This window comes from Erinaceus europaeus, chromosome 14 (assembly GCF_950295315.1).
Source record: "Erinaceus europaeus chromosome 14, mEriEur2.1, whole genome shotgun sequence".
NCBI lineage: Eukaryota > Metazoa > Chordata > Mammalia > Eulipotyphla > Erinaceidae > Erinaceus > Erinaceus europaeus.
Window position 1 is genome coordinate 96,299,050 of NC_080175.1, and position 144,179 is coordinate 96,443,228.

General features: G+C 40.8%; 1 long non-coding RNA gene across 1 annotated transcript; it reads right to left on the reverse strand.

Annotated features, from left to right (window-relative positions):
- Nucleotides 1-71,109: 71,109 nt before the first annotated feature.
- Nucleotides 71,110-110,755, reverse strand: LOC132532686 (uncharacterized). The gene is made up of 4 exons (XR_009544592.1): nt 110,626-110,755; nt 108,508-108,621; nt 73,088-73,176; nt 71,110-71,397 (listed from the first exon to the last, which is right to left on the reverse strand). It is a non-coding gene; the product is annotated as an uncharacterized LOC132532686 (long non-coding RNA).
- Between the last annotated feature and the right edge of the window lie 33,424 nt (nt 110,756-144,179).

The following is a 144,179-nucleotide window of genomic DNA, read 5'->3' on the forward strand; positions in this document are numbered from 1 at the left end:
AGTAAGATATAAAGCAGGACAAAATGTTTAATAAACAGGAACTCAATGGTAAGAATGGAACAGAAAAAAGGGTCTTCATGTGGGAAGAAGCTAGAAAGTCTATTATAGCTTTATTCCAAGGGACCTACAAATTTAATATATATATTTGCCCAAGCCCGATAGCTAACATTCAGGTGAACTAAAGTATTGTCTGGAAAAATGGTGTCAGAAATGAGAATAGGGCTAGAAAGCTAAACTCAACCATGCTTTACTGAAGTGCTCATTGTTCCTTGAAAACACAAACATTTTTACCTGTGATATTTTGCTTCTGGATCTGATCTCCTAGAAAGTATTTTCGTCCAAAAAACCTTGTAATTTAAGTCCTTTTCCTTCTTTCCTTCCTCCCTCCCTTCTTTCTCCCACCCTCCTTTTTTCCCCTTCCTTTCTTCAAGGTGAAATTCAAACTCCATGAACCTGAAGCCAGAATTTTGTATTCTTTTCTTCAGAATTTCCACAACTCTTTCTAAATTTTCTTCTCTAAGATCTAAGAACTAGTCTCTACTTGTTAATATATTTTGTTGCTTATTGGGGTGGGGGTGTTTGATGGCTTCCAGTACAGTTGTTGGCACGTGGGTACAATTTCCCGTATCATTATGATAGGTGTTTGCAAAATACTCTCACCCCCAGCTCAGGTCCTTTCCATCGTAATGTAGCAGGACCTACCTCAAAGCCCCCCACATCCTCACCTCTCTCCTTGTCCTCCTTCCTCAGAGTCCTTTGCTTTGTGGCAAAACACCAAACTAGTCCAAGTTTTACTTTGTGTTTCCTGTTCCTGTCCCTGTATTTTCTTCTGCCTATGAGTGAGGTCATCCCATCTTTCTCCTTCTGGTTCTGAATCATCTCACTTAACATGTTGGTGCTTATTCATACCTTTCCAGGTCATCTTCATGGAAATAATAATTGGTAAGTAGATAAATCAAGACCCATGGTTCTTGTAAATAGGCAATTTTCTGGGAAATTTCTAATGCTAAACATATATAATAGGCTGACACATTTCTCTTTTTCATCTTTTTTTTTTTTTTTTTTTTGTATTTTCTCCTACTGCTACCAGGATTATCACTTGGGCTCAGTGGCTGCAAAATGAATCCACATTTCCACTTTTTCCTTTTTCTTTCTTCCTTTTTTTTTTTTTTTGATAGAACAGAATGAAACAGAGAAGAGATGGGGAGATAGAAAGGAAGAGAGAGAAAGAGAGAGAGACAACAGCAACACTGCTTCACCATTTGTGAAGCTTCCCCCTTGTAGGTAGGGGCCAGGGGATTGAACTTGAGTCCTTGCACGGGGTAGTTGACATGTGCTCTCAAACAAGGGCACCACCTCCTGACCCCTCTTTTTATCTCGAACCACTCAACTCTATCAATGTTGCCTATTGCCCATCTTTTAAACAGAAACAGAAAAGCCTTAGTCTCTGGGTTTATGTTATCATTCAAAGAGATGCTGCTTACAGTTTTTAAACATGTGAAATGGCGCTTCATGCCAGCAGTCTTTTCTTAACTGAGACTGCGAAGAGACGGCCTATTCTGTGGTTGGCAGCCAAGTCATGATTCCACAGAATCTACCACTGATGATTTCACAGCTTACTGGATGTATATATACACCAATTTGGGTTACGGAATCAACCTTAAAGTATCCAACTTTGTGAAAAGAGGGTCTCTTCAGCAAATGGTGCTGGGAAAACTGGGCTGAAACGTGCAGAATGAAACTGAACCACTATATCTCACCAGAAACTATAGTAAACCCCAAATAGATCAAGGACCCGAATTTTAGACCAGAAACTATCAAATACTTACAGGGAGATACTGGTGGAACTCTTCCCCATCTAAATCTGAAGGGTATTTTAAATGATACAGACCAAATTGCAAGGAAGACTAAAGGTAGAATGAAACCATGGGACTACATCAAATTGAAAAGCTTCTGAACAGCAAAAGAAACCATCACCCAAACAAAGAGACTCCTCACAGGATGGGAGAAGATCTTTACATGTTATACATCAGACAAGAGTCGAATAGCAAAAAAATAGAGAGCTCACCAAACTTAGTAGCAAGAAATAGCATGACCCAATTCAAAATGGGGAGAGGGTGTGTACATAATAGTCACTACAGAAGAAATAAAAAGGCCAAAAGACATGAAAAACTGCTCCAAGTCATTGATGGTGAGAGAAATGCAAATAAAGACAACCATGAGAAACCATTTCACTCCTCTGAGAATGTCATACAGAAGCAATGACAGCGCTGGTCTGGGAGGTGGCACAGTGGACAAAGCATTGGACTCTCAAGCATGAGATCCTGAGTTCAATCCCCAGCAGCACATGTACCAGAGTGATGTCTGGTTCTTTCTCTATTTCTTACCTTTCTCATAAATAAATTATATATATAAAGAAATGACAGCAACAACAAATGCTGGTGACGTTGTGGGGGCAAAGAAACACTCCTGCACTGCTGGTGGGGGTGTAAATTGGCCCAGCCCCTGCAGAGAGCAGTCTGGAGAATCCTCACAAGGCTAGAAATGGACCTCCCTTATGACCCATTAATACTTCTCCTAGGTATCCGTAAGGACGTCTGAGGATATCGTAAGGAGTCAAGCACACCTACCCAAAAAGAGATGTGTACACCTATGTTCATAGCAGCCTAAATCTGAAAACAACCAGGTGTCCAACAACAGGTGAGTAACTGAGAAAGCTGTGGTCTATATACACAATGAAGTAAGATTCAGCTATCAAGAATACTAAATCGGCCTTCTTCAGCCCATCTTGGATAGAGCTAGAAGAAACTATGTTAAGTGAGACAAGCCAGAATGATTGACAAGATTGTAGGATGAGAGGGGTACAATCCTACATTATTCCCACCACCACAGTTCTGCATCCCATCCCCTCAATTGGAAGCTTTCCTATTCTTTTTCTTTATTTCTTTGTTATCATTATCTTTATTTGTATTAGACAGAGACAGACAGAAATTGAGAGGAATAGAGAGATACGGAGAGATACGGAGAGATAACTGCAGCTCTGCTTCACCACTCGTGAAGCTTTCCCCCTGCAGATAGGGACTGGGGGCTTGAACCCAGGTCCTTGCATGCTGTAACACATGCAGTCAACCAGGTGCGCCACCACCTGGCCCCGGAAGCTTTCCTATTCTTTATTCCTCTGGGAGCATAGGCCCAGGATCATTATGGGGTGCAGAGGGTGGAGGGTCTGGCTTCTGTAATTGCTTCTCCACTGAACATGGGTGTTAACAAGTCTATCCATCCTCCCAGTCTGTTTCTATCTTTCCTTAGTGGGTCAGAGGGCTCTGGAGAGGTGGGGTTCCAAGACTCACTGGTGAAGTCATCTCCCTAAGGAAGTCAGGTTGGTGTCAAGATAGCATCTGCAACTTGGTGGCAGATTAATGGAGCTGAAAGTTGCTCCTGGCAACTCTGGACACAGTCAGAAGTGAAACATGTTGAGGTGGTACTGGCTGCACTGAGTTAGTTGAGATAAGCAGATGCTGTAGCAAATTATAGATCAAGAGCCAAGTCCAGAGGTTCCAGGACTGGGAGAAATAATGGGTTTTATAGAGAGTGGGGAAGGCTCTTGCTCTCCTACAATCTAAGAAGGCGATAGATAGTCATTGTTATAACCAAGATATTTGGGAATATGGCTGACTTTGAAAATCCCATGGTTAGGATCCACTATATCATATAAGACTTTGTCGTGACTTTTGCCATTTAATGCTATTTACAAATAACTGTATCTTATATACTGAAAAGATCAGTTGCTTCTGGTCTCCCAAGTCTAAGATTATACGTGATTTAATATTTCAAAAAAAAAAAAGTCATTATTAGAAATGTATCAACATTTAATCCCACTGTTAAAATTCAATCAGATTACCAATTTGAAATCTTAAGTGCTCAGACTGAAGGAATATATACTCAGAACTAGGGTCTATGCATCCAAAAATTCAAGACTTTCAATCTATTTTTCCCCTCTCATATTGATTTGAGATTTATAAGACTGTAAGTTAATAGGAGTGTATATGTGTATATTAACACCATACCTGCCACCAAAGGTCTGGGTCCCTACCCCACTCCCCACAGTGGAGCTGAAAATCTGCCTTTCCCCACCCCAGCCCACAAGAGGTTTTTTTTTTAATATATGTGCTGTGGAAGCAAGCACAAGAGTTTTTTTGTTGTTGTTGTTTTTCTTTTTTTTTTTTTTTTACTTTGGTGCAATACGCCAAACTCGGTCAATTTCTGCTTTGTGTCTCCCTTTCTGTGCTTTTTCTTCTTTTTTTTTTTTGTTAAGAATTTATTTATTCATAAGAGAGATAGGAGGAAAGAGAGAACCAGACATCACTCTGGTACACGTGCTGCTGGGGATCGAACTCACGACCTCATGCTTGAGAATCCAATGCTTTTCCCACTGCGCCACCTCCCGGACCACCCTTTCTGTTCTTCTTTCTCAACTTCTTATTTTTTTTTTTTCCCTGGTTGGCCCTGATATATTTTTATTTCTGAGAAAGACACCAGCGGCCTGCTCAGCTCTGGCTGGGGCAGAACCTGGGTCAACCTCAGGCCCACCAGTCCTGCACCCTAACCACTGGGCTACCTCCCCAGCCCGCTTCTGTACGTTTAACCTTGGATGGTCTCTCTCACCCGGGACTCAGAGCCAGGCGGCCACTCACCTCCGGCCTCCCAGAAGAGGTCAAGTCACCCCGAGGGGCACCAGCAGTCGGGGTGGGCAGCAAGGGCCGCTGCAGGCACAGCAGACTGTGGTGGGGGCACTGGCCCAAAGCGGCCAACCACCAGGGAGCCGAGGCGCCCAGGAAAGGGGCCGCGTCCTGAAGCCTCCTGTCCTCCTGTCCTGCAGCCTCTCCTGCCTTCCAGCTGGACTCCGCCTGCAGACAGCGCCCCTTCAGGCCCCGCCAGGCCCTGTCCTGTGAACGCATTTCTCTCTTTCTTTCTTTTTTCTATTTTTTAATGTTCTTTTTATTTCTTAAATTATTTATTTATAAAAAGGAAACATTGACAAAACCATAGGATAAGAGGGGTACAACTTCGCACAATTCCCACCACCAGAACTCGGTATCCCATCGCCTCCCCTGATAGCTTTCCTATTCTTTATCCCTCTGGGAGTATGGACCCAGGGTCACTGTGGGATGCAGAAGGTAGAAGGTCTGGCTTCTGTCATTGCTTCCCCACTGAACATGGGCGTTGACAGGTGGATCCACACTCCCAGCCTGCCTCTCTCTTTCCCTAGTGGGGAAGGGCTCTGGGGAAGCAGAGCTCCAGGACACATGGTGGGGTTGTCTGTCCAGGGAAGTCTGGTCGCATCCTGCTGGCATCTGGAGCCTGGTGGCTGAAAAGAGAGTTAACATACAAAGTCAAATAATTTGTTAAACAATTATGGACCTAAAGGCTGGAATAGTGCAGATGAAGTGTTGGGGGGGGGGGGCCTTCCATTTTGTCAATAGCTAGTAGGCATATTTTAGTTATATTTCAAAGGACCTGTAGCTATACTAGTTTTTGTTTGTTTCTTTGTTTGTTTGTTTTGTTATTTTTGCCTAAGCCTAAGCCTGAAATCTGATATGCAGGTGGATCCTAATTATTGTCTGGGGAGATGATGTCATGGCTGGGAAAAGGACCAGAAAGCTGGATCAGGGAAGAGAGTAGCTCCCTAATATGGGAAAGGGGTATAAAAATTGTTGACTGTAGACCCCATTGATTTGGTGTTATCCGGGGCCCATGATTTGCTTAAGAGCCTGTGTGACCTCTGCATCTCTGTAGATCTAAGCTCACCTTCTGTGGTCAGAATGCATTTCTTTCTTTCTTTTTCTTTATAATATTCTTTTTTATTATTATTTATTTCCCTTTTGTTGCCCTTGTTTTTATTGTTGTTGTAGTTATTATTGTTGTTATTGATGTCATTGTTGTTGGATAGGACAGAAATTGAGAGAGGAGGGGAAAAAAAAGAGGGGGAGAGAAACAGACAGACACCTACAGACCTGCTTCACCGCCTGTGAAGCGATTCCCCTGCAGGTGGGGAGCCGGGGGCTCCAACCGGGATCCTCATGCCGGTCCTTGCGCTGTACGCCACATGAGCTTAACCTGCAGCGCTACCGCCTGACTCCCAGTGAATGCATTTCTTAAAAGATTTTTTTTTAAATAAGAAGTCTCCTATAATCTTAGACCAGGGAGACCAGAAGCAACCAGCCCATATTTCCCCCAATCCTGGAACCTCTAGGGTGGGGCTCACTTTCCTGCATGTTTCTCTCAATTCAGACCAAATGATACTGCATCTGCTGACCCCAACCTAATCAATGCAACCAGTACCACCTTGGCATGCTCCAGAAACATCAAGGCATGGAATGTCAGTCCTTCAGCCTCATGTGTCCTGGAGCCCTGCTTCCCCAGAGCCCTGCCCCACTAGGGAAAAAGAGAGACAGGCTGGGAGTATGGATCCACCTGTCAACGCCCATGTTCAGCGGGGAAGCAATTACAGAAGCCAGACCTTCCACCTTCTGCATCCCATAATGACCCTGGGTCCATACCCCCAGAGGGATAAAGAATAGGAAAGCTATCAGGGAAGGGGATGGCATATGGAGTTCTGGTGGTGGGAACTGTGTGGAGTTGTACCCCTCTTATCCTATGGTTTTGTCAGTGTTTCCTTTTTATAAATAAAAATTAAGGAAAAAAAAAAAAGAAGTCACCTGTAATCTTAGACCAGGGAGACCAGAAGCAACCAGTCTTGTCAGTATATAAGATAGAGTAATGTGTCAATAGTATACATGATATAAATCATGGTAAGGTCTTGTATTGTACAGTAAACCCTAACTATAGGGTTTTCAATGTATTATAACTTAGTTACAATAATAATAATTATTATCTATTGCCTTCTTAAACTCTAAGACAGCCAGGAACCTTCCTCCTTCTCTATAAAACCTGTATTTCTCCCAGGCCTGGAACGCCTGGGGTTTTGCTCAGCTTCCTTCACGCATCTTTGGACCCAGACCATTTGATCCTGCATCTGCTGATCCCAACCAAATCAATGCAACCAGGGCCGTCTTGATATGTCTCACTTCAGACGGTGTCCAGAGACGCCAGGCCTGGGATGTCAACTTTGTAGCTCTATTACTCTGGTGAGACTTTCTCTAGCTCATAGGACTCTTTAATTCCATTTCAGGGGAAAAGATATACCTTAAAGTAAAAGTGTACAATAGTCTACAGAGAATCAATAAGACCTAAAAAGTAGAAAGACCTTTAAAAGTACGTAATTAAATATTTTCTACTCAGACCTAGATACCCTCCTCACTCATCTACTTCCTATTTCACTTCTCTCAATCACTCCAAGGCTAACCCTATTAGATAAAGTAAGGGCTACAAAAGCTGGATAAGGGTAAGAGACCGGAACACTTTAATGATTGCCCTTTTGGTCACTACCAGGTCACCCTGTCATCTGGGGCCCTAGTCAGAGAATCCTGGGATTCCCACATAGATATGATGGGCCTAGACCTCTGACCGACCCTCCTTTCCATCATACTGGTCATCTCCATCAGGAACAACATCATAAACACTCTTGTGGACCTCTAACAAGACCTTGCTCTCAATATAGAACAACAAAGGTAGAAACTGCTCTGCTTTCCAAAGGGAGGCTGGGTCAACATACTCTGCCACTTGAGGAAAAATAGTTCTGAAATGAGTGCAGCCTAGAATGTTCCTAGCTAGGACCAAAGAATGTGAGCTCAGACCTACAGGAATGCAGAGCTTACACAGGCTAAATATGAATAGACATGAGATCCAGGTCAGATCAGTGGGGGTTATAGTTAATGGTATTTATATACTTTGTCTATATTTGGAAGTTACTCTTTGCTCTGATCCAGCCTCCTATTCCCAACTCTGACACCATCTTCCCAGCCAATATGGTTAGTCACCTGCATGTTAGCTGTTAGCCTTAGGCGAAAACTAATAAAGCTATGGGCCCCTTGGAATATACCTAAAGTAGACTTCCTAGCTTCTTCTAACATGAAAACCCCCAATAGTCTTATCTTTCGGTTCTTGATAATTAAACAATTTGTTCTGCTTTATATCTTAATACTTTTCAGCCACCAAGGTGCAGATGCTACCAGGACACCAACCTGACTTCCCTGGGCAGATGCCCTCACCAGTGAATCTTGGAACCCCAGCTCCCCAGAGCCCTGCCCCAATAGGGAAATCCAGGCACAGTCTGGGGGTATGGATCAACCTGTCAATGCCCATGTCCAGCAGAGAAGCAATTACAGAAACCAGATCTTCCACTTTCTGCACCCCATAAAGATCTTTGGCCTATACTCCCAGAAAGATAAAGAATAGGGAACATACCAATGAAGGTGTTGAGATGTGAAACTTTAGTGGTGAGAATCACATGGAATTGTACCCCTCTTATCCCACAATCTTGTCAATCATTAGTAAATCACTAATAAAAAGGAAAAAGTCTCCCAGTTTGTAACAATAAGCAAGCATTATCACTAACAAGTCTGAGAGTTGAGGGGCCAGGCAGGGGTGCACCTGCTTAAATACTCAGATTACATTATAATTCTGAGAGCTGATGTATATCTTCTCATCTAGGCTTCATAAATTTCCTGTCTTTCTCTCCCTCTCTCTATCTCCCCTCCTCTCTCGATTTCTTTCTGCCCTATCCAACAACAATGACAACAACAATAATAACAACAATGATAAACAAGGGGAAAAAATAGCCTCCAGGAGCAATGGATTTGTAGTGTAGGCACCAAAACCTTGGAGGCAAGGAAAAAAATAAAAAACCTATGCCAGAACCATCAGGCTATGCCACTCACATTATTATATGTGAAATAATAAATATTTGTTTTAAGCTGGTAAGTTTGAGAGTAATTTGTTATGCAGTGTTATTATTGTTAAGTACATGTCTCCATATTTTTCAAATGATCAAGGTAAAAATTGAACCCTTTTGCCTTGTTATTTATCTGTTCCTAAACTTTCCACAGCACAATTGATGTCAACATTTTATAAGGTATACCTTCTAATCTCTCAAATTAATAGAAATCTTAAAGTAGAAAAACATTAAAAAGTCAGAATCACTCTTGGTCAGTAGAAGTTACCATCTTTTCAAAAACATGTCACTCTTTTTTAATTAACTATTTATTTATTTGTCATTAGCTAGGGACAGAGAGAAATTGGGGGGAGGGAAGAGACAGAGAGACACCTGCACCCACTGGGAAGATTTCCTCTCTCTGCTGGTGGGGACTGGGGGCTTGAACCTGGGACCTTGTGCATTGTAACATGTGCACTCAACCAGGTGCACCACCACCTGGCCCCAAAACGTGTCTCTCTTTAATGAATAATGTTGAAAAAACTCAACAGACAAGTATCAAAACATCCACATTGTACCCCACACACAAATGAGCGGCAATGCAGTAAAGATTGGAATGTTATACTTGAAACCATAGATGTCCTAGAGGAGAGCAAACAGCAGACTCCCCAGAATCATTTTCTATTACTTCTTCTTCTTCTTTTTTTTTTTTTTGCCTGATGATTCCCCAATAGTAAGGAAAACAAAACTAACAATAAATGAGACCAAAGCAAACTAAAAAACCTTCTGCATGGTCAAGGAAGCCAACACTGGGATAAATAAATATAAGTAGAGATGCTTCACAATCAATTTCTCTCTGTTCTATCTAACAAAGTGGAAAAGAAAAATAAATAAATAAATAAATAAATGGGAAAAATGGCTTCTAGGAGCAGTGGGTTTAACCCTGGAGGCAGGGGAAAAAAAACAAACAAACAGTACTTACAAAAAGTATATGAATCCTGGGGCCAAGTGGTGGCGCACCTGGCTGAGCACACATGTCACAATGCTCAAGGACCTGGGTTCAAGCCCCCTGTCCCCACCTGCAGGGGGAAAGCTTTGCAAGTGGTGAAGCAGGGCTGCAGGTGTCTCTCTCTGTCTCTCCCTCTTATTTTCCTCTTCTTCTCAATTTCTGGCTGTGTCTATCCAATAAACAAAGATAATAATAAAAAGATTTTTAAAGTATATGAATCTTCACGTTCAGTGAGGCATTGTTTACAACAGCTAAGATACAGAAGCAACCTAAGTTTCCACCATTGGGTAAATGGATAAAAAGTATGTATACATACAAACACAAGTGTGTAATCTACATAGTCCTATAAGATTCACATGTGATAATATGAGTGACCCTTGAGAGTAACTGCCAAGTGAAAGTGAACGAAAGAATTCAAGGACAAATGCCACGTGATATCACTTATCTGTGGAATCTAAAAATCAAAATTTACAAATACACGAAACAGATTGATAACAATAACATTAGCTTTGAATATCAAAAATGCAGCAAAATGATGACATGTAATGTTTTAGTAACTAAAAACTATCCCTGCTTTAAGCAGGTTGCAACCTCTATGCAAAGTAAATGATATTTTAGTCTATACTGCAGGCCACATCTTTTTTTTTCATTTTTTATTTATAAAAAGGAAACAGTGACAAAACCATAGGATAAGAGGGGTGAAAATCCACACAGTTCCCACCATCAGAACTCCCTATCCCATCCCCTCCCCTGATAGCTTTCCCATTCTCTATCCCTCTGGGAGCATGGACCCAGGGTCATTGTGGGATGCAGAAGGTGGAAGGTCTGGCTTCTGTAATTGCTTTCCTGCTGAACATGGGTGTTGACTGGTCGATCCCCACTCCCAGCCTGTCTCTCTCTTTCCCTAGTGAGGAAGGGCTCTGGGGAAGCAGAGCTCCAGGACACATTGGTGGGGTTGTCTGTCCAGGGAAGTCTAGTCGCATCTTGCTAGCATCTGGAACCTGGTGGCTGAAACGAGAATTAACATACAAAGCCGAACAAATTGTTGACAAATCATGAACCTAAAGGCTGGAATAGTGCAAATGAAGTGTTGGGGGTTCTCCATTTTGTAGATAGCTAGCAGGCATATTTTAGTTATATTTCAAAGGGACTGTAGCTATACTAGTGTTGTTGTTGTTGTTGTTTTTTTCCTGAGCCTGAAATCTGATATGCAGGTGGATCCTACTTATTGTCTGGGGAGGTGATGTCATGGCTGGAAAAAGGACCAGAGAGCTAGATCAAGGAAGAGAGTAGCTCCCTAATATGGGAAAGGCGTATAAATATTGTTGACTATAGGTACTTAACCTTGAGTTTAGCTTAGCTCATCTTAGATTGTGCTGTGTCCTGCATGAATAAAGAGATACTACCTACAGAAAAAAATATATATTGTTGACTATAAAAGCCATTGATTTGATGTGATCTGGGGCCCATATTCAGCTTAGCAGCCTATGTGGCCTCTGCATCCCTGTAGATCTGAGCTCACATCCTGTGGTCATGAGTAGGAACATTCCAAGCTGCCCCAATATCAGGACTCATCTTCCTCAGGTGTAGCATAGAGTCTGTTGTCCATCCTCCCTTCGGAGGATGGAACATTCTCCACCATTGTTGATCCAAGTTGAGGGCAAGGTCCTATGGGGGCCCACAAAGGGGTCTATTGTGTTGTTCCTGATAGAGATGACCGGTAACTATGGAGAGAGGGATTTATTCGGGTTCTACAGCCACATATTTTTTTAAATATTTTTTATATTTATTTATTTATTTTTCCTTTTGTTGCCCATGTTGTTTTTATTGTTGTTGTACTTATTATTGTTGTTGTTATTGATGTCGTTGTTCTTAGATAGGACAGAAAGAAATGCAGAGAGGAGGGGAAGACAGAGAGGGGGAGAGAAAGATAGACACCTGCAGACCTGCTTCACCGCCTGTGAAGCGACTCCCCTGCAGGTGGGGAGCCTGGGACTCGAATCCGGATCCTTATGCTTTGCACCATGTGCACTTAACCCACTGTGCTACTGCCCGACTCCTACAGGCCACATATTTTTATAAGAGTTCACATACATCTTACTTTATCTGTCTAGTAAACATATTAAATGCTACTACAATTTCACTTTTCTCCATCTAACAAAAAATGAGAAACTAAGATTTAGAGATCACATAGTTTCCTATAATGTTAGTAAGTACAACAGTTGAAATTCGCTACCAGAACCAAAGCCACAAATCATGTAATAAAACAGTTAACATCAGAAGTCAAGGCCTTCAGGAAGCTGATTTTTACCTATTCTATAAAGCTGTATCTATTCATTAACAATATCTGTAGGGTCTTTATCCCCATTAAACTTCATACTATAGCTCCTTCTTGGTTCTAAATTTCACTTCCTCCTGATCTTAATTTCCCATAACTTCATAAAGCCACAAGTGCATTCTTTCTTCAGAATAATAATAATAAAATTAAATTAGATACCAATAACAGTTATCTATGACACTCCCATATAATTTTAAACGTCAGATTTCTCAATACCCCATGGTTAATGAACAAGTTGAAAGGGAACCTAGACATGTTTTTGAATTGAATGAAAATTAAAACAATGTGTTAAATCGATGGGAAGATGCTAAAACAATTCATGAAAAGAAGTGCAGAGCAGAAAAAAAAACTAAGATAAGGGGAAAAGGGGCAGTTTTAAAAGAAATCATCCGAAAATAATAATCTGACACCAGCTCTCTTACCCTTTCTATCAAAGTAAATTATCTTTTAGGAAGACACCTATGTCCGACAGATTGACTTTCCAAACACATGCATGTGCATTTCGAAGCCAGACATTATAATCAATTAAGATGCATTCTTAGAACATCTGGTCACCAGCCAGGCATCCGATTTAGGAAATATGAGTTCAAGCATTAGATGCATTTGTTTTCAAGAACATTTTGCCTCCTTCCTCCTCTGTAAGCAGAACTGTCAGCTTTAAAACTACAGTTATGTAACACCAAGAAATAATCACTTTATTGGTCACAACTTACTATTCTCACCAATGAATCTGAAAACAATCCAAACACAGGGTGGGAAAGTATAATTAACACAACCATATTAGCATGGACATAATCAAGTAAGAAAAAATGGTCATGAACAGTGTATCTTGAATTTACAGTGGTCAGACATCACTCCCTGCCCATCCAGGGTTAATGGAGAGCCTCAAGACAGGTGAAGCCCTAGACCAGTTCAGTCAAGTTTGCAACTTTGATGGGTCTTCATTGCATCAGAGCAAAGAACTCTGGAGGGGAGGGGTGGGGGAGAGGGAAGGGTGGAGAGGCCTTTCTCCTCCTGGTGTAAAAGGACCTTTGCTGGGGCTGAGAGTGTTTTGCAGACACCTGTCACAGGGAGAGGGAAACCTGGTCCCACTGGTCAATAACTAGAGTGTAAATGATTAACCACCCCCCATAAAGTGATTTTCAAAAATATGTCAAGGCAGCTAAAAGCATAATTAGATTAGGCATATGTCTCTAATGAACTATAGGCATCTGTCTTCATTAAGAAGAAAAAAAATAAAACTATCAAATCCTTAAAAGCAAAGTAACTCAATGTAAGTCTTAAAAATTATGTGATATTTGCTTCCAACTTTCATAGAGGCCATCCAATGTGCTGATAAATAACAGATACATTATAGTTCATGACCTCAGTCCTGAACCCCCAGATTTGTCCAGCAGTGGTTAATACTATTAACTCTCCCATTCAAGTACTTTTGGGATTACTGAGAACAATTTTTTGAACTAATATACATAAAACATTTTGAACAGTCCTTACCATGCAGCAAACATTTAATGAACTCTGATTAATCTGTTTTATAATAGTGGAACAAAACATAAACGTTTTTCTATGTGAGCATGTGTCTGCAGATAAAGTGAGAAGGGATATTTCTATATAAAATGTGAGAAACAATGTTGGTAGCCATGTTGGCAAGGAAAATAGGCTAAAGAACTTTCAATTAAAAAATGAAAGTATCCCACCTGCGCATGTTCAAAGTTATCTAGAAAATTCACTTTGCTATTGACAAGTCACTCTATGATTCAGGAATATGATCTACTTAATCATTTTCTCTAAGCAGCAGACCAGAGTCGTCTCTGCTTTTACTTTTCAGGCTTTTAATGGATAAGACATTTATTTTTTTGTGTATTGATGCTTTAAATTTAATGAGGATACAAAGACTTTTTAAATTGTGCTATGTATACCAAAAATAAAAATATCAAACTTGTAGTGTTACCTAGCCATTAATTTTCTAAGTACATAGCAAAGATATCAGAGAAGATATTTATTTAAAATCTGAATGAACAGGAATAATGACTAGCAGGAGTAGCCACGATCTATTAGAACCACTGCTTGTCCAGAAGAGGTAAACACAGCCCTAGAAACAATGTTTCTCTTTTCACAAATCTTATTTCCAGAGGCAGGGGTGTGGGGGGTGTCCAGTTTTCCTGTCAACTGGTACTGTTTACTGTCTAAACCAGAATGTTCTCCAACTGTTGACAAACCAATCACAAGGGTACACAACAGGGGGTGGGGCCATTTCTTCTACTAATCTTTTAGGCAATTTCTCCTGCATATCTTGGCAGGAAGCCTGTAACAGTTTGAACCAAGTTGTGCACAGTCTGTACAGTACAGCCAAAACTCATTAAGTGCCTTTGTCTCATGCATCTTGTGAAACACAATATTGCACCCCTGCTGAGCAATGCCTCCAAATGTTATGCTAACATTAAGATCACCAGAAGCCATTAATTTCCTAGTCAAATTACATCTCTAAGCTGCATTTAGACAATGTTCTAGGGAATGATCTGCTTTTCACCAAAAACAAATGTTATTTTAATGAGTGTATCCCAGGTCATACAGATATAGGCTAAGAGAGTGTTCTATAGTGTACTTAATAATTAATTTCTAACAGAATGAGATTTTAATTTAAGCTTTACTAGTTTAGTACATCCTATACCAACTGTGAACTGGGACTTCACAACATTAGCTTCTGTGGAAAAAAAAAACCAAAAAAAAAACCCTTTCCTTCCAGAGTATTCAGGAAAATCTTCCAATTTTATCTCCACAGTCTACTTACTCTATCGTCAGATGCACTTGTTACTTTGCCACCAACTTTATCATTACCATCCACATATACAGTTTCCAGTGGTAAAGTTTACTCTAAAAATTTTACTATCCCATTCTACCAACAACCATTTCTGTCTCCTCTCAGAAAAACATTGCATCAGTGAATCACTCCTGAATATCGAGAAGGCAGAGACCGCCATTAACATCCTTTGTTAAACACTCACAACTGACCTTAGATACCACAAAATCCAATGATCTCTTCCTTATTCATGAATATGTTTGTTAATTAAAGGTATACTTTTTAATGCTTAAAATGTGCAGATATGAATAATTTTAAAATTATTCTAGGTATACAAAATGAATATTAAACATGTCTTATTATCATCTACCATTAGTCTTCTAAACGTATAACAAATAAGATATGTCATGGAAAATACTCATTAAAGATCTGCACGGACATGAATAAGGATCAGAAGGAGCACATCCGCTACTTTTCAATACTGTCATTTATCCCGAAGAGTCACGAACACCACATAGTTTCTCCCTTTTCACAAATCTTGTTCATGCTCCCTGTGAATTGACACTGTTGACTGTGTAGGGTGGGGGAGATAGCACTGTCTACATCAGAGCCCCGGTTCCCCAGAGCCCGGCCTCACTAGGGAAAGAGAGGGACAGGCTGGGAGTATGGATAGACCTGTCAACAGCCGTGTTCATCAGGGAAGCAGTTACAGAAGCCAGACCTTCCACCTTCTGCATCCCATAATGACCGTGGGTCCATACTCCCAGAGGGATAAAGAATAGGAAAGCTGTCAGGAGAGGGGATGGGATACGGAGTTCTGGTGGTGGGAATTGTGTGGAGTTGTACCCCTCTTATCCTGTGGTTTCTGTCATTGTTCCCTTTTTATAAATAAAAATTAAAAATATATATATTCTCCAACTTCTGACAAAAAGGCCACAAGTTTACACAGCAGGGGATAGAATCATTTCTTCTACTGATATTTTGGGTAATTTCTTAATACCTCTTTAAATTCTGCTTATTATAGTCTATCCTTGTTTACAGAATCAAAGTTATTCATCTCTTTGACTGGGTTCTTTAGAATCTAGATTCTTTAGAATCTAGATCATCTGCACATATCCAAGAACGTTTAATAAACACTTTGCAGACCTCTATACACAGCACCGGATGAATGTAAGAAGAAACTGGACTAAATGAAATACTAATGTTATATTCCTCACGCAGTGATTTTTTTTTAACTCAATTATCTAACTTTTCTTTACAATCTATCTTCATCAGAAGCAAATCTCTGATTGATAGGTGAGTGAACCTTTATCTTTCAATGGGAAAAATCAAGTAAACTATGTGACAATTTGAACAATAAGGCAAAAATTGATCTTTTAAAGCTGAAAAAAAACCCAAATCAACAACAAAAAAAGGATCAATTTAGTCATTAACTGTGAACAGGGCCATAACATCAGGTCAAAATTTCAACTGCATTGAATCCAATGACCAAGAGGTCATTTCTACCTTTTGCCATTTGCTAAATTCTGTACACCCAAATTTCCTCTATTCAGCTGGTTTATTAGAAAATAGCAATGGCAACAAGGATAACATAACATTTATAAGTTTATTTGGAGGGGGAAAAAAGCTATTAGGTTATAGTACATTTTGTGTTATTGCTGGGGCTTCACTGCTCTGAGCCACTTTTTTTTTTTTTTTCACATAAAGGGAGACAGAGATCGACATAGAGGTAGAGAAGAAAATACACCACAATATACACAATGGAATACTACTCAGCTATTAAAATGGTTAATTCACTTTCTTCACTTCATCCTGGTGGGAGATGGAAGGAATCCTGTTAAGTGAGGTAAGTCCGACAGAGAAGGATGGATATGGGGTGATCTCACTCATAGACAGAAGTTGAAAAACAAGATCAGAAGGGAAAACACTCAGCAGAACTTGGACAGGAGTTGGTGTATTGCACCAAAGTAAAAGACTCTGGGGTGGGGGCAAGGGTTCAGGTCCTGAGACCTAATAGCTGAGGAGGACCGAGAGTGGGTTAGAGTTATGTGGAAAGATGAGAAATGCCACACATGTACCGACTACTGGATTTTACTGTCGACTCTAAACCATGAATCCCCACAATAAAGAAAAAAAAAAAGAAAGAAAGAAAAGATACCACAACATTGCATTCTCCTACAATGGCATGACTGTTGGGCCTAAAACGGGACCTTTCAAAACCTGGTAAAGTAGGGGTACTGTCCAGGTGAGCTGTCTTGCTTGCCTCAACATATTTTTATAACCTTCTTTTCATTAAAAAAAAAAAAAAAGTAGCCAACTAGCAGAACTACATTTGAGAAGTGTGCAGTCCTCATAGTTTGAGCAAACCACAAAAGAATAACCACATGCTATTTGTTAGTGTGCAGGATTACCAGTGAAGGGAACTGAGATGATTTGTATAAGCAGCTGAGCCCCTCACTCAGTTTGCACCTGGTTGAGCACACATGTTACAGTGCATAAGGACCCAGGTTCAAACCCCCAGTCGCCACCTGCAGGGGGAAAGGTTCATGAGAGGTGAAGCAGGGCTGCAGGTTTCTCTCTGTCTCTCTCCCTCTCTGCCTCCCCATTCCCTCTTGATTTTGGACTGTTTCTATCCAATAAATAAAAAAGATATTAAAAAGTTAAAAAACGATAATAATAAAAAGTAAAAAGAGACTTTCCTTTAAAAAAAAAAAAGAATGATCGGTCATGTGCTACAATGGCTATTTTTTGGAGAACTGAGTAAGGCAACATTATAAGAGGAGCTTTATTCAGATTTTTTTTTTTTTAACTGATAAAGCAGAAGGACAGAAGGAAAAGAATACTTGGAATGACTTCTCAAAAAGTTAGCTGTTTAGGGAATTCTGTGTCAGCTGCAACATTTTATTATTAAAAAAAAAAAAATGTTTTCAAAGCCCAAGATGAAAATTCAAAAGAAAAGAAAAGAAAGGAAAGGAAACAAGGTTAGATAAAGCAGTCAAATAAAAACCCTGGGGGAAGAAAATATCATAGCATCTAGCCTGTGCTTAATAATACATGATGACTGAGGGCTTCTTCTAAAGCCAGGTGAACTGTGTTCAGATTCTAATTTTAGCACCTCTTGCCTGGCTGGTTAGAGGAAGTTTCTTAACTATTCTTGCCTGCTTCCTCTCCACTGACAGAGATAATAAGGGTACCAACCTTACAAATTTCTGTCTTGATAAAATTGCAGCTACTGGGATAATGTTGGCTGCATATGGAGTATGCACATAAAGATCACAGTAAGTGTTAAAGAAGTGATCATCTCACTGGCTACCGCTCACGTGAACAGAACAGCTAGATAACACAGTGAAAAAGTAAAGTAGATTATCACCATTATTCTCCATTCTTCCCAGGAGGGCTATTGTCCATATGACCGTTCGCTGACAAAAATCCTAATACCTTACAGCACCACTTCTGGTACACTTTCCTAGAAACAGTAAATGCTTCAAGCCTCCCGGGATTGACAAGAGTTTTGCAAGCATAGATGGGTAATTCCTTCGGGTACCTTTTCACTTAAAGGCATCAATACAACCACCAAATTTTGTGCTGATTATTTCTCACACTATTTGTATTTATTTATTTATTTATTTATTTATTTTTGCCTCCAGGTTTGTTGCTGGGGCTTGGTACCAGCATTATGAATCCACTGCTCCTGGCGGTCATTTTTCCCCACCGTTGTGTCGTTTGTTGGTTTGTTTTGTTTTTGAGAGGGGAGATAAAGAGAAAGAGAGATGCCTACAGACCTACTTCAATGCTCTCATGAAGTTTTCTCCCCTGCAGGTAGGGAGCAGGGGCTCGAACCCATTGTGCACATGTATGCTTAACTTGGTGTGCTACAGTCTGGCCCCTCTAAATAATTTATTTGTGCAAAATTGATGTTGAAAAAAAATCACATCAATAATGATCCTAAGCCCATACTCCCAGAGGGATAAAGAATAAGGAAGCTATCAAGGAAGGAGATTGAATACAGAGTTCTGGGGGATGGGAATTTTGTGGAAATGTACCCCTCTTATCCTATAGTCTTGTCAATATTTCCATTTTATAAATAAATTTTTTTTAAACCCACATCAAGGAAAATGTTATCTGTTGCTATATTACACTATTTAGTAGGATTTTTTTTCAATTGACAGGAGACAATATCTTTCAAACACCTTTTAATTAAGAAAAAGCTATCATAGGTAGGTGTGGCAAGGTATTATTTTCTTTTCTCCAAATGAATTATGACAGGTATTCCCTGAAGATGCTAAACCATTTATATGAGAAAAACTTTCAGACTTTGTAGGAGATATTCACCAGCAGATGACAGAGTGAACATTATCTTTCTAGCTAACTGGAAAACAAGTTCTCTCCTTCAGGCAGTCTCTCTCTCTCTCTCTCTCTCTCTCTCTCTCTCTCTCTCTCTGACAGACCAAAGTAATGTTCAGGGTTAACATATGGATATAAAAGGACCAAATCAGGGACTTCTGGGAATTCAGGCATGTAACCTTAACATGCAACTGCTGTGCCTTCTACCTGGCCCCACAGTCAGACTGTGAAAGAAACTACATGAAGACATAGGTTCAAGCCCTGATGGGAGGAGGAGACTTTTATGAGGGGTGAAGCTGTGCTACAGGTGTCTCTGTATCTCTCTTTTCCTCACACCTTCTATTAAAGAAGGCTGTGGAGTCACCATGTAAGCACCGAGTTCGAAGAATAACTCTAGTGGGAAAAGGCAGGGGAGAGGCATGGAGAGGGAGAAAGGAGGGGAGGAGAGTGGACGGGAAGGGAGGGAAGGGAGGAGAGGGGAGGGAAGAGAGGTCAATTTACCAGCTAACTTTTTATTTAACTGGTCTGAGTTTGATTCAAACTAGAAAAGCCACACCTTTTTTTTTTTTCTCCCAGCTACATGATTCTGCAGAATTGACCTCAGATAACAGCAGAAGTATAGACTTGAGGTAAGTGGAACCAAATTAACACACGAAACGAACCTCTAGAGTTTCTCATTCTAACGATTCCTTTGGGAAACTGAATTTTACTTTATCTGTTCAGCAGAAAAAAATTATTAGTGATATATTAATAAAATAACTTTGAAATCATGTATGTGACAGTTTAAGGTAAAGTTTATGCTGTATAAGTTCACATTTTACTGCCTTTTTAATAGTTGGTAAATCATGTCGACACTTTTAAGAAAAAAATGTCCATATTATCTAAGTCCAATTTTTACAGCTTTATTATTTCTATTATGTATTTTGGAAATGGAAATCTTTTGACCTTAAAATAACTAAGTAATAAAATAAAGTAGTAAAAGAAATTGAAAAGCCATGCATCTGACTCTTTAATTCAAAGCCATTAAGATAAAAGTCAGAAAATTAAAATGATGACTTCCAATCATAACCAACAGAGAAAGGAAGAAAGCCCCTTTTATCATAAAAGTGTACAGCTAAATCAAAATGAATAAAAATAAAGAAAACTCGTGACCCACCTGGTTAAGCTCACACAATATAGTGCATAAGGACCTGGGTTCAAGCCCCTGGTCCCCACCTGTAGGGAAAAAGCTTCACAAGGGAAGTAGGTCTGCAGGTGTCTTTTTTTCTATCTTCCTCTCTATTTCTCTCCCCCCCCAATTTCTCTTTGTCACTATCCAATAATAAGTTAAATAAAAAGAAGAAAATCTTGTTGGTCAGTAAAGTGGGTGGGTAACTACTACTTCACAGATACGTGTAACAGTTTAATCCAAACGTCATGATGTTTCTTTGTCTATTTTTTTTGCATTTTTAAAAATACTTATTTATTTATTTATTCCCTTTTGTTGCCCTTGTTTTTTATTGTTGTATTTATTATTGTTGTCAGATAGGACAGAGGGAAATGGAGAAAGGAGGGGAAGACAGAGAGGGGGAGAGAAAGACACCTGCAGACCTGCTTCACCTCCTGTGAAGCGACTCCCCTGCAGGTGGGGAGCCCAGGGGCTTGAACAAGGATTTTTACACCAGCCCTTGCACTTTGCGCCAGATGCACTTAAGAGGTGTCTGTGCCACCACCCGACTCCCTCTTTGTCTATCTTATGTGAGCAATTTCCTGGCTATCTACTAAACTGAAAAGATCTTAAGTAGGAATCACACATTGGCGACACTATCATAAAAGTCGTAAAAGATAGTTACTTCCATATTTGAAATCTCAGTGATGTTTTGATATTAGCAATGACCTGGTAATTCCTATATCAGTGGTAACAGAAATATTGAAAACTCCTGTTTGACAGAAATCCAACAAATTGAAGTACATGTGAGAGTAAGTATTGAATATATGGTGGAGAGAAAGTGACAACAGTGTAGGAACCTTGTACATAATAAATGCCTAGGATTTCAACAGATTTTGGTCTCATCCATTTTGTCAGCAATCAGCATGATGTGGGCCCAGAGAATGACCCACCTGGTATGGTGCATGTCTTGCGCTGTGTGTGGTCTGGAGTTGAGACCCTGTCTCTTACCACAGAACAGTGCCATAGCACGGTGAGAACCTCTGATGCTGTGTTCTTTCCCTCTCTTACTCTGTTTTTAAACTTTCAATTTTATGGACCAAAATTCTTTAATCTTTTATTTTTCCTCCCTAGGGTTATTGGTGGGCTTGGTGCTAGAAAACACTGCTCCTGGTGGCCTTTTTTTTTTATTATTATTATTTTCTTTTATTGGGTAGGACATAAAGAAATTGAGAGCAAGAGGGAGATAGAGAAGAAGAAAGATACATAGACACCAGCAGGCCTGCTCAGCACTGGTGAAGCTTCCCCCCTGCACGTGGGGAGCCAGGGGCTCAAACCCAGATCCTTGGACTTGTCCTTGAGCTTCATACTATGTGCACCACTGCCTAGCCCCCTAGACCAAAATATTTTATGGGGTGGCAGAAGGTGGAAGGTCTGGCTTCTGTAATTGCTTCTCCACTGGACATGGACATTGGCAAGTGGATCCACACCCCCAGCCTGTTTCTATCTTTCCCTGGTGGGGCAGGGCTCTGGAGAGGTGAGGTTCCAGGACACACTGGTGTAGTCATCTGTCCAGGGAAGTCAGGATGGCATCATGGAGGCATCTGCAACTTGGTGGCTGAAAGGTGGTAATATATAAAGCAGAACAAATTGTTTAATAATCAGGAACCAAAAAGTAAGAGTACAGCAGAGGAAACTAGGCATCACCTGCATGTTAGCTATCAGACTCAGGGAAAAATGACTAAAATCATGAGCCCTTGGAACATACCTAAAATAGACTTCCTAGCTCCTTTTCATACAAAGACCTCTCTTACTCTTAATAGTTATTTCCCCCCTCTTCTTCTGTTTGAAATAAAAATAATTAAAAACTTGCCCTGGTAACTGTGAAATTACATGAACATGAGGCCCTATGCTTCAAAAAAAAAAAAAAGCCATGTCATCTGCTAATCATTACTAAATAAAATTGTTGTAAACAAAACAATATCCATTCCCATGAAAATGTTCAGTATGTAATCTTTATGAATAATAATATTTATTTATGCATTAAATCAAATGAGATAGAAAATTAACCCTGGGTGGATGGGATGAGACACAATCTTTTGATGGTGGGAATGGTGTTTATGTACATTCCTATTAACTTGTAGTCAAAAAAAAAAAAGAAAGAAAGAGAGAGAGAAAGGAAGAAAAAAAACTAACCCTGGGAGGTAACACATGAAATATAAAAATACCCTGTCCCAATCCATTTCCAAATCTGCTCTGTGCCCTTATTCCTTCAGTTCTACTTTCTATACAAGTGCAATCAAGGTTCAAACGTCTTTAACTATAACAAACATTGCAGGGTTTAAATGCAAATTGAAACTAATCTGTCATTCAATGAAACTAAATCTGTCATTCCAGCTTTTCCTACTAGCAAACTGAACTTTAAACAGACCCTAAAGGCCTAGGCAGACCCCAAAGGCATGGGAGAATTCCCTAGATTTGTCTTCTTATAAATCTGTCTCACTGAAATTCCCAAGCCACCAAGGGCCACATCACTGACATGCTGCTTAACCTTTGTATTAGACTATCTCAATGGTGGACATTGTCAGGATCTTCTCAAATTTCGTTGTAGAGTCTCCGTTAAATTACGTGCTATTCCTCTTTAGCTTAATGTTTATAGAGGAAAGTATAAAATCTTCACCCACTGAGCAGGCTTTTGAGTTCAATATATCTTTAATACATTTAAAATCAAAGACTGGTCTTCAGTTAAAGAGCAGAAGGTTCAAATGAGACCAAGCGTCCAAAATTATACTGCAGCTGTTGTTTAGAAGGCCAAGGAGAGTTTCACTTAAAAAGTTCTCTTTCAAAAAAAGTCACAGTTTATTTCCTTTGACTGGTTCCTTAGCTGAAAATGAAAAGTTAATTTAGATCATTTCCTGAACATTACAAAGCAACTAGTAAATTGAGTCAATCAATCATCAGCGGGAATAAAACAAGCATTTGGTGTAATTTATATCATTCACAACCATAGAAATTACAGGAATATATTTAATAAAATGGATTGGAATGTTAGGTGTCATTTCAGAATGCTACTGGTGCTTTTAGAGAAGCTATAAATTTCTAAATTCAAAGGCACTCAGACTGTCTGAAAGGTATTCACACTGCCATCAGCTATGTTCCCAGAGACTCAGGTTTTACAGGGTAGAATTCATTCTTGCCACATCTCACAAATAAAGCTGTGATTTACTCCAGTCTGGTTCTTTAGTTAGATTTTTTCTTTAGTCAGATTTTTGCAATTCATGCCTTATGTTACACTAGCAGTTGACAAACTTAGGATCTTAATGTTTTTTTAAATTTTTTTAACATTTATTTTATTTATTTATTCCCTTTTGTTGCCCTTGTTTTATTGTTGTAGTTATTATTGTTGTTGTCATTGTTGGATAGGACAGAGAGAAATGGAGAGAGGAGGGGAAGACAGAGAGAGGGAGAGAAAGATAGACACCTGCAGACCTGCTTCACCGCCTGTGAAGCGACTCCCCTGCAGGTGGGGAGCCGGGGTTCGAACCGGGATCCTTATGCCGGTCCTTGTGCTTTGCGCCACCTGCGCTTAACCCGCTGCGCTACAGCGCGACTCCCAGGATCGTAATTTATATGTGGAGGCATGGGATGAATGAGACTACTGAATAGTCTTTCAAAATGGACAGTCCAGAAATGCAATACTCTACAGTAAAGAAAGAACTTGACTATGTGAATGAGGAAAAATAATAATAATAATAATGTGCTGGGGGGTTAGGGGTATACTTTAAAACTAGAATAAGAAAAAACTGTAGCTGTCACATATCAAGATTATAGCAGGAACAACCATCTCTGTGGTTTTACAATTTCAAATTTAGTCAAAAACTATTGTTTGGTTATCTTTCTTCTTACTGTCCAGATTATATCTCATGTGAAGTAACAAGATGACAGCTGTTAAGACAGCTGCTCAAGATAAAAGTTCTCTCAAAAGCTATAGCTTCAGCCATATGAAGTCTCCCCTGTGGAGTCATATTCAACTATAGCAGCCAGACATAGACCATGCGTCTTCTTCATTAAGTACAAATAAAAAGCTACAACTCTAGAGTGAAAAGTAAAACAGTAAAAAAAAAAAGCATTAGGCAACTTAATTATTTCAGTGCAAATGCCTGAATTGGATGTAATGGATGTAATCAGAGTTATGTGCTACTATAAAGTGATAATTTTTTGATAACAGATAATATTATTTAACCTGTGGCTTATCTTCAGTTTGGAATCGATAGTCATTTGATGCGATGTTTTAAACAATAAATGTGACCCATAGAAATACAAAGCATCAATAATATAATCTGCTTAGTCCTCCAACTGGAGGCAGCTCTAGTGTGAGGTGGCCTTAGTAGCCACCCAGGAAGATCTACCTGCGAACAAGCCCTGGCCCTCTCAACTTACATTGAAAATGGATTCCAGAAGAATTTAAAGACGGGTGCTGTCTTTGTGGATCTCACAGCAGCCTATGACACGGTCTGGCACCATGGTCTCCTAGTCAAGATCTCAAGATGCCTGCCTCCATGGGTGGCCAACACTATATCGTTTCTTCTCCAAAACAGAAGATTCCGGGTACATCTGGGTGACAAGTCTAGCAGATGGAGACTTGTCTCAAGTGGCCTCCCGCAGGGCTCTGTTCTGGCTCCTACGCTATTTAATATTTACATCAATGACCTCCCAGAAACTTCTTCAAGGAAGTTCATCTACGCCGATGACATCTGCTGTGCAACTCAGGCATCCAAGTTCGACATCCTCGAGGAAACACTCACGAAAGACATGTCTCTGATATCTGATGACTGTAAAAAATGGCGACTAATCCCTAGCACTGCAAAAACGGTATCATCTGTTTTCCATCTACACCATGCCTGGCCTCGCATGAGCTTAATGTGCAGCTTGGCTATACGAGAATCCGGCATGAAGCCCAGCCAGTCTATCTTGGCGTTACTCTCGATCGCACCCTGTCATTTCACAAACATCTCATAAAAACTGCAGCAAAGGTGGGCGCGAGGAATCACATCATTGCAAGACTGGCCAGCTCCTCATGGGGCGCGAGCGCTTCCACACTACGATCATCATCTCTGGCATGATGCTATTCCACTGCAGAATACTGTGCCCCAGGATGGTTCCGTAGCCCCCATGTCCACTTGGTCGATTCCAAATTATATTCCTCCATGAGGATCATTTCTGGAACCATCCGTTCCACCCCGGTTCCATGGCTGCCAGTTCTTAGCAACATCGCCCCACCAGCCAGATATTCGTCGGGATGCGGCATCATCTAAGTTCATTTCCCACGTCTACGCTCGACCGGACCTGCCAATATACGCGGAGATCTTCGCCCACCCTGTCCAATGCTTGACGTCTCGTCACCCAATCTGGTCCCCTACGCCTACACTGAACTTCTCTGCTTCAGTCTCTTGGAAACAGAGCTGGCAGTCAGCCGAAGGAAAGAACAAACACCTCATCACAGACCCCTGCGAGCGTCAACCCGGCTTTGACCTGGCACGTTATGATCGGGCCCTCCTCAATCGCTATCGCACAGGCCATGGCCTGTGCGCCGCTATGTTCCATTGCTGGGGAGCCAGAGACGACCGAACTGCCCCTGCGGCTCCAGACAGACTATGACCCACATAGTCAACGACTGCCACCTCTCCAGATTCAAAGGAGGCCTCGAAACTTTACATCAGGCTCAACCTGACGCTGTTGACTGGCTACGGAAGAAGGGCAAACGCTAGAAGAAGAAGTAGCTGCCAAGGATTCCACAGGTAAATCTTCAGAACAGACCCCTGCCCCACTAGGGAAAGATGGTCCCAGGCTAGGAGTATGGATCGCCCTGCCAACACCCGTCCAGTGGTAAAGCAATTACAGAAGCTTTCCACCTTCCACCTTCTGAACCCTGTAATGATCCTGGGTCCATACTCCCAGAAGGATACACAGTAGGAAAGTTTCCAATGGAGGGGATGGGATATGTAGCTCTGGTGGTGGGCGTTGTGTGGAATTGGACCCTTCTCATCCTATGGTCTTGTTGGTCATAACTAAATTTAAAAAAAAAAAAAAAAAGCTTCAGAACGATGCACATATCATCATGCATAAGGTCCCAGGTTTGAGCTCCTCCTCCCACTTGCAAGAGAGACCCTTCAAGAGTGGTAAAGCAGGCCTTTGAGTGTCTATCTTTCTCCCTCTCAATGTCCCTTCCTCCTCTCTCAATTTCTCTCTTTCCTGTCAAGTAAAATAGAAAAGAAAAAATAATGACTGCCAGGAGCAGTAGATTCATAGTATTGGCACCGAGCTCCACTGATAACCCTGGAGACAATAAAAAATAAAGAAAAAGTATAAAGCAGGGGTAGATAGCATAGTGGTTATGCAAAGAGAGTCTACTGCCTGAGGCTCCAAAGTCCCAGGTTCAATCCCCTGCACCACCCTAAACCAGAGCTGAGCAGTGCTCTGGTAAAAAAAAAAAAAAAAAAAGAGAAAAGTTTCAGAATGGTACAGTTAGTTGCACTCTCTCTCACCTAACAGAATGAAATTCCTTTTTTCATAGATAGTAGGAGCGATAGACTGACTGATTGATGTAATCTACCTACCTCTGAGGCCTTGGGAGAACTATAGCCATTTCTGCTGGAGGGAGATGGGGACACAGAACTCTGACGATGGGAGTGGTATGGAATTGCACCCCTACTATCTTATAGTTTTGTAAATTACTTTTAAATCACTAGTAAAAATTTAAAAAATTAATTTTGCTCATCTCTTGATAAAAAAGTATTTTACTTCCTTCTACTACAATTCTAAATAACATTAAAAAATAATGACCCAATTTAAATTATTACTAAGTTGTGAGCTGACTTCAGCTGGGAAACACATTAGCTTTTGAGTGTTCTTCCTTGCTGAATGGAGAACACTTGAGGGGAAAAAAAAAAGGAACCAGCCTCAAACAAAATGCATAGCCTATCCAGTGACATTCATAGAGGCAGTATATTTTAGTTCAGATTTCTGTCATTTTTATTTTACTCACCAGATTCTTTATGACTGAATCCACTCACAGATGTGAGTGATGATAAATGGATTGAAAAAAGCCAAAATTACTCATACGCTTCTCAGGGATGCAGACCTTGAGAATTTGTATCGGGAAGGGACAAAACAACAGCACCAAAATGAACATACGCGTAAACTTACTCAATGCCCTATTGTGAGGACATGTGCTAGGGGTCCACTCAACTCTTCCATCTTCAATAAATCGCGTATCATACAACCAGCATAAATATGAAATAGTGTAGAATGTAACATCAACAGAAGACAAATTTTCAGGCTGTTTCTATTTGCTCAATTCTCAGTACTGGTGTTAACCCTGACCTTTCAACAATTTCTATTCATTCATTCACTCATTTTAAGAGAAGAAGGAATAGAGAGGAACAAAGATGCTCATGTCTAGCACGAGGTGGGGACAAGGATTGAACCTGCAGTCTCTGGGGCCTTAAGCAAGCACACCGGCGCTCCAGGAGGCTGAGCTATCTCCTGTCTTTTCCTGATTTTCTTTAGTAAATTGCTTACACTCCAGTCACCAATAACTTCCAAATTAACAAACCGTGTGGTTCTATTAGTTGAAATAAACACAGCTTTCTCTGTCACTGCCATTCCCCCATTCCCTTCCTACAATGTGTCCTGTGTTCACTCGCTTTACCTTTACTCCGTTCCTTCCTCTGTGTATTCTCTAGTCAGAACGTAGGAGTGTGTCTTTTCCCCTACAATTATCTCCTCAATTTGTTGAATCCCCGGGTGTCTCTCAGTCTCCTGCATGAAGCTCGCTTAGTTCAGACACCCACGGTCTGTCCCCTGCACTACTGCAATCACGCCACTGCCCATTTCTGTGGGCCTCCTTCTTTGCCCGGCAAGGCATCTCCCACTTTCCCCAAAAGTGCTCTTTCAGAAACGCGTTTCTCATTATGTTGCCTTCTTTTCCTCTAAAGTCCCCCACTCTCTCCATGTCAGAAACAATTTGTGCAGGGCCAGGCGGAAGCTTCACCTGGCTAAGCGTACATATCCCCAAGAACTCAGAAGAACCAGGTTCAAGCTCCCGACCCCCACCGGCAGGAGAGACGCTTCACAGGTGGGTCATTGCACATTATAACATGTATGTGTGCTCAACCAGGTGAGTCACCATGCGGCCCCAAGGAGCTTACTTTTTATTGCTTATGAGAGAAATATATATATATGATATATGTAAATATATATATACAATATATGTAATAACAGTAAGTTCTTTCTGTGCTTACTAAAACCCTCCTGTTATAATCTGAAAATTTAGAACTATAAAGACTAAAAACATCCAAACCAATACTTCTAACCTTTTGCACATTCTGTCCTATAAAAATGGCAACATTTAAGCAAGATACTATGGGAGGAAGTCACTACATGGTAAACCAGCCCAGAGTCCTATAATTAGGCATCAGAACTTCAAGAAACTTACAAAAGGAACCACACAAATTTCAGCTGTTGTAATTTTTGTTTTCTTTACTGGAGGGATCAATAGTTTACAGTCAATTGTAATATAAGTAGTTGGGGGGAATCAGGTGGTAGCACAGCGGTTAAGCGCACATGGCGCAAAGCGCAAGGCCCAGCATAAGAATCCAGGTTTGAGCCCCCGGCTCCCCACCTGCAGGGGAGTCACTTCACAGGCGGTGAAGCAGGTCTGCAGGTGGTCTGCAGGTGTCTGTCTTTCTCTCCCCCTCTCTGGCTTCCTCTCCTCTCTCCATTTCTCTCTATCCTATCCAATAGCAACGACATCAATAACAACAACAAGAATAATAACCACAGAAATAATAAAACAAGGGCAACAAAGGAGGGGGAAGCCTCCAGGAGCAGTGGATTTGTGGTGCAGGCACCGAGCCCCCAAAATAACTCTGGAGGCTAGTAATAATAATAATAATAAAATACAGTAGTTGGTACATGTGTAACATTTCTCAGTTTTCCACATAACACTCTAAGTCCCCAACAAGGTCCTCTTCCACCATCATGTTCCAGGACCTGAATACCCCCACCCCAGAGTCCTTGACTTTGTTGCAATACACCAGCTCCAGTAGAAGGCTATAACTTTCAGTTTTCTAGAGACTGAGAGACTGTCAGAGAGGGTCATGGTGAAAAATATCTCCCCCAGTGTTACTGTTGTTTGCGTTGTCATCAACACGGTGAGCTGCAAATCTTAAGTAGGAATGTTTAGCTATCCATACAGATTCCTCCTTCTCTAATAAATAAATAAATAATTGCTTCACCAACTTCCCCCAACAGCATATCTGAAGATCAATAAGCCAGTGAATAAGACCCACAATACTTGTAGAGGTCCATGAAAATGTCATGGTTCTTTAAAAGCTAAAGAGAAAAACTAAGTTCATTGCAGGTAAAATGTTTGAATATATAGCAATAGTTTTTTATTCATATTTATTTATTCAATTATTCCCTTTTGTTGCCCTTGTTGTTTCATTGTTGTAGTTATTATTGTTGTCGTCAGTGTTGGATATGCAATAGTTTTTTTTTTTATATTTATTTATCCCCTTTTGCTGCCTTTGTTTTATTGTAGTTATTATTGTTGTTGTTATTGATGTCATTGTTGTTGGATAGGACAGAGAGAAATGGAAAGAACAGGGGAAGATGGATGGGGGAGAGAAAGACAGACACCTGCAGACCTGCTTCACCATGTGTGAAGCGACTCCCCTGCCGGTGGGGAGCCGAGGGCTTGAACGGGATCCTTATGCTGTGCTTAACCCACTACACTACCGCCCGACTCTCATAACAGTAGTTTTTTTTATATAATACAATCATAATACGTTTCTTTTTGTAACTTTAGGATGATTGGACCCAGGTTAACAAAAACACTCAGAGCTTGGAGAACTCAGACTTCATATTCTCGCTTCTTGACAGTCAGATTTACCCTTTGTCCCTCTACTACCTGAGTTATAGCGGATGGAATCAAGACTGGATATTATCTCTATGAGGCCTATCAATTTGAATTTGTATTTAATATCTAGACCTAGTATTTGCTACCTTGTGAATTGAGACACTGTAGATTTTCATATACTCATTTGCATGAAAAAATGACCGAAGATTGAACAGACAGAGAGGGGAAAAGATGGTATGACTTGTAAGACAGAAAGAAGTAGAGTGGACTTCTCAGTTTCTGGTCCTCTCCAGTTTCTGCATTCTGAGGTCAGTTATCCAGACTTTTTATAAATTACCATTAGCTATTTAATAATGACTAACAAGATTATAAGAACACAGGGGTGTAATTCCAAATAGTTCCCACCACCAGAGTTCCCTGTCCCATCCCCTCCATTGGAAGCTTCCCTGTTCTTTATCCCTCTGGGAGGATGGACCATAATTCTTTATGGGGAGCTGAAAGTGGAAAGTCTGGCTTCTGTAATTGCACATTCTGCACAATTACATTCTGTAATTGCTCCACTCGACACATGTATTTGGCAGGTGGATCCAAACCCCCAGCCTGTTTCTTTCTTTCCCTAGTGGGGTAGTGCTCTGGGGAGATGGGGTTCCAGGACACATTGGTGAGATCGTCTGCCCAGGGAAGTTTCCAAACTTTCTTGGATTCTATGTGATGTCCTAGTATTCACCCATTAAATTCTATTTTTTTTCCTACACTGTTATAAATGACTTACTGTGAATTTGAATCTAAGAGTGTGATATCACTTAGATAGAGTTGCTATAGCAGAGTACCACAACCTAGGTGGCTTATAAAAAAAAAAAGAAAATGATGTTTATTATCTTACAGTTCTGAAGATTAGAAATCTGAGCTAACATCATGGCAATGGCTACTTTGTTCTGATGGCCTTCGGGAAAAGCTACATGTTATACCTCGGGCTTGTAAATGGCTTGACTTCTTTCTGTGTCATTTTATGTTGCCCTCACTCTAGTTACTATCAAATCTATTCTTCTTTCAAGGACACCTGCTCTGGTCAACCACCTGTGTGAACTCGCTTTCTCTTGAATGTCTCTATAAAAATCCTTTTCTAAATTGTATCACAGTTGGAGATATTAGGATTAGTTTTTCAATGTATGACTTCTATGTGGGAAACAACCAACCTACAAGTTCTAAAACAAGAAGGTTAAGATAGATTAAATATAGATTTAGAGCGTGTACATATTACTGTCACTGATTTTTTAAATATAATTCATCATTTTTATTGAGTTTTAATTTTAACAGACACTGCATATATTTTCCTCCTCTTTCCTGAAAGCTGTTCTCCCACGATCTGGGTTTTGTCCTTAAATCATTGACAGTATTAAGTTTCCAAAGTACGGCACAACAGCCCATAAGAATCAAGAACATGAACTCTAGTTTCAGACTGTATGAGTTCAAAACATACCTCTGTCACTACAGTATGGTGTAATCTCTTTTTCTCTGCTAACATAACTAGAAAGCAAACATTTTTTAACTTATTTTTATTGATTTAATAATGACTGATAAGAATGTACGTAGGATAAGAGAGGTACAATTCCACAGAATTTCCACCACCAGAGTTCTGCATCCCATCCCTTCCATTGGAAGCTTTTCTATTCTTATCCCTCTGGGAGTATGGACCCAGGATCATTATGGGGTGCAGAAGGTGGAAGGGCTGGCTTCTGTAATTGCTTCCCTAGTGAACATGAGTATTGGCAGGTGGATCCATACTCCCAGCCTGTTTCTATTTTTCCCTAGTGGGGCAGGGCTCTGGGGAGGTGGGATTCCAGGGCACACTGGTGAGGTTGTCTGCCCAGGGAAGTCAAGTTGGTATCATGGCAGCATCTGCAACTTCGTGGCTGAAAAGCATTAAGATAGAAAGCAGAACAAATTGTTTAATAATCAGGAGCCTATAGGTAAGACTAGAACAGATGACTATTTGAGGGATAATAAAGATGAGGGTAGCTAATATCTCTGTATAGCACTTGATACCAAGAGATAAACTTCTAAGGGTTACTTATTGTAGAGTCCTGTGCGCTGGCCTTCCTTCATGAGTGTGTGCTTTGAGTTGCTCTTAGAGCCACTTAGAGTTTGCTACTGACTGCCCTCTTCTGGTGGACATTAAGGCATAGTCTTACCTTGAGGTGACGTTGCCTAGATTTACATCTATACTATATATAGATATACCCAGAGTCCATAATATATCACCTCACTACCTTCTTGAAATATATAGTCAGGGCAAAGGCAATGACTGCCACCTCTTCAGATTCAAAGGAGGTCTCGAAACTTTACATCAGGCTCAACCTGACGCTGTTGACTGGCTACGGAAGAAGGGCAAACGCTAGAAGAAGAAGAAGAAGGGCAAAGGCACTAATATGAGCAGCTTTGAGCTGTGTGTAAATACTTATGTGGTCTTCCATCTACAGTATTTATAAGTATATGCCAGGCAGTTAAATATTCTGAACCATGTTCCCAGAGAATGGGGGAGGGGGTGTGTCCGACAAAAGATTTATTGGCATTTATGTAGTCTATAAAATGGTTTGAAATGTGTTGGTTACCCTTTGGGAAAAGAAATCTAATTTTCTTATTAATTATAAGGAAACTAATTGCTCTAAAGTAGGTAAATCAATGAAATTTATAACTATGTGATAACAATTTGCCAGTCACTGTCTTCAAATCTCTCTGTATATGGCATATAAACAACAATTGGGAAAAATTCAAAACAGGCTTCTGTTTATTTACATTTATTTTTTATTCATTTATTTATTTATTGGATGGAGACAGAGAGAAATCAAGAGGGAAGAGGAGATAGAGAGGAAAAGTGGTCCGGGAGGTGGCGCAGTGGGTAAAGCACTGGACTCTCAAGCATGAGGTCCTGAGTTCAATCCCTGGCAGCACACGTACCAGAGTGATGTCTGGTTCTTTCTCATCTTCTCCTATCTTTCTCATAAATAAAAAAAAAATCCTTTTAAAAAGGAAGGGAGAAAAAGAGAGACACCTGCAGCATGGTTTCACCACCTGTGAGGCATTCCTCCTTCAGGTAGAAATGAGGGGCTTGGAATGGTGGTAGGGATAACCCCAGTTTCTGAAGGGAGGCTGGGGATATCCTGCCCTGCCTCTTGAAAAAGATGGGTCCTGAAATGAGTGCAGCCTGCAGTGTCCCTCAGGTGTGACCAGGAGTTATAAACTCAGACCAACAGGGACTTAGAAGTCACACAGGCTCTGGTGCTAAATATAAATGTGCATTTATATATGTGCCCTAGAACAGGTGGATGGAGATAGTTAATTTTAGCCACATTTTTTTTTAATGAGAATGGGAGCTACCCCTGGCCCTAATCCAACTTTCTACCCCTTTTCTCCATCTTATACCATTCTCTCAGACAATATTCTCACCCAGCCTCAGGCTGGCTACCAAACTAAAAACAAAACTACTATAGTTGTGTGCCCGTAGGAACATGCCTAAAATGCTTCTCCTAGCTTTCTTCTACCCTAAAATCCCTAATTTCATCTGCTCTGATCCTACTTCTGGTTCCTGTTCATTAACCATCTTGTCTCAACTGAGGTCATGCCACCTTCCAGACACCAAGCTACAGATGCTACCATGACTCCACCCTGACTTCTCTGGGCAGACGACCAATGTGTCCTGGACCCTCACATCTCTAATGCTCTAGTCCACTAGGGAAAGTTGGAAACAGGCTGGGGGTGTGGATCAACCTGTCAATGCCCATGCTCAGCGGAGAAGCAGCCACAGAAGCCAGAATGCCCACCTTCCGCTCCCCATAAACAACCTTGACCCATACTCCCCATGGGGGAGAAGTGATAGGAGGAAGATAAGGGGACTCTGCACTCCAGCTCCCTCAGCACCCAGAGACAGAGAAGGAAAAGGAGAGGGACATACGGAGGTAGTTATGATGTCAGGAGTGGCTTAGAGGGAAAGAGAGGACTGAATCAGGAAAAGAAGGGGCAACCATGTATAAATGTGGACAGATGGTTGTAGAGAAGATGGTTGGCCCATGTCTACAATTTTAGGGGAAGTGCGGTGGACTGCAGTGGGGAGAGTGAAGATTCAGAACTCTGGTAGTGGGAATGGTGTGGACTCAAACCCCTGTTGACATGTATCTAATATTAAAATATTTAAAAAATAAAAAAATAAAGAAATGAGGGGCTTGAAACCAGGTCCTTGTGCATGGTGACATCTGTATTCTACCAGAGTACTACCATTCAGTCCCTTTTCTTTACATTTCAGAACGAGCAAATGGACAATGCAATCACAGTTTCCTCAGACAGAGCAGGCAAGAAATTTACTCATACCTCTAGTAAAAGATATTACTGTGTAATAAAGCACTTGAATGTTTGGGAATGCCCAAGACATGATGGTAACAGATTGGTGTTAATTACTGAAGACAATTCATAACCTTTAGAGCCCTGGGCTTAATTTAAACAAAAATAATACAGGATGTTTCAGTAAAGAAGTTTTCTTTTTTTTTCTTTTCATGTACAAGTACTAAAGAAAGTCATGTTTAAAACACATTGCTAAAAAAAAAAAACACATTGCTATGTAAGTCTATCTTACACTTTGCATATTTCATTCTGATAACATTTAACTCAATTTTCATTTTCAAAGGAAAGAATATTATATTGATTAACTAGAAAACATTCTATTTACCCTGACAACATTACCATTCATTTGATAAAATAATGAGTTTTCAAATACGTATTTCATTTGATCATGAATTATTTTTATATCATACTTGACATTTTTTTAAAAAATGGCCACTTGGAGAGAATTTAAGTTAAAGTAAGTAGATACAGTTAGCATTTAGAACCTGTGGAGCCATCTATCAATTTATACCTGTATAAACAAAATAGTCTGAATAACTTTATAAATTGTGACACTACCAAGTGAATATACATATAAAGACTCTCTCAAGGGGACCACAACATGATATGTGACAATCTCGTTAGTGAATATTCTGCTTGAGTGTGACAACTTTACCCACTGAGCTTTGAAAAAAAACTGCTGACTCAAACCTGGATTCTAGCACCTTCTCTCATATTACAAAGGAACAATGTTCCAGTAAAAAATACTAAAAAAAAAAAAAAAAATTACAGAGGCGGTTGTCAGCCACAACAGTCCTAAACAGTTCCATTGCTGATCTAACTCTCAGTTCTAGAACACCATTATGCATACCGGTACAGTTGTTGTTCCAGCTATTCTTCAGCCTCATTTTTCTTTTCAGATTCTCTGATTGTTTACTTGCACCAGAAAGAAATTGGACATCAATCTATAAGTGACAGGATTAAACAAACCAATTCCTGAATTTTATAAAAATGCTGAAGTCAAATTTGATTATATATTATATGGAAGCCAACATATAGTAAAGACTGTTCTGTATAATATTGGCATTAGCTAGTCCTTTCTCACTTGGCACATAAGCAGAGTCCCTATCCTCTCCATAAAATAACCAAGTGTCTTTTAATTCATAATACCCTCTGGTACAAACTTGTGAGCTACTTGCCCTTATTTTACTATTATATAACCAGCATCATAGGAGATGTTCACATTCAATTTATTGCACCATGGTCAATTATTTTAAAATAATGGTCCTAGTTTTTCTTCAAGAGTTCAATTCTCTATTTATGGGGGTCTCTGGATTGGTTCATATTTGGGTATGTTTGAAAATGATCTACATTCTACTTCGACTTCTTCAATGAATCTCTGATAAATGAAGATATATTTTTGCAGGATGGGGGTAGATGGTTATGCAAAAAGACTCTTACTGCTGAGGCGCCTACGTCTCACCCAGGTTCATCCCCGGCACCACTACAAGCCAAAACTGATCAGTGTTCTGGGGGGAGGGGGGAATTTATAAACTCAGTGGTCCAGACATCAAGATTGCATTACAAGTGAATCGATATTTTTCTTGTTCATTTGGACAGCATTTAAAGCAGTCTTGAAGTAAACAATGTTTTTGCTACTTAATATCATCTTACCAGTAACTTCTAATGCATAGAATAAGGCCTAGACCGTCAGAGAAAATAAAACCCAGACAAATTCCCCCCACGGCATAAGAAGGGAATTCTAGCTGTCTGGTTCACCCTATGGACTGAGGTGAAGCAAAAAAAAAAAAAAAAAAGTTAAAATTTACAATTTACAACTGGATTCTCTTAAGTAACTCACTTAAAAACAAATGTCAATCCCCTCAAGCGTGATCAGTGGATTGAAAGACATAGTACTATCGAGAGAAAGCAAAAATTAGTAAAGTCATGGGCCCCTTAGAATATACCTTAAATACACTTCCTAGATCCCTCCAACATGAAGACCCCAGTTCTCATCTGCTATATTCTTACCTTTTGGTTCCTAATTATTAAGAAAAAAATGTTCTGCATTCTATCTTAATGCTTTTAAGCCACCAAGTTGCAGACGCTACCATGATGCTAACCTGACTTCCCTAGACAGACAGCCTCACCAATGTGTCCTGGAACCCCACTTTCACAGAGCTTTACCCAACTAGGGAAAGATAGAAACACAATCAGGGTAACGATCCACCTGCCCATGCCCATCCAATGGAGAAGCAATTACAGAAGCCAGACCTTCCACCTTCTGCACCCCATAAAGATCGTTGGTCCATACTCCCAGAGGGATAAGGACTAGGGAAGCTTCCAAAGGAAGGGATGGGATGTGAGACTCTGGTGGTGGGAATTATATGGCGTTATCCCACAATATTATTGATCATTATTAAATAACTTATAATAATAAATAAAATTAACATAAATAAAATAGGTGACAGGGGCCCCTGCAAGACTCAAGAAATGATGCTCCGTGTATGAGAGAACCATCGTGCTGCCCCCAGTCCTCTACTTCTCTTCTCAATTTGAACACAAGAGACCCTACCTCTCATCTTCCACCGTTAGAATAGAACAGCTCTACCCACTCCTGAGGCACACCAAACTAGAAAAACTGGAAGAAATGATAAAGTGTCTAGAAAGATACAACCTTCCAAACTAGAACTAAGAGGAACTAGAAAATATTAACAATACAATCACAGTCCAAGAAATTCAAACAGCTACCAAGAACCATTTCGACAACAAAAGTCTTGAGCCACATAGTTTTTACAAATGAATTTTACAAAACCTTCAAGGAAGAGTTTTAATACCTGTATTTCTTAAGCTCTTCCAAAAGACTGAAGATACAGGAGTACTCCCTTTCAGCTTCTATGAAGCCAACATCATCACCCTGATACCAAAAGCAGACAGAGACACAATAAAAAAAAAGAAGAAGAAAAGAAAGAAAAGAGAAAAAGAAAGCTACAGTCCAGTATTTCTTAAGAACATAGATGCTAAAATATTAAACAAAATTCTAGTGAAATGGATACAACAGTAGATTTAAAAGATTGTACATCACCACCAAGTGGGATTTATCCCAGGATGCAAAGCTGGTTCAATATATGTAAATCAATCAGTGTGATCCACCTCACAAATAAAAGAAACAAAAACCACATGATTATCTCAATAGATGCAGAGAAAGCCTTTGACAAAAGCCAGCATCCCTTCATGATCAAAACAGTACCAAAAATGGCAATAGATGGAAAACTGCTTAACCTAGTGGAGTCCATATACATCAAACCTACAGCCAACATCATACTCAATGGTGAGAAACTGGAAGCATTCCCATTTATATCAGGTACTAGGCAGGGCTGCCCACTAATACCATTATAATTCAACACAGTGTTGCGAGTTCTTGCCATAGCAATCAAGCAAGAGCAGGGAATTAAATGAACGCAGATTGTGAGAAAAGAGGTCAAGTTATTACTATTTGCAGCTGATATGATAGTACACATAGAAAAAAACTAAAGAATCCAGCAGGAATCTCCTGGAAATTATCAAGCTACAAAATTAACATACAAAAGTTAGTGGCATTCCTTTATGCAAACACTAAGTCAGAAGAAGAAGAAATCCAGAAATCAGTTCCATTTATTATTATGGCAAAACAATAAAATATCTAGGAATAAACCTATTAAAAGAAATGAAAGACATATACTGAAAATTATGAGTCACTACTCAAAAAGTAGAAAAAGATACAAAGAAATGGAAAAATATTCCATGTTCATGGATTGAAAGAACTCACATCATCAAAATGAATAGCCTACCGAAAGTCATATGTAAATTTAATGCCATCTCCGTCAAAGTTCCACCTAAATTTTTGAAGAGAATATTTTAAAAAGGCAACAAATGTTTATCCAGAGCCAGAGAACACCTAGAGTTACCAAAGCAATCTTGAGAAAAAAGAACAGAACTGAAGGAAGCAAACTTCCAGACCTCAAACTCTACAATAGAGCTATTGTCATCAAAACTGCCTGGTACTTGAACAAAAATAGGCACTGACCAGTGGAATAGAATTTAGAACCCAGAAATAAGTCCCCACACCTATGAACATCTAATCTTTGACAAGGGGGGGGGTGACAAAGTATTAAATGAGGAAAGGAGAGTTTCTTCAACAAATAGTGTTGTAGAAATTGGGTTGAAACATGCAGAAGAATTAAACTGAACAACTACATTTCACCAGACACAAAAGTAAACTCCAAATGAACTAAGGACTTTGATTTTAGACCAGAAACTATCAACTATTTAGAGGAAAATATTAGCAGCACTCTTATGTTTAGGTATCTTCCATGCTACAAATCCAATTGCAAAGAAGACAAAATGAAAAATAAACCCATGGGATTACATCAAATTGAAAAGCTACTGCACAGCAAAAGAAACCACTACCCAAACAAAGCCCTTTCAAGATGGGAGATCTTTACATGCCATACACCAGACAGAAGATTAATAACAAAAATATACAAAGTGATCACAAAACTCAGCAACAGAAAACCAGTAAACCCATCCAAAAATGGGGAGAGGATATGAATAGAATAGTCTCCAAAGACGAGACCCAAAAAGTCTCATGAAAACATATGCTCTAAGTCATTGATTGTCAGAGAAATGCAAATAAAGACGACCATGAAATAGCATGTGACCCTGTGAGAATGTCATGGACATCAGAACGTATAGCAGAAACAAATGCTAGAGAGATTGTTGGGGCAAAAGAAACCCCCGGCCCTTCTGGTGGGAATGTCAGTGGGTCCAGCTCCTATGGACAGCAGTCTGGAGAACTCTCAGAAGGCTAGAAGTGGACCTACCCTATGACCCTGCAGTTCCTTTTCTGGGGATAGATCCTAAGGAACCCAACACACCCATCCAAAAAGATTTCTGTGCACCTGTGTTCATAGTAGCACAATGTGTAATAGCCAAAACCTAGAAGCAACCCAAGTGCCCAACAATAATAGGTGAGTGGCTGAGAAAGCTATGGTCTATATACACACAATGGAATAGTACTCAGTTATTAAGAATGATGAATTCAATGTCTTCATCTCATCTTGGATGGATCATGAAGGAATCCTGTGAAGTGAGATCAGCCAGAAAGAGAAGGATGAATATGGGATGATCTCACTCACAGACAGAAGCTGAGAAAGAAGAACAGAAGGGGAAAACAGTGTCGTCTTGAAGTGGGTTTGGTGTATTGCACCAAAGTAAATGACTCTGTGGAGAGAGGAGGTTTCAGGTTTCTGGTATGGGGGTTAGGGTGGGGAACAGTCCTTGGGTGGTGTAAAACTGTACTCTTATTAACTTACAGTCTTATAAAGCACTACTCACTCAATAAGCCAGGGGAAAAAAAATACATCAAATATTTCAAGTTCTGAGAAAATAAATGTGTTCATTAATAAGACCTAGTGTAATTATCTCAAGATTTCAACTCTTTGATGTTATATTTAGAAGCCGACAGATAAGCTTGGGAATTAATTCCTTATCACAGAATATATGATGCCAGAATTTGGCTCCTATGATTAGACTGAAGAGGAAATTTTCATAGAACTATTAACTTGGCAGTGAAAATGACATTTTTTCTTCCAAATGAATCACATCATGAAAGCCAGTGGTCAGCTCATTCCACATCATATAAATCCTTGCTGGGTCTCGAGATTCATCTTTTCAGGTTTTGGGTGTTTTTTTTTTTTTTCATTACGGGAGAGCTTTAATTTCTTTCCATTACTTAGAATGCTCCCATTTTCTTTCCCTTCTTTGAATGTTCTGCATATTACACACCTGTATTTGTCTTTGATAATGGGGAAAATGACTCATCTCTCTCAGTGCACAGTATACATATCTTTATTATCTCAGGAATATCTTCACTAAAACACATTAAAATGTCACCAGAGGGGGGGAATGAATGCATATAGAATATGTGAATATGGCTGGGTTAGATTTGTATGTCTACCTCACTAGTCAGCATGCAGCCTTCTGGCTCACTGACCACACTTTCAGACCAGCAAAAAAAAAAAAAAAAAAAAAGCAATAGCTTATTCAGGAACATGGGGCACAAAAATAAAGGTTTTTCTCTGTATTCATGTTCTATTAGATTTTTTTTATCTTTCTATATCTTGACCTTAGTTTGTTCTTTCTTTTTTTTTTTAAAAACACAGTCAAGGAAAAAAAACCTGCTTTTATTTATATTGCAGTGGAAAATGAGAGACAATAAACAAATATCTACATAGTGCATGTCATATAGATAGTAAGAATCTAATAGAAAATGGGGGAGTGGAAAAGCTTAATGTGCTTGGGGACACAGGGGAGCTACTTTTAGTTTGGCGATGTTTACGTAGGGGCCAAAGAAAAATAAAGGGAAAACATAACAGAGGAGACAGTTCACCGAATCAAACTCTTGCCAAGTACAAAGCCCTGAATTTCAGCCCTGAGGCCGCATGTGAGTGCTAGGATTCAAGCCAAGGAGCCGAATGAAGTGGTATTGTGATGTCTCTGCTCTCATTCTGTAAATCTCTTGTATCTCTCTCTGTATCAGAGGTAGATACTGAAAATTTGAGCTGAGAAATTCATCAGCATATCATGGTATCTTAGGTTTATTCCCCGAGAACCACGTAAAAAAAAAAAAGAAGCCATATGAGTATTTGGAAACAGAAAGTCCTCGTAAAATCAGGTATACAGTAAAAACCCTTCCTAATGTGCACTGACCAGTTCCTGGCTTGTGGGAAACATCTGCTTGTAAGTAATGGAGAGGTCAGAATTAGATACTATATGAAAGTTTTCTAAAAAATTTTTTACTTAACAGTTACACTTTCTGAACTATAGTAACTTGTGTTACAAAATAGATGATTCTGAACTTCATCTCCCTAAGATAATTTCACAGTAGAACATGAGTTAGTAGGGTTTTCTTGTACTTTGTAGCTCTTTGTTTACTTGTTAAGATCCCCAACACGTTTCCAGGCTACTGGAGTACAGAGAGCCCAAGGAGTGTGACTATATAGCCTTCTTATTTAAGAGTGTAGATTTCAAGTGACACTTGTATATTTTTAGTATAGATTGCTGCTGTTTGTAGAACTGTGAGTGTCTTTTTTATAACAAGATTCTGTGATCTTTGAAAGTGAATGCAAATCCCTATCCTCACAGGCAATCTCTAAAGGCAATCTGATAAATGCCTTCAGATGTCTGAGCATAACCAGTAAAAGCAAGAGGGAATGAGGACTTCTCAGGTGGAGTAGAATACAAAATGGACACAGTGCAACCTTATTTTTTTAAATATTTATTTATTCCTTTTTGTTGCCCTTGTTGTTTTATTGTTGTAGTTATTATTGTTGTCATTGTATAGGATAGAGAGAAATGGAGAGAGGAGGGGAAGACAGAGAGGGGAAGAAAAAGACAGACACCTGCAGACCTGCTTCATCACTTGTGAAGTGACTCCCCTGCAGGTGGGGAGCCGGGGGCTCGGACCAGGATCCTTGTATCATAGAAGGATTCAAACAGTTCACAAAGGCCATTCCTGGGAGTGAAGGGATTTATATTTAAAACCAAAGATCACAGTGCTTAAAGAAGTAAGTTTTCTCTTACTAAGTTAGCTTCAAAGAAAGAAGTGTGTAGGTAAAACTGTGCTTTCCTCGCTAAACAAAAGCCTGAATGAAGCTTTCTAGGAATCTGGTTGTAAGGAAAATTGTGCTAAGCTGGGAAGTCACCTACTTTGCCATAAGCAAAACCCAGGTTCAAATCCTAGTATACTTACCTAGGAGTATTATGGTCTTGGAGGAAGCTTCAGGGTGTGGTGTCTCTCCACCACCACCCCCTTTTTCTTTACCCTGTCTAGTTGAGAAAGTTGGCCCAGGCTGGGATCCTTGGTACCTTATTTTTTTTTTAAGGAATGAAGTTTCTGTTTTTCTTTTCTTTCCTTTAGTGTCAGTAACTGTTAAATGATCAATTAGTATTTATAATTTAGACAGTAGACATTATGACCTTTTCTTCTTTGTCCCAAGACAAGCAGGAAGATATGGAAGGAGGAAAGGTTTTCCTAGAGCTTTACAAATAGCTGAATTCAAACTGATAGAGACACAAATAAAAGACAGCTCTTTCATCACTAAATTTTTTTAATTGTTTTATTTTTTTTAATTGGGGGATTAATGTTTTACATTCAATAGTAAGTACAATAGTTTGTACATGCATAGCATTCCCCAGTTTCCCATTTAACAATACAACCCCCACTAGGTCCTCTGAATCCTACTTGGACCTGTATTCTCCCCCACCCACCCACCCCAGAGTCTTTTACTTGGGTGCAATATGCCAATTCCATTTCAGGTTCTACTTCTGTTTTCTTTTCTGATCTTGTTTTTCAACTTTTGCCTGAGAGTGTGATCATCCCATATTCATCCTTCTGTTTCTGACTAATTTCACTTAACATGATTTTTTTCAAGGTCCATCCAAGATCAGATGGGCTGAAAACGGTGAAGTCACCATTTTTTACAGCTGAGTAGTATTCCATTGTGTATATAGACCACAATTTGCTCAGCCACTCATCTATTGTTGGATACCTGGGTTACTTCCAGGTTTTAGCTATTACAAATTGCGCTGCTAAGAACATATGTGTATGTTCTTACCTTTTTGGATGGGTGTGTTGGATTCCTTAGGATATATCCCCAGGAGAGGAATTGCAGGATCATAGGGTAACCGGTCCATGTCTAGCCTTCTGAGAGTTCTCCAGACTGCTCTCCCCAGAGGTTGGACCAATTGACATTCCCACCAGCAGTGTAGGAGGGTTCTTTTGACCCCACACCCTCTCCAGCATTTGCTGCTGTTACCTTTTCTGATGTATGACATTCTCACAGGAGTGAAGTGGTATCTTGTTGTTGTCTTTATTTGCATTTCTCTGACAATCAGAGACTTGGAGCATTTTTTCATCTGTTTCTCAGCCTTTTGGATCTCTTCTGTGGTGAATATTCTGTCCATGTCCTCCCCCCATTTTTGGATGGGGTTATTTGTTGTCTTGTTGTTGAGTCTGGCAAGCTCTTTATATATGTTGGTTATTAAACTCTTGTCTGATGTATGGCATGTAAAGACCTTCTCCCCTTCTGTGAGGGGTCTCTTGGTTTGGGTAGTGGTTTCTTTTGCTGTGCAGAAGCTTTTTAATTTGATGTAGTCCTATAGGTTTATACTTGCCTTAGTCTTCATCACTAAATTTAATTTGCCTTTTAACCTGATAATGGCTCAACTTCAGCACTGATTTTCTTTTCCTAAGGTTTACCCAAAGACTAAGAAATATTGAGCAAGAACAAGAAGACTCCTACTTGAAATAATAGAAGCAGTCTGAAATTTTATTATTGAATTTTTATTTAATTTTCTGTACCTCCTAAATCATTTATCTTCTCATTATTTACATGTGTGAACAAGTGAAAGAAAAATAGTGATTACTTCTTCAGTAGTAATCGGTTACTATTAAAGTGAGATAGACAAAAATTTAAAGATTTAGATGGAATATTACAGAAATTTAGCAGCTAACTTGTATAAAAATTTATACATGCCATTAAAAATTTTTTGTTTGTTTCATCCCTATGTATTTCAGGAAACTTGGTTCATTCCCTCTTGACTCTTCACAGAGAAGCATGAGCTAAATAAATTCTGCATCACTTATTATCTGTATGTTGCTCTCAGCATCATCATCTGTTTAATCAACATGTATGCTTAGTTGACTTTCCTTAATTAAAAAAGGAGATTAACTCAGCCATTAATTTCTGATCTAAAAATGACAAAGATTACACTTGACTGACTTTTGATGACAACACAGTGTAGTGGCCTTAAAAGGGATAATGTGATACCGTGTAAAGCAATATCATATCATGTAAAATTAAAAAATAGAATCTTGTATTACATTCTACTTCAATATAAATCATCCTGAAGACAAGGAGTGACTAGAAACCACGAAAAAATATATATGGATAGGTTAGCTCATTGCCATTATGAGCAGTTGATTTTAATGAGATTTGGGTTAAACTGATTATGTCTGTATCCTGCCTCTTCCTCCTCCCCCTCTTCCATTTATTGTGGGGTTGTAGGGGGATTTTTAGTTGATTTGTTTTGTTTTGTTTTGTTTTGTCACCACTGAGGCTTCACCAGCCTGGGCCAACTTTCTCAACTAGACAGGATAAAAAAAAAGGGGGGGGGGGGTGGTGGAGAGACACCACACCCTGAAGCTTCCTCCAAGACCATAATACTCCTAGGTAGTATACTAGGATTTGAACCTGGGTTTTGCTTATGGCAAAGTAGGTGACTTCCCAGCTTAGCACAATTTTCCTTACAACCAGATTCCTAGAAAGCTTCATTCAGGCTTTTGCTTAGCGAGGAAAGCACAGTTTTACCTACACACTTCTTTCTTTGAAGCTAACTTAGTAAGAGAAAACTTACTTCTTTAAGCACTGTGATCTTTGGTTTTAAATATAAATCCCTTCACTCCCAGGAATGGCCTTTGTGAACTGTTTGAATCCTTCTATGACCTGAGTGATTGGCTTGAAAGAAGATAGAACATTTTCTGGTCATTCCACCTTCTAAATGGCCAGTCAGCTGACTGAGGGGTAATCCTCAGAATTTATAGTTAGAATGACAGAAATAGGGGTGACTTGGACATTCCATTTTCAATAGACATTGTATATACCATTGACTTCATTTAAGTTTCTTCTGGCTTTGGGCTAACTTTGGAAATAGCAAAGCTTAAGGATTGGGAAAATGTCTTTTGCTGTTTTGTCATGTGTGCTGGGGAAAGCTTCAATATTACAGTCTTTTTTCTGTCCCTCTATCTCCCTATCTCTCTCTGTATTTCAAAATGTCATCCCAAAAAGTTCAAATCCCAGTGACAAAAGAAAAAATAAAGAAAGAAAGAAAGAAAGAAAGAAAGAAAGAAAGGAAGGAAGGAAGGAAGGAAGGAAGGAAGGAAGGAAGGAGAAAAAGAAAGATGTCTCATATTCATGGCTAAGCCACAAGAAGGTCTGTTGGAAAAGTCATATCCTTGGAGACACAAATTTTCAATGTCCTGGTGATTCATCACAGTGTGGTGAATTCTGTTGTTACCTGAGGGATTCTTGGGTTGAAAGAATTTGGTAATCTAAAAGACTTCCTTGACAAAATTAAAGAGTATATTTGATACAGAAATTAAAACCCAAACATGCGGTAACTTTCCCACCAATAATCATTCAATATGTAGCAAACAAACCAAATGACCCCTGAAGAAAAATCTTTTTAGGAAAGACAGAAAGTGGTCGATAAGCTGTCCCATGTCCTTCTTCTGTAAATGATCAGGTGACCCACCTAATGTCAGTCTTAAAGCTTGAGGAGAACTCTTCTTTCAGACGTCTGTTCAAATGTGAATTGGATTGGTGTAGGACTATGTGCTCAGAAAGAGGAAATACATCCTAAACTCCTTGACTAGTGACTGATACAAACCAACTTATAATCATTTACACACAATTACATAATCCAAAGGCACACAGACCTAAATCCAGTAGCACCAAACATGGAATCTTCTTATATCTGCCTTAGTTAAAAATCTTCCTGATATACAAAAGAAGTTCACCTCCACTAGGGAAAGATAGAAACAGGCTGGGGGATGAATCAAACTGTCAACGCCCATGCTTAGTAGAGAAGCAGCTACAGAAGCCAGAACTCCTGACTTCAGCTCCCCCTAAAACAACCCTGATCCACACTTCCCGTGGGGGAGAAGTGATAGGAGGAAGATAAGGGAACTCTGCACTCCAGCTCCATCAGCACCCAGAGAGAGAGAGGGAAAAGGAGAGGGACATATGGAGATAATTATCATGTCGTGCGTCGCTTACAGGGAAAGAGAGGATTGAATCAGAAAAAGAAGGGGCAACCATGTATAAATGGGGACAGATAGTTGTAGAGAAGATGGTTGGCCCATGTCTACAACTTTAGGGGAACCGTGGTGGATTGCAGTGGGGAGAGTGAAGATTCAGAACTCTGGTGCTGGGAATGGTGTGTGTTCAAACCCCTGTCGACATGTAATCCTGTAATACAAAAAGTATAATTAATTAATTTAAAAAAGAAGAAAGAGAAAGTTCAAAATAATAGGGTTGGGTGAACAAATCCATTCTTCCATATCCATTAAGGTTGCTGACCAGCTATTTTAAAAAATGTCTTGAGGGCCAGGCAGAGGCACACATGGTTAAGTGCACACATTACAGTACACAAAGACACAGGTTCAAGTCCCTGGTCCCCCCACCCCACCTGCCAGGGGGGAAGCTTCACAAGCGGTGAAGTTGAGCTGCAGGTGTCTCTGTGACTCTCTCCCTCTCTATCTCCCCTGCCCTCTCAATTTCTATCTGACTCTATCCAATGATAAATAAAATAAAATACTTTTTGAAAATTAAGAACATCTTTCAATAAAATAATAAAAGAGTCAAAAATCAATCATCGGGAGTCGGGCTGTAGTGCAGCGGGTTAAGCGCAGGTGGCGCAAAGCACAAGGACCGGCATAAGGATCCAGGTTCGAACCCCCGGCTCCCCACCGGCAGGGGAGTCGCTTCACAGGCGGTGAAGCAGGTCTGCAGGTGTCTGTCTTTCTCTCCTCCTCTCTGTCTTCCCCTCCTCTCTCCATTTCTCTCTGTCCTATCCAACAACAACAACAACAATAATAACTACAACAATAAAAACAACAAGGGCAACAAAAGGGAATAAATAAATAAAATAAAATATTTTTTAAAAAATCAATCATCTTGGGGATGGAAGATAGTTCACTGGGTATTATTTATGTCTTATCACACATGTACTGCAAGTTCAAGCCTAGACACAAGAGAGGAATGCCACTGAGGGTAGCTTCAGTGCTGTGATCTCTCCTTTGCTCTACGCCCCAAACTCTCTGTCTGACACTATCTGAAATTAAAAGAATAAAATAGTTTATCCTTGAGTGAAGTCATTCACACATGTGTAAGTCCCCAGTACTGAAAAAAAAAAAATCAATAACCTTCACTTTTTGAATGGAGTCTTTACAGAAACAAAAATATATCCCTAGAAATAACCAAACTTGTCCAACGGGACCAGATGGTGGTGCACCTGATTAAGCGCACACTACAGTGCACAAGGATGCAGGTTCAAGCCCCCGGGCCCCACCTTCAGGGGGAAAGCTTCATGAGTGGTAAAGCTGGACTTCAAATGTCTGCCTCTCTCCCTCTCTGTCTCCTCCTTTTATTTTGTCTCTGTCCATATCCAATAATAAATAAATAAAAATAAAAAATAAATTTGTCCATCTATATTGTCATTGACAAAAACTTATTCATTTACTTCAAGATACTTAGAAAGCTAGAATCATGGGGAAAGGGCCCTACAGTTAAGATTTTGTAAACTGAGGTACAAATTCTGATCACTGTATCGAACAGAAATGAAAATTTCAACAGTAATCGCCCTAAGTCTCATTCCCTTCATTTAGCCTACTCACAGACTTTTCCTAACAACATCTCACTGGTAGCCCATAAAAACTGCTGTTAGGGAGGTGGGCGGTAGCACAGCTGGTTAAGCACAGGTAGCACAAAGCTCAGGGATCCTGGTTCGAGCCCCCCGGCTCCCCACCTGCAGGGCAGTTGCTTCACAAGCGGTGAAGCAGGTCTACTGGTGTCTGTCTTTCTCTCCTCCTCTCTGTCTTCCCCTCCTCTCTCTTCATTTCTCTCTGTCCTATCCAACAATGATGACATCAATAATAATAACTACAACAACCATAAAAAAAAAAAACAAGGGCAACCAAAGGGAAAATAGATAAATAAATATAAAAATTTTTTAAAACTGCTTTTAGTTCACTGAAGATCATTTTTTTATTTGTCAGCAGTAACTATAATACAGGCAGTAATTTTTAGGCTTACTAGTCAAGTGATTTTCTGCTATATCTATTAGAGGTATAATGTTATAAAAGTTATAGATTTAATTTTAATCAATTAGAACCACTGTCCTGGAAGTCTTGTTTTAGTAATAATTAATTTGCATAGACATGGTTGCTCAAGAATCTTTTGATAGTTCAATTTTTAAAATTAACTTTATTACTTTCAAAGAGAGACAGCTGCCAGAGCACCCCTTCATGATGCGGGGCCAGAAATCAAACCCAGGAACTCACACCGAAGGCACACTCTCTACTGATGACCCCATTTTTATAAATAAAAATTAAAAAAGAAATAAAGTACTGACAACACTATAGAATAAGAAGGGTACAAATCCACACAATTCCCACCCCCAGAACTCCATATCCAATCCCCTTCTTTGATAGGTTTCCTACTCTTTTTTTTTTTTTTAAGGAGACGGTAACAAAACTGGCTAAGATGAAATGGACTTATTACAAGATTTTTGTATTTGATTTTTAACAATAGCATACTAATACAGAACTTGAATTTGGTTTTCTTTTTTTCTGTTTAAAAGTGTGTTTTGATTATTGGATTTTTTTTAAATAAGATATTGTAAAATAAAAAATAAGAGATTGCAAAAGGATTTTCTTTGCCTTTTGAGCAATCTCAAAAACAAGAAACAAGAGTCTATGTAAGTTTTATCAGAACAATTTCCTGTGCTTTATTATATCATCAGTTATTTTAGAGAAGAAACTGCCCTAGAGGTTTTTCAGTGTTAAAAGAACCCAGATATATTTTACAATCTGGAAGCTTCCAATATTTACTTGTTAAATCATTTATTATCAGCTTGATTGAATAGGTATATAATTTCATAGTGACCTGTGATCTTATTTAATTAAGTGTTGAAATTTTTAAATTCCTGGAGATGTACATCTAGATAAATGTCACATTTTTAAAAAAACATACAGTCATCTATTCTAATCTATTAATATGTCTCTTTCCCTTAATATGCACCATTCTTCTTTAGTTATTATCTTGGGAACTATGACACCTGAAAGTTCATTCCTTGTTACATGAACCCTTCTGCCCCCACTAAACATGCCTTTTTGTTAGCAGGCAAAAAAAAAAAAAAAAAACACAAATAAATAAATTCCGAAAAAACTTTTAGATTCTAGTCCTCTACCACTGCCCCACCATTTATTCCCTTATTCAAAAATTACTTGTTGTAATGTCTTATTGCTTGTTTATATATCTTACCAGAGCACTGCTCGGCTGTGGCTGATAGTGATGCTGGTGACTGAACCAGACACAGGACCCTCAGGCAGCAAAGACTTTTTGATAACCATTAAGCTGGCTTTCCAGCACTTATTTTATGTTGACTTTTTTCAGGAAAAAGTCAATTTTTTTTTCAGATAGGAAGAGAGACAGAGAGAGAGAGAGAGAGAGAGTGATATCACAGTACTGAAGCATTTATCAGTGTGGCAGGGGCCAGGCCCAAACCTTTGTTGTACACATGAGAAAGGAGTTATACTATCTATTTTTAGTACTCTGATCTCTCTCTCTCTCTGTCACCTCTCTCTCTCCTCTCTCTCTCTCTCACTTCTCTCTCCTCTCCTCTCCTCTTTCTCTCCTCTCCTCTCTCTCTCTCTCTCTCTCTCTCTCTCTCTCTTGGCTGTGGGATTTGATCTATACTCTGTAATTGCAGCTTCAGAAGATCCTGGCTCCAACCATTTATTAACTAATTATCTTTCCAATTTATTCTTTCAAAATTCCTTTAGTATTTACTAAAGCCTCATAGCAATTCACTTATAAGGATATATCTTCGCTAAGAGGTTGACATCTACATTTTACTTCTGCTTCACTATTTACAGGCTATATTGAGTTGGTCAAGTGTGGTCTTTCTGACTCTTGATTTTGTCCTTTATAGATTTCATAGTAATACCAACAGTTAAGGATTATTATAAAAAGTAGACATATTGTACACTTGGTATATAGTAAACATATAAAATAAATCGTACTTATATTTTGCCTAAAACTAGGGTTCAAAGATGAAAACCACACAGCCCCTCCCTTCAAATAAATACAGAATGTACAGATAGTCTCAGTAAGGAATACAAATACAGACAAACTAGAGGTGTGAGAGAAGAGAGCTGTTTCGTCTTTGAGAAGGTCATAAATGGTTCCGTACAGTAGGGGATGTGTGAAATGGTCTGGAAGTGAACCGGTTCTCTAAGAGTCATACGAGTGGAATCTGTAGTTACAATAAGCATAAAAGAGCAAGGAGCATATAAGAAATCTCAAATTATTTGGTGCCTCCAGAGCACATGGCTTTCAAAAACATACTTTCTTTCACCATTTTGATCATTCAAGATTCAGGTGTAGCACCATCCTGTTTGTGAATCCTCTATTAAAATAGGCCATCGCTACACCTGAGGAAGATGGGTCCTGATATTGAGGCAGCTTGGAACATTCCTACTCATGACCACAGAATGTGAGCTCAGATCTACAGGGTCACATAGGCTCCTAAGCTGAATATGGGCCCCAGATCACATCAAATCGATGGGGTTTACAGTCAACAATATTTATACACTTTTCACATATTTGGGAGCTACTCTCTTCCCTGATCCAGCTTTCTGGTCCTTTTTCCAGCCATGACCTCAACTCCCAGACAATAACTTGGATCCACCTGCATATCAGATTTCAGGCTCAGGGAGGGAAAAACTAATATAGTCACAGGCCCTTTGGAATATAACTAAAATATGCCTACTAGCTATCTATAAAACAGAGACACCCCCCCCCCAACTCTTCATCTGAACTATTCCAGCCTTTAGGTTCATGATTAGTCAACAATTTGTTTGGCTTTATATGATAACTCTTTTTTCAGCCACCAGGTTCCAGGTGCTAGCATGATGCTGACCAGACTTCCCTGGACAGAAAACCCCACCAATGTGTCCTGGAGCTCAGCTTCCCCAGAGCCCTTCCCCACTGGGGAAAGAGAGAGACAGGCTGGGAGTATGGATCAACCTGTCAATGCCCATGTTCTTCAGGGAAGCAATTACAGAAGCTGGACCTCCCACCTTCTATATCCCATAATGACCCTTGGTCCCTACTCCCAGAGGGTTAAAGAATTGGAACGCTCACACTTGACAGTCCAGTGCTTTATCCATTGTGCCATCTCCCAGACCAGACCTTCAACCTTCTATATCCCACAATGACCCTGGGTCCATACTCCCAGAGGGTTAAAGAATAAGAAAGCTATCAGGGGAGGGGAGGGGATACAGAGTTCTGGTGGTGGAGATTGTGTGGAGTTGTATCCCTATTATTTTATGGTTTACTCAATGCTTCCTTTTTATAAATAAAAATTTTTTATAAAGGAATTGGAAAGCTATTAGGGGAGAGGATGGTATACAGAGTTCTGGTGGTGGGAATTGTGTGGAGTTGTACCCCTCTTATCCTATGATTTTGTCAGTGTTTCCTTTTTATAAATTAAAAAAAGAGCAACAAAAGGGGAAAAAATACATATTTAAAAATAAAATAAGCCATTGGAGAGACCACCCGCTCCTTCGTTCATGCTCTCACTATAGCGAGTAGACACCAGACACGTAGACAGTGGGTTGGTTGAACTTATTAAATTGATCTCTGCAAGGTTAGCTCATGTGTTTCCTAGCAGCTGTCAGGCCAGCACCCAGCTGAACACACACATTACAACATGCAAGGACCTGGGTTTGAGCCCCCACTCCCCACCTGCAGGAGGGCGGAACATTTCACAAGTAGGAGGGCAGATCTGTATGTATTTATCTCTCTTCCTCTCTACATCTCCCTCCCTTCTCAATTTTCCTCTTTCCTATCTAATAAATAGAAAAAAAAACAAAACAAAAAGGATTAAATGGCTGCCGGGAGTGCTGGATTCTTAGTGTCAGCACCAAGTTCTAGTCATAATAAGCCCCAACGATAAACCTAGTGGCAATAAAAAAAAAGTCTTAAAATATGAAAATATATCTCTCCTAGCTTATATTTGAGATAGCATAACCTTCCATCATTAATGATACATTGTACTTCCCTTAAAAGGAGCAAAGGCACAAACATCAACATACATTCCTAAAAGCAGTTCAGTAACTTTTCTTGTCTTGACCTTGAAAATGTCTCTAAATATACATATGCATTTTGGAGACATGTAGATAGCTCCTCTGATAAAGTGTGTTTTTTGTTGTTTGCTTGTTTGTTATGGTTTAAGTATGAGGGCCCAGATTCAGCTCTGGCACTACACAGGAGAACCATGAATGGCACTGGGGGAATTCATGAAGGTTGGAGCAATATCATTCTCTCACTTCCCTATCTGTCTGTCTGTCTGTCTATCTATTTGCCTTTCCTTCTCCTTCTTTTCCTCCTCCTTCTTCCTCTCCTTCTTCTTTTTCTTCTTCTTCTCCTTCTTCCTCTCCTTCTTCTTTCTCTTCCTCTCCTTCTCCTCTTCCACTTTCTCCTCCTCCTTCTCTTGAAATTCCAAAAAAAAAAAAAAAAAGGGATAAGAAAAGTGGACTTGGAAGATTGCTCAACACTAAAATAATGAGTGCATGAGACCCTGGGTTCAATCCCTGGACCACATTAAGTACATATATATCACTTATATACAAATATAAGTGGCCTAGAAAGATATCTTAGTGGTAGAGCATGTGCCTCACATGTGCAAGGTCTTGGGTTCAGTTCCCAGCACCACATGACAAGGCAACAAAGATAAAACTAGCAAGACTCCATAGATGGTGGAGTTAACCACAGCCAGTTGCCACACAGTTTATCAGAGGAGGTTGGGTGAACACACACGCAGGTATCCGTTGCTGGGACAGTGTCAAGTGTGCGCCCCTAAACGCCCCAAGCTTCCAGGAGTATTTATTATGGTACAAATAACAGGTGGTACTGGTCACATCCATAAGGAAAAGCATCTTGTGGGCCCTCCCAGGAGCTTGTCCTCACCAGAAAGCAGTGATTGCAGGGAGAGCCCCAGTTTCTGAAGGGAGGCTGGGGGTATCCTGCCCTGCCACTCGAAAAGGACTGGTCCTGAAATGAGTGCAGCCTGCAGTGTCCCTCAGATGTTACCATGAGCTATAAGCTCAGACCAGTAGGGACTTAGAGGCCACACAGGCTCTGGTGATGTGTGTGTGTGTGTGTGTGTGTGTGTGTGTGTGTGTGTGTGTGTGTGTGTGTATGCCCTGGAGCAGGTGGATGCAGGTTAATAGTTAATTTTAGCCACAGATTTTTTTATTTCAAGAATGGGAGCTACTCCCTGCCCTAATCCAACTTTTTAGACATTTTCTCCACTCTGACACCATTCTCTCAGATAATATTCTCATCCAATCTTGGTCTCAATTTAGGTCATGTCACCTTCCAGAAACCAAGGTACAGATGCTACCATGACTCCATTCTGACTTCTCTGGGCAGAAGACCTCAGCAACGTGTCCTGGACCCTCACACCTCCAGAGATCCGGTCCACTAGGGAAAGATAGAAATGGACTGGGGGGTATGAATCGACCTGTCAATGCCCATGCTCAGCAGAGGAGCAATTACAGAGGTTAGAACTCCTACTTTCTGCTCCCCATAAACAACCTTGATCCATACTTGCAGCTGGGGAGAAGTGATAGGATGAGGATAAGAGGACTCTGAACTCCAGCTCTATTGGCACCCAGAGAGAGAAGGAAAAGGAGAGGGACATATGGAGGTAGATATGTTGTCATGAGCGGCCTAGAGGGGAAGAAAAGACTGAATCAGAAAAAAAAAAAAAAAAAAAAGGTAGGCAACCATGTATAAATGTGGATAGATGGTTGTAGAGAAGATGGTTGGCCCATGTCTACAATCTTAGGGTAACTGTGATGGATTGCAGTGGGGAGACTGAAGAATCAGAACTTTGGTTGTGGGAATGGTGTGGATTCAAATCCCTGTTGACATGTTATTCTGTAATATAAAAATAAATTAAAAATAACAAGTGGTTATACATCACACAGATAAAGATCAGAATACACTTCTAAGGGGAAAAACATAGGGTAAGGGTCCTTAAAAAGACCGAATGTCCTTCCTTTCTTCCTCTTCTCTCTCCAGGTCTTGATGGAATTAGTTTAAAGCACTCTAGTCAACTTCCGCTAACATTCCTCTCCCTCTGGAGGTATGGACCAGGATTCTGTTGGGGTGCAGAAGATGGGAGTTATGGTTTCTGTAATTGCTTTTCCCCTGAATATGGGAGTTGGCAGGTGATCCACACCCCCAGCCTGTTTCTTCTGTCTTCCCCTAGTGGGGTAGGACTTTGGGGAAGTGAGGTTCTGGGACACATTGCTGAGGTCATGTGTCCAGAAAAGTCAGGATAGAATGACAGTCATGTCTTCAGGTTGGTGGAAGAAAGACATTAAGAACTATAGCAGGGCAAAACAATAAAATTGAGCAAGAAACAAAAGGTAGGAATAGAGCAGATGAGCACAGGGATCTTAGCATGAGAGACATTAAGAAGTCTGTTTTAGGTATGTTCCTAGGGGCCAATGATTTCAGTAGCTTTTGTTTGAGTTTAATAGGTAACATGCAAGTGGACCAAAAATATTGCCTGGTGCAGGCTCGCTTGGCCCTGGCCATTGGGAGATGGATGTCCTGGGGGCCATGGGGGAGCTCAGTGTGTCGAGGACAAAGTCCGCAGGGAGATGAGCAGTCAGCCCTGGGAAAGCCTCAGTGGGATAACTCATTTATTGAAAGAAAAAGCAAATAAATATAGGCCAAAACTCAGGGGGAAGGTTTGGGATATCCATTAGTCCAAACACAGAGTAAGACAATGCATAGTTACATTTTGACCTACAGGCTATGTGATCATAAGTAAAAGGTTACCATACAAGGTTTGGTCACAAGCTTTACAATGTACCTTTTTCTGGAGGTCAATCGCAGGCACTTTAGGGCAGCAGGGGAGAGGAAAAAGGAGACAGTTTGAGCAATCAGGATGTTTGCTGGAGGTTTTAAAGTTAACATAGTAATTCATGGCTTTTAATTAAAGTAGGAAAGGGAGGGAGATGACATGTGTAGAAAGGTGCCCATGTCTGGGGGTCCAGCGGTCATAAATTCCAGAGACTGGGAGAGCCAGCCCTTGTCTTGACCTGAAGGGAGAGTTGGGGGTGAACCTGCTCGAACCTCATGGAAACAATGGCCTGGACTTCCCGGGACAGTGGGCCCCATTCCTCAACAGCCTGTGGGTGGGGCTGGGGTGGTGACACACCTGGTTAAGTGTGCATGTTACCAAGTACAAGGACCAGAGTTCCAGCTCCCTCTCCCCTCCTGCAGGGTGTCTGCTTCATGATCAGTGAAGTAGGTCTACATCTTTCTCTCCCTCTCTCTATTTTCTCATTTGCAATTTCTCTCTGGTCAATCAACTAAAAATTAGGAAAAAAAAAAAAGGGGGGGAAGGGAAAAAAGGCCTCTGGGAGCACTGGATTCATAGTTCTGGCACTGAGCCCCAGTTGGTATCAGAGTTGAGAATAGAGACACAAAGCTGGATGAGGACAGAGTAGCTCCTAAACTTGAAGAAAGTATATAAATCCAATTAACTGTTTACTCCATTGATCTGACTCAGGGATCATATATATTCACAAGCACCAGCACCAGTGTGATTTCTGAATGGTGTAGGAGTGACTTAGAAAGGAAGAAGCGTGGAAAAAGAAATGGACAAGTGTAGATAACTATAGATAGTTACAGAAATAACAATCAGTCCATATCTGTGACCTTGAGAGAACCACTGCAGTTTCCAGTGGAGGGAATGGGGACACAGAACTCTGGGGGTGGGAATAGTGTGGAGTTATACCCCTGTTATCTTATAATTTTGTAAATCAAGATTAAGTTACTAATAAAAAAATAATTTAGACAAAATTTTTAAAAACCTGTCATTATCCAATGTCATCACAACAGGTGAAGCCATAAGATGCTGAGTGTCAAGGGAGTCAGGTGGTAGCGCAGCGGGTTAAGCGCACGTGGCACAAAGCTCAAGGACCAGCATAAGGATCCCGGTTCGAGCCCTGGCTCCCCACCTGCGGGGGGGGGGGGGTCCGCTTCACAGGCAGTGAAGCAGGTCTGCAGGTGTCTGTCTTTCTCTCCCCCTCTCTGTCTTCCCCTCCTCTTTCCATTTCTCTCTGTCCTATCCAACAACGACAACATCAATAACAACAACAATAATAACTACAACAATAAAAAAAACAAGGGCAACAAAAGAGAATAAATAAAGAAATACATATTTTTAAAAAGATATTGAGTTTATTCCAGTTATGCCACGTATAATTTCCAAACCCTCAGGCCAGCTCCCAGACAGCAGAGTTCTGGGTGATTCACACATGGCTAGTAAAGTCTCTTACATATCCAGACTGCCCCCTGAGAGCAGGGTTATTGTAGTAATAAGACAGCCTGAAATGCAGTCCTCATGGTATACTAGTGGAAGGAATGTACTGGCAGGCAAGCAGCATATATTCTACAACCAGCGGGATTTCTCTTAACAAGTATCAGGAAGTCTGGGATCAGAAAACTTCTTCAACAAAACTTGGCCCAGAGATGTAGCTGAGAGTAGAGTGTGTGGCTTTCTTGTGCAAGGACTTGGGCTCTATTCTTGGTGCCATATTAGATACATTAATTAATACCATTTTTAATCTTTGGTTGTCACTGGAACTGCATTGTCCTAGGTCAACTTTCTAAGATAGAAACTGCAAGATAATGACAGAGAGAGAGACAGACAGACAGACAGAGAGGAAGAAAGACAGGAGACGGGAGTAGAGAGCATAATGGTTATGCAAAGTGATTCTCATGCCTGAGGCTCCAAAGTCCCAGGTTCAATCCCCGAAAAGAAGAGAAAAGAAAAGAAAAGAAAAGAAAAGAAAAGAAAAGAAAAGAAAAGAAAAGAAAAGAAAAGACACCACAGCACTGGTGCTGCCTTTAGTGTTATGTGGACTGAATTGTTGTGTGGACTTGCTGAATCCTGTATATAAAGAAAAAAAAGCAGGTACAATATCCAGGTAAATTACTTACTGACCCAAATGTTTTGTTTTACACACAAACACACACACACACACACACACACACACACACATATGTTTTTTTTTATTTTTACTTTTTAAATTTACTACCTTTATTTATTGGATAGAGACGGTCAGAAATCAAGAGAGAAGGAGGAGATAGAGAAGGAGACAGAAAGAGAGCCGCCTGCAGCCCTGCTTCACCACACGTAAAGCTCTCCCTCTGCATGTGGGGATCAGGGGCTCACACCCGGGTCCCTGAGCACTGTAACACGTGCTCACACGTAACATCAGGTGCACCGCCACCTGGCCCCTTTATTCTGGTCTAGGAATGTAAGGCTAGTATGCTTGGCAAGCATTCTAAAGCTGTATCTGTTTCATACTGCAACTTGCACCTATGATGAAGTCATTTTATAGTTTGTCATTTTTTTGTTTTTTTTTTGTTTTCCCTTGAAAATAAAACTCTTTAGAACAGCCTGACCCAAGTGGCACAGAAATGTAAATAAAAGTGATTGAATATTTCTCTCTTTACATAAAACAAATATTTAATCAGACTACATACTACAGTCACCTTTCTCACATTCAATGTAGTAATGTTAACTTCTTTTAAAGGCAATCCAAAACTCAAAGCCTACTTCTGAAGCAAAAACAGCAGTGTAACTGATATCCTATACATTTATATCTGTCATATTTCTCTAAAGAAAGTATGACTACAAGATAAGAGTATGTGCTCTGTGACTGACACATACATCAGAACAGACTTACATAAAATTTATCTTCATTTTGCCCCAGTATCTGCTGGGTGAGTGAAACTCTTCTGGGTCATGTGTGAATGATACATAGAGACTGACAGGTTCTCTGGTATCAACTTGGCCTTTGGTCAGCCTCTCTGTTACATGACTGACCCTTCTTCATCCTGCTGTCATTTGCTTTAAGTAAGAGCATGACTGGGTCACTTGACTTTCTCTCAATTATAACAGGAATGAGTAGTCTACTGGCAGCCTGGTTCATGAGTCAATTTTAAGAGCATTACTACTTTACATAATACTCTTGACCTCTCAGAGTTGGTAGTTTGAGCATAAAGGTTGCCAACGCATGCTTGAGTTTTCCTGAGACAGTCAACAACTCCATGACAGTCTTTCTGGATTTAAGTTTTGCCTAGTGCCTGCAAGTTGGTCATGAGACAGTCAGGGGGTTGAAAATACATCGCCTGATGAGGTTTTTCAGATTGATAACGAAAGGATAATAAGCAACTATGTGACCCCGGTTCCAAAGTCCAGGGTCCACTCGTAAGTAAGTCCAGCAGCTCACTCTCCTAAGTCCACAGTTTTTCCCAGAAACCAAAGTCAGGAAGGAGGCCACTTTCCAAGCTAAACCTGAAAGATTATAATCAACACGACGGTAAGTCAAATGAAAGTCAAGGTTGCCCAAGAGAGCCATGAGACAGTCAGAAAAAGTCCCTGCTGTTGGCTCACACTGGAACAGAAAATACCTCTTGGAGAGCGGGGAAGCCCTGAAGGAAGAATGAATAGGAGTCACGCCCGAATCCACATGTTACAATGGGGTGTTGATTTGGACCCCCAGTTTAGATAGAGAACAAGGATTTCTCTATTGTTTCTTGTTTTGTTCATTTCTTCCTAGAAATAGGAGTAGTTTATCTGGATCCAATGAATCTATTGCATCACTGCTCTTTGAAATTGCTGATGGAAATTGGAAGCTTCCATTACAAAGATGATCCTGCTGGGGGCAACATTGAACCTGGTCTGGGGATGGCTTTTCTCCAGGCCCTGGCTTTCCTGTGCATGACACCATGACCTTTGCAGACAGGGCTTCCCTGTCCTTAAAAGGAAAAATCCAAGCGCATTGGAGAGCTGGACAGAGACAGTGGAAGTATGTCTTCAACAGTTCCTGTTTACTTTCCTGAAGACAGAAATAAGCCCCACTGTTAAGTAGTTGTCATGATGCACGTTATCACTAGAATTAAACACTTTCATGAATCAAACAGCCCTAATGTCACAGACAATCTAATATCTACTGAACTAATGAAAGTATTATTCAATAAATAATAAAACACACTGTGATTTGTGCTTTAGAGTATATGTGTACGGTATAAATGTTTAAATAGAGGTGGTGAGCTGGGCAGAGAATATCTGGACATTTTTAGAGCATTCTACAATGTTTAGGGGAAAACAGAAGCTTAGTTAAGAAAATGTGTTAGTGAACCAAAGAGCAGATAGTGATTTTCTAAATTTTAAGGGGAAAGCACTAGTAACTGTAAATGCCCTCCTCATTGCAGACTTCCATCTTGGGACAACAGTGCCTGCCCTAGTAACTGTATAATACTAAAACTCTTGGAAGCAAATACAAAACCATGGGAAATACTCATACTTAAATAATTCTTTTAAAAGAAGAAGAAGAAGGAAGGAAGGAAAAGTGAACAAAGAAAGAGGAAAAAAGGGAAAGAGAGAAGAGGAAAAGGAAAAAGAAAAGGCGGCAACAGATGCAAGCCAGAGAGCTAATTCTCAGGTGGAGGCAAGAAGGCAGGACCAGCACGTAAGCGGTACCGATTAGGGGCTGGGTGGTGGCGTGCCTGTTAAGCGCACATAACACTAAGTGCAAGGACCCGGTTCAAACCACCATCCCCAATTAGAGGTGTCTGCTTCACAAGCAGTGAAGTTAAAGTGAAGGACAGAGCGGCCCGCAGGTGTCTATCTTGCCCTCCCACTCTGTCTCCCCTCCCCTCTTAATTTCTCTCTGTCCTATTGAATGAAAAGGGGGGGGGGGGGAAAGGTTGCCAGAAGTGGTGGCCTGCACCAAGCCCCAGTGATAGGAGACAAAAAAAAACAAAAAAAGAAAGGTAGTAGATTGGATATCTAGTATTGCCTCTATCAAATCTGAACAGTGTTCAGGGCTCTTTTTCTTTCTCTCTCACAGATATATTAAAAATATATTAAACAGGGCCAGAGTGGGATCATGCTAACCAAGCACCACCTAACTTGCATGCAGATTTCATCAAGACTGTCGTTCCAGATGGGCTTAGAATTAAAACACTTAGAAACAAATATAAAGCCTGGGGAAATGTTCATACTTACATTGTTTTTAAAAAAAAAAAAAAAAGAAGAAGAAGGAAGAAATTCCACTTTGGGGAAAGGCTGCACAACAACTCCAGTGAGGTTAGACATTCAGTCTTCACAGGACTTAGTATTTTCAAAAGAGCCTCAATACAGGACCAAACCTGCTGGGGTTCCAACCCAGAAACTTCATTTCAGGTCAGCTTTGTCTCAGATTCACAATAGAAAATATATTTTGATTTTCTACATATATTTATTTATTAAATATACATATACCAAAGATATATCTAATATGTTAAATGTTCATTATCTATTTATTAAATATACATTTATGTTTCCTATATTATAAATAAATGCATATCTACCAAATATATATTTACCAAGTATTGGGTTGATGATGAATTTTTTCCATAAAAATAAATCACAAGTTCACTGACAACCATTTATATACTGTATATTATGCGATGCCCTAGGCAGAGATTGAAATTAAACAACCCAGGTAACATTAAATATTGCCAAAAAATATATAGGGAATCTCAAAAGTAGTAAAGGAAAAGTTTCTTACAGATTGAAGTGAGCCTGTGAAGTTGAACATGGGCTGTAGCTTGTTACACTGGAAAGACATAATCACACCAACTTTTTATTTATCATTAAATCATTAAGTTATTTATTTTTTTCCACCAGGCTTATCACTGAGGCTTAGTGTCTACATACCTCCACCATTCCCAGCACACTCCCCCACTTCCATTTTCATAAAGGGTAAGAGACAAGAATAGAGATACGAGAGGGAAGGAGAGATACCTGTGACACCTTCTACTACTTTTTTATTTATTTCTTTATTGGGGGATTAATGTTTCACATTTTGTGCATGCATAACATTTCTCCATTTACCACGTAACAGTATGTGAAGCTTGAAGAAGTCGTGTGAAGTGAGATAAGTCAGAAATAGAAGGATGAATATGGGGTGATCTCACTCGCAGGCAGAAGTTGAAAAACAAGATCAGAAGAGAAAACACAAGTAGAACCTGAACTGGAGTTGGTGTATTGCACCAAAGTAAAAGACTCTGGGGTGTGGGGAGTGGGGTGGGGTGGGGGGAGTAAGGTCCTGGAACAGGATGGCAGAGGACGAAGTAGGGGAATTCTGTTATGTGGAAAATTGAGAATTGTTAATATGGAAACCTTCTACCTTCTCATGAAGCTTCTCCCCGAAGGTGGGGACCAGGAGCTTGAATATGTGAACGGTGATGTGTGTACATGACTGAATGAGCTACCACACAGCCCGCTCATCAGCTTGTATGAAATAGGGGGAGGCTTCTAAATTGTGATCGTGAGTGAATGGAGAGACTTCTCAATGTCAGGTTTCCTCAAGTCCCTAGAGCCAACTAGGTAGCCTGGTCTCTTTGGGCCCATGTGTTTATGTGGTCCTTTCAACAACTTGACTTGAGACATTCAGTTTCCAGAACTGTAGAACAATAAATCTGAGCTGTATAAAGACACCCAGGTTAAGGCGTTTTGTTATCGAAACATTGAGAAATGACTATAAGTACTGTTGACCAAATCTTTGGTCTTCGGTTACCATATTGCCTTGAAAATGTTCTTGTCCCCAGGGCTTCTATATAATATATTATCCTAGAAGTCACGCTGCACTTCACAGGACTATGTGTTATCCCTGACATTCTCATGCCACTTCTTCTTCTTCTTCTAGCGTTTGCCCTTCTTCCGTAGCCAGTCAATGGCTTTGAAAGTGGACTGGGATCCATGTGGATTCAGTTGGCTAGGAAGGATCGTCACTTTCCCCAATGAATGGGTACTCACGGGATGCACCACGAGAAGGTCGATCCAATGCATCCCCTCATGCCCCTTGAGACTCCTCAAGTAACCCCTTGGTCATGTCTTCATTATCACCAGTAGTTTAGAGTCTAGCAAGTTTATACCTACCATGTGACTCTATTTGAAACTCACAGTCTATCTACTGGTTGTCTTTCCTTACAGAACACAAAACTCAGTACTGTTAGACACCTCATCCGGCACTTCAGAGTTAAATTCAGAGCTAACCTTCCTTTCACTCAGACCTTACAGGCTACAATATTCCTAGTCGTTCTATAGTGAAGCCCTTGACTGACTCTGCTTTTATAATATCCAAAGAATATGAAATGCACATGACTTCCCATCCTGGAGATGAGCTTGAAAAGTCTTGGAAACTATAATTGAGTTGCCATATTTTTTTTTTCCTTTCTTTTTTCCATTCCTTTCATTGCATGACAAAGAAGTAGAATAAACTTATACCTCTTCCTCCTGTCCTTCTGACATTCCTCTCCTAACACTTGTAGTTTATTTCTTTCATTTGAATGGTCTGTACTTTCATTTTAATAAATGTTTCTTGCTTTGCAAAATGATAAATAAAATAATTTGTATTCCCCAGGATTGCTTTGAAAAGGGCCTCAAAACAGGACTAAGCCTTCTCTGGCGGTAACCCAGAGGCTCTGCTGGTTGAGCTATTTCCCAGTCCTACAATTTTTTTTTGAAAAATATTTATAATGTGGCAAACTTACTGTTTTGATCAGTACTGTTGAAATTTCCCAATATATTACAGTATGCTAGAGAGTAGGCAAAAAAAAAAAAAAAAAAAAAAAAAAATCAATGGACCAGAAAGACCAAGTCCAACAGATGCAGTTAAGTGAAAAGAAAAGAATGCACAGCTCTTTATATGGTATCGCTGTGAGAAGCCCTATCTGAGTATTCACGCAAAGTAAGAAACTGTAAAGCAGCATTTCACGATGTGGCTTATAAAATGCTTCATTTATAATCTGCCAGGTTAACTTGTTAAAAGTAGTTGACACAGAACCAAAGGATTACTGATTAACGTGCCTTGACTGTGGGCCCTGAACTCTGTTTAAAAGAAAGAGAAAGGGAGTCGGGCGGTAGCGCAGCGGGTTAAGCGCAGGTGGCGCTAAGCACAACGACCCGCATAAGGATCCCGGTTCGAGCCCCCCGGCTCCCCACCCGCAGGGTTGTCGCTTCACAGGCGGTCAAACAGGTCTGCAGGTGTCTGTCTTTCTCTCCCTCTCTCTGTCTTCCCCCTCCCCTCTCCATTTCTCTCTGTCCTATCCAACAACAATGACAACAATAATAACTACAACAATAAAACAACAAGGGCAACAAAAGGGAATAAATAAATTAAAATTTAAAAAAAATTAAAAAAAAAAGAAAGAGAAAGACAGATTCAGAGTATGGATTGACCTGCCAATGCCCATGTCTAGCAGAGAAGCAATGACAGAAGCCAGACCTTCCACCTTCTGCGTCCCACAATGACCCTGGGTCCATACTCCCAGAGGGATAGAGAATAGGAAAGCTATCAGGGGAGGGGATGGGACATGGAGATCTGGTGGTGGACACTGTGTGGAGTTGTACCCCTCTTATCCTAGGGTCTTGTCAATATTTCCATTTTATAAATAAGTAAATAAATAATTTTAAAGGAGCATACTAAAAGGCTGAGTGCATATTAACTTCGAGAACTACTACGGGTCTGTATAAGATCGATACATTTACCACATAAGTGTGAAATTTTCTATAAAATAAAAATATACCATCAGGAGTCAGAAGAAAACATAACAATGTTATCAGACAAAGGGCTGAAGAGCTGTTAAGTCCATGGAAACTCTGTGTGTAAGAACCTTTGGTGGACCGGGAGGTGGCACAGTGGATAAAGCACTGGACTCTCAAGCATGAGGTCCTGAGTTCAATCCCTGGCAGCACATATACCAGAGTGATGACTGGTTCTTTCTCTCTCTCCTCTTTTGAAAGAAAGAAAGAAAGAAAGAAAGAAAGAAAGAAAGAAAGAAAGAAAGAAAGAAAGAAAGGACCGTTGACTCCAGAGATGGAAAGTTATAGGGACGGAATTTGACAGTGATTACAGAAGAAATAAAGGGGAAATAAGTAGACACAAAAGTTGCTGCACAATAAAATGAGACATCCTTCTCAAATTGAGAAAGATTTCTTAAAGAGTTATTTATTGGTTAATAATAATAATAAAGAACCAAAGCATCTTTCCAGTACATGGGGTGCCAGGAATTGAACTCAGAATTTCACACAAGCAATTGCTGTGCCCTCCTCAATCATTAAAAAAAAAATACTCTAAATATAATGACTAGTGTTGGCAAATGCACTTTTTCCCTTCTGATCTTCTTTATTATACTTATTTCTTTATTATACTTATTTCTTTATTGGATAGAGACAACCAGAAAGTAAGAAGAAAGGGGAGACAGAGAAGGAGAGGGACAGAGAGAGACCTGCAGCTCTCCTCGCCACTCACAAGGCTTTCCCCCTGCCGGTGGGGACTGGGGGCTTGAACCTGGGTCCTTGCACACTGGAACATGTGCGCTCAACCCATGAGTGCCGCCACCTGGCCCCTCCCTTGTGAATACTATGTGAGATTTTCATGTGATTTAGTTTTCTTGTGGAGCTATTGGTCATATAAACCAAGTCTCTAAATCTTCTTGATTCTTTTGAAGTAGCTTTTGCACGCTTTGGTAATTATGTAGAGAAAAATACTCAAACCTGTACCGAATTTTGATGAACAAATACAAACAAGAATTAATCCATAGCTCTACATATAACAGTGAAAAATGAAAATAACCCAAACCTTTCAAGTAGTATAGTGTTTCATAAATCATTTAATAATCTGAAAGCTTCTCATCATATCATTTTATTTTTTCATCATTTCAGTCTAAAATGAAAATAGCAAGGCATAAAGTGTTTCTCAGATTTATGATTCCAAGTAAGACCTCATCTATTTTTAGAAAAGGTACCAGGAATATGATTCTTAGAGAACTATAATAACATGATAGTTTCAATTTTCTTCATATCTTTTTTCTTCAAAGTAAATATGTTACTTCACCAATAAGAAAAAAAATTGGCTAATATCTTTTCTCAAAAAGTACTGACTCACTGTAAAATATCATTTGAAGATTTCATTTGGAAGTATATGCAGCACAGTTACCCATATGCATAAAATCAGACTTGCTTTTCATAGTTTTTTTTTTTCTCGGGTCAAAAATTCAGATAGTGCTGGAGACGAAACTGTGTTCCCTGAAAAAAAAAAAAATCACTTGTTGACATGCTCGCCCCCAAAGAAGTGGTACCTGGAAACAGGATGTTTACATGAAGAATCAAGGGGCAAAGAGGGTAAGAAGGGTGGAGACCTACTGCATCAGGAGCAGTGGCCTTAAGGACATTGATGCATTGACGCCCTCACTTAGATTCCCGACTGTCAGATCTATTAGAAATAAATTTCTGTTGAATGTCACTGAAATTAAATATCTTGTTATGGCGGTCCAACTGCTTAAAGCAGAGGTGTTTGGGCTTTATTTTATTTTATTTTATTTTATTTGTATCGGTTTATCACTCTGATTGGTTTTATTTATTTATTCCCTTTTGTTGCCCTTGTTTTATTGTTGTAGTTATTATTGTTGTTATTGATGTCATTGTTGTTGGATAGGACAGAGAGAAATGGAGAGAGGAGAGGAAGACAGAGAGGGGGAGAGAAAGACAGACACCTGCAGACCTGCTTCACCGCCTGTGAAGCGACTCCCCTGCAGGTGGGGAGCCGGGGCTCGAACTAGGATCCTTACACAGGTCCTTGCGCTTTGCACCACGTGCGCTTAACCTGCTGTGCTACCACCCGACTCCCTTCTGATTGGTTTTAAACCTGTTGACTATGGGCCAGGTGGTGGTGCACTTGGTTGAGCACACATCTTACCCACAAGGACCCGGTCAAGCCCTAACTCCACACCTGTGGTGGGGTTGGGGGGTGGGGGGCAGGAGAAGAAGCCTCACTAGTGAAGCAGTGCTGCAGGTGTCTCTCTTTCTTTCTCTCTTTCTTGTTCTCTCCTTGTCCTCATATTTTCTCTGACCTGTCAAATGAAAAGAATATATATATATATATATAGATATATATAGAGAGAGAGAGAGAGGGAGAGAGAGAGAGAGAGAGAGAGAGAGAGAGAGAGAGAGAGGGAGAAGAGGGGGGAGAGTCCCCAGCCTACAAATTTCTCTGGAGCTCAAGGAAGCATGTTAAATGAAATAAACCACAAAATAAGAACAAATACAAGATGACCCCACTTGTAGAAAGAACATTAAAAAAATAAATAAATACAAGATCAGAAAAGGGTAACACAAGGTAAAACATGAACTGGATTTGGAGTATTTCAGCAAGTGAGGGACTCAGAAAAGACGGCAGGGCTAACCAGCGCCTGGAGCAGGGAGCACTGAGTCCTGATAGATGATGGTAGACAAGGACCTATGCTGGGGGCGAGAGTGTTTTGCAGACGCCTATAATGGTGAAATGAGAAGTTTTACCCATGTGTTAACAGTCGTACTATAAACTATTAACCCCCAGTAAGAAGATTTTTAAAAAATAAATAAATAAATAAATAAATAAATAAATAAAAGGGAAAAATGGTTATCAAGAGTGATGGGTATAGGCACTGAACCCCAGTGATAACCCTGTGACAATTAAAAAAAATTAGCGTGTTCAGCGGGGAAGCAATGACAGAAGCCAGACCTTCCACCTTCTGCATCCCACAGTGACCTTGGGTCCATATTCCTAGAAGGATAAAGAATAGGAAAGCTGTCAGGGGAGGGGATGGTGTTGTTTTCGACGGGTTATGTTGTTTTCGCCCGACTGGCTTCATGGGCGGGTAACAGACGACCAGGGACTCATGGTTGAGCTGCAGGCAGTATCTCTTTATTCATGCAGGACGCAGCACAATCTAAGACGAGTTAAGTTAAACTCAAAGTACAGTACTGTAAAACTCACAATGCTGTCTTTATATACACTTGCCAAGTAGGGTGGAAACAGGATGTGACATAGAGAGGGTGGAGAGAAAAGTGACTGGTGAAAATCAGAGTGTGACAAAGAGGGGGCAGATTAGGCGAGAATCCTATCACTGAACCACAAATGCCCTGGAGGGAGGGTGGAACTTGTTAACAGTGGTTATGTAAATAGAATGAAGTGGTTATGTAAATAGAATAGTGTTAAGCAGGGGGGATTTAAACCAAATGAAACAGAAGGGGTCTCATGCATACCAACAGGATGGGATATGGATTTCTGGTGGTGGGAATTGTGTGGAATTATACCCCTCTTATCCTATGGTCTTGTCAGTGTTTCTATTTTATAAATATTTTTTTAATCTGAAAAAAAAAGAAATGTGAAAAAAATTAATGTAACAATCAACAAACATGTTGATTAGTTTGCAAAATTCAAATCTACTTACCAATAAGCATTATACAGTACTTTTGTGGATAAGAAGAGAAACAGACTTTTAAAAAGAGTTTTACAGGCTGAGTGGTGGCACACTTGGTTGAAGGCACATACTCACATATTACCATATATTACCATAACTCAAGGATGCTAGTTCAAGACCCTGCTCCCCACCTGCAGTAGGGGAGCTTCTAGGACAGTGAAATAGTGAGCAGATGTCTCTCACCCTCTCCCTATCTCCCTTGCCACTGTCAATTTCTCTGTCTTATCAAATTAAAAATAATTAATAAATGAATATTTTAAAAATAATAAGTATCTTGAGAGAAACATCTTGCAACAGAAGGGTCTTCTTAGAATGAAACACCATCCATCTGGATATATTCTATTTACATATTAAATAATATATCCATATTTTATATGGGATAGAACTAAAAGGTTCAAATGCATGGACAACTTCTTTTTTAAAATGATGGTTTTATTTATTTATTTTTCCCAACAGTGAATCTTTGAATTGTGATTGTTGGCTGAGAGGTGACTCAGTAAAGTGTAAGCTTCACCTGCATGAAGCCCTGAGTTTGATCCCCAACACCACTTTCTTGGGAAACCAAGAAAGACAAAGTACTTGGAACTCCATGGATAACAGAATAGAATTTAGTGTGTCCTCTCCCTCTCTCTCTCTCTCTCTCTCTCCCTCCCTCCCTCCCTCCCTCTTGCTCTCTTTCTGCCTTTCTCTCAAAATAAATAGTTGGAGGGAGAAGACATGTAGAAATATTTCTATTCCCTTTCATTCTACTTGAACGTTCACTGTTCAAATCCCTGATCAGTAAGTATAATACATCACCAAAGCTGTTTTCCTTTTATGTTGTTCTTGATCATTTCTTTGTTGTCCTAATTGTTTTATTGGGGAATATTATGTTTTATAGGAAAGTTGTTGACACACGGCTGCAATTGGTTAGCTCCCTGAGGCCCATGTCTGCACACTACTCCATCACCTATGTCAGTTCTTCACTCCCGTTGTGCACTAGGTTTCCAAAGTCTTCCTCCTCCAATCTCTTCCTGTCCCAGAAATCTTTGCTTTGTTGCTAGATACCACACCCAGTTTGCTTTCAACCTGGATTTTCCCTTTCTTTCTCTGTTGATGAACCTATTGAGGTCATCAGGTATTTGTCCTTCGCCTGGCTTATCTCAATGCAATTCCTTCAAGTTCTATCCAAGATAAGTCAGAGGGGATGACTTCATCATTTATTACAGCTGTGTAGTATTCCATTGTGTATAAATACCGCCATTTTCTTGGCCACTCAAGTGTCGTCAAACATGGGTTTTTTCCAAGTTTTATATATTGGAAACTGTGCTGATAGGACCATAGGTGTAAATACACCTCTTTGGATAAGTGTTTTTGGTAAATCCCCAGCAGAATTGCTAAACCATAGGATAGGCCCAGTCCTTGTTCTGGTGAATCTCAAAACTTCTCTCCTTAGGATTTGAACCAACTTGCATTCTAGTAGCACTGTAGAAGGAAGGGTTGCCAAAAATCATCTCTGTCCTTCTGATGTATGACATTTTCTTAGCTGTGAAATGGATTCTCATCGTTGCCTTTATTTGCATGTCTCTGGTAACCAGTTACTTGGAGCATTTTTCCATATGTATGACTGTTGGTCATCTGGATATCTCCTTTCGTAGATATTCTGTTGATTTTTTTCCTAATGTTTAATGGGGCTGTTTTTTAAAATTATTTTTATTGTCTTTATTTATTGGATAGAGACAGCCAGAAATGAAGACAGTAGGGTGAGACAGAGAGGGAGAGAGACAGAGAGACACCTGCAGCCCTGCTTCGCCACTTGTGAAGCTTTCCCCCTGCAGGTGAGGACTGGGGGCTCAAACCCAGGTCTTTTTGTGCATTGTAACATGTGCGCTCAACCAGGTGCGCCACCACCCAGCCCCTGGTCATTTGGTTTTGTTTGCTGATATATACATATATGCTCTGTCTGGTATATGACATGCAAAGGTTTTCTGTCATTCCGCTAGGTGTCTTTTTATCTTGATAATGGTTTCTTTTGCTGTCCTGAGTTCCATTCATTTATTTTTCATTCCTTTTCCTTGCTGTCGGGCTCAAGTCTTCAAATATGTCTCCAAAACAAATTATCTTGCAATGTTCTGCTATTGTTTTCTTCTCTGTATTTGATGGTTTCTGGTCTAACTTCTCTGTCCTTTATCCGTTTGAAGTTGACTTTTACGTGTGGTGATATGTGGTGGTCCTATCCCATTCCTTGGCATTTTCAACCACATTTTTCCAGTACCACTTGCTGAAAAGACGCTTTTGACCAATAAGTTATTAAACACTAGCAAACATGTTTTTCAAGTAGGCTATCCCCATAGGCTATTATGGGTATTTATGTAAATCTTAAACAGTAATATCATGGAGCTGGGGAGAGAACATAACGATTATGCAAAAGACTTTCATGCCTGAGGTTCTGAGGTTCCAGGTTCAAGCCCCACCACCCCACCATCAGTGGTAGCTGAGCAGTGCTCTGGTCTTTCTCTCTCATAAAAATAAAATATAAAAACTGATGTCACATATAACAGACTAGGCACTGGTGACATTAGTTCCTTGACATGGCTTAAAATTTCCTTTGTCTAATTTTTAAATCAGTGCTGCAATTTGTGGTACAGCAAGCAAGATGCTATCTTGACAGTTCTTTCAGCCTGGACCTGTCTACTTTGTCGTGAGCCAGAATCACAGCTTCTGCACAATGATTCTAAAAAGCAGAGTCCTCTCTGACCTCACCTGTCTCCTCTGACAAGTAGACAGATTTAGCTTGTTCAAGGAAAGATAACCCCTCTTGCTCCTAGCTTGAAATGAAAGCATGTTCTTCTTCGGAGAGGCTAAAAGAAGAGTTAGGTGCAAGACAGTATACAAAAGAAGAGTACTGGGCTGTAAGTACTGTACATTTCCTGTGGGTCTTCCTGCCATTTTTATGCCAATTGCGGTTAGTTATGTTTTGAGTGATGATGGCAACAGACTGCATCTCCTCCACGCCTTGCTCTGAAATTCACTTATTTTGAGAACAGTAACAGGAATTAATGCTTCTTTCTTCCATTTACTTAACAAAAATATGGACTGTCTGTTGATAGCTTTTTTGTGTGTTTTTTTTAGACAAGAATATCAAAGTGTGGAGTACAGGAAAAATATAACAAAATCAATTTTACTAGAAGAAAAAAAAAAAGAAAGAAAATGCAATGATCCAACTACTCTAATGGACAAAGCCGGCACTTGTACTAAGCCTCTTCAAATGTCTTTCTGTCATACTTAGGTTCTTGTGGCCTCAGGGGAGTACAAAAATCTACCACCCCAAAAATATGTCTTTGACAAAAGGATTCATCTCGTGGGAGGAGCTCTGGAAGTAGAATGAAATTTCCTTTCAGATAAAATATTCTTCTAGAGAAGATCTAGTCTACAGAGAGCAAATTGTAAGCTTTCATGTTTCTATCATACTATTTTTTTTTTTTGTAACTTTAGTTTTACTGACCATTCCCTTCTTTGTTCTTCCTTTATTCTTCCCAATCTCCTGAGTTAGAAAGCTTTTAAATAGTGTCTGACGACTACCTGAGAGTTACTCGGAGTTTCTGGGTCTCTCCCCAGGTATAGGAGACACGCAATTGTTATTGGATTGTTAATAGATTGCTTTTCTTTTTTCTTACCAATCTGCTTGTTTATTTGCCCAGTCTTGAAGATGGTTTCTTCTAGTCTCCGCACAATACTAGAGAATCATTAAAGACAAGAACATTTTAAATGTTTCAAAACTTTAAAACTACTACCCAGGAGTGTGTTTTAATCCTTTTATTGTTCAACTAGAGCACTACTCAGCGCTAGCTCATGATGGTGTCAAAGACAGAACCCGGGACCTGAGACCTATTAAAGTTTGAGGAGTGAAAATCTGTTGCATAACCACTATGTTATCTGCTTCAGCCAGGCCCAGAACTGTGTTTAAATATTAGAAAGATTCTGTTGGGAAAGGGTGTGAGGCTACCTTGTTGAACCAGCTATCTACCGCATAGTCAGACTTTTCACATGAAAGAGTGAAAAGTTATCTTAGCTCCTTAAGTAAAGGAAGAAAATACTTTGTTCTTGGTTTAGAAAAAGATGCTTTAAATGTAATGAAAACTTAAATGTGTGCATGAGAGAGGAAACTCGTGTTAAGTCTTGACAGTTGTACTATTATTCTCAACTAAAGATATTTAAAAAAAAAAGAAAGAAATGTGCATTTCCAACATTAAAGTCTAACAGCAATGTCTTTACTCTTTCTGTTTATAGCCCTTTTTTTTTTGCCTCCAGGATTATTGCTGGGGCTCGGTGCCTGCACCATGAATCCACTGCTCCTAAAGGCCATTTTTCCCCCTTTTGTTGCCCTTGTTGTTGTAGCCTTATTGTGGTTATTGTTGTTGATGTTGTTCGTTATTGGATAGGACAGAGAGAAATGGAGAGAGGAGAGGAAGACAGAGAGGAGGAGAGAAAGACAGACACCTGCAGACCTGCTTCACTACCTGTGAAGTGACTCCCCCGCAGGTGGGAAGCCGGGGGCTGGAACTGGAATCCTTAGGCCGGTCCTTGTGCTTTGCACCACGTGCGCTTAACCCGCTGTGCTACCGTCCGACCCCCCCCCCTTTATTTATTTATTGTATTTTATAGATAGAGGCAGAGAGAGTGAGAGAGACAGAACATGAGAAAGAGACTCCAGAACCATGGGAGTTAGACTCTGACCTGGGTCACACACAGGGCAACCCTACCCAGCTGAGCTGTGTCACCAGCCTCGTTCATGTATTTTAAAATCGAATACAACCTAATATCCACTTAGGTTTTCTTTTCTTTTATGCAATCTCAAGTGAATAAAGGTTAATTTTCTTCCTTCAGTAGAGACTTTAGTAGCTGTACTGTGATCAGTTTCACCTGACATGAAATCTTTCCCTGATAACCACAAGAAGCTGGAGCTGATCGGTCTTTCTCAAAACAGATGTGTAAATAAGAGGGAGGGTCTGGGGGTATTTCCCAGTACCTGACCTAAGAGAGAGGACTTCACATTCACATACTTGTGTATTCCTTTTCTTCTTATCTTTCTCTTACGCAACTTTCTGCAGTGCTGGCTGCAGTAGAAACTGTCCGGAAAAGGCACTGTGATCTGTTTAGAGATATTGAAAGAAAATATTTTTTAAAAGATTTTCTATATTTATTCATGAGAAAGATAAGAGGAGAAAGAGAAAGAAGCAGACATCACTCTGGTACATGAACTGCCTGGGATTGAACTGGGGACCTCATGCTTGAGAGTTCAACGCTTTATCCACTGTGCCACCTCCTGGGCCACCTGAAAGGAATTTTTAAACGTGTAAATATGGTATTGTTTAACAATTGTGTAAATCATTCTTCCTACTTTTAGATGTCAGAGGTTCTCCTGTCACTTTCCCAGCTACCAGTTATGAGTGTCCTGCCCTTTGCCCCACTCTCTTTCTCTCTTCCATAAATGAGTGATCTTTCCTGACATTTAAGAGAAGCAAATTGTAATTGTCTTAACAAATATGAGGGTTCTACCAAGCCTGGCTTATTAATAAGGGGGGGGGGAGTATATAAAAAGATTGCAAAAGTCAGAAGGGTTCTTTTTATCACTTCCTCATGCTGAAAACAGAAGCGGAAAGTATGACACTCATAACAACTTTAAAATGAAATGGTTCCAGTTTCTAACTCTACCCCCAATAAATGGAGATAAAACAACCTGAATCTACTTTTTTCTGGATACCAGATGTAAGCCTTCCACCTCAAGTTCGATGGCATTTCTTTGAATGAAAATATTCTTTCTCCCTTATGGCTTAGCCCCATGGGTAAATGGAGAACTGGCACAACTGGTTCTCCGACTAGTGAACTATAAAACCTCCGTGTGCTATTTACTACATTAGGGGATAATAACATTCTCGCTCTCCCTCTCCCTCCCTCCCCCCTTCTCTCTCTCTCTCTCTCTCTCTCTCTCTCTCTCTGAGCACATGGTTTTCTCTGACGCAATGACTGTGGGCTCCTGCACACAGGACCCCCCTGGCTTTTCCTGTGTTCTTTCTTTAAAGCTTCTACCTGGCCCAGATGTCATGTGACTGCATGTGCAGCAGCTTTGAAGCTTTTTGTAACATCAATAAATTGTGTCGATGCTTATCTCTCTACTTCTCTGGATTCTAGCCTCCAAGATGACCCTTTTGAGATGACCTACTAAGATAAACAATGAAAGCAAAAAAACAAAACAAAACCAAAAACAACTGTTCCAGACCATTTGAATGGGTCGCATAAGAAGGAAACTGAGAGGGTCCTTCCTCCAACAGCGTCCAGAGTGACTGTTTTCCTGTGCTTATTTAAATTATCTGATTTACGGTACTTATTCAAAGCAAGCATAATTTTTTTATTCATTATGTGATGAGAGCTCCAAATATTAATACAAAATATGTATCTTTTCTTAATGAAGGGATTTTTGTTCCTGTTTATATTTTTAAATGTTTCTGTCCTTCTGTCCTTTCTGGAAAATATAAACACATCTGTGGCATAGTTCTTGTCTCCACACTGACTTCTCAGCCTTCTCACTCTCCTTTACTTATCCTGCCAGGCTCTTCCTTCACTATTCCTCCTCAGCAAATATGTGATGGACAGATCGGAGGAGTAAGTGCAGGCTTTGTGGTTTTCAGTCACCAGCCCTGACTTAAATGCCCTTGAAGGTTTTCTCTAACACGCTGACTAGCCACTCTGACTAGTTAGAATAAATTGTAAAAGTAAATAACCTTTTCCTTTTCTGGCTCGTGGGCCTCTTGCACATACAATGCCACTGTTCATGGGCTAGACTTTATATTTTATTTGTTTATTTATTATTATTATTTTAATATTTATTTATTTCTTCCTTTTTGTTGCCCTTGTTTTTATTGTTGTAGTTGTGATTGATGTCGTCGTTGTTGGATAGGACAGAGAGAAATGGAGAGAGGAGGGGAAGACAGAGAGGGGGAGAGAAAGACAGACACCTGCAGACCTGCTTCACCGCCTGTGGAGCGACTCCCCTGCAGGTGGGAAACCGGCAGCTCGAACCGGGATCCTTCCCTGGCCCTTGTGCTTTGCGCCACCTGTGCTTAACCCACTGCACTACCGCCCGACTCCCTATTATTATTATTTTGTCTTTCACATACCTCTCCACCATGCAAGGAGCTTCTCTTAATGATAATGTCATGACCTTCCCCTCCCAATCCCCCGCCACACACACACGCGCACACACACACACACATACACACACACACACACACACACACACACACACACACACACACAAACACTCACGCTGTGTTGGGGCTTCAAGCTTCACATGGCACATAATTTACCAGGTGAGCATTCATTCTGCAAATAGCCTTTTTAACATAATGACTGACAAAAAAAGAGAGATGGACTTCTCTTTGACGTAACAGCCTGGGTTCGGGTCGTGGCTTAGGGTGAGAGTTCTGTTCCACTCAGTCAGTGAGGAGCCCAGCCCAGAGTAAGGGAAGCAATTCCCTCTTTAACATGTGATTTCACCACTATTTAAGTTCATGGGAGGAAGGAAAAAACTAAAGGAGAAACTATGCAAGTTGTAAGCAGAGTTTGAACAAGGTCCATCACTTCCAATGATACTTCACTGCAGAGAGTTTAGCCTTACAGGCATAACTGCAGAGGGGGCAGGCAACCATAGCCTGTGATGGAGTAACTTCACTTGAGTTTGGACTGTATCTTAGAAAGTTGAAGAAGGGGAGTCAGGCAGTAACGCAGTGGGTTAAGCACACGTGGTGTAAGGATCCCGGTTCAAGCCCCTGGCAGGGGAGCCACTTCCCAGGCGGTGAAGCAGGTCTGCAGGTGTCTACCTTTCTCTCCCCTTCTCTGTCTTCCCCTCCTCTCTTCATTTCTCTCTGTCTTATCTAACAACGACATCTATAACAACAACAATAATAACTACAACAACAAAACAATAAGGGCAACAAAAGGGAAAATAAATAAATATTTTTTTTAAATGTTTTTAAGTTGAAGAAGTAGGGATGAGATTTTGGTGGGCAATTTGCAGTCTCCACCCACCCTGTCAGGCCATTTATGATCATACTGGGAATATGAAGATGAGATGTTGGTCCAAGAATAAGTTTCTTGGTACCTTTAAAGAACAGTCCTATTTCTATGGCCTGCACTAGCCATCTGCAACACAGCTTCCTTTGCTCAATACAGTACTAGGGTTCTCGTATGAACTGTTTCATGCCTTCATTTCACAGATGTGTTGTGAAAATTAAATGAGAAACAACACTTGAGAGCTGCTTGAAAATTTTAAAGTGCTGGAAACTTAATATTTTTATTTATTTAGTATTGGATAGGCAGGGAGAAATTGGGGGTGGAGAAAAAGAGGAAGAGAGAGACAGACACAGAGAGATACCTGTAGCCTTCCTTCATCACTCATGAAGTTCCCCTCTACAGATGGGGAACAAGAGTTTGAACCTGGGTCCTTGCACACTGTAATGTATGCGCTTAATGAGGTACCTACTGCCTGGCCCCTGAGTTATTTCTTTATTTTTTAAATCTAAGAAGATTTAAGTCTGTAATGATTAAGGACACAGGTTCAAGGCCCTGGTCCCTACCTGCAATGAGGAAGCTTTACAAGTGTTGAAACAATGCTGCAGGAGTCTCTCTCTCTCTCTCTCTCTCTCTTTCTCCCCCCACCTCTCTCTTTCTCCCCCTGCCTATCCATTCTCTCTCAGTTTCTCCCTATGCTGTCAAAGAAAAGACATAAGTAAATAATTTAAAAAGAAACTAGCTAGGGCCTATGAAACAAGTGCTAAACATTCATAACTCAGTAAGATAGAATGATTAGCAGGTAAACTGAGACGGCAGTCAACCTTCAGACAGAGTCCAAACAGAGTTCAGAAGATGGAACATATATCATAGACTAACGAACGCCCTTTGTTGACAATGGTTCAGACATATCAAAGAAGACTTAGCAATACAGACAGCAAATTTTATTTGATGGTTCCATGTCACAGCTCAACGAATACCAACACTGGCCACCATTCTAGCATTGTCAGTGGAATTTGGCAAATCAATGAGTCTTAAAGGCAAAACAAGGTATGTAAATACAGAAAGCATTAAAATTAAGATCAAGTGAACCCCAGATAGGGTGATCAGAAAAGGACTTAAGTATTTTTTTTTCCTCTAGGGAGTGCAGACAAGTCAAAGTAGAAAGAACAAGAGACAGAACAAGACTTCTCCACTGAGATCACATAAAAACAGATCATAACAGAAAATAATTTGTTATCTAGAGACAATTTTTTCAAGGACATTAAAATAAGCATATAGAACTCTCTGCCTAGTACTGCTAACATCCCTAATCAATACTCTGACATGTCATGTAGAGAGCCCAGCTAAGGTTAGGTAATGGAGGTCCACTGACCTCTTCACCTTGCTGGGCATTAGAGAGTCAACGTTGTACCACTAAATGTCAGATCAATTCCCAGTGATTCAAACATTACCCAGAAGACCCTGTATTCCTGGAATCTTTAGTAACAAAATAATTTTAAAAAAAAAAAACATTTTCACTAGTCTAAGGAATTATTAGTCACTATATCATCTCCATATTCTTTGTTCAGTTTTAACATTTTTGTCCGAACTGTTTTCAAGGTTTGTAAAACGGTGTTTTTATTTTTTTTTAAAAATCTGTTATCATCATTTTGTTACTATTTAGAATCTATCAGACCTAGTTTTTTCATATTTATTTATTTATTCCCTTTTGTTACCCTTGTTGTTTTTTATTGTTGCAGTTTTTTAAATTTATTTAAAGAAGGAGACATTAACAAAACCATAGGATAAGAGGGGTACAACTCCACACAGTTCCCACCACCAGAACTCCATATCCCATCCCCTCCCCTGATAGCTTTCCTATTCTCTATCCCTCTGGGAGTATGGACCCAGGGTCATTGTGGGGTACAGAAGGTGGAAGGTCTGGCTTTTGTTGTTGTATTGTTGTTGTTATTGATACTGTCGTTGTTGGATAGGACAGAGAGAAATGGAAAGAGGAGGGGAAGACAGAGAGGGAGAGAAAGACAGACACCTGCAGACCTGCTACATTGCTTGTGAAGCTTCTCCCCTGCAGGTGGGGAGCCCGGGGCATGAACTGGGGTCCTTATGCCAGTCTTTGACCTGCGCTTAATCCACTGCGCTACCGCCCGGCTCCCTAGACCTAATTTTTTATGTTCAAGGAATGACTTGGGGGAGCTTCTTATATATTGCTTAGAGTATACTACTCATATTCTCATCTAGTCTTCCAAAACCATCGTAATATTACAATTTTGTATGAAAAGCTTTTATTTTTCCCCCTTTAAGTCAAAGAAATCCATGTTTCTCTACTTTCCCATTTGTTGTCTTACATGTCATTGATTTCAAACTCATAAGTTAGTGAAATGTTGGTACTGCTGGGCGTTTCTGAACTGCAGGAGGAGGCTACTACATAAGTTTATAGAAAACCTCTTAATTTTCCCTCAACACAAAATGAATCGGTTCTCTATCCATCCACAAGGAGAATCAAGTTTGTATTTTCACTTTTTATTATTTTTTTATTTTTGCCTCCAGGGTTATTGCTGGGGCTCGGTGCCTGCACCATGAGTCCACTGCTCCTGAAGGCCTTTTTTTTTTCCCCCTTTCGTTGCCCTTGTTGTTTTATCCTTGTCCTGGTTATTATTGTTGTTGTTACTGCTGTCATTGTTGTTGGATAGGACAGAGAGAAATCAAGAGAGGAGGGGAAGACAGAGGGAGGAGAGAAAGACAGACACCTGCAGACCTGCTTCACTGCTTACAGAGCAAGCCCCCTGTAGGTGGGGAGCTGAGATTCGAACCGGATTCCTTAAGCCAGTTCTTGCGCTTCGTGCCCCGTGCGCTTAACCCGCTGAGCTACGGCCCTACCCCCTCAAGCTTGTTTTTTATACTCCACAAGATCCAAGCTAGGGGATCAGGCGATGGGACACCCTGCGGAGCACGCAGGGTGCCATGTGTGAGGGCCTGGTTCAAGTCCCCAGTTCCCACCCGCATGGAGAAGCTTCACAAGCCTTGCAGCAGTGCTGTAGGTGTCTCCTGCTGTCTCCCTTTCTCCTGCCCTCTCCTCTCTGTGACAGAAAGGAAGAATGGAAGAGAGGAAGGGAGAGGAGTGGAGGAAGGGAGGAATGGAGGGAAGAGGGAAGGAGGTGAAGAAGGAGAGAAAGAAAGAATAAGAAAAGAAGCAAAAGCTAGTCAGGCGATAGTGCGGCAGGTTAAGCGCACGTGGCGCAAAGCACAGGACTGACTGTCATAAGGATCCCGGTTCGGGCCCCAGGCTCCCCGCCTGCAGAGGAGTCGCTTCACAGGCAGGGAAGCAGGTCTGCAGGTGTCTGTCTTTCTCTCTCCCTCTCTGTCTTCCCTCCTCTCTCCATTTCTCTCTGTTCTATCCAACAACGACGACATCAATAATAACTACAACAATAAAACAACAAGGACAAGAGGGAATAAATATTTTTAAAAAAATTTTTAAAGAAAAGAAGCAAAAATAAATGAATAAGAGAATACCAGAAGCAGTGGATTTGTCTTACAGACACTGACTCAGAGCAAAAGCTACAATTTTGGAGGTGAGGGGGAAAAAAGATTCAAGCTCATCTTAGAATCTACTCTTGGCCTAGCAATCTTGTAATAGACATTTAGGTGTTCGGCAGTGACAAACCCAAACTTGCTATCTTATATCTCAGAGATCAGCAAGTGATTCCTGTGTCCAGACACTGATATACATTTCTGATAGACATGATATATGTAATTTAAATGCCAACTGAATGAGTAAATGAACCTGCAATTGCCTTCCCTGAATATAAACAAGTTTCCCACTGGTTTCTGGCTACTTGATGATATCACTTCCATTAGATGTGACAAGTTGTAATCTCGTGTAACACCTAATTTAGATACTAGTTCACACTCAGAAATGTAGAAAGGGAAGGGGTGAGGGAGAAAATTATAGCTCCTATATACCTAGCCTCCCACTACCATTTGTCTCTGCCATGCAATTACTGCTGTCTTGCCACCAGAGCTCCATTAAGGGCCCTGGAACCCTTGGCACTTGCATCAAAACTCTACTATATTTAATCACCAAAAATGACTTTTTTGTTGTTGTTGTTAGCTGAGTGCATCAAGTCAAAGGAATAATATCAAACAAAATACACGTGGATCTATTTTATCCAATACAGATTATCTATCTAGTCCAGAGAAAGGAACCAGAAGAGAAGCTTTCTTTAGTGTGAATTTTCAATTCTTTGGAATTTTATCCTCAATTCAAATCTTCATGCCTAAAGAGGTGCCACTGTCAGGGACAGTGGACAACTGCAAAGACTCCATCAGTCTTTGGAACTTCTGAAGCCCAGTCTTGGTTTCTCAGCTGAGCTGAGGTCTTGGGAGGGCAGTCAGGATCAGCAAAGGCTGTTTGTTGAAAACCATTCTTTCTTTTACCTTCAGTGGGGCTGGAGCAGTTCAGGAAGGGAGTGAGCTGCTTGGCTTCTCATCATAGCACTCAGACTGTCCCAGTCCCTTGAAACCAGCTTTCATGGGGATCTCCCAGCAGATAATTCACCAACTGAATGAGCTGACACAACTCGGATTTGTGTTTAAGTCTGTTTTTCTTGTGTCTTAAGTACAGATACTTAAAAATAAAACTAAGTATATTTTTTGAGGAAAAAAATTAGAATAATTATCATGCTCTTCAGTCACCTTGATTTTTTTTTTTTTTTTTTTGCCCATTCCTGTAAAAAGTGGAACAGACCAGTTTGCTTTACATGAGCAGTATATCTGACATATAGGGTGATGCTTTCCATTGTTAGAGGAACCAGTGGACAAAACCCACCACTTATATGTTTTCTCTCTAGGTGCTGATGAGAGCAAGTGTGTATGAGGCCATGTGACTTGTTTTATGATGGCAGTCATGCTCTCTTTGGTGACCTGTGACCTTCCTTTTCAGGGAATTCTTGAGGTTAATATGACTCTACATCAGAAAACATGTTTTCAAGAGTAGACAGTGAATGAATAGGGCTTATTGAACGGGGGTAGGGTGACGGGACTGGGAAATTCTGCCCACACAAAATCAGTTATTCGCAGCTCAGTGGTCTGCAACTTGAATCACGTGATGAGCCATCTTCACCACAGTGCAATCCCTTGCTCAAATCATAATTTCCTGCCTTGATTGACTCTCGGGGAAGGGGGAAAGGATAGAGGCTGCTGTAAAGTAGAAATGAGTTTATTCAAAGCAGCTCAGAGTGGTTAGAGAACTAGATGAGACAACATCTGTACCACAGTGACATTCAGATACAGCACCGGGCACTCTTTTTAACAGCTCTCCAGCCAGACAATCCAAGAGGTTTGTCCTCACTTCCAGGGTCTCTGCATGAGGGTCCCAATAAGGATCAGGGAGTTTTAGTTTTGGGACAAGGACATGAGAAAGTCATGGCTTGTTCCTCACTAATGTTACCAGCTCACCAAGCTCAGGCTCTACTCACTCTATGTTTTGCATCACATCGGGAAGGTTCCTTCCGTATAAGAAAAAGAGGACAGAATGTTGGAAGGGAGCTCTCCCTGACAGATGGGGATGAAAGTGGTGAGGCAGTGAAGGTGTGAGCAAACAGCAGGAGGGAAGAGTGGCCTCCTCCATGCTGCGTGTGTCAGAGTGCCAATGAGAGCTGCCTATCAGAGTTTGGTGGGAACAGCATGGGGCTCCGCTTTACTTACAACGCAGCGGTTGACTCTGCATCACAAGAGTTGGCGAGGTCCCCATGCGACTGAAGGGGGAAGCATCTCTCTGTCATACTTCTTTCAAAGGCTTTTGCTCCTGATTACTCCTCCTTTGTTCTAGCCCTTCTGTTCTCTCTGTCTCTTATATCTTGTTACATGATACTCATCTTTTCCTCTGGGGTTTTCATCTTCTCATGTAGCCCCAATTTCCTTGTTAAGAAAGTTCAGCTATTAGTGAGAATGGTGTAATGGCATTGCATTCAAGTGTGAATGAGGGGGAGAATTCTTAAGGCAAGAATATCATTACAAGCAAACAACAACAATAACAACAAAAATGTTTTAATGGAGAAGGGTCTTATCTGCTTTTTCTGCCAACTTAGATGCCATTTTGCAACCAAGCAAATCATGGCTGGGAAATATTACGTGAGTGCTTAAGGTTATACAACCAATAAAAGGATCACCTATGGGAGTCGGGCAGTAGCGCAGCGGGTTAAACGCAGGTGGTGCTAAGTACAAGGACCAGTGTAAGGATCCCAGTTCGAACCCCCGGCTCCCCACCTGCAGGTGGTGAAGCAGGTCTGCAGGTGTCTATCTTTCTCTCCCCCTCTCTGTCTTCCCCTCCTCTCTCCATTTCTCTCTGTCCTATCCAATAACTACAACAATAAAACAACAAGGGCAACAAAAGGGAATAAATAAATATTTTTAAAATAGTTTTTTTTTAAAAAAAGGACCACCTAGGACCCACATCTCGAGTCTGTCCAAAAATCCAGTGACCCCCCCGCCAACTTATGAAATTTAATATGAAAATAAGTCATTGATCTTCTAAACCCTTATATAAAGTATGTAGGAAAATATTCCTATTTCCAGTTAAGCTTGAATCCCACTACTACTAAACTCAGCTAATGAATCAAGAAGACACTTTTGTTCTCCCCTTAATTATCTCCATTTAAAGAAGTTACTCAATCCCCTGAGTTCCCAATATTCTCTCTCAACTAAGGAGGCTAGATAGATCTTAGCTCCAGCACTCACTAACCCCTTAAGCTTAGCCTCTCTCACCAAAATACCTGTCCATTCCAGGTAAATAGGGTTCTTGGTCCTTTCTACTAAAATAGGTTAAGTATCTGAAAAAGAAAAGACTAGGTTATGCTTTTGGCCTAAATTATAACTTTGTGACCAGAGATGAAGGAAGTTAATAGCAATAAGAAGCTTCCAGGGTCTTCTATTTACAATTTAAATACTTTACTTGAGAGGTTAAAAGTTCAAAGTTGAGTCATAGTCTGAGGTGGCTCTGCTCTTTCTTTTTAATTATCTGAGGTCAGGAAGTTAATAATACCAGAAATCCCCAGTGGAGACCTCTTGTGCACTGTGTGAACTTTAAACTTGCACATTTTTTTTTCAAAGGGTAAAAAGTTCAGTAGAAACACAGTGGACTTTTCCTCTTAGCCTCCACCCATTCATCCTCCAAGGTCAAAAGTTGAACTGTAAAACAGAAACCCTTGTTCTCTGTTCCACGTTTAAACAGATCACTTATTAAAAGGTAAACATTCCAAATGCAAGCCAAGATCCAAAGTGAATCTGTTCAATAAAAATGAAAATATTGTAATAAAAGGAGTCTTTGATCTTTATCACTGGCCTTGGAATTGAACATCAGAATTTATTTTCCTATATTTTAAGTGTTAGACAAAGAGTAATCAAACAAGTTCCTTCTTCAGCGACATCTACCATGAAAAAAGAGAAACCTAAAACCATTTTAAATAGCTGTGTTAGCAGTAGGCTCTTAAATGCAATTTCCACAAAGTTATTAATACTATTTTATGCTGGTTTGTTTGTTTTTCTTAAAAAGAATCTCAAGAACTACATACAGTCTGATACAACTGTAAAGGATTGTGGAGTGAGAGTTGTCTGTTGAAAGCAGTAGAGGACACAGAGTGAATTAAAGAATAAAGTGAATAAAGAAGTGGGTGGGTGGGTGGCGGGGGCAGAGCTGTGGCACGCCCAGCTGAGTGTGCATATCACCATGCACAAGGTCCTGGGTTCGAGCACTTGCTTTGCGCCTGCAGAGGAGAGGCTTTCTAACTAGTTAGGCAGGTTTGCAGGTATCTCTCTTTCTATCTCTCTCCATGCCCCCCTCCCCCCTCCCTCTCTCTACCCTATCTAATAAAGAAAGAAAGAGGAGGGTGGGGGTACATAGCAAAATGCTTATGCAAAGAGACTCTCATGCCTGAGGCTTCAAAGTCCCAGGTTCAATCCCCCACCCCACTATAAGCCAGAGCAGAGCAGTGCTCTGGCTCAAAAAGAAAAGAAAATTATTTAAAATAAATAAATAAATAAATAAGAAAGAAAAAGGAAAAGAAGGAAAGAAAAAGAGGAAAATTTTAAGAAAGGGAGAAAAATAGAAAGAAAGGACAGTCACTAGGTGCCAGGGATGTGTTTTACAATGATAACACTGATGGCAATTAAAATAAGATAAAATAAAATGATGAATCAACTCAGTGCATCTCATGGGAACAAGACTCATCCAAATGTATAGGAGATTTTCAAAATGTTCTCATACAAACATGAAGCCTAGACAACCACTATAGAATTCTAAATATTTATTTAGTAAGAACAAGGCTGTCCCTGGAGTGACAGTGACACATGTAAGATGTGTGTTTGAGCTAACCACTAAATATTAATCAACCTAACAGAGCTGAACTTGCTTAGAAAAAGAATCCTTAAGATTTCACGATATAAAATTGTTATTGCATGAACCCGTAAGTACCTTCCTCTAATATAGTATATAATTATGTGTTCAGGTTTGAATGTGTACCCATCAGGAATCTATCTGTTAAAGATAAAAGAAGAGTGGCACAAAGCGCAAGGACCGGCGTAAGGATCCCGGTTCGAGCCCCCGGCTCCCCACCTGCAGGGGAGTCGCTTCCCAGGCGGTGAAGCAGGTCTGCAGGTGTCTGTCTTTCTCTTCTCCTCTCTGTCTTCCCCTCCTCTCTCCATTTCTCTCTGTCCTATCCAACAACGACAACAACAATAATAACTACAATAAAACAACAAGGGCAACAAAAGGGAATAAATAAATAAAATAAATATTTAAAAAAAGATAAAAGAAGAAAAATAACCTTATTATAATTTATTTATTCAAATAAGTATAATGCCATCTGATTTTCTACCTTAATGTTTCTGAGAGATTATTAAGGATACTTCAGAAACAGTAAGAAACTTGGAAAAAAAAATTTTTTTTAAATAGACACAATAAATATAGTCATAATGCATACTCCTCACTGCTCTCAGTTTTGAGAATTTCAGTCAAGTCCTTGTAATTTCTAACAGCTTTAATGCAAATCACAGAATATATGACTCTGAAAAGGTGGTGGCCTAGACCAATTTAGAGGGTAAGTAAATTTTACAACATCTTTTGAGACTCCTCTTTGCAGCTGGATGACCCAGACCCAGGAAGGGCACAGCCAGGAAGGAAGTTGGAGAGAGCTCACATAAGACTACTTCCTCTTGTTCGTATGGCCTTCTCAACAGCTGTAAGGAAACATGGAAATTCCATCTGAGTCAACATGAAAGTCAGTAATGAAATGAAATTTGAGTGATGCGATGATATTGATTAGGATGCTGACCAAAAGGAAGTCACTATTTTTAGAAGAGTGTCCAGAGAAAACTGGGTCATAAATCAGATGAAAGGAATTTGGCTACTGTTCAGAAATTTGAGCTTGGGGCCAAGTGGTGGTGGTACACCTAGTTGAATGCACACATTACTATGAGCGAAGACCCAGGTACAATTCCCCAGTCCCCACCTGCAGGAGAGAAGCTTCATAAGATACCAAGTAGGTCTGCAGGTGGGTCTCTCTTGTCTCTCCTCTTCTCCTCTCAATTTCTGTCCTATTAAAAAAGGGCACATGCCTGCCACCTGGAGTAGTGCCACTGCTTTACAAAATGCTCTTGTCCTGTGATGCATGCATACAGCTTCCTTCCTTTCCATAACAGCAGTTAACACATTGACTGGACTCTCTTCTCTGCCTTACAGATAGATTGTTTTAGACTCCCACGGACAGAAAGTCTGTTTCACTTTGGGGCACACAGCTTCTCGAGTGTTGGAGGAACACAGTTCTTATCAGAAAAAGCAGTAAGTAGGGGGTCGGGTGCTGGCGCAGTGGGTTAAGCGCACGTGGTGCAAAGCGCAGGGACCGGCGTGAGGATCCCGGTTCGAGCCCCCCGGCTCTCCACCTGCAGGGGAGTCGCTTCACAGGTGGTGAAATAGGTCTGCAGGTGTCTGTCTTTCTCTCCCCCTCTCTGTGTTCCTCTCCTCTCTCCATTTCTCTCTGTCCTATCCAACAATGATGACATCAATAACAATAATAACCACAACAATGAAAAAAAAACAAGGGCAACAAAAGGGAATAAATAAATAAATATTTTTAAAAAAATTAAAAAAAGAAAGGGTTCAGGATCAAAGGACAACTAGATAGCTTCTGAGAAGACATGAACTCGAGTAATGGGAATGGAGATCTTAACAGAGGCTTTGAAGATTTTATTTTAAATAAAATCTTTTAAAAAATAAAATTACATATGCTTCTTAAATTTGTCTCTGTCATTTACACTCTTTGATCATAGGCAAGATATGAAATCTTACAAAACCTAAATTTATATATGTTTTTTTCTTATTTGGTATAGTAGAAATGGTTATTCATTTCTGGTACAATTATTGTGAGAATTAAACAAAATACTGCTTTTTCAAGTGCTTAGCATAGAGGTCCAAGTTGGTAAGCCCTGAATCCATGATGTAGATATTATTATTACTATTACAATTTTCAGCTTTGCAGTTTTAGCACTGTCACTTTATTTATATATTTATTTTTTATTTTTTTTACCAGGGCATAGCTCAGCTCTAGGTTTTGGTGGTGTGGGAATTGAACCTGGGACTTTGGAGACTGCAGCTTGAGCATCTCCTCTTTGCATAAGCATTAAATGCTATCCCTCTCCCCACCCACCCCTGCCATCACTACCATCTTATGTATTCAATAAACTAACTCTCTTTCTGCTGGGTCTTTGTGACACTTCCCTGGGCCAGGTGGGAGTAAGCAGTGTCTTCCCTCATCTCTTCCTTATTCCATTACCCATTTTCCAGAAACCTGAACATAAAGTTTTTTCTCCCTTTCCCCACACCTTTTTGGGTACCAATTAATACAGAAAGACCCTCATATAGTGAAATTTAATTCTATTTGAGCATCAGCTAGGACATGTCACATCTCAGGTTTGGTTTACAAAACAAAGTCAATGAGTAATTTTAAGATAATGAAAGTTATAATTGGGGAGTCGGGTGGTAGCGCGGCGGGTTAAGCTCAGCTGGCGCAAAGCGCAGGGAGCGGCATAAGGATCCCAGTTCGAGCCCCCGGCTCCCCACCTGCAGGGGAGTCGCTTCACAGGCGGTGAAGCAGGTCTGCAGGTGTCTGTCTTTCTCTCCCCCTCTCTGTCTTCCCCTCCTCTCTCCATTTCTCTCTGTCCTACCCAACAACAACAACATCAACAATAAAACAACAAGGGCAACAAAAGGGAAAAATGAATGAATAAATGAATAAATAGAAAGTTGTAATTGTCAGTTTTCACTATAGAGTGAAAAAAAAAGACATACTTTGGTGCTACGCTTCCTCCGGGTCACTTCCGGGAGTCATTAGAATACCCTCCCCTTCCTTATTCAAGGAAATCACATTTCCAAACTCCCGGCAATCCTCTAAAACTATGTATGAGGGATGAGAAGGTGGTTTGTCCAGTCAAGTACACACGTTACCAAGTGAGAGAACACAGGTTCAAACACTGGGCTTCCACTTACAGGAAGGAAACCGTTTACAGTGCAATGATCTGTGGTATCTCTCCACTCTCTCCCTCTCTATCTCTGTATCAAACTCTATCTAAAAAAATTTTTTTTTAAAAAAAAAAAAGGCCATTGGGGGCAGTGTTTTCCTATAGAAACTAAGCTTCAGTAATAACCTTGGTGACAAAAGAAAAAAAAAAAGAACAACCACAAATAGAGCCAAGCCGTGTGTGAGCATGCACATGGAGAAGCCTGCTATATCCCATGCTTTTTCCTATACACATACACCTAGAATACAACTTAATTCCTATGCAGGCATCACAAAGAAAAAAACTACTTATAAAAATGGATTAACCCTAATGGCATACTGTAATAAAAGTTAGGAACTATTTCTCTCTCAAAATATCTTACTGTAGGTAATATTTTCGGACCACATTTGAATGCAAGAAACTGAAATGAAAGAGTAATGAGAGATGAGGGAGTTTTTTTTTGTTGTTGTTCCTTTCTCCACTCATTTAGTTACCAACTAGTACAAAAAAGTCCCACATATAGTCGAATTTGAATCCCAATCACTAATGACAATATTAATGGAGTTCACATGCCCACAGAGCTACTGAACATCCTTTCCAGAATGAAAGCTTCAAAGTTGTATTGCAAGAGCTGGCAAGGTTCTAAGCCAGCCAAGCATTAAACATTCACCGACATCCTCTTGTTAGCAAAGTCAAGACCGGGAGGTCATGTGTTAGAGATAATACATTCATGTGTCGTCACTCAAGTTGCCTCTTCACTTTGCATGGATTCAGACTAATTCACTGTTCATGTAAGCAAGGCATACTCATATCTCCCTTACTGTATCAGAAGGAAGCTATTTGTTGAAGAGATTGGAGAGATTTTACTAAAAGCTACAGAAAGGAGTCTACTAGCTCAAGTGTGGACAAGACTGGGCACCCACAGCTTCCTTAGACTATCTGCTATCTGGTTTCATGAGCTCAGTGTGTAAGAAGCCTAGCCAGACATCCAAATGAGATTTAGGATTAGCCTCAACCTAGAACATACTCACAGCTTTAATTTAATTTTTTATTGCATGTTGTAATACAATATTTGGTTATAGATTTGCCTAATTAGATGTTATGAATCAGAATTTAAGGATTGTCTTTATTCTGGCTGGCCAGTCTAGGAGACGAGTGAATCAATCTGAGGCAACTACAGGCTCTCAACCCCCCCACCCCCCCTGCTTTCACTCTGCCCATGCTGGAATGAAAGCAATGTCACAAGTGAGATACCAGGCTCCATGCTACCAGAAAGCCCATGCCAAGGAGGAAGGGATTAAAAATAGACACAGGTAGCTATTTGTAATTCCTTGCCATGAGCTTCCAGGCCTCCAAAGGAAAAACCTTCTGATATGAAGCCAAAATACTGTATTTTTCTTACAGGAAAGAATTACTAAGTCAAATAGTTTGTCCATAAACGCATGGCTACTATGGAGCCTACAAGAACAGCCCCAGTTTCATTCAGTGATTTAAACTTGTATCTATCCAGTCATGGTTTTAACAATGAAATTACTAAGAGTTTGGACTAGATAAACAGTCTTTAAAAAAAAAGAAAGTACTGGGAGTCGGGCGGTAGAACAGCTGGTTAAGCGCATGTGACACAAAACGCCAGGACTGGCAAGGATCTGGGTTCGAGCCCCTGCTCCCCACCTGTGTGGAAGTCACTTCACAGGTGGTGAAGCAGGTCTGCAGGTGTCTGTCTTTCTCTCCCCCTCTCTGTCTTCCCTCCCTCTCTCCATTTCTGTCTGTCCTATCCAACAATGACAACATCAACAATAACAACTACAACAATAATGAAAACAACAAGGGTAACAAAAGGGGATACATAAATAAATACTTTTAAAAAAAATTTTTTAAAGTACTTATCAGCACCCTTAAAAACTGGCCTTATGAAATATCATTTCTGATTTCGTGTCTTTTAAGTTTGAATATATCTTCCAAAATTCTTTAGCATGGTCTGTGATAATATTACCAGATACATGTGATTTTCTGTTCACATTTGTATAAAGTCCCTTTCCTTCCTCACCATGACATTGTTCCATTCTCCATCCGAGTCTTCAGCTTTGTGACAGGTGACATTTGATATTGTGACTTATCTAACATTCATGAATCAAGGGTAATAGTAGAACACTAACAGTTGTTACACGCTTATAATATGAAGTTCACCTTCCAGATAAATTACATTTATTAACTCACAAAGTACAGCATATTTTAATTATCATAAAACCTAAGGAACACGTGATTTTATTATTCCTATTCTATAAGTAAGACAACTAAAGTTAAACAACTCAGCCAGCAGCATAGCATATAGAAGGAGCAGGGTCAAAATAAAACATCAGATGATCTAACATTTTGATACAAAAGTTTACCAATGGTGTATTTCCATTTAAAGAAGATTATTTGGAAAGAAGTAAGAAAAGTATTCCACTATAGAGCCTATATATCCCCCAGTCCTGCAACCTTTGGGTGGGGCTCACTTTCATGCATGTTTCTCTCAATTCATATCAAATAATATTTTATCCGTCGATCAAAACCTAATCAACGCAACGAGTGCCACCCCAATATGCTTACTTCAGACTGTGTCCAGAGACTTCAGGTGTGGAATGACAACCCTTCACTTTATCACTCGGGTGAGACCTTTCCTTTCATAGTACACTCTAATTCCATCCCAGGTGTTCCACTCCCCAATAAAGTCCCCAAACCTAGATAGAGTCCAGGTCCCCTGAGATACAGCATATGTTCACATGTCCATAAACCAGGGAAAAATATATACCTGAAAGCAGAAGTACACAAGAGTCTGCAGAGAGTACCCCCCAACACTTCATCTGCACTATTCCAGCCTTTAGGTCCATGATTGTTCAACAATTTGTTTGGCTTTGTACGTTAACTCTCTTTTTAGCCACCAGGTTCCAGATGCTAGCATGATGCTGACCAGACTTCCCTGGACTGACGACCTCACTGTCCTCGAGCTCCGCTTCCCCAGAGACCCACCCTACTAGGGAAAGAAAGAGGCAGACTGGGAGTATGGACCAACCAGTCAACACCCATGTTCAGCAGGGAAGCAATTACAGAAGCCAGACCTTTCACCTTCTGCATCCCACAAGGATGCTGGGTCCATGATCCCAGAAGGATAGAGAATGGGAAAGCTAACAGGGGAGGGGGTGGGATATGTTGATCTGGTGGTGGGAATTGTGTGGAGTTGTACCCCTCCTATCCTACGGTTTTACAATGTCTCCTTTCTTAAATAAATTTTTTGAAATTAAAAAAAAAGAAGAATATGTGAACTGAAAAATTATACAACCATAGAATGTGAGGGCCCTAGGGAGATTAAATGTTATTTAGTTCTTCTTGTCCCAAATATCCATTGAACAATTTTGATCAAACAAATAAACAACAAAATGGAGGGCTAAATACACACACACACACATACACACATGCATACACATACGTACACACATACGTACACATACACACACTCACACACATACATACACATACATACGCACATACGCACATATACACACATATACATACACATACATACACACATACATACACACACTCACACACACATACACATACACACACTCACACACACAAACACACACACTCACATACACATACACACATACGCACACATACATACACACATACACACACTCACATACACACACATACACACACATACACATACAAGCACACACATACACACACTCACACACATACACACTCACACACACACTCTCACACACTGATACACATACTTATACACTCTCACACACTCACACACACATACACACACACTCTCACACACTCACAGACATACACACACATACACACTCACACAGACACTCTCACACACTCACATACACACACATACACACACACACTCACACACACACATACATACACACACATACACACACACTCTCACACACTCACACAGACATACACACACATACACACTCACACACACACTCACATACACACACTCACACACATACACACACACACACAGCTTACAGGAGCAAACAGGAGATCGGACTGAGCCCCTCTTAAAACAGGGATGGACCATTTGTGGATCAGACACATTTCCAAGGTATGAAACCAATTTGACCAGCTAGTAGGCTCAGCGGCATATAGTGCTGGACCATGTGGTGGGTGGTCAGAGGGAGCAATGGGGGTAGAGTCACACAAGCCCTAAGAGGCTTTTGTTTGATTCTTCGGTAATGCTGGACTCTAGCAGATGATGGCATGCTTCTCATCTCTGAGAATTCTATTCACAAGAAAGACAGAGATTTGCGTTTTGGATCAAGAAAACATGCTGCAATCAAATAAAACAAAGGAAAGCACTCAGCCAGATGGACTTTATCTGAGCGCTTGGAAGGAAATAAGGTGTGAAACAGCAAGAGATTGATGAGGGCGTATATTATGCTCCAAAAAATAGAAGGTGCCCTCCAGGACGGCCCTGGTTTTCACACAGTATCTATTTTTTTTTTATTTTTTTAAAAGGAAACCAAGAGTGATCCCAAGAATTCAGGCAAGTGAACTTTGATAGAATACTATTTAGGAAAAGGAGAGAGAGAGAGAGAGAGAGAGAGAACCAAATCAAATCTATTCAGTAAAATTTGATAGGGCACCATAAACTCTGAAGCAGCGGGATGTCTATTTTTTTTATCCTTAAAATTGATAATCAGTGTGGATCAGCATCATGCACTTGCCTTTTTAAAAGGTCCAAGATGAAGAAACATGTCTTCTGCATCTAAAATTAGCTAGCAAAATTAGAATCATTTACACTATATGCTTAGGTCCAAGGGAAGAGACAAGCTCCAGTGTGCTAGAATGTGGAGTTGCTATGAAAACAGAATTGCCTAGACGGGGACATGTCCGGCAATTGGGAAACCAGTAGAAATTCTCAGCAATTCACTCTCACATGATTGTGTGTGGCAGTGCACAACAGTAACAGGAGTAATGAAAAAGGTGGTGAGCTCATGAGCACATTCTTACCACCAACATTTAGTGAGTACTCAGTGCCTGGCAGGCACACTGCTTGGTGTTTGACATGTCTCATCTTAATTACTCCTGATCTATACCTGATGGTATAGCTTACTTCAGAAAGATCTGCTGTTCCAGAAAGAAAAAAGCTTTAAGGAGTTGAAAGGGTATCAGTCACAATCACAGTCTAGATGAGTTTCCAATCAAAAATATCTGAAATATGCTGAATAAAACATGCCTTACATATAGGGAGTCGGGCTGTAGTGCAGCGGGTTAAGCGCAGGTGGCGCAAACCACAAGGACCGGCATAAGGATCCCGGTTCGAACCCCGGCTCCCCACCTGCAGCGGAGTCGCTTCACAGGCGGTGAAGCAGGTATGCAGGTGTCTGTCTTTCTCTCCCCCTCTGTCTTCCCCTCCTCTCTCCATTTCTCTCTGTCCTATCCAACAACAACGACATCAACAATAATAACTACAACAACAATAAAAACAAGGAGAACAAAAAGGAAATAAATAAATATTTTAAAAAAGATCTTTTCTCTCCCTAATCACCTTTCATAGATCCCTTCAAGCATCCTTAGTCAGACGAAAGAGAATGCTGTGGCTACATCCCCTCAACATTGCATCAGCAGCTCTTAAACTCACTGTAAACTCAGCACACTGACCAGTATGTTTTAAAGCTTTGCTCAAAACACACACTTACTTTTGGAAGATATTACCACTTTATCTCACCTGTATCTGGCTTTTTCCTAGCATAATAATCCTTAAATCTACCCTCAATCCAATGAATTTAACTTAATCCAGAGGACTTAATGTTTCAACACCAGATGTAGGAAGTCTTTGGGTGTTTTACGTTCTTCTTAAAGTTGAGCATGCTATTTACATATGGGCATAAAACATTCACTACATTAAAAGTTACCACTCTGAAGACTAATGAGCACAGTGGTTAATACTGCTTTACAAAATGACATGTCAACAGGGTATATTTCCACACCGTTCCCATCACCAGAGTTCTGAATCCTGAATCCCTCCCTTGTAAACTACCACACTTCTCCTAAGGTTGCAGACATGGGTTAACTGATCCCTACAACTATCTGTCTATATCTGTACATAATTGGCCCTTTTTCTTCCAGGTCCAGTCCTCTCTTCCACCTCCACATCACACATAACCCTATTAGTACTTCTAAATGTCCCTCCTTTTTCCTCCTCTCTCTCTCTGGGTCCTGATGGAGCTAGAGTTCAGAGCCCTTTCACCCTCCTCCTATCACTTCTCCCCTACGGGAGTACGGGTCAAAATTATTTTGGGATGCAGAAGGTAGGAATTCTAGCTTCTGTAATTGCTTCTCTGGTGGATATGAACATTGGCAGGTCAACCCATACCCCCAGCCTGTCTCTTTCTTTTTTTTTTTTCTTTATTTATAAAAAGGAAGCATTGACAACACCATAGGATAAGAGGGGTACAACTCCACACAATTCCCACCACCAGATCTCCATATCCCATCCCCTCCCCTGATAGCTTTCCCATTCTCTATCCCTCTGGGAGCATGGATCCAGGGTCCTTGTGGGTTGCAGAAGGTGGAAGGTCTGGCTTCTGTAATTGCTTCCCCGCTGAACATGGGTGTTGACTGGTCCATCCATACTCCCAGCCTGCCTCTCTCTCTCCCTAGTAGGGTGGGGCTCTGGGGAAGTGGAACTCCAGGACACATTGGTGAGGCTGTCTGACCAATCATGGACCTAAAGGTTGGAATAATGCAGATGAAGTGTTGGGGGGTACTCCCTGCAGACTATTGTGTACTTCTGCTTTCAGGTACAACTCCACACAATTCGACCACCAGAACTCCATATCCCATCCCCTTGCCTGATAGCTTTCCTATCCTCTGAAGGATACTCTATGTTCCACCTGAGGAAGTTGGGTCCAGAAATTGGGGCAGCTTGGAACATTCCTACTCATGACCATAGAATGTGAGCTCAGATCTACAGGGATGCAGAGGTCACACAGGCTCCTAAGCTAATTATGGGCCCCAGATCAGATCAAATTGATGGGGTTTATAGTCAACAATATTTATACCCCTTTCCCATATTAGGGAGCTACTCTCTTCCCTGATCCAGCTTCCTAGTACTTTTTCCAGCCATGACATCATCTCCCCAGACAATAACTTGGATCCACCTGCATATCAGATGTCAGGCTCAAGGGAAACTAGTATACTCATGGGCCCTTTGGAATATGGTCTACTAGCTATCTTCAAAATGGAGACCCCAAATCTTCATCTTCACTATTCCAGCCTGTAGGTTCATGATTAGTCAACAATTTGTCTTTATTTGTTTACTCTTTTTTCAGCCACCAGGTTCCAGATGCTACCATGATGCCAACCGGACCTCCCTGGGCAGACGACCCCACCAATGTGTCCTGGAGGCCCGCTTCCCCAAAACCCCACCCCACTAGGGAGAGAGAGACAGACTGGGAGTATGGATCCACCTGTCAATGCCCATGTTCAGTGGAGAAGCAATTACAGAAGCCAGACCTCCCACCTTCTGCAACCCTCAATGACCCTGGGTCTATACTCCCAGAGGGATAAAGAATAGGATAAAGAAAATTAAGAAAAAAAAAACTAGTATAGCCACAGGCCCTTTGCAATATGACTAAAATATGCCTACTAGCTATCTACAAAATGGAGGACACCCCCCCCCCCCCGACTCTTGGTCTGCACTATTCCAGCCTTTAGGTCCATGATTGGTCAACAATTTGTTTGCTTTGCATGTTAACTCTCTTTTCAGCCACCAGGTTCCAGATGCCAGCAAGATGCCGACCAGACTTCCCTGGACAGACGACCCCTGGAACTCTGCTTCCCCAGAGCCCAGCCCCACTAGGGATAGAGAGAGGCAGGCTGGGAGTGTGGATCCACCTGTCAACACCCATGTTCAGCGGGGAAGCAATTACAGAAGCCAGACCTTCCACCTTCTGCATCCCACAATGACCCTGGGTCCATGTTCCCAGAGGGATAAAGAATAGGAAAGCTATCAGGGGAGGGGATGGGATACAGAGTTCTGGTGGTAGGAATTGTGTGGAGTTGTGCCCCTCTTATCCTATGGTTTAGCAAATGTTTCCTTTTTATAAGTAAGTAAATAATTAATTAATTAAAAAAATTTAAAAATAAAATAAAAAGAAAATTAAGAAAGCTATCAGTGGAGGGGTTGGGATACGAGTTCTGGTGGTGGGAACTGTGTGGAGTTATACCCCTTTTATCCTATGCTTTCGTCAGTGTTTCCTTTTTATAAATAAAAATTATAAAAAAATAAAGTTTAAACTCACTCGAGTTTAATGCATAAAGGACAATAAACCTTAAAGTATTTGAAAACATAACTCCTGTGTGGAACAAAGGACACAATTATATTGAGTACTCATTTTAAAAGCTAAGTGAACATATTTTCCCAAAACCTTTAGAAATAGAGTGAACGTGCACGACCAAAATGAAAGTAAGTTATAGAAACACATGATTTATATTTTTAGAAAATAATTATTGAACATCATTTTTGGAGAAACACTCATCTTTGACATGGGGTGATTTTGTAAAATCATTTCCATTTCTCATCTGAATTTTCTACAATCTCGAAAATGTCCATCTGCTCAAAGAAAACAAATCTAGTTTTAAATAACCAAATTCACAAATTAAAAAAGAACTTAACTCACCTGTCACTTTGTAGTAACGATGAGAGTAAGAGCAACGTGCCTAGCACAAGGACCACCGATACAGAAAGCTTACACATCAATTTCAGACAGCACACAACAACAAAATTCTTAAATTGAGATTGCCAACAACACCAGCAGTTTCTTCACGTGCATATGACTTAGCATTGTGTTTAGAAGCTTGCTGTCCAGATCAGACTGCTAGGTTTGCAATCTGCAGTCTGACATTTATCTTCTATGTGATCTTAGGTAAATGACTTAGGTTTTGTGTTCTTTACTTTTGTCATCTGTAGAACATGAATAAAAAGAAGGTCCCATAAACAGTAACTGAAAATAGGAAATGAGTTAATACATGTAGTGCACTTGGAATAAATGATGCAAGAAAACAAGCACTCAGAAAAAAAATAATAAATGTTAGCTTCTATTATTAAGAGGTCATGGACCACTTCGCTTTGTAGTGTCCAGTGGTGTACATATGTACACACAAGTTTTTAGTTAAAAATAAAGCAAATCAACAGAGTGAATTGTAATGAAGTCAACTAACAACTTAGTCCAGGACAGTCAGAATAGTTTACTTCACAAACCGTTTCTAAGTAGTCTCTCTCTCTCTCTTTCTCTCTCTCTCTGTGTCTCCAAATGTTTGTCTTTAAAAAAATATGTAGTGTGCTGTCATAGTTAACTTAGTGCCTGCTTTTTTAAAAATATTTTTACTCAAAGTGATTTTTCATTTAAGAGGGTGTGTGAATGAGTTTCTCAAGGAAATCAATAACCCTGTTTGTTTAGTCCTTTGAGATCACTGGGTCATAGCAACGACCAGTATTGTGACATTTGGGAACTGTTTAGGGAAAAGGCAGCAGCTTTGAAGTACCATCATGCCTAAGAAGGGCATGTAGAGACAATTAATCATAAACAAGACATTAAAATTAAAAGTGTATTCTTAAATAGTTTCCTGATTAAGAACAAACGGCTCATTAATCTGGAACATACTGACTTGAGAACACAAGTAAAGTCAAAGAGAGTAATGACTGACATGACATAGAACACAACATACCGTGTGTTCTCATCCAGAGATCCCTGAAGAACGCCTGCACAGAAAGAAGGCCACTAGCTACAGTGAGTTGGTTGAACAGAAAGTCAGCATCACCCAACGACGCACAGCTACATTATTGAAAATCTATATTGCAGATGATTCTGTTGCAGCAACACTGGAAACATTTCCATCGATACATTTTGAATACATTTATTTCAAAAGAAAAAAAATGAAACCCAAGATCTAAAAAGTAAAAGGTGTTGTGTACAATACAACATGACAGATGACACATTTAAAGAGAATTGGCTCTATTTCCCCCAAACTCTCCCAATGTGCGGCCCCTATTATCCTATGGTCTTGTTGATCATTATTAAATCATAAAAAAAATGAAAATAAATAACTTTGTAAAAAAATAATAATTGCTATAACCAATACAGATAGTATTGAAAATAAATTCTGTTTTATTTATTTGTTATCTATTTATTTAATTTTTCCTCCAGGGTTTTATCTCTGGGGCTCGGTGCCTGCACTACAAATTGCACCTGGCAGCCATTTTTTTTCCATTGTTGTTTTTGCTGTTATTATTGTTGTTGTTGCTGCTGTTGTATTTTGATAGGACAGAGATAAATGAAGAGGAGGGGAAGACAGAGAGGGGGAGAGAAAGACAGACACCTGCAGACCTGCTTCACCACCTGTGAAGCGACTCCCCTACAGGTGGAGAGCCGGGGGCTCGAACCGGGATCTTTATGCCGGTCCTTGCGCTTTGCCATGTGCGCTTAACCCATTGCACTACCACTGGACCCTGAGACGTATTTTTTAATTAGTGATTTAATAATTGTAGACAAGATTGTGGGATAAGAGAGGTACAATTCCCATCACCAGACTTCCATATCCCAGCTCCTCGATTGGAAGCTTCCCTATTCTTCATCCCTCTGGGAGGATGGACCAAAGATCTTTATGGGCTGCACATAACTGTTGGCAGGTCGATTCATATCCCCAGCCTGTTTCTATCTTTCCCTAGTGGGGAAGGGCTCTGGGGAAGTGGGTTTCAGGGCACACTAGTGAGGTTGCTTGCCCAGGGAATTTGGGTTGGCATCATGGTAGCATCTGCAACTTAGTGACTGAAAAGCATTAAGATATAAAGCAGAACAAATTGTTTAGTAAGCTGGAACCAAAAGGTAAGAATATAGCAGATGAGATTTGAGATCTTCATTTTGGAAGAAGTTAGAAAGTATATTCCAAGGGGTCCATGACTTGACTAATTTTGAACTGAGCCCAAGAGCTAACATGCCAGTGGGCTAAAAGTGTTCTCTGGGAAGATGATGTCGGAGTTCAGAATAGGACTAGAAAGTTGGATCAGGGCAAAGAGTAGCTCCCAAATATGGGAAAAATACCTAAATACTGTTAACTGTAAACTCCATTGATCTGATCCAGGGCCCATGTCTACTCATATTCAGCACAGGAGCCTGTGTAACCTCTGCATCCCTGTAGGTCTGAGCTCGCATTCCATGCTCATAACTAGAAACATTCTAGGCTGCTCTCATTCCAGGACCAGTCTTCCCTGAGTGGGGAGTAAGTTGACCCAGCTTCCCTTTGGAGAGTGGGACAGTTTCTGCCATTGAAGACAAGGTCCTGTAGTGCCCACAAAGGAGTTTATGATGTTGTTCCTGATGGAGATGACCAGTGATGGTGGAGAAAGAAGGATAGGACAGAGAGAAATTGAGAGGATGGGAACATAGAGAGGGAGAGAGAAAGATTGACACCTACAGCCATGCTTCACCACCTGTGAAGCAATCTCCCTGCAAGTGGAGAGCCAGGGGCTCGAACTAGGACCGTTGCATGGGTCCTGGCATGCCGGGCTAGCTTCACAGGAGAGAGACCAGGAACTCGTGGCAGCATGGTAATACAATTCTTTATTCACATGGGAATGCCCCAGAGTCGGATGTGAGCACAATGGGTTAAAACCACATGGCGCCAAACAGCAATGGCCGCCTCCCACTCCACATGCCAGCCCTTCTCCAGGTCGGGATGCAGGAGAGAAAAAAGAGAGTGAAACCAGGAACAGAAGTGGGTTTTGTGGGATAAAACTGGAAGTGGCAAGTCAGAAATGGCTAGGAAAGGGGGTAGAGAGAGGCAAAAGGCAGTCTGGGAAGGTGGAAGCATCCTTAGCAACTGTTGAGATGGTTTTAACTGGTGGGATTAATATACCCTACAGGCAGAGCAGGTCTCAAGGTAGAAAGAAGATAGATCAGGCAAAACAATGATTATGTAAATAGGCCATACTACCAGCAATGCAGCATGGAGCAGGGAAAGCTGGTTTAATGCCCGACACTGGCACTTAGTACTATGTGTGTTTAACCCAGTGTGTCACTGCCTGGCCCCCTTTAGAGATTTCTTGAGAGAGGAGAACTGATTCCTTCTAGAAGGTAGCTTTAGTCTCCTGTATTACTGAAGTTCTGGAAGACCTCTTTCCCTCCATTCACTCAGTGAAATTGTCTGTCCCTTATCAAGTATACTAAGTCGTTCAATAGTTTGATCTCATTAACATCGTTTTACTATAATCGGCTAGAGCCTCTGAATTTTTAACAACAACTGCTAAGTGAAAAGAGTCCCTGACTACACTGAATTATGATATTTGAGGCACAGTTTCACTTTAAGTAATTTAAGTCAAGCCATTTTACATTATTTTTACATTTCACATTAGTTTTTATTATTCATAATTAAATAAGTCCAATTCAAACACATATCTTCCCACTATTTATAATTTTTCCTCTTTTAACTTACTATTGTTGTCTTTATTTAGCTTTAAATAATAAAAACACTGACTTAAAAGTTATTTTTAAAATCATTTTAGCAATTTGTTTATACTGAGAGTTCACATACTTTTATAGGGTTTCCAGCTTTTGGAAGAGAAAGGATTTATTACTTGTGTGAATTTCTTTCTCATTCAAATACTAAAATAAAAAAGTTAAATGGCTATAAGCTAAACTAAGCACACAAGGATACTGTCTACATGTATATTGCGAATCTTTAGGTCTAGCACTGGAAAACCAGAAACATTTATTGAAACAAAATCCATTATGCCTTCTAGAGCTTTTATGTGAGCTTTACCAGGTTAATATCTGTAGAGAACAAAAGTATCACTGGAAAAATTCAAAAACAAATTTGTTATCCAGTCTATTCACATGCTCAGTCTAAGAATAAAGCTAGACAGAATTTTTCTTCACATAGTTGCTCCAACTGTCCATTTGTTTTTTGCACTTTTTTTTTAAAACTAAAACTTGTACTTTTAGTATATTTTTAGGAGCTTTGCTCCTAGGAATCTTGTCCCTGAAATGCATTTGGATGTGAGATGTTTTTGTTTATCTTACTTCTGTGTCCAAGCACCAATTTTACACATTACAGTCACCCAAATGATCTAGGTCTATCTGAAGCTGTTTGCTGTGGAATAACCAAACTTTTACCCCCAAAACACTTGAAACTAAACAAAGCAAGAAGAGATATTTGTGCAAGAGGTCAACCTACTCCTATTTTTTTAATGTACTTTTCTCCTCCTTGTGGCCTCTTTAAGAAAAAGTTTTGGGTTAAATACACTTTACTTACACACAGAATGTCTGGGTAAAAACCAGCATCTCTGACAATGTGAACTGTCTGCTCAGGCTTAAGAGATTTGCATGCTCAAGGAAGCAGGGCTAAGGCCAGTGAGGTGGTTAGGAGACTGCGTTCCAGCACCACATGGCATCCCATGGCGGGACGGGTGGGGTCCCTCAGCAATGGACAAAGCTTTGGTGCCAAGTGCCTTTCCTTGTCTTTGTCTCTCTATCTGAATGAAAAAAAAATGACTGGAGCTCTTGAAGTTGTGCATATGCAAGGCCAAGACTCCACTGAAATAGACAAGCAAAGTTGGGGGGTGTTATAAAATGATCTATTGGGGGCTGAGTGGTGGCAAACCTGGCTGAGCACAAGGACCCAGGTTCAAGCCCCCTGGTCCCCACCTGCAGGGTGGGGAAGCTTTGCAAGTGGTGAAGCAGGGCTGCAGGTGTCTGTCTCTCTTCCTCTCAATTGTCCCCCTCCCTTCTCAGTTTCTGGCTGTCTCTATCCAATAAATAAAGATAGAAAAACTTCTAGAAGTGATCTATTTGTAACTTCATTACCTACAGAAGATAGACGACTGGTAGTATGATTTTTAGAATACAAATTGTACTAAACTTGAGCAAAACAACTGGAGAAGTAATTTATAAGTTTTCCTGCTATGACTCAAGTCATAAGACTGCCAACAAAGCCCCCACAAAAGTAAGCTAGGTCTGAAGGAAACTCGGTCTTTCTTACTAATGAATTCATAGACAGAGCCCAAGTCATATTTTATTGTTAGATACAGTACATCAGACTTGGCCCATAAAGTAAAATGTACAAAAATTACAGAAAACTTCTACAAAAAAAAAAACAAAAAACTTCAGAACTGTTGAGTGTTAAATCTAGAAATTCAGAACATGGGGTCAGGCAGTGGTTCACATGGTTAAGCACACACATCACACGTCACAGTGCACAAGGACCTGAGTCAAGCCCTTGGTCCCCACCTGCATGGGGAAAGCTTCACAAGTGGTGAAGTGTCTCTTTTCCTCTCTATCTTCTCCTGCCCTCTCAATTTCTGTCTCTATCCAATAGTAAATAAATAAAAAGATATTTTCTAAAAAAATGTTAGAAAAAAAAGAGAGAAAAAAACTTCAGGCCATAATTCTAAACTAAAACTGTATATGCTATGTGTTCTGGTTTCAATTTATATCACTAGGAAAAAAGGGGGGTGCCAAAGCGTGTTCACTTACTTGCCCACTGACAGATGTATTGGACTCAGCCACCATCCCTCCATTTTTTTTTCTTTTACTTTCTATTTTCTTTTATTTGACAGGACAGAGAAAAATTGAGAGGTGAGGGAAGAAAGAGAGGGAGAGAGAAAGACACCTGCAGACCTGCTTCACTGCTCATGAAGCGGCCCCCTGCAGGTGGGGAGCAGGTCTCAACCTAGGTCCTTGCACATAGTGATATGTGCCCTTAACCAGGTGTACGCCTGCCCAGCCCCCCAAATTCTGGCACTGCTTAACATCTTGAGTGTTACGAAGTCAGCTGGTTTTGCTGATTCCGAATCTTTCTGGCTTTTTCACATGGTCAGTGGATGAAATATAACACGTGGATTCCATCTTTATGTGACCAGGCTTTACTTTATGATTCATTAATTGCAATTGGATTATACTGGAGAAGTTAACTCCAATACAAACATACGATTCAATTAACAGTAACAATGGATAGAGGGCTATAAACCAGTTGTGAGGTTAGGAGATAAGGTAGCTGGTCAAAAGCAGCGGTGGTCTATTAAGTTCCTTCACAGCTGTTCACTCACAGACTAAGAACTACCTGTTGTGTGAGTGTACCTGAAGGTTCCTCACTGGAGAACGCTTCTGCACCACAGGTGTGGAGACCAGAATAAAGCTCACATCTATCCCAATTTGTTGCTCAAGTAAGCACCCTATTTCAGAGGCGCACCATCAGGACAACCTGTTAATTCTTAAAGGAGGCAAACCCTCTCACGTAGTCAGTCTTTCTCCATTCTCACCTTTCACATACCTGCATATGCTAACCATTTACGTCACTCTGTTTCTCTCACTTTCACATTAGTGAGGTTCCGCTCACTTTCAACCAGCTCGGGGTCATTATTTTGTCAATGCACATGATGATTCAATCTTCTAGAATCATTGCAACACCAGTGCACTTAACAGGTGACCATCATCAGGGTGTCTGCTACTCTTAGGGCGCTGATAACTTGAGGAGAAAGTTACCTTATCCAGGACAACTTCCACATGCCAACAGGTGCCACTACACTATTATTTTTTTCCCCAATCCTCCCTGCTAGGTTGAAATGGGACGTTTCTTGTTGAAGAAGTTTTCTGATCCCGGATTTCTTGATAGCGTTGTTAGTAGAACTTCTATTGATTTTTACCTAAAGCCTCCATGTTTACAATACACGTTTGGTCGATCGCTAACAGGTGCCCAGTAAGGAAGGCTCCAAGCACTTGATCTTGTCACAACTCCCTCCTCCTTAAGGCACAAGTACGAAGCGTGCCAATTACAATGGCAGCCCACAGGCCTTGAGATTTTGTAAATACCCATCTGAAACTCCCACATCTGGCTCCTTTCCTGAGGGTTTGGGGTTTGTGCACAGTAGAATGACCTGAATATTTCTTGAGGCATCAGAGAATTGCATCTGATTCAGGACATTCAGACAAAGACTATTCTAATCGAGGTTTAACCCTTTCTTGATGTCTCTCCCATATCTTGAAAATACTCCATGCTTTGGCATAGTTCCTGTTGTGTTTACCTGAAAGTATCTGTTCTGTTTGATGTGTTTATCAATAAGTATTCTGCCTTGAGTTCTGATGGGAGTGCAGCTGACATTCTCCTATCTGGAGGTCTCTAGGGGCAGTCGCTCCAGACTGGAGAGAAACTATGAAGTGACTAAGGTTATTTTCTCTCAACCCTGAGAGTGTTGGATCCTGGCATCTGGCTAAGGTTCTCCTACCCACATATATGCCATAGTTTCTTTTTCTTTATGTATTAGTTTACTTATTATTAGTGATTTAATCTTGATTTTCAAGACCATGGGCCAACCAGGGTATAATTCCACACCAGAGCTCCACGTCCCCCATTCTCTCCATTGGAAAATGCAATAGCTCTCCCAAGGTCACAGATATGGATTGACTATTTTTGTATAATTACCTGTCTACATATATATATATATATATTTGCCCATTTCTTCCATGGCTCTGCCCTCTCCTTTCCTCCAAGTTAAACCTATACTCACTCCCAGTTCCAAATGTCTTTTCTGGAAGTCGGGCAATAGCGCAGCGGATTGAGCGCATGCGGCACAAAGCGCAAGGACCGGCATAAGGATCTTGGTTTGAACCCCCGGCTCCCCACCTGCAGGGGAGTCTCTTCACAGGTGGTGAAGCAGGTCTGCAGGTGTCTGTCTTTCTCTCCCCCCTCTCTGTCTTCCCCTCCTCTCTCCATTTCTCTCTGTCCTATCCAACAATGACGACATCAGTAACAACAACAATAATAAGTACAATAAAAAAAACAAGGGCAAAAAAAGGGAATAAATAATAGTAATAATAAACCCCAATGTCGTTTCTTTTTTCCACATCTCTCTCCTAGTCCTGATGGGATTGGATTTCAGGTCATTTTCTCCAAATATTTCTCTTTCTCTGAGAATATGGACCAAAATTCTTTATGGGGTGCACAGCCCCGGCTTGTGTAATTGGTGTAATTGCTTCTCCACTGGACATGGGCATAAGCCATCTAATTATTCAGTTCCAAGGGTTCAGAACTACCCATTGTCCTCACATCATCTGGGAGCTAAAGGCGACATTACCGGCTGCATTTCCCTCATTTTCATCGCCTGAAACTCTTTCAGACCTTCAGACACAGTTTTCTTCTCTCTTTCTTCTCCAAATGCAAATCAGGCCTACAAATCTATGCCTGCGAGGACTGCCGATTCCAAAAAGCTGTTCTCAGTTCAAGCTAAGGAAAGGCCAGTCTACCTCTACATTTGCTCCTTTTGAACACCAGATTACACTAGTTAATAAAGATGAGGTGCCGGGTCGTCTCTACACCTTAGCCTTTTCTATTTTCTGTAAGATGGATACTGTGAAAATAAATACAGTTGAATAGAAATATACTAAACTAGGCACAAACTATGTGCTAACTAGGTAAAATGATATGTGATACTACTCATTGGAAATAACAGCAAAAAAAAATTTTTTTTTTCCATCTTTTCAAACAGATGGAATGCCTTGGTTAGAAGAAGAGAAAAAAAAAGAGAATAAATACAGTTATGAATTCCACAGAGAGAACTAACAGGCGTTATATATACATAAAAGAGGTGGGATGAAGTGGTTTATAACTGCAAAAATAGTTCATCTCTCTTACTGGGGTACGTTGATGTCACTTGGTGTTGTGTGTAGTATTACAGTGCAACGACCTTGGCAGTGGAGAGACGGAATTATTTTAGTATAAATGCTGAGTTGGACACTGGTTTCAGGTGTGTTACAAAGGAATGAACGGACACAGAAAAGGCCCAGGAGTGAGTCAGAGAAAACTTGAAAAGAAAGTACTGGGCCTGGGAAGTAGCATCCATGACCATGCACCTGGAGGATCCAGGCTCAAACTCCCAAAACCTGTACGAGAAAAGCCTCCCAAGCAGAAAAGCAAGGATACAGGTGTTTCTCTTTCTCCCACTCTATCTCCCCTTCCCTCTCAGGCCCTCTCTGTTTGATCAAATTAAAGAAATAATGAATAATAATTTTTTAATATTTATTTATTTGTTCCCTTTTGTTGTCCTTGTTTTATTACTGTTGTTATTACTGTTGCTGTTATTGTTGTTGTCGTTGTTGGACAGGACAGAGAGAAATGGAGAGAGGAGGGGAAGACAAAGAGGGGAGAGAAAGATAGACACCTGCAGACCTGCTTCACTGCCTGTGAAGCGACTCCCCTGCAGGTGGGGAGCCAGGGGCTCGAACCGGGATTCTTACACAGGTCCCTGCACTTTGCGCCATGTGAGCATAACCCACTGCTCTACCGCCTGAATCCCAAGAATTTTTTTTTTTAAATAAAAGTAGGAACTGAGGGGGCAGACAGTGGCGCACCTGATTAATTGTACATATTACAGTGTGCAAGGACCCAGGTTCAAACCCTTGGTCCCCACCTACAGGGGGAAAGCTTCACGAGTGGTGAAGCAGGGCTGCAGGTGTCTCTCTCTGTCTTTTTCTATCTCCTCCACCCTCTCAATTTCTCTCTGTCTCTATCCAATAATAAACAAACATATATATAGCAGGCACTGAAACAGAAGCAGATGTCTGGTTGAAATAATCTGACTCAAAAATAAAGTTCAATGGTAGGAGGATGGTGACTTATTAGTCAGAAAGAAGTTAATATATAACAAAATATGTCTACTCTACAAATTAATTTATGACAGCAAAGAGGAAAATATGTTTTCAAACAAAGTAATGAGAAAAATTTAGATTCAGTCTTTAACAACAACAACAAAAAAAACACTTTATTTTTTATAGAGACCAAGAGAAGTTGAGAGGGAAGAGGTAGATAGGGTAAGAGAGACTGCTTTCCATTCTGAAGCTTCCCCTACTCTATGTAGGTGGGGACCAGGCTCTTGAACCCAGGTCTTTGCACGTGGTAGAGTATGTTAACTCTCTTTTCAGCCACCAGGTTCCAGATGCTAGCAGGACGTGACCAGACTTCCCTGGACAGACAACCCCACCAATGTGCCTTGGAGCTCCGCTTCCCCAGATCCCTTCCTCACTAGGGAAAGAGAAAGGCAGGCTGGGAGTATGGATCGACCTGTCAATGCCCATGTTCAGTGGGGAAGCAATTACAGAAGCCAGACCTTACACCTTCTGCATCCCACAATGATCCTGGGTCCATGCTCCCAGAGGGATAAAGAATAGGAAAGCTGTCAGGGGAGGGGATGGGATATGGAGTTCTGATGGTGGGAACTGTGTGAAATTGTGTCCCTCTTATCCTATGGTTTTGTCAATGTTTCCTTTTTATAAATAAAAAAAACTTTTTAAAAAAGGATTTTCAGATGCAAAGTTCTACTCAACTCAAGAGAGAAATGACTGACATCTTGAGCACTAACTAGATGATTTACTTATATGGATTTAATAGAAACTAAATCAGTGGCATTGCTTTCTCAGAATCAATATTAAGGATGTTTCCAGAATACCACAATACTATGTCGGCCTAATTACAAAAGAAAGTGCCCTCCCCAATACCATACATGTGCCTGCAAGTCTGTTTGCTGGTAGAGTGACAGACAGTCTTTGGTCTATAAACATCCCAGTGGAGAAAATGCACTACTAGCAAAATCATAAGGCATTAACTAGCACACCTTAGAGAAAAATCAGAATTGAGACTAGGCAGTGGTTCACCGGGTTAAGTGCACACATGATAGTGTTTGAAGACTCAGATTCAAGCCTCTGATCCCCACCTGCAGGGGGAAAGCTTCATACTTGGTAAAGCAGGGCTGCAGGTGTCTCTCTTGTCTCTCTCCCCCTCTATCTCCTCCTGTCTCAATTTCTCCCTGTCTCTATCCAGTAATAAATAAATAAAAGATTTTTTTAAAAAACCTTTTTTTAAAAGCTAGAATTGATACATCCCATTGTGTGCCATTACTTTTTTAATTGATACATCCCATTGTGTGCCATTACTTTTTTAATTGATACATCCCATTGTGTGCCATTACTTTTTTGAGAGACTTCGCGTTTATTTTAATCAAGCTGTCATTGCTCCAGATATTTCTCTGCGTCCTTTGAAGAGAGCCTTCATTCTCTCAGACACTTTTTATGTCCATATGGTAATGCATCTTTCTTGACCCTTTGAGTGTAAATTTGAGTTCCAAATAGCCAAAAGTAAAGCTTAGGAAGAAGAAAGATAGATAAATTGTGTGCTATCATAATTAACTAAGATAAATATTGAAACATCTTCACCTTTTAATATTATAATATATAAATATTCTTTTTTAAAAAAAAAAGGATTACTTCCCTCTCTCTCTCTCCTAAATTTTTATTCGTCATTTAATAATGATGAACAAGATTGTAAGATAAGAGGGGGACAGTTCCACACAGTTCCCACCACCAGAGTTTCATGTCCCATCCCCTCCATTAGGAGCTTCCCTATTCTTTATCCCTCTCTGGGAATATCGACCATAATTCTTTATGGGGAGCAGAAGGTGGGAGTTTGGGCTTCTGTAATTGCTTCTCCAGTGGACATGGGCATTCACAGGTAGATCCACACCCCCAGCCTGTTTCTATCTTTCCCTAGTGCATCAGAGCTCTGGAGAGGTAAGTTTCCAGCAAACACTGGTGAGATTGTCTGCCTAGGGAGTTATGGTTCTGAAGGTGTCCCCAAAATACACTGATTATAGACCAAAAAAAATCAGTGCAGCAATTTATAGCATATACTAACATTATAAGGTATATTTTAAATATCTACAGCTTTGCACTGCAATAAAAGTTGCTACAGAGTGAGTGGGTCAGAATTACCACTGGTAAAGTAGGGCCCAAAATACCTTTGGACTGTTCCAGGCCAGGCTAAAGCAGGTAAGGTTCATTAGATTTGAAAGTCACTCCTTTGTGGCAGCTGAAGTCCCACCAGTCCAACAGCATTTGCAAGAAACCTAAGTCTGGAATAAACAAGTGAACACCTGGTGAAGACTTCAAACACTCTGAAAACTACCCTGACTCACTCAGAAGTTATGCTAGCAGAAGTTTCAGCTCTATTCTTGATCAGCCTGACTTAAGATTTTAGTGGGTCAGAAGCTTAAAAAAAAAAATTAAGTAATTAATTAGTTAATGAATTTTAAAAAGATGAACTTGACATATCCTGAGAAACATTAAATAATAATAATAAGATTATGGGCAGGAGTAGACAACATAATAGTTATGTAAAGAGAACCCAGGGAGTCGGGCTGTAGCGCAGCAGGTTAAGCGCAGGTGGCGCAAAGCACAAGGACCTGCCTAAGGACCGGCCTAAGGATCCCGGTTCGAAGCCCGGCTCCCCACCTGCAGGGGAGTCGCTTCACAGGCGGTGAAGCAGGTCTGCAGGTGTCTATCTTTCTCTCCCCCTCTCTGTCTTCCCCTCCTCTCTCCGTTTCTCTCTGTCCTATCCAACAACGACGACAACAACAATAATAACTACAACAATAAAACAACAAGGGCAACAAAAGGGAATAAATAAATAAAATAAAATATAAAAAAAATTTTTTTTAAAAAGAGAACCCTAAGACAGCAGGAACCTCATCTCCACTATAGAGCCTCAATTCCCCCAGTCCTGGAACCTTTGGATAGGGCCCACTTTCCCGCATGCCTCTCCCAATCCATATCAAATAATATTGCATCTGCCGATCGCAACCTGATCAACGCAAGGATTGCCACCTCAACATGCTTCACTTCAGACTGTGTCCAGAGACTTCACATGTGGAATGACAACCCTTCAGCTTCATTACTCGGGTGAGACCTTTCCTTTCATAGTATTCTCTAATTCCATCCCAGGTGGTTCACTTTCTAACGAAGTCCCATAACCTAGATATACACCAGTTTCTGTGAGAGAGAGCATATGTTCACATGTATCCATAAATTAGTGCAATATATACCTGAAAGCAGAAGTACACTAGAGTTTGCAGTGAGTACCCCCACCCCCAACACTTTCTCTCCACTATTCCAAGCTTTGGGTCCATGATTGCTCAACAATTTGTTTGGCTTTGTATGTTAACTCTCTTTTCAGCCACCAGGTTCCAGACACCATCAGGATGCCGGCCAGGCTTTGCTGGACTGAAGATCCCACCAATGTGTCCTGGAGCTCAGCTTCCTCAGAGACCCACCTTACTAGGGAAAGAGAGAGACAGACTGGGAGTATGGACCGACCAGTCAACGTCCATGTTCAGCGGGGAAGCAATTACAGAAGCCAGACCTTCCACCTTCTGCAACCCACAATGACCCTGGGTCCATGCTCCCAGAGGGATAGAGAATGGGAAAGCTATCAGGGGAGGGGGTGGGATATGGAGATTGGGTGGTGGGAATTGTGTGGAGTTGTACCCCTCCTACCCTATGGTTTTGTTAATCTATCCTTTCTTAAATAAAAAAATTAATTAATTAAAAAAATAAGTAATTAGTTAATGAATTTAAAAAAGATGAACTCGATATATCCTGAGAAACATTAAATAATAATAAGAAGAAGAAGATTATGGGCAGGAGTAGATATCATAATAGTTATGTAAAGAGACTCCAACACCCCGGGTTCAATTTCCTGAACCACCATAAGCCAGAGCTAAGCAGTGCTCTGGAATTAATTAATTAATTAACTTAATTAATTAACCAAACTTTAATAGTAAGCAAACATTGATAGAAGCTAAGTAAAGGAGTCAAGAGTCACCTTCCAATTTCCTTGGCAACCGGGTAACAATGAGTTTAAAGAACACACACATACACCCTAGATTCGCACAAGCACCTGAGTCAGAAAGATGCCAGTCTGGTTGAGTGACAAAATACAGATCAACTCAGTCTGGCTTTGTAAGCATACAAACCAGTTATTCTGCTCACAGTGTTTTAATAAGTAGAATTTCCCATGTATAATAAAGGCTACAGTGAACTGTGTGAACACTTATAACGACTGAGAAGGAGGCGCCTACCTCGCATCACTAATCTTCTAAGTTTGTGACCCTTGACAAACTTCAAGCTCCAGAGAAGATGACAAAAGAATGCAGCTTCACCACAGGTTAGAAGTATGGGAATACAGTGCAGGCTATGTGGTAAGTGATGCTTATCCATCCCAACTGCTTCCAAAGCTCGCTAAGTCACAGTGAACTGGAAGAAGCCCAGCAAAGCGCAAGATGTTTTGATACCCACAACCCTGGTTGCTTACATTGTTTACTTTGTTTTGTCAGAATCACAATCATATCTTATTTGCAACTAAAGCATGGAGACCTTTTCTCAAAGACCTAATACTTGTATTCCAAATAATGTTTCTTTCTACGTGGCGTTACTTTTTTTTTTACACTAATTATCCCTGGTTGCAGCATATTTGGTAACCACTTAAGAACACAGTGATTCAAAGCCAAGCATTATAAATAGTTGTAATCACACACATCAAAAAGTTAAAAAGAAGAGTGGGCTGAAATAAAAGTAGGAGTGAGAGAGAGAATAGGAGATTAAATAAAGCCGTAAGATAATGAGGAAATGTAATCTCTATGTCTTGGAGAGCTGAGAGAAGCTATTTCCCAAGACTTTGGGGGAAGGTGAAGATCCCACACTCTAGATGCAAAAGACTGAAAAGACTGTTCTTCGTACCATCACAAGGGTTCTGAAAATGCAGGTGTTGAATTCAGTATTAAAGCTACTTGTGTAAAGAGATAAAAGACAACTTACCAGATGGTTTTACTCATCTGTGGAATCTAGAGATCCGATTTACATAAACTTGCCAAAAAAAAAAAATTCAAACAAAACAGAATCAGGCTAACAGAAGACTTCTGAGAACTCTGGTAGTTCTCTTTGGGAGATATAGAACTTTGGTGGTGGGTGTGGTGTGAAACTAGATATTATCATCTTACAATCTTGTGGCAAACTGTGAATAACAAATAAAACATAAATAAAATACAGGATGTCAAGGAAAAGGAAAAAATAATGAAAATTAAAACTACTTGTAGATTCTCATAAATAAATGATACTGTTTTGTAACTACAGTGTGTGACTACTAAGACAAGTCATTATTTTTAGTGACTGAAAAAGAATGAACTTTCCAGACAAGGAGCAATTGGATGTCACAGAAATAATGTGTCTCACAGGATTTATTGTTCTGGATTTTCAATTCGAATAAAAGTTTAAAACTTGCCCAAACCTGAAGAGCAAGCCTGCAGACCCTATGTTCCCTTTCTGTCCATCTTTACACGTTTCACTTACTCACACAGACCTTTCACCTCCCCTGCAGGGACTTCAAATAGCTCCAGGCTAAGCAGTTAGAAGCAGATATCTGTGCCCCAAAACACAAAGATTTGCCAGTTTGATTCTTTTTTCCTGAAATCACATAAATGAAACTAAAGGAAGGAGAAATATACATTTTACATTTAGCAGCTATGACCTTTCATATCTTGGATTATGCATGCATTTGTTTGATTAAATCCTAATCAGATTGCTTCAAAGAACCACAGACCCAGCTCAGTAAACCAGCAAAATCCCATCTTGAGAAAGTTATTTATTTTTTTTTGCACTGGGAAGACATCATGGTGGTTATGTAAAATATCTTTCATGCCTGAGGCACCCAAGGTCCCAGGTTCAATCAGCAGCACTAGCATAATAAATAGGAAGTTAGCAATGGTGTGATTAAGAAAGAGAGAGAGAGGGAGAGAGAGAGAGAGAGAGAGAAGTAATCTCCCTTCACCTCAGCACCCCCACCAGGTAATTTTTTTAGCTATGTATCCTTTTCCAAGTATTGAGTTTTTTTTCCCCACCCCATTCCCCCCCCCTTTTTTTTGTTCTGAAAATCCTGTCACATGTCGCTGTGTCTGTGGCATTTGATATGTAAACATGGAACTCTTACCATGTCTCAGGAGTATCTTTAAAGGTTTCAAGATCTTTGATGAGGAACCGATATTGGGCAAGTGAAACAAACAAGCACAAACAAAAGTCTTCCCTTTGTCTTTGATGTGAAAAGATACAAACATTTCACTTATGGCATTGTCTTCTTACATTCGATTCTTCGGGGGTCACCAGACCACAAATACATGAAAGGGCAGAGGAAAGAGATGGAGAGAGCTATGAAACGATGGTGAAAACATATGGTGTCCATCTTGCAAGCATACGGCTCCCGGGTATCGCTGCCACCCTCCCTTGTTGAGAGAAGCTGTACTCAACCAGGAGGCAATCTGGTGTCTAGTCAGAGGAGTGCCAGAAGCAGGCGGTGCGGCCTCACCTCTTCCTTCCACCGCAGATTCTCTCAGCAAACCCTCTGCTCCTCTTCATTGTATCGCTTTAAAACACATTTTCCAGACGGAAGCCAAATGTTTCAAAGTCACAGTTCATAGGAAGTCATGATGTCTCAAACTGGGTTTGGGTTTTGTTTTGTTTTGTTGCCTCCTTTATCTGTTTTATATTATAGAATGGGGAATTTGTAATAAAATACATACATTTTAATGTACGTTTACAAGACTGTTGTGTGCATTTTGACTTTTGCATCAATATAAAACCAACCAACCACCTGGTTGAGTGCACATGTTAGAATGAGTAAGGACCTGGGTTCGAGCCCCTGGTCCCTACCTGCAAGAGGAAAGCTTTGTGGAAGCACTGTTGCAGATGTCTGTCTCTCTCCCTCTCCATCACCCCCCTTCCCTCTTGATTTCTGGATGTCTCTATCCAGAAATAAAGATAATAAAAATTGGCAAACAGAAAATATTTTTAAAGATAATAAATAAATGAAACAAAACAAAATGCATATGTAAAACATCTCTGAAGTTTCCTCATGTCACTTCACAGTCAAACCCCACAAGACTAATGGCTATGTTATAGATTATTTTTACCCTTACTTAAAGTTGCCGGTCCCAGTTCGGGGCGCCGCCAGATGCCAGGCTAGCTTCGCAGATGGGAGAGAGAGGACCACGGACTCAAGGCTGAGCTGGGATTCAGTGCAAGGCAATGCTGGCTTTATTCATCTGCCTTTATACTCTCCAGGAAGGAAGTGGTAGGATGTAAAAACAGGATGTGAAGTTGAGAGGGTGGAGCAAAAAGAGAGTGGTGGAAAAACAGGGTGTGACTAGGAGAAGGAGCGAACCAGTGGGGATTAAAACAATGAAAACAATGATTATGTAAATAGACCACAGCGTTAAGCAATACAAGGGAACCTAACTTGATGATCAAAACAGAAGGTCTCATCAGCAGGATTAGAAGCATACTAACATAAAGTGAAATATTGTATATATTCTTTTGAGTTTGGCTACTTTTGCTCAGTTAGATGTTGTCTTTTTGCAGAGATGGGACCTAGTATGTGCATGACTACAACATTAAGAATCACTTTTCAGGATTCGGGAGGTATCGCAGCGGGTTAAGCGCAAGGACCGGCAAGGATCCCAGTTCGAGCCCCCGGCTCCCCACCTGCAGGGGGTTGCTTCACAGGTGGTGAAGCAGGTCTGCAGGTGTCTGTCTTTCTCTTCCCCTCTCTGTCTTCCTCTCCTCTCTCCATTTCTCTCTGTCCTAACAATGACAACATCAATAACAATAATAATTATAACAACAATGAAAAACAATAAGGACAACAAAAGAGAAAATAAATAAAATATTTTTAAAAAGATTAAAAAAACTACTTTTTCATTCAAAGAGAAGGAGAGAGACAGAGTGACACAGAGACACCACAGCTCAGAAACTTCTTTCTGTGCCATAACACCTATTTGGTGCCAGGGTTTGAGCCCAGGCATAACAGGACAAGACTGTACACACCTTACCCAGTGGACTCTCTCCAGCTCCCAGTAATACATTTGGAGATATTATTGCTAATGTGACCAGCTCATCCCTCTTTATTACAGATAATAGTTTATCATTCATATAGTCTAATTTGCTTCCTTGGTTTTTCTAGAGAGAGATGTTTAGGTTGCTTCTAAGTTATCTCTAGTCGTTCTCATCCAAATCTCTTTGTAAATAAATATTTTCATATTGATGGATAGATTTCTGGGCATAGCACTCCTGGTATATGGGATTTTAACTTTTAAGAAACTAGCAAACCAAAATAGTTGTTAACATTTTATGTTTTTCATAGCGATGTATACTTAAATGGCTCCATGTTCTTGCAAGTATTGCTACTGTCCATTTTTAATGCACCCCCGTGGGTGTGAAATAGTGTCTCAAATTTAAGTTACAGTTCCCTGAAGACTTGTGATGCTGTGTGACTTTTTCATATGCTCCCTGACCTTATTTCTAAAAGGCATAATCATTCCTGCCTTTCTTTTCTGGTGTCTCTCAAGTCTCTCAGCTCCTTTCACTGACTATCTAACTAGTTATTGTTGACCTGTAGAAGCTCTTTACATATTCTGGATCTAAGTCAAGAGAAATAATAAGCAGAAAATTCCTAATCTGTAATTTGCCTGTTTGTGTTCATTTAATGAACAGAAATATCTATTTTTGATAGAAATCCTAGTGCTTATTTATTAATGGTAACTTTCTTAAATCCTAGCTAAGAGGGGGCCAGGTGGTGGCACACCTAGCTAAGCACACACACTACAGTAAGCAAGGACCCAGGTTCAAGCCCCTGGTCCCCACCTGCAGGAGGAAAGCTTCATGAGGGGTGAAGTAGGGCTGCAGGTGTCTGTCTTTTCCCCTCTCTATCTCACCCACTCCTCTCAATTTCTCTCTGTCTCTATACGATAACAAATAAATAAAATTCTAGCTAAGAAATCTTTGCATACTGCAGGGTGGCAAAACTAGTCCCACTTGTTTTTGTCCGGAAGGATTTTTTTATGATCTACTTCATACCTAAGCTCATTTACAGGAGCAGCGCTTTGCCCACTTGGGGCCTTTAGCTGGATCTGAGATTATTAAATTGGCAGGAGACAGATTAACAGGTGAAAGTATAGATTCTCACATGTATGTAGGAGTCCTGTAAATGACCTGTGCAAGTGTTTATATGCTAGATTAAACAAGGACAAGCATTTATAGAAGAGTAAACAGAGAGAGGAAGCTAAAGGCGATTGGTTATTTTAACAAGGCCGATTTGTACAGATTTCACTCATGTCAATATCCTATCTTTCCTTTTTCTGGTAGAAGAGGGGGCATATTTCACCTAGAAAATTTTATATCTTGCTTACAGAAAAGAAAAAAAAAACAAAAAGAGGTCACAGTGCCCTTCTCACACCTGCTATTTTCAAGTGTCTTTTGCTCAAAAGGATTCTTACAGCAAAGTGGCAAATTTCAGAGTGGCCCATTATGCCACCTACATGTAAGATTCATCCCCAAATATACATATATATTGTCTCCAGGGTTTTCACTGGGGCTCAGTGTCTGGAATCCACTGCTCCTGCAGCCATCTTTTTTTTTTTTTTTCATTGTTGTTGTGGCTGCTGTAATTGTTGTTGTAGTTGTCACTGCTGGATAGGACAGAGAGATACTGAGAGAGGAGGGGGAGACAGAGAAGGAAAAAGAAAGATAGACACTTGCAGACCTGCTTCACCACTTGTGGAAGCAACCTCCCTGCAGGTGGGTCTTGTGTCCCCAACAGGAGTCTGAGACAATTAGCTTAGGAACGAGGCAGAGCCCACTGACAAGGGGATGTATTTAAGGGCGGGACATGGAGAAGCAGCTAGCTCTCTTGATTACATGACCTTCACCATGGCCTCTCCCTTTGCCAGCCGTGGCTCCGGATAGATCCTGTTCTTTTCACGTGGTGATGTTGGAGTAACTTAGTTTTCAGACTTTGCACTTCTGCGTATTTTCCCAGCTAGACTTCTCCCCTCACATTCTCAGTGATTTCATTGAACAAACCTCCCTTTTGCTTCACCTTCAATGGAGACGCTTATTTTGCAGTGCCTAGCTATTTGCCTTTTGACCCGTTTCACTCCCAAATACAACGTCTCATTGTTTAAACCCATTCTCAACACCCCGCAGTCAATCCTCTATGTGCTGCAGCTAAAGCCCCTTTTAAGTTCAAGTTTCAACAGTGGGGAGCCGGCCCCCGAATCCTTGAGCAGGTCCTTCTGCTTTGCACTGTGTCCTTCCTTAGCCTGGTACGCCACGGTCCACCCCAACCTCCACCCCCTTTTGTGTATTTATTTTTTTATTTAAGAAAGGATTAACAAAACCATAGGGTAGGAGGGGTACAACTCCACACAATTCCCACCACCCAATCTCCATAACCCACCCCCTCCCCTGATAGCTTTCCCATTCTCTAGCCCTCTGGGAGCATGGACCCAGGGTCATTGAGGGTTGCAGAAGGTAGAAGGGGTCTGGCTTCTGTAATTGCTTCCCTGCTGAACATGGGTGTTGACTGCTCGGTCCATACTCCCAGTCTGCCTCTCTCTTTCCCTAGTAGGGTGGGTCTCTGGGGAAGCTGAGCTCCAGGAAACATTGGTGGGGTCTTCAATCCAGGGAAGCCTGGCCGGCATCCTGATGGCATCTGGAACCTGGTGATTGAAAAGAGAGTTAACATACGAAGCCAAACAAATTGTTGAGCAATCATGGACCCCAAGCTTGGAATAGTGGAGAGGAAGTGTTAGGGGGGTACCCACTGCAAACTCTAGTGTACTTCTGCTTTCAGGTATATATTTTGCAGTAATTTATAGATACGTGTGAACATATGCTGTCTCTCACAGAAACTGGTGTATATCTAGGTTTTGGGACTTTGTTAGAAAGTGAACCACCTGAGATGAAATTAGAGTGTACTATGAAAGGAAAGGTCTCACCCGAGTAATGAAGCTGAAGGGTTGTCATTCCACATGTGAAGTCTCTGGACACAGTCTGAAGTGAAGCATGTTGAGGTGGCAATCGTTGCATCCCCTTTTGTGTATTAACTGACAAAGAGTAAAATATTTTCTCTCATAAAAGTTCATCGTTACCGCAGTACTTGTTTCTGAAAGATTTTCTCTTCTTACAGGCGCTTCTATGTGGTGGCCTGGGGCTTCGACCCAGCTCCTCACACAGGGGGACTCTACCTGGTGCTCAGAGCCAGGTCCTGTGCGAGCCACCCACAGAGCCCCTGACACTGATGTTTAATATCGACCCTCTATCTGAAACTTGGCCCATTTCAAGGACTGGGAGCTCTGGGCACTATTCGTTTGTACATGCCAGGATGCTTTAAGCTCATACCTTCTGTGAATAATGACACTTCCATTTCTTTCTTTTTCTTGATGTGGTACCATAGGATAAACCAAGGATCTCACCCAGATGTGACACTGCCCAGGAACCTCGATGATCCGGCTCCTCATATACTAATTATACCTGTCAGGCAACCGTCTATACACTGCGGGCGGGGTGGTGCACCCGCTTACGTGCATAGAGTACTAAGTGCAAGCACCTCCGCACGGATCCTTGAGTCCTTGTTCCCCACCTACAGTGGGGATGCTTCACAAATAGTGAAGCTGGTCTGCGGGTATCTCTCTCTCTCTCTCTCTCTCTCTCTTCCTCTCTATCTCCCCTTCCTCTCTCAATTTCTCTTTGTCTCTTTATTACTATTAAATAGTAATAAAATGGAGCAGTGGGTAAGTAGTGTCAGCGTCCAGCCCCCCAACAATAACCCTGGAGACAATAACAAAAAATCATTTACCTACGTATCTCTCTAGAACTGAGGAGAGGAGGAAAAGGACAGCAAATAAGAGGATAGGCAGAGGGGGTCGGGCGGTGGCGCAGCGGGTTAAGCGCAAGTGGCGCAAAGCGCAGGGACTGGCATAAGGATCCCGGTTCGAGCCCCAGGCTCCCCACCTGCAGGGGGGTCGCTTCACAGGCGGTGAAGCAGGTCTGCAGGTGTCTATCTTTCTCTCTCCCACTCTGTCTTCCCCTCCTCTCTCCATTTCTCTCTGTCCTATCCAACAACGAATAGCGTCAACAAGGGCAATAATAATAACCACAACTAGGCTACAACAACAAGGGCAACAAAAGGGGGAAAAAGTGGCCTCCAGGAGTGGTGGATTCATGGTGCAGGCACCGAGCCCAGCAATAACCCTGGAGGAAAAAAAAAAAAAAGAGGATAGGCAGCAACACTGGCGAAGCATCCCGCCATCCACGAAACGTCTTTTGGTGTTGTGCTTGTATTCTGGGCCTCACACAGGATGTACATTTGTTATAGTTATTATTATATTTATTATTTATTATTATATTTACTTACTTATTTTATTATAGATTCACTTACAAAAGAGAAAGTGTCAAACTGAGTTTCTAAAGACAGTAGGAAACCTAATTAAATTGTCTGTATATGTAAAGACAATACTCCTGAAATAATTTCACTCTTTGCAATTTTCTTGGGACATCCAGAACTTTAAAAAAAAAAGAAGTGATGTGCGGGAACATGCTACGAGATTCACAGCATGTATTTCATAACATGTTACAATAAAAAGGATGACAGGGGCTTCTTCACGGTGGAGCCAGTCTTCAGCATTACTTCATAAACTATGTGCATCCATTTCTCCAGGACTAGAGTCATAGAGTTCTGTGATTTCTGTTTGTTACTGTGGTTTAAAAAAAGAACATTGCATTGTTGAAATTAGTCCATATCCACTGCCAAACCCATACAGGACCCAGTGGTTAACATGTAATGATGCTTTTTCTGAAAACTGTGTTGCATGTTATTCAGACAACTCAGCATTGAAGTCAACTCAGGTCACTGACAGACAGTTTCTGGCCAATGATCCCACTGAGCAAGTGAAAAAAAAAATGCTTATATCCAGAATGACTTCATCTTCTCTAAGTATAAAACCACTACATGATCCTAAAGGATGTAGCCTTGTCCTCATGAGAACTCCATTAAAAATTAACATATTGACCAATTGCAATAAACTGTGAGGAGATTTCACATTTATTATGGTAAAATTTTACTATAATGAGAACAATGCTAAGGGAAGAAAATAGCCCCAAATAACAGGGTATAAAGTAAAAAAAAAAAAAGAGAGAGAGAGAGAATTAGGAAAAAAACAAAAGGGAGTCGGGCGGTAACTCAGTAGGTTAAGCGCACTTGGCACGAAGCACAAGAACTGGCTAAGGATCCTGGTTTGAGCCCCCGGCTCCCCACCTGCAGGGGAGTCGCTACACAGGCGGTGAAGGAGGTCTGCAGGTGTCTGTCTTTCTCTCCCCCTCTCTGTCTTCCCTTCCTCTCTCCATTTCTCTCTGTCCTATCCAACAGCGACATCAGTAACAACAACAATAATAACTACAACAACAATAAAAGACAACAAGGGCAACAAGAGGGAAAATAAATAAATAAATAAATATATTTTAAAAAGAAAGAAAGAAAAAAACCTTCACTTTATTATTGCACAATAAAACCTAAGAAAATATTCCCAATCCATGATTGCTTGTACTATACAATTCATCACACATATATTTGCAAGACCAGGATACGGAAGGTCAAAGGAACTCTGGAAGTGTTTTCCCTGAAGTTGAAAAAAAGATCATTTTACTTTTGTAAAATCTTCTCATAATGATGAGTTCTAATAAAAACTTTGGGCCTATTTTTATATCCTCTGCTTACCCCAAACATGCAAAATAAAAATGTCTGCAGCTATAAAGAATAAAATCAGTGAAGTCTAAAACTTGTGAAATTTCTGGGATAGGGAGCGAGAACATCTACAACTGGAACAGCAGCAAAGCAAAGCTGCGGGGAAGACTAGAGTGGATGAAGGCGTGAACAGAAGAAACCCACTTACAGGGAAGACTAGACTAAACGAGGCGTGTACAGAAGAAACCCGCTGTGTAGATAAGGGCTTTGAATGTCTCCAAGCTCAGGACACTCAGAGTTCAGAGGAGATGGACCCTTTATATGAAAATTCAATGGCAAAGATTTTGTGTGACTTGTTTTAAATAAATGTAAGTGTTCTAAACCCTAGAAGGAGACTTACTTGAAGGGTTGCATTTAGAGCCTCAGTCCGGTCAGTTTTGTCCACTCTCGTTCACCTGTACTACGTGCGTTTCCACAAATGGCCAAAGGAGAGTCCTGGGGTTAGACAAGTCTTACGTCGTGCTCACACACTTTTCACACATTTCAAGCGTGGTGGAAATTTTCCATTCCAGATGTGCACCGGAGGAAGGTTACAGTAATACAAAGGAGACATAAATAGTAATTCTCAAAATCAAAGCTATCGGCAGCCTGAGAGAGGTGGTTAAGAGACACCACGCTGGACGTAAGCGTCTGAGACCCCAGCACTTCCGTTTTAACCACCAGCACTCCCGTATACCTGAGCCAGGTAGTATTCTGGTCTCCTGAAGCCTCTTGCATGCAAATAAATAAAATCTGCTTTATTGTTTTTGAATCAAAAGTCCAAGCAGTGAAGAAATACTAAGCATTTGAAATAAATCAACAGAAACTCAGCAATAAGAAAAAGAAGACTGGTTGCATTCCTGCCTGTGCAGGGAGTAAACAGAACTAGCAGGGGGAAAAAAATCAAGACAATTATCATACTGTTGGAAAGATGTAAAGGGAAACTACATCTTGAAAATATACTGCTTGACATTCTTCTGCTAAGAACAAAAATAATAGGGAAGTTCAGTGGTAGCGCAGCGGGTTAAGTGCAGGTGGCACAAAGCACAAGGACCAGCATAAGGATCCCAGTTCGAGCCCCCAGCTCCCCACCTACAGGGGCGTCACTCTGCAGGTGGTGAAGCAGGTTTGCAGGTGTCTGTCTTTCTCTCCCCCTGTCTGTCTTCCCCTCCTCTCTCCATTTCTCTCTGTCCTAACAATGATGACATCAATAACAACAAGAATAATAACTACAGCAACAATAAAAAAGGAGCAACAAAAGAAAAAATAAATACAAAAAGGAACAAAAATAATAGGCATAATTGCAGTAATACATATTTTATATTCACAAGGAATTACTGGGTTGAAAACTTGGACTGAGACATTGTTACACTGGAGCAGAACATAAGCACTAAGAGAGGAGATCTCAATGTTCTAAGTGATATGAAGTGTATATCCAGCAGTTCTAAATTCCAGACTATAGAAACTACAGAATGAGAGGACAGGTAGGAATGTGGTAAATACCAACAAAATATTCTCAAGTCTGAGGAAAGCATGGCTCTTAAAACTAAAAGTACTAAACTAGACTTGAAAAGAACAAAATCCACATGTGTCGCTGTGGCATTCCATAATCTCAGTGATAAATAATGTTCTAAGTCTTTTCAGGAAGAAAAAAAAAAAAAAAGGAAAAGCAGACAGCCTTACAAAAATCTCAGCATAATTTCTCAGAAGCATGACTTAGTACCAGGTGATACAGAATACTGTCTTGCAAATTAAAGGGGGGTTATGTTTCATACTTATATTCAGTCCAAAAGGCATTAAAAGGAAAGATAATATAAACACATATTCAGACAGCAATGAATCAAAGCAAGGACATAATATCAGGCTCCAGATTCCAAAGAATAATGGGAAAATTTTTTTGCTGACACAAATGTCAGCAAATCATTGTTGCTATGCAGTGCAAAACCAAAAGCATAATCAACATCCAAATAAAAATTCCAAGTAAATTCAATATGTGCCAGTTCCTGTTCAGGCACCAGATGCCGGGCTAGCTTCTCAGGCGGAAGAGAGACAACCAGGAACTCATGGCTGAGCGGGAACGCAATATGCCCCTCGTTTATTAATCAGATACATCGCCTTTTATGTATCTCTTCACTGGAAGTGGCAAGGGGAAAGGAAATGACTAGGAGAGGGGGTAGAGCAAAAAAAAAAAGAGGGCCAACAGAACATAGAAAGCTTCCATCTAACCAGTGGGGATTAAACCAATACCCTGCAGCCAGGGCGGGTCTCAGGCAAGACAGTGATTATGTAAATAGACCACAGCATCAAGCAAGGCAGCCCTGGCATAATGACCAACATCTGAGAAGTGGTAGAGTCAGTGAACACATTGAAATGTAGAGGTGCTCTGACCCTGTAGGAGAGTAGATGCACATTGAACCCAAAATGGCGGCAGGAACCGTTACTTTCTGATCAGGTTGTGGAGACAATGTGGATGAAAAGATTGCTGCTGTTTGTTGGGAACCCTGTATTTCTCAGTTCTGTGAGCAGAACGGATCATGAGACGTGAACACAGCATAGGGCAGATGTCAAGTTGACGTCACAGGCACAAGGAATTGTGGGTATGAGAGACCATTGAAACGAGCATCTGACGGCAGTTTTCTCTTTTGCCTTTTCTCCTTTTCACCATCTCCTGCTCGGCTTTTGCTATTTTTGGTCTTCACCCCAAACCCGATGCTGCCGCCCATATCCCTGGGACCTGCATATATTGAGGCTGAACACTGGTGAACCAGTTTTAACAGACATAATGGGCCTAGACCTCGAATAGATCCCTCTTTCCATTGTCAACTGTTCATCTCCATAAGGACAACACAATGGACCCCTTTGTGGGCCCCCACAGGACACTGCCTTCAATGTGGATCAACAATGGTAGAGAATGTTCCATTCTCTGAAGGGAGGCTGGCAACATACTCTATCTACCACCTGAGGAAGATGGGTCCTGAAATTGGGGCGGCTTGGAACATTCCTACTCATGACCACAGAATGTGAGTGAGCAAATCTACAGGGATGCAGAGATTACACAGGCTCCTAAACTGAATATGGGCCCCAGATGAGGTCAGATCAATGGGGTTTACAGTCAACACTATTGATACACCTCTCCCATATTTGGGAGCTACTCTCTTCCCTGATCCAGCTTTCTGGTCCTTTTTCCAGCCATGAAATCAAATCCCCAGACATAACTTGGATCTACCTGCTTATCAGATGTCAGGTTCAGGGAAAAAAAAAAAACCAGAAAAATAAACTAGTATAGTCATGGGCCCTTTTGAATATAACTAAAATAGGCCTACTAGCTACAAAATGGACACCCCAAATCTTCATCTGCACTATTCCAGCCTTTAGGTTCATGATTAGTCAACAATTTGGTTTTTTTTTAATTTTTAATTTAATTTTATTTATTCCCTTTTGTTGCCCTTGTTGTTTTATTGTTGTAGTTATTATTATTGTTGTTGTCGTCATTGTTGGATAGGACAGAGAGAAATGGAGAGAGGAGGGGAAGACAGAGAGGGGGAGAGAAAGACAGACACCTGCAGACCTGCTTCACCGCCTGTGAAGTGACTCCCCTGCAGGTGGGGAGCCGGGGCTCGAACCGGGATCCTTATGCCGGTCCTTGTGCTTTGCGCCACCTGCGCTTAACCCGCTGCGCTACAGCCCGGCTCCCAGTTTGGTTTTTTTTTTTTTTTTGGCTTTATATTTTAACTTTTTTTTTCAGCCACCAGATTCCAGATGTTAGCATGATGCCAACCAGACTTCCCTGGACAGACAACCCCACCAATGTGTCCTGGAGCTCTGCTTCTCCAGAGCCCTGCCCCACTAGGGAAAGAGAGAGACAGGCTGGGAGTATGGATCCACCTGTCAACACCCATGTTCAGTGGGGAAGCAATTACAGAAGCCAGACCTTCCACCTTCTGCATCCCACAATGACCCTGGGTCCATGCTCCCAGAGGGAGAGAGAATGGGAAAACTATCAGGGGAGGGGATGGGATATGGAGATCTGGTGGTAGGAATTGTGTGGAGTTGTACCCCTCTTATCCTATGGTTTTTGTCAGTGTTCCCTTTTTATAAATAAATATTTTTTTAAAAAAGGCTCTTGGCTCCCTGCCCCACGTCTCGCTAGCCTTTTTCTCTTACTTTCCCATCGTGTTTTTATGTACCTAAATAAACCTACATTTCTTAAACCCCATAGCCAAAACCCAGCAGTTTTTCTTTTCTTTACTCTAGCTGGTGTCCCAGGGTACTGTCCCACCCCTCCCTCCCCAGGTGAGCCATTAGCACTGTTCACCCTCCGTCAAACTGCTGTCCTCCTCCAGCACAAAAGTGTAATTCTTCAAAAGTATGTTTCAAAAAATCCAAGAGCTAGTGTTAGAAGAATAGGACCTATGATTCTTGAAGTCACAAATGCAATAGCTTTCTACCAAAAATGCACTTCCTTTGCTGAGGTATTGTCCCAGCTCTTCGCCTTAATATAATGTGAGGAGTATAGGCTCTGTTCCGCGCCAGTGCTCAGGCTCCCCTGACTATCCACAGTTCTCTCCATGTAAAGATAATTGGATTAACCCGGTGTAGACTACCTGTTTTATGTTTTTAACTTTCCCCAAACTAATCCCTGGCTCCACTTAAATACACTTGGAAAATTCCTTATCTAGACCAGTTTTCTGGATTTTGCTAATACCCAAGTCATGCATTCTGGTGTAAATCACACTTTACAAACTACTCTAAGCCTTTTCCTATAGGTGGGAAATAGATGCTGCTACACATCAGTAGGGACTGCAGTGAAGTTCATCTCGACACAGGGAAAAGATATTAAGGAAGGGAGAATCATAAGTGATATGATTAACATCACAATGTACAGTGCAGCCATTTACAAATCATACATTGGTCCAGTGAAGGATCTGAGAAGGTAGAACAAAGGCAAATTTGAAAGAAAAAAAAAATTACCTTTAAGATACGTAAGAATGTTAGTCACTGACGCACATATATGTGGGATTTATTTTTATCAAAATGAATTTTTAAAAAATTTCTAAGATATCATTGTTCTGGGTGAACTTTTTCATTCAGCATCAGATAGAGAGAGAAAGGAGTCAGGTGGTGGTCACCTGGTTAAGTGCACACATTACCATGCACAAGGACCCAGGTTCAAGACCCCATCCCCACCTGTAGATGTAAAGTTTCATTAGTGGTGAAGCAGAGCTGCAGGTGTCTCCCCATCTCTCTTTCTACCTCTTCCCTCTTGATTTCTCTCTATCGCTATGAAATAAAATAAAGACGTGAAGTTAAAAAATTAAAGAGAGAGGAAAGGAGTTCAGCACCCAGTTCTCGTAACCAGTCCGGGCTCAAGCCTGGGTGACATGTACAGTGAAGGAGGCATGTTTTCAGATGAGCTACCTTGTTGCTCCAATACATTCTAACAGTTCGTCACGCGTCATCTCAGCAAAGAACTGAGAACAGAGCATGATTTCCAGGAATTTTAATTTTTGTTCCAGAAAATTGAAAACATTCACATGTTAGATGAAGAGTAAGAGAGAGAGAGTGTGTGTGTGTGTGTGAGAGAGAGAGAGAGAGAGAGAGAGAGAGAGAGAGGGAGAGGGAGAAAGGGAGAAAGAGAGAGAAGAGGGCTCATCCTCACAAGATGACCTGGACAGACCCAGGGACAATCCCACAGATCTAGCTTTTTTTTTTAACACCCCAAGCCCTGCCTTCACCTTTCCAAGCCACATGTGTCTCCACTCCCATTTTCTGAGCAGTCCCCTGCAGGTACCTCCTGCCCCTCAACATTACCAGCTCCAAATGACACACCACTTAAAAAACAATTATTTTTTTACAGAGACGCTGTTTCACATAAGTATGATTTTGAAGTTATCTTCAGGCCATTACCGACAGTACAATAAGTGAGTAGCTAACTGAATGTTCACAAATATCATTTCATACAGGGAAAGTTTGTTCTCCTGTCTTTATAATTTACATCACTTTTTTAAAAAATAAAATGCATATGGGATAAAAACCAGAATTTTCCCCAGTGGATGTAAGCAATTAAAGCTAAGATAACAACGCAAAACTAAACGTGTGATGATGGTGATTACTAACATTCACTCCTATTTGTTCTTCTCCTTAAAGATTGAAAGTTAATGAAATAAAACTGAGAATCTAGAGTTGATAAACAATACTTGATTTCTTTTTTCAAACAGTACAAAGAAATTCTCTGTAAACAGAAGACTTTGAAAAATGAATACAATTTGGGGAAAGAAAGAGGTATGATTAAAAATGAATACTTTTCAAAAGGACTTTACCAACAGCAGTGAGCTGCTTCACCAGAGAGCAGGGCTTATCGTTGGTGAAAACGTCTAAGCCCTTTGGTGGCAAGGAGACATATCTATTTGTTTGGCAACCAGACGGGCTGGGGCGGGGGGGGGGGGCTCTAGCAACATACTTCATGTAATATGAGGTTAAATGATCTTTTGCTGTGTGGAGAAGGAAAACTGAAACTAGGTGTAATAACATTGCACAAAACAGGGGCTGGGTGTGCAGCGGGTTAAGCATACATGGCATAAAGCGCAAGGACTACTGCAACGATCCCGGTTCGAGCCCTGGCTCCCCACCTGCAGGGGGCATTGCTTTTCAGGCGGTGAAGCAGTTCTTCAGATGTCTAGCTTTCTCCCTCCCCCCATCTCCCCTCCTCTCTCAATTTTTCTCTGTCCTATCCATCATCAACAACAGCCATAACAACAATAACAACCACAAGGGCAACAACAAGGGGAACAAAATGGGAAAAAAATGCCTCCAGGAGCAGTGGATTCGTAGTGTTGGCCCCAAGCCCCAGTGATAACCCTGGAGGCAAAAAAAAAAAATTGCATAAAACATTTAGATGAGACGACATTGACACTATTTTCTCTTGGGTGTGAGTTTGAGTTCTTTTGTTTGATGGGTGGTCTTTTTTTTTTTTTGTAAAAAAACCTGTAAAAATGCTTTTAAGAGCTTGCTAGGTGGACCAGGCGGCAGCATAAGAACCAGACCAAAGATCCCGGTTGGAGCCCCCAGCTCCCCACCTGCAGGGAGGGGGTTTCACTTCATACGCGGTGAAACATGTCTGCAGCTGTCTTTCTCTTCTCCCTGTCTCCCCTTCTTCTTTCAGTTTCTCTCAGTCCAACAATACAGTAACAACAATTAAAACAGCAACAACAATGGAATAAATAATATGGCCACCAGGAGCAGTGGATTCACAGTACAGGCATCAAGCCCCAGCAATAACCCTGGAAGCAAAACCAAACAACAACAACAAAACTTGCTAGTCCAACAGTAAAATTAAAGTTCTAAGATGATAAAAGTGGGAATACCTAGTAGTCTCTACTTTAGAGCTTTACTGTATTTTTAAATATTGGCTCCATCTCACTCATGTGCACATGTGTACCTGTGTACACACACAGACCACAGGTTGTCTCTATTTACTTACAGCCCAGACTTATATTGTGCGAAAGCTCGTAGTGAATCTACAGGTAGTTGGCTTAACTCTTATTATGTTCTAGATATGATTCTACATGACTTGGGCATATTCAATCAGTCTTCACAACAACCCGTTATGATCCCTGATTTGTGTGTAATAAAATGAAAATGCTCAGAGACTCCAAGGCCTGCCGTTTCCCCCTGTATGTTCTACTATCCCTCACAGGCGAGCTTGCTTCTTAGCAGATGTTTTGAAGAAACAAAGAACAACCCTCGCATATATGTAGTGGCTAAGAAGTAAGCCTGACCTGGGGGGAATGGACTGACCTGCCAACACCCATGTCCAGTGGAGAAGCAGTTAGAGAAGCCAGACCTTCCACCTTCTGCACCCCAAAAAGAATTTTGATCCACACTGCTGGTGGGGGGAGAAGCGATAGGAGGAAGAGGATAAGAGGGCTCTGAACTCCAGCTCCATCAGGACCGGGAGACAGAAGAAAAAGGGAGGGGTATTTGGATGTAGTAATAGGGTTGTGTGCAGCTTGAAAAGGCAGATAAAATGAGAACTTCAAAGCGGGGAGGGAGGTATTATGCACAAATACAGACAGAGAGTTGTAGAAATAATAGTTAGCTCCTATCCGCAACCTTGGGGGAACTGCTGTAGCTTCCAACACAGGGTTTGGGGATTCAGAACTCTGGTGATGGGAACAGTTTGGAATTGCACCTCTGTTGACATGTAATTTTGTAAATCACTAATAAAAATTTTAAAAAGAAAGATATGAGCAAACAAAGAGAAAATGAATTAAGCCTGAACCTTTCCCGTCATTGGAATCAGTCCGGTGCCACAATTATAGCCATAATGTGAATTTTTAAAGATTTACTTTATTTATTAAATTTCAGAGATGTTTTAGCAGCAGAGAGAGATAGAAGAGAGAGAGAGAGAGAGAGAGAGAGACCCCGCCAGAACACCACAGCAGTACATGAAACACATGTGTGGCCATTATGCTATCTCCACAGCTCAAAAAATGATTCTTGCTTGAATTAAGATGGTAACAACAAACGTGCAAACTTGAGAGCTGTTTTCTCAAGTTTTCTGTGTTTTAAAGACAGAGAAAATATTTTCAAGTGGATTAGAGAAAAACTTATTAAGCTCTTTATCATTTTAAAATAATAAATGTACATTAAGAATAACAAATAGCACTAAATGTAAAAATCTGTGTTTTTAATCTAATTTATATGCCTGGAGCTTTGAAATCGCCTACTGAAAAACATTTCCTTTAACATGAGTACAGGCAATATCTTTTATTCTGACAAGTGTTAGTTTTCAAAAGCTGTCCCATTCTCCCTATTCAATCTTTCCGAAGTTACCTCAAAAGTACATTAAAAAGCTTTACAGACTTCACTTATTGAGGAAAAAATGAATAGATGAAACAGTATGAAACTGGCAAAAAACAATTTCTATATTACAGTTTTTCCTAAATTTTTTTTGACTGAGTAAAACTTTTTTTTTTTTTTTTTGTCTCTAGGGTTATCGCTGGGGTTCGGTGCCTACACTACAAATTCACTGCTCCTGTGGCTATTTTCTGATTTTTTTTTTATAGGACAAAAAGAAATTGAGTGGGGAGGGGAAGACAGAGATGGGGAGAGAAAGATAGACACCTGCAGACCTGCTTCACCGCTTGTGAAGTGACTCCCCTGCAGGTGGGGAGCCTGGGGAGCTTGAACCGGGATCCTTATGCTGGTCCTTGCACTTCATACAATGTATGTTTAAGCCGTTCCGCCACTGCCAGGAGCCCCTGAGTAAAACTTTTATAGCATTTTTTGAACAAAATGTAGAAAAGAGGGAGATCATAGTTAATAATGTGATGTTAACACATTATACATATTTTACATTATACATATTATTAAGTAAATGAAAAAAAAAATGAAACTACAACCACTTCAATGAAGTCATGGGCCCCTTGGAATATAGCTAAGGTAGACTTCCTAGCTTCTTCCCACACAAAGACCCTTAGTTTCATCCGCTCTATTCTTACCTTTAGGTTCCTGGTTATTAAATAATTTTCTCTGCTTTATATCTTTTTTTTTTTTTTATTTAAGAAAGGATTAGTGAACAAAAGCATAAGGTAGGAGGGGTACAACTCCACACAATTCCCAACACCCAATCCCCATAACCCACCCCCTCCCCTGATAGCTTTCCCATTCTCTATCCCTCTGGGAGCATGGACCCAGGGTCGTTGAGGGTTGCAGAAGGTAGAAGGTCTGGCTTCTGTAATTGCTTCCCCGCTGAACATGGGCGTTGACTGGTCGGTCCATACCCCCAGTCTGCCTCTCTCTTTCCCTAGTAGGGTGTGACTCTGGGGAAGCTGAGCTCCAGGACACATTGGTGGGGTCTTCAATCCAGGGAAGCCTAGCCAGCATCCTGGTGGCATCTGGAACCTGGTGATTGAAAAGAGAGTTAACATATGAAGCCAAACAATTTGTTGAGCAATCATGGATCCCAAGCTTGGAATAGTGGAGAGGAAGTGTTAGGGAGGTACTCACTGCAAACTCTAGTGTAGTCCTGCTTTCAGGTATATATTTTGCTGTAGTTTATGGATACGTGTGCACATAAGCTCTCTCTCACAGAAACTGGTGTATATCTAGGTTATGGGACTTTGTTAGAAAGTGAACTACCTGAGATGAAATTAGAGTGTACTATAAAAGGAAAGGTCTCACCCGAGTAATGAAGCTGAAGGGTTGTCATTCCACACGTGAAGTCTCTGGATACAGTCTGAGGTGAAGCATGTTGAGGTAGCAATCGTTGCTTTGGTTAGGTTGTGATCGGCAGATGCAATGTTATTTGGTTTGGATTGGGAGATGCATACGGGAAAGTGGGCCCTATCCAAGGGTTCCAGGACTAGGGGGAAATAGGGGCTCTATAGTGAAGATGTGAGGTTCCTGCTGTCTTAGGGTTCAAAAAGACAATCAATAGTTAATATTATCATCACATTATTTGTTAATTGGGTTAATAATAATAATAAATTGCTTTATATCTTAATGCTTTTTCAGCCACCAAGTTGCAGATGCTACCATGACACTAACTGACTTCCCTGGGCAGACAACTTCACCAAGGTGTCCTAGAATCCCACCTCCCCAGGACCCTGTCCCAGTAGGGAAAGACAGAAACAGGCTGGGGTGTGGATCCACCTGCCAATATCCATGCTCAGTGGAGAAGCAATGACAGAAGCCAAATCTTCCACTTTCTGCTCCCCATAAAGAATTCTGGTCCATACTCCCAAAGGGATAGAGAATAGGGAAGCTTCCAATGGAGGGGAGGGGATGTGGAACTCTGGTGGTGGGAATTATGTGGAATTGTACCCCTCTTATAGTACAATCTTGCTTATCATTATTAAATCACTAATAAAAACATTTTCTCGAACTCCAGAGCTATGTTAAAGTCATTGACTTTTGTAATTTATCAAGGTCAGAATTCTGTGAGCCTTAAGAGTTGTGTGGTTCCTGATCCAGCTTTCTCTGCCCTTTATCCAGCCATGACATCATCTCCCCCAGACAATACCTGTGCCCACGGGCATATCAGATGTCAGGCTCAGGAAAAAACTAATAAAGTCATGGAACCTTTGGAATATACCTAAAATAGACCTACTAGCTAGTTCCAAAAGAGACCCCAAATCTTCATCTGCGATATTCTAGCTTTTAGGTTCATGATTAGTCAACAATTTCTTTGACTTTATATTTTAACTGTTTTTTTAGCCACCAGGTTCCAGATGCTAACACGATGCTAGTCGGACTTCCCGGGGCAGATAACCCCACCAATGTGTCCTGGAGCTCCACCTCCCCCAAACCCCACCCCACTAGGGAAAGAGAGAGACAGGCTGGGAGTGTGGATCCACCTGTCATGCCCATGTTCAGCGGGGAAGCAATTACAGAAGCCAGACCTTCCACCATCTTCTGCATCCCACAATGACCCTGGGTCCATGTTCCCACAAGGTTAAAGAATGGGAATGCTGTCAGGGGGAGGGGAGGGGATTTCTGGTGGCGGGAATTATACCCCTCTTATCCTATGGTCTTGACAGTGTTTCCATTTTATAAATAAATAAATTTAAAAAAAAAGAGTTCTGTGGTTTTCCCCACATTTGGATTGCCTCAGAGTTACAAAGTGGCTGCTATTGTTTCAGACATGTTGTTATCTAGGGTCAAGGCAGGAAGACTGAGAAGGCAAAAAATGACAGTTCTTCCCAAGAGAATAAAATCGTCCCTTCCACCAGCATAAACCTCGTTGGTCAGAACAGGACACTAAGATTAGCTTCAGCTATTAGGAGCCTAAGAAAGAGAAACAGAGCTATCATAATCAATTTCAATTTCATAATCAATAATAAGTCACCAACTTTAGATGAGAACATTTCTAGGGGACCCAATAAACTGTGGGTTATGGGAAATGATAGGAAGCAGTCACTCCAAGTGCAAAGCATAAGAGTCTGCTTGCATAACCACTGTGCTACCTAACCCCACCTGTTGTTAAAATTCGGGGGCTCTAGCTGGGCGGGCTAGCTTCATGGCGGGTAACAGAGACGCGGAGACAACGGCTGGGCAGGGAAGCTGTATTTCTTTATTCAGGAACAACGATTCACAAACTAAACCAAACTAATCACCAAACAGAACTCTGCTGTCTCTTTGCGGCGGTGCAAGCACTCTCTCTTACTCTCAAACTCTGCAACTCTGCAACTCTTCAACTCTGGAACTCTTAAACTCTGGAACTCTCTCACTCTGTCGGGGTTCCTTGGGGCAGGGGCAAGCGGGCCCGCGAAACTAACTGGACTGATCCAATTATCTTGGCGGGGGAGAACTAGAACCCAATGTAAAGCATACAACATCCACCACAGGTCTCCTCTTATGAAACTGGAGATCCACTTGCTAAACCCATGAGCAAATAAGAATAAAACTATACAAAACAGAATATAGAGTGTTTACTTCATTGGGATTCAGGGAAAAAAGAAGTAAATGACATGAACTACAAGTTAGTAAAGTTGGCGTAGGTGAAACCGTTCTGGAATTTTTCCTGATGACTAACTAGAAAGACAGAGAGAGGAGATACAACCGGAGAGGCAGACTATCAATGCTATCAGACACAGCAGAATAAAAATCAAATCAGTACGTTATAGGGGGAAAAAAAAACCAGCTTTCACTCAATATCTCCTGAAAGACTCTGAAGCCGTTAGGAATTCAGTTGAATGTCAGTGACTTCATCAGATATTTTCACTATATTCGTGAGGAGGCTGAATACAAAAGTGTTGACTGATTTCCCTGAGGTAGTACGGTAGCTCTTATGGGCAAAGCAAAACCAGAGCTGAAGTGTTTCTATAATATCGCTTTTCCAGAATTTCATGAGGCCATCAAAGTTTTCTCTTAAAAAGCATTATCAAATAACATTTGACACCAAATAACAAGGTACTATAATTCTCAAGCTGACCTGTTTGCAGCTCTCTAAGTTTCTGATACCTAACAAAAAGAAAAAAAAAAGTGTTCACGATCTGAATAGGCCATGATAAAGAAGCGTGCTTAGACATGTCATCAAGGAAATCAGGAGGGAAATTGGACAAAGAAAAGGTCAGTGTTTACACAACCGAGTATAGCTTTCACTGTAGACTGGACGCTGTTAAATCTAGAGCTTTGTATTCCAGAAAAATATTCAATTATCAAAAGGGCATCCATGCACCAGCTGCACATTGTTAAGATTTTCTAATACGATATTTAAAAGTGGAAAAGGTCACCATACTTAAAAAGATTCTGTTGAACATTACCGTTCCTTGGCAGAAATTGATCCTTTTACTATTTATTCAGCTATTCATTCACTGAAATCACTGAAGGGAACGGCACTGCAAATATTTAAATGGCTCTTGTTGAAGATGAGTGAATCAGCAAAAGTAGGTTGGGGAGTGCCACTGGTCCAGTCTGAAAACAAATATTCGGAAGGGTCTGCAGGCCACCAGCCGTACACTATTCCATTATCAACAAATCTTACATTTATATTGTTTTTACATATAAATATTTCCCCCTGCAAGCACCCCCATTTTAAACCCAAGAGCAGAAAACTGGTGAGGGGAGAGCAGAGGAAAACCTTGGAGTCTGAGGCTGTAGGAAATGAAGTCATAACCTGATTTTCATTTCTGACCTTCAGCAAATGATTGACTTTGGAACCTAGAGTGACCTGCTCAGAGCTATTTACGTGTTAAGTGCCACCTGGTTTCATGTCACTGAACATGTAACAAAGTATGGGCAGAAAAAGATGGAGGTACGGGGCGGGGTGGGTGGGGGGGAGAGGTGCAGATCAATTTACATACTGAAGACTCAATCATTCCCAAACAAATGTAAACCATTAGATACATCTGAATGGTTCACTTTGAAAAGCCAGCAGAGTTTTCCCTGACCAAGTAGGGCAGATTAGAGCAACAATAACTCCTGCTTTGCTCAACTGATCTTCTAGATTGAGCTGACAAAACTGCTCTTGCTAAACCTTGGCCTTGCTTCTTTACACCTACGGAATTAAAATGTCCCTCCTGGTTATAGCGCCAGAAAAAAAAAAAAAAAAATCAGCCGACGATGCAGCAAAAACCACAGCAGAAGTGAGACTCTGAGTGCAAGGTGTGTGCTGGGACTATAGACTGACGAGTTTCATTTATGACATGATGATGATTTTCAGGTTGAGGCCAGCCATCCACCAAGCCTGGCTTCAGCTTTGACTCTCTCAGTCACACTGCCACCAGCCCACTTAGCCCACGTGTAAGAGGAAAGATTTCACATTTCCTATAGCAGTGCTCACATACTCATTCACTCACGTCATTTCTGACTTGACCTGCCCTCCCCGCCTTTGCCCACTCAATAGACCTTAACAAGCCGAACAGGCTGGTGCTGGTGCTAGCAAAGCAGACACTGAAGCCGAGACAGGTTGCCCAGGTAGGCATCCCACACCCGGGGAGACACGGAAAGGGAGGTGGTGGGCAGGCTGGTCTACTGATAGAACTGTCACTCTGTGGAGGAAGGCTGAGAAGGCTTCACTGCCTCCTTGGCTGAGGGGTAGTGGAGATGGCAGGAATTCACCAGGAGGAAAGGGGATTCCACACATGGGAAATGCTCGGCAAACAGACGCACAGGCAGGTAAGCATGGGCACTTCAGCTCTGCTTAGGAAAGAGTGAAAAGTAGCTTTCACAGACAGGTAAGGAGAGGAGGGGTAAGAAGCACTGAGGGAGTGGGAGCAAGTAAAGCACATCATGGTCAAGACTGCTTTTCAGGGAGCTGGGGGTGGCACACCCTGTTAAACGCACAGAATACTAAGCTCAAGGACCGGGGTTCAAGCCCCCGGGTCTCCACTTGCAGGGAGGACGCTTCACAAGTGGTGAAGCAGATCTGCAGGTATCTATTTTTCTCTCTCTATCTCCCCTTCCTCTCTCAATTTCTCTCTGTCCTACTCAATAAAATGGGGGAAAAAAATGGCCGCCAGGAGCAATGGATTTGTAGCGCCAGCACCAAGCCCCAGCAATAACCCTGGAGGCAAAAAAAAAAAATTAAAACTAGAAAAAAGAGTTCTTTTCACCTTCTGGTCTCCCAGTCCAAAGTGATACATACGGCTTCACCTCCACCACCCAACGAAACCATCGTCAAGGTCAACAGTGAGCTGCGGACTGGACACAACACGGGGTGTTTTCAGGCCTCATTCTACTCTTGATGTAGGTCAAGAACATTCTCAAAGCTGAGCATGAAAGGCGCCTCCTTCCGGTGCAGACAATAAGAGGATAACTTTAAAAAAAAAATCAAGCAAAATTAAAAAACTGACCAAAGTTGACATTTTTTTTTTAATTCTGTTGGATTTTATTTCATTCCCAAACTCGTCTCCACCATTTTTATCCATTAAGCTCTATTAAATTATTATACTTACTCTAGTATTTTAACCATATTCGTCATTATATGTATGTCGCACGTAAGCAAAATTCAAAGGCACATTTACTACTTCTAGTTTAACAAATATTCCACTTAAAAGTGTACTTTGGGAGACTGAGACGTATCTCACCTGGTAGAGAATTTATTAAGTCGGAGGATGTGAGTTCAAATCCCTGGTCATCGAGTGGGTAAGCTTCATGTGAGGTGGAGACATAATTTCATCTTTCTTCCTCTCTCTGTTTCTCTTTCCTTCACTGTTTCTCAACATTTGTCTAAAAATAAAGTAAAAAACCAAGGTTTCCAAGTGATAACACTATGGGCAATAATGAATAAAAAGTAAGATAAATAAAAGTTAATTTCAGGAATCTGCAGCTCTGTGGTTCACTCCAGACATGCATGGACTCAGCTAAATATATCAATTTAAGAATAACTTTGGGGTCCGGCATAGCACAGCGATCTAAGTGCACATGGCACAAAGAGCAAGACCGGCATAAGGATCCTGGTTCTAGCCCCTGGCTCCCCACCTGCAGGGGAGTCGCTTCACAAGCAGTGAAGCAGGTCTGCAGGTGTCTGTCTTTCTCTCCCTCTCTCTGTCTTCCCCTCCTCTCTCCATTTCTCTCTGTCCTATCTAACAACAATGACATCAATAACAACAACAACAATAATAACTACAATAATAAACAACAAGGGCAACAAAAGGAAAAATAAATATTTTTAAAAAAGAATAACTTCATAATAATTCAGAATTATTTGGGCTTGTCTGGGGTGTGATTTATGTCTCCAATAAAGTATGATATTCATATTTCTATGTTTATTCAGTAGACCAAAATGAACCATTATAACACAGAGATGATAAAGACAAATAGAAGTTGAGTTATGGGCAAAGGTAAACAGCATAATGGCTATGCAAAAATATTCTCATGCCTGAGGCTCTCAAGTCCCAGGTTCAATCCCCTGTACCACCATAAGCCAGAGGTGATCAGTGCTCTGGTTAAAATAATAATAATAAGAAGAAGAAGAAGAAGAAGAAGAAGTTGTATTACTTTCACTGATAACTTTTCATTTGTATTTAATATTGAAAACAGTGTACACTGTGATGTGATATTTGTTTTTTTTAATTATTTCTTTATGAGAGGAATTACTGGTTTACAGTCAACAGTAAAATACAGTGGTTCGTACATGTGTAACATTTCCTAGATTTCCGAGTAACAGTCTAGCTCCTTGTAGGTCCTTCTCTGCTGTCCTGCCCTAGGACATGAATCCGCTTCCCCACCCCCACCCCCACTCCAGAGCCCTTTCCTTTGCTGCCATACACCAGCTCCAGTCCAAGTTCTGCTTAGTGTTTTCCTTTCTGATCTTGTTTTACAACTTCTGCCTATGAGTGAGATCATCCCATATTCATGATGTGATATTTGTTTGCTTGATCAGTTTTACTAGGTGTTTGAAATAGTTTACTGAATTTGAATAATATCTTGACATTTTAACTTTATCCTTTTAAAATCACATTTATTTTAAAATTGAAAAACTAAACAAGAAAATAAAGATGATCTCTGACCATGGCACTGAGGGTTCCATTAGTGCAGTGGGGGATGGGCTAAGCCTGATTCCTGATTCTTTTTTTAATGTTTATTTATTTATTTATTCCCTTTTGTTGCCCTTATTGTTTTATTGCTATAGTTATTATTGTTAGTTATTGATGTCATCCTTGTTGGATAGGACAGAGAGAAATGGAGAGAGCAGGGGAACACAGAGAGAAGGAGAGAAAAACAGACACCTGCAGACCTGCTTCACCGCCTATAAAGCGACCCCCCCCTGCAGGTGGGAGCCCGGGTCTCGAACCGGGATCCTTATGCCAGTCCTTGTGCTGCGCCACGTGTGCTTAACCTGCTGCGCTACCATCCGACTCCCTGATTCCTGATTCTTAACTGTATTTAGTTCACTTTGGATTTACACTTCAGAAGATGACTACAGACAGTTTTATGATACCACCCTGGATATTGAATATGTAGGTACCGGTGAAGGCAGCATTCCACACTGTGACCAGCTCATCTTCCTGTAATCACCTTTCTCATGGCTTCCATGATGCTTTCTCTCCTCCTTTTTCTCAGACTCAGTAGTGTCTTTTGCAAGGGTCTCTTCTCTAATTCTTAACTTCCCCTTGGCGTCTCTTCTTAACCTGCACCTCCGCCTAGAGACTGAACCTAGGACCTCAGCAGCTCAGGTATGAAAGTCTTTTGTAGAGCCATTATGTTATGTCTTCCCTTTAAACTAATAAGACTTGAAATTTCTTTTTTTTTTTTTTTAAAGATTTTGTTTACTTATTCATGAGAAAGGTAGGAGGAAAGAGAGAAAGGACCAGATATCATTCTGATACATGTGCTGCCGGGAACTGAACTGAAGACCTCATGCTTGAGAGTCCAATGATTTATCTACTGCGCCACCTCCCAGACCATAAGACTTGAAATTTCTTAAAATCATACATAATATCTATTTCATTCCTCATTGTTTTTCCAGGGCATTATGTAATGTTGCTATAAAGTGGGCAGCAATGAAGATTTTGTTAAATGAGTGGATATATGTATGAATCACTTTCTCCAGAGGAGAATTTTTTCTGTACCATGACTCATGACTGCTTCGTCTATGGCTTACAGCACCAATGGTCTCATTTTGACTTATTTCATCCCTAGGAAACTTCCCTTATGATTTATTATTTATAATCACATTAATGATTTAATTCACAATATATTTTATCATAAAAATGATCCATACTAAATAAAATCTATCAGCTTCTTTCTTTCTTTTTTTTTTTTACACTCAGGAAAAATGTGGCTGAAAATATAGTTAAAGTCTACCATCTGGGTACAGAACACAGAATTTTGGGTCAATCTTCAAATACGCCTGTCAATTTTAAATCCACATACCAGGACAGATGATGGCACTGTCCTTTTTTTTTTTTTTTCCATTCCAAGCTTCAGGGGTACATGAGAAGAGAGGCTTTCTTTTTCTGCCTCCAAATGAAAAGCTACATAAAAAACACCACTGAATGCATTTCATTCAAATGACAAGGGCAGAGTGAAGCCTTCATTGTTGAAAAGTGAGGGACCTCACCCAATTCTCCAGCAGCACCAGTTTCCCTTCATGTTTCTTTCCACAGCAGTGGCCTGTGTTCATGTAAAAATGAGAGGCAGCTGGGTACCCTGGCTTCACGCTGGCCCAAGGCAGAGCTGACAGCAGCAGGTAACCAGCACCTGGACGGGGTTCCCCATGGGCCATCAGGGGTTCTAATCAGCTTCTCTTAGCTGGCAGATTTTGAACAGTGGGTATGTTCCAAATGTGTCAGAGCGTATTTTTCAGACATCACTGCAGATTCATTCGTTATGTCTTGGCTTTTTTTAGACCTTGACATTAAAGGAACATTTTTAAGCAAGGAAAGGAGAGAGAAGATAGTATGCCCTGTTTTATGACATGTTAGGATCCACTGTTGGGATGAACCTATTTCTTTGGGGTGTATTTTCTGTGACTCCTTGTTACTTTTCTTTCCTTTCCAGCTGCAATTATAGCTCCAAGATGGGGGAGGATTCAGACGACACTTTGATGTTGAGGTGCTGTGGGGTTCTACATTATTTCAAAATATGCCCTCCCAAAGTAGACTTAGAGGAAGTACAGACCTCTGCTCTTGGGGTGTGTGTGTGTGTGTGTGTGTGTGTGTGTGTATACAACTTAGAATATTTAGAATATAAATATCCTTAAGCACAAAAGTCATACTCTGAGCATGGGAATCCTGTTTGTATTTGATTACTTGCCAAAGACAGTACGCACTTGATACTTAACACATTTACACACACAAACACACACTAACTGCTCTAACAAGATAAAGTTCTCTTAAGTGCTTTTGCATATTCATTGGTGGCCCAAGAAACCTTCCTTGGGAAACCTTTTCTTTCTTTTTTTTTTTTTTTTAAAGATTTTTATTTATTTATGAGAAAGATAGGAGAAATAAAGAACCAGACATCACTCTGGCACATGTGCTGTTGGGGATCGAACTCAGGACCTCAGGCTTGAGAGTCCAAAGCTTCACCACTGTGCCACCTCCCAGACCACGGGAAACCTTTTCAAGGACTGAGTTCTTAAACATTAAAATAGATCCCTCTGCATTTTCTTTCATTGTTCTGTGCAGAAGTATGTAGTAGAGAAGTTTCCTGGGAATGCCTGTAACAAATCACCGCAAACTTGGTTAGTTAGAAAAAAAATAGCAATGGGAGAAGATCTTTACATGCCATAGACCAGGGAAGAGGCTAATAGCCAAAATAGATAAAGAGCCTGCCAAACTCAACAAGACAACAAATAATCCCATCCAAAATGGGGGGAGGACATGGACAGAATATTCACCACAGAAGAGATCCAAAAGGCCGAGAAACACATGAAAAAATGCTCCAAGTCTCTGATTGTCAGAGAAATGCAAATAAAGACAACAATGAGATACCACTTCACTCCTGTGAGAATGTCATACATCAGAAAAGGTGACAGCAGCAAATGCTGGAGAGGGTGTGGGGTCAAAGGAACCTCCTGCACTGCTGGTGGGAATGTCAATTGGTCGAACCTCTGTGGAGAGCAGTGTGGAGAACTCTCAGAAGGCTGGAAATGGACCTACCCTATGATCCTGCAATTCCTCTCCTGGGGATAGATCCTAAGGATCCCAACACACCCATCCAAAAAGATCTGTGTACACATATGTTCTTAGCAGCACAATCTGTAATAGCCAGAACCTGGAAACAACCCAGGTGTCCAACAACAGATGAGTGGCTGAGCAAGTTGTGGTCTATATACACAATGGAATACTACTCAGCTATTAAAAACAGTGGCTTCATCGTTTTCAGCTCATCTTGGAAGGAGCTTGAAGAAATCATGTTAGGTGAAATAAGTCAGGAACAGAAGGATGAATATGGGATGATCACACTCTCAGGCAGAAGTTGAAAACAAGATCAGAAGAGAAAACACAAGTAGAACCTGAACTGGAATTGGTGTATTGCATCAAAATAAAAGACTCTGGGGTAGGTGGGGAGGAGAGTACAGGTCTAAAAAAGATGACAGAGGGTTGTATTTTTATGTGGAAAACTGAGAAATATTATGAATGTACAGACTGTTGTATTTACTGTCCAATGTAAAACATTAATCCCCCAATAAAGAAATTTTTTAAAATAGCAATTTAGTATCTTACTGTAGTGGAAATAAAAAGTTCAAAATCAGTTGCATCATTTCAATAGTAAGATGCCAGTGTGACTATAGTCCCTCTCAGAGAGAATCTGTTCCAGCTTTTGGTGGCCTGTTGGCATGCCTTGTTTTGTGCCCACATCACTCCAAGTGCTGCCTCCATGGTCATAGTAGCTTATTTTCTGTTTGTATTAAATCTCCTTTCTCACTCACACACACACACTACTATGCCTGGTGTGTGTGTGTGTGTGTGTGTGTTTCTCTGGACAATCTGCGATAATCTTTCTATATCTCAAAACCTTAATCTTAATCATCTGCAAATGTTATTCTACTATATTGAGTAACATTAACAGCTTCCAAGGATTAAGGTAAGGATATCATTTTGGGGTCATGTTCAGTCTTGCATAGGTGGTAGATGGATAAAGTGAAAAATGAACTAGGGGCCAAGCAATGGCACATCTGGTTGAGTGCTCACAATATCATGTGCAAGGACCCTAGTTCAATTCTCTGGGCCCCACCTGCAAGGGAAATGCTTCACGAGCAGTAAAGCAGATCTGTGGTGTCTTTCTCTCTCCCTCTCTAACTCCCCCTTCCCTCTAAATTTTTCTCAGTCTTATTAAATAATAAAAATAGAAAGGAAAAAATAAGGGAAAAAGTGGCCACCAGGAACAGGTGATTCCTACTGCCAGCACTATATGCTCAAAGAACATATTCAAAGTGTGCATAACTGAATGTTTATCAATCTACCATCTTTACCCCCTCTGCCACGGCAACCAGTGACATCTTCAGATACTGGAGACTCCGCTACAGCAGTTCCCAATGTGAGCGTAACAGACATGGTGTAGAAGAAAGAATCCCTTGCTGACAAAGATTGGAGAAACCATGAGAATGTGAAGTAAATCACTGTGGTTTCATGTTGTGACCCCAAGAGGAGTTTAGGACTATTAGCATCCAAGAGACATCAGCCTGAGTCTTTGATATATTGACTCTTTCAAAAGCCTAGACCAGGGAGAACAGAAGCAACCGGTGGCACAGCTATATACAAGATGCTGGGTATTATACAGCAAACCCTAACAAAGGGACTTTTCAAAGTTAACCCAATTACCAAATAATGAGATGATAACAATAACTATCCATTGTCTTCTTGAACCCTAAGACAGCAGGAACCTTACATCTCCACTATAGAGCCTATATTTCCCCCAGTCTTGGAACCTTAGGGTGGGGCTCACTTTCATGCTTGCTGCTCTCAATTCAAATCAAATAATGTTGCATCTGCCAGTCGCAACCTAATCAATGCAACGAGTGCCACCCCAGCATGCTTCACTTCAGACTGTGTGCAGAGACTTCAGGTGTGGAATGACAACCCTTCAGCTTCATCACTCGGGTGAGACCTTTCCTTTCATAGTATTCTCTAATTCCATTCCAGGTGGTTCACTTCCTAACAAAGTCCCAAAACCTAGATATAGACCAGTCCCCTGAAATAGAGCATATGTTCACAAGTACTCATAAACCAGGGGAAAATATATACCTGAAAGCAGAAGTACACAAGAGTCTGCAGGGAGTACCCCACCCCCAACACTTCATCTGCACTGTTCCAGCCTTTAGGTCCATGATTGGTCAACAATTTGTTTGGCTTTATATATTAACTCTCTTTTCAGCCACCAGGTTCCAGATGCCAGCATGATGCTGACCAGACTTCCCTGGACAGACAAACCCACCAAAGTGTCCTGGAGCTCAGCTTCCCCAGAGACCCACCCAACTAGGGAAAGAGAGAGGCAGGCTGGGAGTATGGACCAACCAGTCAACACCCATGTTCAGCGGGGAAGCAATGACAGAAGCCAGACCTTCCACCTTCTGCATCCCACAGTGACCCTGGGTCCATGCTCCCAGAGGGATAGAGAATGGGAAAGCTATCAGGGGAGGGGGTGGGATATGGAGATTGGGTGGTGGGAACTGTGTGGAGCTGTACCCCTCCTACCCTATGGTTTTGTTAATGTCTCCTTCCGTAAATAAATAAATAAACAAAAGAGACGTCAGCCTGAGGTGGGGACACAGAGAAGCGAAGGTATAAAAGCAGGACTTGGAGCAGCTCAGGCTCTTTAGCTGCGGCTTCTGGTCAGAAGCACCTCAGCGGAGATGCTCCAGGTTTCCGCCATGGCTGCTTCTCCTGGGAACTGAACATGTGTGACTCTGCTAGCCAGTAAACTTTTGTTTTAAATTTTTAAAAAATATTTATTTATTTGTTCCCTTTTGTTGCCCTTGTTGTTTAATTGTTGCAGTTACTGTTGTTGTTGGATAGGACAGAGAGAAATGGAGAGAGGAGGGGAAGACAGAGAGGGGGAGAGAAAGACAGACACCTGCAGACCTGCTTCACCTCCTGTGAAGCGACTCCCCTGCAGGTGGGGAGCCGGGGGCTCGAACCGGGATCCTTATGCTGGTCCTTGCGCTTTGTGCCACCTGCGCTTAACCCGCTGCGCTACCGCCTAACTTCCTACCAGTAAAATTTATTTTTTAATTTTTTTGTTTTTTTTAAATTTTTAAAATATTTATTTATTTTCCCTTTTGTTGCCCTTGTTATTTTTAATTGCTGCTGTAGTTATTGTTGTTGTTATTGCTGTCATTATTGTTGGACAGGACAGAGAGAGATGGAGAGAGGAAGGGAAGACAGAGAGGGGGAGAAAAAGACAGACACCTGCAGACCTGCTTCACCGCCTGTGAAGCGACTCCCCTGCAGGTGGGGAGCCAGGGGCTTGAACCGGGATCCTTAAGCCGGTCCTTGCACTTCACACCACATGTGCTTAACCCTATACGCTACCTACCAGTAAACTTTAAGACCCTCTACAGCATGAGCAACCTTTACCTCAGCTGATAATTGTTTATCTTATGGGACTAAACTTTTAATCACTATAGTCAGACTCTGTGGACCTAGTGTACTCTTAACCCCTGATGATAACTGGTTATTTTGTGTATCTAGAATATATGTCCCATACTTCTGTATTGCCCTTACAAACCTCTCTTTTGCTTTATCTTAAATGCAGCTACTTATTTGCAGCACCTAGCTCAATGTTTGTTTTCTACCCTGTTCACGCAAATAAAGCCCCTATTGTTTAAACCTGCTCTCAGATCCCCACAGTGTGTCCTTAAGTGCCAAATCCATAAGCCCCTTGTAAGTCTCAAGTTACAATACAGCTCAAAGCCACCCCTTTACGTTAAGTTTCAACAGTTTCAGCCTTAGAGAGCTTGAGGTTATGCTATGCTGCGACTGAGTCCTTGTGCTTGGTAAGACGTGGACTTCACCTGGTGTGCCAGCCCCTAGCCCCCTCTATCTCTCATGATCAAACATAATAAATGATTACACGTTGACTGTTTACACAGTGGAAGGCTAGACCCTAGGAGACACTTCTGGTAGATGC